Raw genomic sequence first — 140,493 nt, forward strand, 5'->3', positions numbered from 1 at the left:
CCTCAGCCCCGCTCGGCTGCTCTCGGCTCCGTTCGGCTCTACCCGACAGGCTCTCTCCACCTGCTCGGCTCCACTCGGCTCTCCTCAGTCCCGCTCGGCTCCTCTCGGCTCCGCTCGGCTCTACCCGACAGGCTCTGTCCGCCTGCTCGGCTCCGCTCGGCTCTCCTCAGCCCCGCTCGGCCCGCTCGGCTCCGCTCGGCTCTCCTCAGCCCCGCTCGGCCCCACTCGGCTCCACTCGGCTCCGCTCGGCTCTACCCGACAGGCTCTGGCCAGCTGCTCGGCTCCGCTCGGCTCTCCTCAGCCCCGCTCGGCTCCGCTCGGCCTCGCTCGGCTCTACCCGACAGGCTCTGTCCACCTGCTCGGCTCCGCTCGGCTCTCCTCAGCCCCGCTCGGCTCCTCTCGTCTCCGCCCGGCTCTACCCGACAGGCTCTGTCCACCTGCTCGGCTCCGCTCGGCTCTCCTCAGCCCCGCTCGGCCGCACTCGGCTCCGCTCGGCTCCGCTCGGCTCCGCTCGGCTCTACCCGACAGGTTCTGTCCACCTGCTCGGCTCCGCTCGGCTCTCCTCAGCCCCGCTCGGCTCCGCTCGGCCCACCTGCTCTGCCGCTGTCGACCCGTGGAACAATCGCGATTCGCGCGCTTCCCTGGCTGGGCGCTACGGTCCTTGCTGGGTCCAGCTCGGCCCTATTTGGCCTCCCTTCGGCTTGTGTCCCGCACAGCCGTCTCCACCCGCAGCCTCGTCGCCTTCTTCGGTCACCCGAGGAGCCCCCTGCCCCTGTCCACCCGTCAGCGGCCGGGCCGCTCTGAGAGAGCCGGTCGTACACCACCCCGCAGAGGCCACGCGGGCTGAGGGGCAGCCCCTGGGTTTCGGACCGTCGCGGCCTCGGCTCGCGTCCAGGCCCCCACATCGCAACCGGAGGACCTTGGGGCCGACCCGTCCCCGCCGAGTCTCGGTCTCTGCATCTGCGGACTGGAGCTGCTGATAGCCCCGTGGTCCCGGGGCTCGCGGCGGGGCTGAGGAGCCGGGGAGCGCGTGTCGCTCTGTGAGCTAGACGGAGGGTGGACGCAGGGGAGAGCCGGGGACGGGGCCCCCAGAGCCCGGGCCCTGAGTGCGGAGACGTGCACGGAGACCCGGCCCGCTGCCTGTCCGTCCAGAGCTGTGTGTCTTCCAGTAAGTCGCCCGGTTTCCTCATTAAAGGACCAGTTCCTTTACAAGCACGAACTCTGTGGGCGCCCCTGCCCAGGACCTGGAAGAATGAGGCTGCACACGTCTCAGTCCCATTCCGTGTCCTTCAGAAGGTTGGGTGGAGGGAAGGATAGCCCATAGCCTCCACTGAGTTTCATCCACAAACCTTTCCTAGCCTGTAACTCAAAGCTGGGGAGGCAGGGCAACAGGTGGGTACTTGAATTGCAAGCTGCAGAAACTGGATTTAGGAATTTAAATGAAAATAATTGTTTGAAAGGATATACTGAAAGGTTGGGGAATTAAGGGAGGCCTGAAGACAAAAAAACAGTAGAAGTCAGTACCCAAGACCTCTGAACATTAACCCTGGGACGCTGAGCTGTCACTGCTTGGACTGTGTCCAGAGTAGAGGATCTGATTAATGGGACATATGTGTCAGGAAATTCTTCACATTGGAGTCGGCTTTGAAGGATGAATAGACGTTTGCCAAAGGGAGAAGAATGGGGCTTCCACGTGGGAGAGGCAGGGACAGGACATGATATGACAAGGCAGGGATCTGGGGACCACGCTACACCAGGTGCTTTCCTGGTCATCTTATTCAATGCTCACAAACCCTATGAACTAAGTGCTGTTAATTTTGGGGGGAAATGATTTTATCTTCATAAAATTGCTAAATGCCTTTCTAAAGAATTCAAGCTAGATAGCAAAATGCTGCGAAAATTGGGGGTGGGGGTAGGGGTAATCATAGCAAATTCTAGTACCCCAAATGTCCAACATTAATATTAGCAACATCATCACAGATATCTTTGTAGGCCTATATATGGCAGGAGGCAAGAAGGAGAAAAAACTGGGGGGAGATTGGATGGAAGGGAGGGAGGGCAAAAGGAATCAGAAAGAATTCTGTGAAGGGGATCACACTATTTGCTAAAGTTTAAAATATATGAAGCTTATTGAATTTAACAAAGAGAATTTAAATGAAATAAAAGCAGTTGCTAATTTGATTGTTTGCTACCATAACAGATATTTCCTACAAGACTCCCCCCGCCAAGATTATGAAGAACATTGAGAAGTTGGGGGTCACTGATTCTCTTTAAGTTACACGTTTTGCTCTTGGCTCAATTTTTCCCTACTATGAAAGTGAAGTTGCTCAGTCATGTACGACTTTTTGTGATCCCATTGACTGTACTCTACCAGGCTCCTCTGTCCATGGCATTTTCCAGGCAAAAGTACTGGAATGGGTTACCATTTCCTTCTCCAGGGGATCTTTCTGACCCGGGGATCGAACCCAGGTCTCCCGCATTGCAGGCAGATGCTTTACCCTCTGAGCCACCAGGGAAGCCCTTTTCCCTAATACAGAGCATGAAAAAAGTAAGTTCCTCACATTTTCTTCATGCCCACACCCAACATTCTGCTGTTGGGCTATTGTTTTCATAATTCCAAGGCCTTTGATATTACATTTACTCTGCTGCCTCCCTTCCCTTGGATATTTAATTTCAGTTCTGGGTTTATTGGGAGCATTACTCACCTCCAGCCCTATTACCTTGGCTTTTCCCCCTCTGATATACATGCTTAGTTTTATCTCTTGGTGGGCACAGCCTCGACTGATGAATGTGAACCTCGAGCTTTGTTCAAAGACACGTTGCCTATGGCAGATCAGTGGAGGAGTCAAGATTCCGAGTTAGATTTTCCTGACTCCAAAGACTACCCAGGAGACAGGAGCTTTTGGTACGAGGTTGGCATCTGGGGAAGGGGAGAGTCACTCTCTCTCCTTGAACCTTCTGGGGAGGCCAGAGGGGGCTGGACAAGACATATAGCTAATTCTGCCCCAGGGCTCAGTTTCAGAGCTGGGCAGATTCCCTATGGTGCCTCTAACCCAGCCCCAGAGGTCTGAGGAGGGAATGAGTGACACAGGCTGCTAGTCTTGTCCTAGATTTACCTGGAGGCTGAGAGCTGTGGACAGAGAGCAGGACAATGAGGAATTTCAGCGCATCCCCTTTCCTATCGTAGAAACAAAAGTTCCCAACCAGGGGTCTACGCCAAGTTTCTTTCACTTGGGGGAAAATAATAAAGCCCAGAGTTGGGCAGCCTGAGCTGCAATGGCAGCTCGACCACGTCCCCGGATCCTTCTTGTTTTCCAGTCTGCCACCTTTCTCAAGATGGTGGCCAGAGGTCAGCAAAGAAGGGGGAACCCAAGGGACCAGGAGCCTGGAGACTTGCACCTGAGTCTCCCTGGCCAGAACAGAGTTCTGCGGACAATGCTGGGAAATGTAGCTTTTTAAGTCAAAAGACAGAAGCTTCATCTTCAATGGTAACTTGTGTTTCTTCATCACCTTTTAATCTATAGTCACAACAGCCTCATCATTTACTCACAGATGTTTGAAGTGCCAGCTGTGGGTCAGGCACAGACTTGTTGGATGTTTAGTGGTGACTGGATAAGGGTCCATCCTCACAGGGTCACTTGAGTGCTTCCTAAGTGCCAAGCAGCTGGTAGGAATCACTCCCTTTAACTCTCCTACCAGCACTGGGAAAGAAAGTGAAGTCGCTTAGTCCTGTCCGACTCTTTGCGACCGCATGAACTGTAGCCTACAATGCTCCTCCGTCCATGGAATTTTCCAGGCAAGAGCACTGGAGTGGGTTGCCATTTCCTTCTCCAGAGGATCTTCCCAACCCAGGGATCGAACCTGGGTCTCCCGCATTGTAGGCAGATGCTTTACCATCTGAGCCACCAGGGAAGTCCTTGATGACTTCACTGGGAAGTGAGTACTATTTTCCCATCTGATGGACAAGTCAACGGAGTTTCTAAGAGGCTAATGATCTATTCAAGGCACCGTCATTATATAACAGAGCCAGAATTCAAACCCATGTTGGTCTGCTTTAAAGCTTTGGCAATTCACCATTTTTTCCATCCTTCACTGTGTTCAGTGCCTGGGACCTACCCCTCAGAAATGCTGATTTACTGCTTGGAGGTAGAACCTGGGCATCAGTGTACCTGTATTACCTTCTTTAGTCTCACAGCAACTGGAGATGGTATTTTCTATTTAAAATTGGGGAAGCTAAGATCAGAGAGGTAGACTCGCTTGCCTAAAGTCACAGAGCAAGTTCTCCGTGGAGCTGGGAGGTGTGTGCCCATCTCCTGACCTTCTCCAAAGAGCTGTCCTTGGCTCCAGAAAAAGATCGCTTCCACAAACTTGGGGGGAAGCTTCCACACTGGCCAAGCCCTCTGCCCCAGCCAGGCCGGAAGCCGCCCTGGAGATGTGTGTGCCCGAGGGGTAGGGTACCACGTGGCAGCCGGGTGATAAAGGGCCAGGCTGGGCCAGGATGTGCGGCGGAAGCCCAGCCCTCTGAAGGCAGAGGCGCGGCTGGACCAGGGTGGGGGCCAGACATAGGAATGCACTTTTTCCCCAGCACAACACGCTGCGGGTTTCCTCCGCCCCGACTGAGCCCTGCCTAATATGTCAGGCCCAAAATGGGTCCCCAGCCAGGGACTGGAGGACTGGCTGGCGGGCAGGGGCCCACGGCCAGTCCCCGGAGGAAGTCACATGGTGTGTGGGGGGGTCACAGGCCTGACCCAGGAATGGTGGAGGGAGGGAGATATTTCAGGCCCAAGAGGAAGGACCCAGCCCATGAGATGAATCACCAGGGACAGATTATCCTGAGGAAGACCTTGGGGGCGGAATTGTGATAAGCACCTTGCTCCCAAGGTGACCAGAAGCCCACGTGAGCTGCCAGCAGTCCTTGAGGCCCGTGCGGCTGGAGCACTCAGATGTGTGTTTAAGAATAGCTCCAGGTGCTTTCCAAAAGGGGCTTCTCAGGGACCTTACGGCAGAAGGATGAGCGCCTGTGGCAGGAAGAGGAGAAAACAGAGTCTTGGGGATGAGTCGCTCGTTCAAGGTCACACGGGCAGAAATGGGCTCTGAAGGGGGACTTGGCCTCTTCATCTGTTGCCACCAGCTCCTCGTGTTCCTGGTACTCTGGCCTGGACGTGAAGTCTCACAGATAAAACCACTGGCTGCAGACTCCTCATGGCAAACAGGCGTCCGGTCCTATACGTGCCTCTGGAAGATGCACTAGACTTGCCCAAGCTGCTCAGTGTACAGACGGGAAGGATGGAGTCCAGAAGTGACAAACAGGATTCCGGTACCACCAAGCTCCAAGCTCCCCATCCCCTCCCACACACTATAGTTAGTGTACAATGGCCTTGTAATGACTTTAACCCCAAGGTCAGTGGAAAATCCCATGTGAGGCTCCACCTATGGGCTCACAAACCATGACAGTCCTCGGAAACAATCATGGACAGTGCTTCTTGAGCTTGAGGAGGCTGTCTGTGTGTTCCTCCCCTCCACCAAATGTTCACTTGACCAATTTTTGTTACAGGCATGCCTCACTGTAGTGGTTCAAAGATTTTTTTATTTTTATTTTTTACAAATTGAAGGTTTGTGGCAACCCTGTGTTCAGTAAATCTATCAGCGCCCATTTTCCAATGGCATTTGCTCGCTTTGGGTCTCTGTGCTACATTCTGGTAATTCTCGAAATATTTCAACTTTTTCAATGTTATTCTATTTGTTAAGGTGATCTCTGATGGGTGGGCATTACGTTACTGTTGCAAAAAGGCCACAGCTCACTGAAGGGTCATATGATGGTTAGCGTTTTTTAGCAACAGAGTATTTTTAAAGTGTGTACTTTTTTTGGACATAATGCTATTGCACACGTAACGGACTATTGTATAGTAAAGTATAAACATAGCTTTATATGCACTGGGAAACCAAGAAATTCTTGTGACTTGCTTTATTGAGATATTTGCATTACTGTCTGGATCATTGGTGGTCTGGAACCAAACCCATGATAACTCAGAGGTCTGCCTGTATTACATTGTTTAGTATATACTATCATAAAACTAAGTATAGGCTCTTCTAAAGTCAGCAAGTTACAGATTAAATATAGTCAATGGCAGTCAACACAGAGATAAACTCAAGCAGGGCAGTCAGTGGAGGGTGGCCTTCAGTCAGAAAGCTGTCATCCCCAGTCGTCCAAGATCTGTGGATGTTCTATTCGAGTTGCACTGAAATAAGACAATTTTAAAATTCTCACTCTTGGACCCTTGAGCTTGTCTCTGGAAAACTAAGTGTCTGCAGAAGTTCCTTTGGGGGAGATGCACATATAGGGCAGCCAGCCGTGTCTGAGCTGGAGACATCAAGGCCCAGAAACGGTGGAGACCTGCTCTTCCCCTACCTGAATCGAAGTGAGCTCCAAGCTCCCCATCCCCTCCCACACACTATAGTTAGTGTACAATGGCCTTGTAATGTAATTTGTGAGTGTGTAATGTAATTTGTCGGAGAAGGCACTGGCACCCCACTCCAGTCCTCTTGCCTGGAAAATCCCATGGACAGAGGAGCCTGGTGGGCTGCAGTCCATGGGGTCGCTAAGAGTCAGACACAACTGAGCGACTTCACTTTCACTTTTCACTTTCATGCCTTGGAGAAGGAAATGGCAACCCACTCCAGTGTTCTTGCCTGGAGAATCCCAGGGACGGGGGAGCCTGGTGGCTGCCGTCTCTGGGGTCGCACAGAGTCGGACACGACCGATGCGACTCAGCAGCAGCAGCAGTGGTGTAATTTGTCATTCGTGAGCGCTCTGGGCACAGTGGCCGCCACTCAGCCAAGACAGGTCCAAAGGGGGCTGGGCTCTGCGTGAGGCCTGGACTCCAGTGAAGCCAGACTTGGCCGGTACCTTGGGAGCTGGTTATAAGCAGAGAAGCGATGCCCACCTCCACCAGGAAATCCAGGAGAGGACCTGGGCACTTTTTTTTTTTTTTTTGTAACCAAGTCATTCTGTTGCACCTGGAAGTTTGAAAAACACTGATCTAGATGACCTTTAAGATTCCTGAACGTCCTAAAGGGCTGGATCCCAATATACAATATTATCACGGAAATCATCTTCATCAGCATCAAATAGCTATCACATGCTGAGTGCATGGTATCTACCAGACGCTCTGCTAAATGCTCACATACATGATTGCATATAATTCGTGAGGTAGCGTTATCATCCTCACCCCAGTTTACAGAGGAGGAGACATGCAGTGACTTCCTCGGAGCCAGGCAGAGTAGCGACCAAGGAGAATGTCACTCTCCGGGCTCCCACATGAGCTCCCTGCCCCATGCCCCACGGCTCTGTGTTGCTCGTGCTGGAAAGGCGCTGACTTTCACCACAGGCTGCCCCAGGCAGCAGGTCACTGGGAGCCTGGCTCTTGGGAATCTCCATGCCCTCCAAATACTTTAGTGATGAAAGCTTCACCTTGGTTTGCGTTGCTGACATTTTTCTCGTAAGCACAAATGAAGGCAGAGACTGTCTTACACACAATGTCCTTTCCTGATCAGTGGTGTCGCCGAGTGACATCTGTGGCCACCCCCATTGATTTAACATCCCAAATGCGTGCACGGCCCTTTCTGTGCTCCAGGCCGCCTTCTGAGCCCTTTATGTGAGTGTCTCAAACCTCACGATGCTCAGAGGTAGAACCTGTTACCACCCCCAGTTTACAGGAGTGCCAAGGAGAGCTGTGAGGACCCACCCCAAGGTCACAGAGACAAACGTGGAGCCAGGCTTTGACCTGTTCTAAGAGCCCACACTTAAGAGTTGGTCTGGCAACCACTCCACCAGGGGTGTTAGGACCCATTACTGCAACCCTTGGGAATCAAGCAGCCTCTCTCTGACTCCAGCAGGGGGCGCCAAAGCCCCCTGCCCCAGCCCTGCCCCAGGCGCGCTGCAGGTGGCTCAAGAGGGGGTCTCTAAATGCCAAATGCCCTCGCCTCCCTGGCAGGGTCTGACCCTGCAGGCTCCTTGCTCCTTCCTGGCTCTCTCAGTGACTCCCAAGCCGCTCCTGCTGCTCCTACCCCTAGCTGGTTCTCTCCATCATACTCAGCCTTTCTTCCATCATACTCAGCTTCCCCTGTGGCTCAGATGGTAAGGAATCTGCCTGCAACGCAGGAGACCCGAGTTCAATCGCTGGGTTGGGGACCCTGGAGCAGGGCATGGCAACCCACTCCAGTATTCTTGCCTGGAGAATCCCATGGACAGAGGAGCCTGTTCAGGCTACAGTCCACCAGATGGCAAAGGGTTGGACTAACACTTTCACACTTTCAGCCTCTCTGCCTCCCAAGGCAGTATCCCATCCCTGCCTTGGCTTAACCAACTGCTGGCTGCGGAGACCTCAGTCACCCTCGGAAGCCCACACCCTCTCTCCCGGCACACACATTCACCTGTCCAATCAGTGACCTACAGGCACATCAAACTCGGTACCTCCAAAACCAAGTTCATGGGCCTCAGACCAGCTTCTCCTGCCCGGCTCCATGTTGTCCTCATCAACCACCCTGCCTCCTAGGGCAGAAGCCTGTTTTGGGGCCTCTTCACCCCATCTCCCTGCCTTCAGACTGTCTGCATCCACTGGTCTCCTTGAGTCTTCACCAACCTGAGCCCTCTCTCCCAACAACCTCCCACCTCATGTCCTGCCTCCCTCTACTGGTCCCATAATAGCCGCCATGTGCCTTCTGAAGCACAAACCAGAGCCTGTCACACCCCACTTGTCTTTCGGAGAAGGCCCATACTTATTCACTTTCCTTGTTGTGCAGTCGCTGAGCTGTTCTGACTCGTTCAGACCCCACTGAGGCACCCCAGGCTTCCCTGTCCCTCACCATCTCCCAGAGCTTGTACCCTGAATTTATCCCCAGGCCTCCTCTTGGGCCTCACCTCTGCAGCGCTCCCCACCCCATTCCCTCCAGCACTCCGTTCATATTAGCAAGAAGAGTAACACCGATCTCATCGTATCGTGAGAGGACTGAGTTAATCTGCTGATGTTCTTGATGACAGCACCCGGCATGCAGCACGTTCTACCTATGTGACGGTTAAACTGGCCCTCAAACTACTTGCCTCTGGACGGCAGACACTGAATGATTTATTTGATCCACCTGCCCCAACGTCCTGGTCGTGAACCAGTCCCTGGTTCTGAATGTTCCCTAATATTTGTGACCTGAGTGTGTCATTGGTCTAAGACTGATGGTGCGTGTAGAGAAGAAAGAGCACATTTGAGGGGCCTTCTGGAGGCCGGCTGCTCAGGGCTGGGAGAAACAGGCGGAGGATAGCTGCTCGCCTGCCATGGGGCTCCACGGGGTCCGCATGCCATCTCCCCGCTCCGGCCTCGCTGGCCTTCCGTCTCTCTGCAGCACAGCCCTCATCCCCTCCTGGGCTCCTGCCCACCTGTGAGCCTGTCCTGCCTTCCTGCTCTGCTGGGCCTTTCATCCCTGCCCTTCAAGTCTCATGTCTAAAATCAACGCTCCAGCCCCAGTGCTGTCTCTCCCCATCACTCTGTCTTATCATCTGCACCTGCCCCTCTGACGTCTCCAATTATGCACTTGTTTACTTCGGGTCTGCCTCCCCCATCAGCTCGGAGAGAAGGATGTTGTACTTATTCCTTAAAATATCCACGGCGCCCATCCTGGGGCATTGCACAGACATTTGTGCAACGGGAATGGACGCTAGAATAGTGGTTTTCATTGACCTTGTGTGATTTAGCAAAGCCATTCAGAAGTGATAACCCTGGGGAGCTGGGAGCTGTTCCCTAGAGTCACGCACGCCTTGTTTGCAATCTAGCTCGGCCACTCCTCCAGCTGGTGTCTTTGGGAAAACACCTTCGCTGCCCTGAGCCTCGATTTCTTTCGTTGCAATCTGAGTCCCAAAGCCCCTAGCTCACTGGACTGGGCTGTGTATCACGGGAAGGGGTCAGGACCTCTGGCCAGCTCGGACGCTGTCCCCGCGAGCGAGCCAGGCCTACCTGCACCGCCCGCCAGGTGTCGCCGCGAGCGCGCGCTGAGCCGCCGGCTGCACCCGGAGCCCTCAGGCGGCTCGGCCGCCCCGCGTCTGGGCTGCGAGCGGGGAGTCCAGGCCTCCGCCCGACTCCGACTGTCCTCCAGGAGCGGGATTCCAGCGGAGGCTGTCTCACCTGGGCACCCACCTGCCGCCCCGCCTCGAATAGACGGGGGTGAGGAGGAATACGCTGAGCCAAGTTATCCTCCTCCGCCACTAGCCCTGCTAAAGGGGGCGCCCTCCCCCAAAGCTGGGGAGACGGGGGGTGAGCTCTCCACGACCCCTCCCCCCCGCCCCCAGCTCCGAGCACTCAGAGGGACCGGGAGGCAGGCCCGGGCGCGAGCGAGGGTTCTCGGCTTAGCTCCGATTCCCCCCCAACCGGAGGGCTGTCCCTGCGCGTCCGTTCGCCCCGCAGTTGGCGAGTTGGAGCCGGAGTGGCGGCTCGTGAGGACTCCCATTGCCCCCCACCCGGCTGGGCGCCCCGGAGCCGAGAGGGGGCGCCGCGGGAGCGCGTGGGGCAAGCGCGAGCGCGCTCGGAGCAGGAGGCCCTGTCCCGCGGGCGCGGGGGCGCGGGGCGGGCGCTCCGGGGAGGCGGGCGGGGAGGGGGCGGGGGACGGTGGGAGGGGCGGGGGCGGGCGGCTGCAGCGCCCCCGCACGCCCCGCGCCTCGCACACTCGCCCCGGCCGCTTGCGCGCAGCCCGGCGTCGCCCCGCGCCGCGCTCGCTCCTCCCTCCTCCCCGGGGCTCGGTGGCTCCCGCGCTCCCGGCGAGGCTCAGGCGCCGAGCGCGCGGACGGGCGCACGACAGACGGCCTCGGGAAGCCTCGGCCCGCGCCTCCAGGGCGGGCTATGTGGATTGCCCCGCCAAGGCCGGCCCGCGGGATCAGCCCGGCCCGGCCCGCGGCCCCGGCGGCCAGCGGGGACTATGAACCGGAAAGCGCGGCGCTGCCTGGGCCACCTCTTTCTCAGCCTGGGCATGGTCTACCTCCGGATCGGGTAAGGGCCGCTCGCACCCCCTGCACGCGCGTCCCGGCAAAGTTGGCGTGTCTCGGGGAGGGGTTGAGCTGCCCGCGAGCCGCCGCCGGCCGCCAACTTCCTTGGCTCCGCAGATAGGCTGAGGGGGTGAGGTGCGGGAGCTGTGGGCGCACAGAGGGCCCCCGCAGGCGCGAGCCCTAGGGGCGCGCACAGCCCCAGAGACACTGCCGTCCTGGGAATGCCCGAGGGAGGAAGCCCCCCCCACCCCAAGCTAAGGACAACCCAGCTTGGACGCTCCAGTGCGGAGGACTCTGAAGAGGGTCCCCCGCTGCAAAGGGTCAGCGCCTCCCAGGGACACTCGGACCGGGGCATGGGACCACCAGCCAGGACCACAGCAGCTCCCAGGGAGCTCAGCCCCCCAGAGCCCGAGAGAAAGTGTCCACAGAGGGGCGGGCACAGCCGCTCCTAGAGCAGGGCAGTCCCCGGGTGGCAGGCGGGGCGGGTCTGAGAGCAGGGAACAGGTACCCGCAGGGAGGGACGTTCGCTGGGCCAAAGCACAGAAGCCTGGGCACCACGCGTTTCTAGGGACCCTCAGACCCCCGGGCCGAGGGGACAGCGCCAGCCACCCGAGCAGACGCACACAAGGGTAGAGCTGGAGATGGCCCGAGACACCCAGGGACGCAAGCTCGCGAGCCAGCGCTGGCGAGAGGCGGGGCAGCCCGCCCCCTAAAGCTGGGCACCCGAGGCGGCCGGCGCGTCCGCCGAGCGGCCCTCCCCACCTCACCCTGGCGTTTCTAGTAGGTGGGCCGGGGGGGTGGGGGGGCCGCTCGGGCTGGAAGGTGGGAGGGGGCGGCCCGGGACGCGTCTTGGAGCTGCGTTTGCAGGGCCAGTCACCCTTTGTACTTCGGAGATAGTGCGCGTGAAGCGTGGGGGCAGGGGCTCCAGGGATGGATGGGGGGTTCCGACGCGCCGGGGCCACCTTGGCAGGTTTCACACGAGCGGCGCCCCCAGCTCCGCTTGGGGAGGGAGCGGACTGCAGGGTCTGCGGCGAGGTGTGTATGTGTGTGTGTGTGTGTGTGTGTGTGATGGACCCTTTGTGTTTTGTCACTCGCTTCCCCCGCCTCCCCGCCCCGCGGCTCCGGCGATCTCGCAAGTTGACCGGCCGCGGCGGCCAGCAGGTGCGCACGAAGCGGACCAGGCGGCTGCCAGCCGTGACCGCGGGCCGGGAGGCGGCTGCGGGGCTCGCGCGCTGCCTGCCTGCGGCTGTTTTAAGTGTTATTGATTCGCCCGCGTCTGGGTGGCTTTGCTTTTTTTTCTCCCCCCTGCTTTAATCTTCATCTTGGCCCGCGCCCCACCGCCCCGCGCGCATCCAGGAAGCCGGTGGGGCTGATTGGCGCTGGCCGCGTGCGGCTTTATCTCCTTTTTAATTAGAAACGGGGCGGAGGGACCCGGGAGCCGAGAGAGAGAGGGAAAACAACAGAAAATAACCTCCCCTGGCCGCCCCACCCGCCCGACCTCCCGCCGCCGGCGCCGAGACCTCACGGTCCCCGCAGGGATCCAGCCGCCCAGAGGGACGGAGGGAGGGAGCACTAGAGCGCCCCCCTTCCGTCCTGCGGCCGCCCTTTGGGGTGGGGAGAGAGGGCCAGGTCAGGCGGGGAGTGGCAGGGTGGTTTGCGGCCAGGCCCTGCTGCCTTCTGCACCTCGGCTTATCCATCTGTAAAATGGGCATGAAGGGTGAAGTTTCACAGCTCTCTCCCAAGAGGCCTTCTGGTTCCGATGGATGGCAAGGCACCTGTGTATTCTTATCTGGATAGTTCCGGTGACTCAGGCACCAGCCTTTTGGAACAATCAGACCCAATAACAGTAACTACTATAGCAGCTCATTTATTGAGTGCTCCCTGTGTGCCTGACACCTTGGGAGCACTTCCCACGTTTAATTTTTCAGCCGCCCTTTGAGAGGAGGCCTAGTTAATACCCTCATTTTAGCAATGGGGAGACCTAAGCGCAGAGAGGAGATGTAACTTGCCCAAGGTCGCACAGCTTCTAGGTGAAGGAAGCTTTGGTGTCACCCTAGGCCTGAGCGCTTAGCTTTGAGACTGTTTGTGCCTCTGAATTTTATTTTTCCCCCAAATGTATAATTTCACTCTCTGCCGGTGGAGGGGGTTTCCTGGTGGTCAGCTAGGTGTTCAGAGGCATCTCCCGTCTTGTGGCCAGAGCATCTCTGCTTGACTTATTCTTCTTATGCTGTCTCTTCCTCAAATAGTGCACACCCTTCTAGCTCCATGTTTTAGAGGCTGAGACGAATGACCGAGAGCACTTGTCAGTCTCCAGGTCTCACCCTCTGTGAGCCTCGGCTTTCAGCTGTGCAGAGGGGACACGTGAAATGGACATGACGGTCCCTGCCCAGGAGGGCTGTTCAGAGAGGCCTCGTGGCCCAGTGTGTGTGGCGGCACGGCCGTGCTGCCTTTGCGTATAGTAGGCACCCTGCAAAGCTCACGGATGCATCCGAGGTCGGGGGTGCCTCTGTGTGGCAGGCACGCAGCCTGAGTGACGTTTCTGAGGCTCGTGATTGGGATGGAAAGTTAGGAGGGATGGAGTGGGAAGACAGGTTCCCTTAGGCGGGATGGTCAGGGAGGGGACCCTCAAGGTCACATGGCTGATGGCAAGAGGCCAAGCACGTGAAGCTCGGGGGGCGAGAGCTTCCCGGGAGAGGGACCGGCGAGGATCAAGGACCCGAGGCAGGAGGAGGAGGGCTGGTGTGTGGCAGGTGTGGTGGGAAAGAGGGCAAGGGTGGTCTGTTACACACTTAGAGAGCAGCAGGGGCCCCTCCCCTTGGTGAATCCCAATCCCAGATCGACTTCCCACAGCCCAGGATGGGCAGGAAGGATGAGGCACTTGGTCGGTGGGGCCACTGACCTTGGCCGTGTCAACAGGAGCTCATTACTACAACCCGACTGAGGTCTTCTCGTTCAGAGGATGCTCGATGACTTTTCAAGGATTACACACAACGGGAGCTCCAGACACGTGGGCCATCTTTGTGTAAGGAGAGGGCTGGCTCCATGGTCAGCGCTGGCATCGGAGCCTCTCTGGGGTTACCTTGATGCTAGGAAGTGGCCCCACACTCAAGCCAGACACCTGCAACTCACACGGTCGCCTCTCTTTTCCTGTGTCCTTGCCCGAGCCCTCCACAACGCTGGGTCACTTCATCTGCAGCCACCCCGCACCACTTCCACCAAGGCCAAGCCATGGCCACCTCTGGCCTGCCCACGCTCCCTGCCTCGTCCTGTCCCGCAGTGCTCTCCCGCCCGGGGCTGGAGGTGGGGGGACCCTGCCAGTGACCGGCTTCCAGCCCTCCCGTGCCTCGGCACACATGGAGAAAATTCCTGCCGCCAGCCATCACCTCTCTCTGGGCTCTGCCCTTCCCTGAGCCCTGGTTCCCAGCTGGCTTTTGTAGCTTCTTTCTGTTCCTTGGCGATCCCAAGCTTGTCCCCCTCCCAGGACTTTGCATCTTCTGTTCCCGCCACACCCCCTCCCCCGCCCCCCTGGAATACTCTACCTCAGTCCTTCCCACGGCTGGTTCCCAACCCTTCAAGGCTCCACCGCACTGTCACCTCCTCCGGGAGGCCCTCCTTGACCACTCCAGCTGAAGCGGCCCCTCCCCTCCCCTCCCCTCCCCTCCCGTCCCCTCCCCTCCCCTCCCCTCCCCTCCCCTCCCCTCCCCTCCCCTCCCCTCCCCGCTCTTCCCCTCCCCTCCCCTCCCCTCCCCTCCCCTCCCAAGCCCACCCCTACTTGCTATCACAGCATCTTCATTATTTTCTCAGTAGTGGGCATCGCTGAATGGCCTGTTGTGTTTATCTGGTGCATGCATTGTGGCCTTTGGTGACCCCTCGAGGGCAGGGCCTCGCCTGTCTGAGCCTGGTGCCCTGACAGGTGTCTGGTATGGACCCGTGCAGCGAGTGAGTGAGCAAGACAGGAACCTCACTGCCAAGGTCGTGAGCGTGCTCTAGGCCACTCATGTTTGGAGTGGGATCCACATACTCCATGCACCTACAGGAAGGAAAGACTGCAACTTTTATTCACAATTGCTTTTTAATTTTGCTTTATTTTTTCTATTTTTTCACATTAAAAATTTTTTTCTGTTTTTTTCTTGTTTATTTTTCTGTCTTTTTTGTTTTCTCTTTAGAGTTGCTTTTTAAAGATGTGTTTATAATGAAATGCGTACATCCATGATACATCTATAACACGTCTAAGTGTTTTTTCTTTAATATCTGTGCACCTGCTGCCCTATTAGAGGCAACTGCTTTGTGAAACTGAGGGGTTACCTTTGCAGTTTCATCCAAGATGAAACAGAGATGATCCCTAAACAGTTATCAGTTCCATTTTGCATGATTCTAAACTTCGTCTCAATTGAATCCTCCCAAAGATGCAAAGGCAGCTGGCTGAGTTCGTGTGGCAGTATGTTTGTTGCCGGCGTCATCTTTCTTTGTGTCTAAAAAGGGAATTACGCCTAATATTGAATATACACAAGTGCTGGGAATGACAAACGTGTGAACGTGGGCTGGGCGTGCAGTGTCAGAAGCTGAGAGGCCTGTGATGGGAGCGGTCGGGGGAGGCAGAGCTGGACACCCAGGCAGGGTCTGCAGGCTGTGCCCCGCCCGTCCACCTTGCTGGCCTAATGCTCCGTCTCTCTGTGTCCCCTGCTCCAGTGGCTTCTCCTCGGTGGTAGCTCTGGGCGCAAGCATCATCTGTAACAAGATCCCAGGCCTGGCTCCCAGACAGCGGGCGATCTGCCAGAGCCGGCCCGACGCCATCATCGTCATAGGAGAAGGCTCGCAAATGGGCCTGGACGAGTGTCAGTTTCAATTCCGCAACGGCCGCTGGAACTGCTCGGCACTGGGGGAGCGCACTGTCTTCGGCAAGGAGCTCAAAGTGGGTATGTGCTACCTGGGCGCCCCGAGCGGGGTCTGACAGGCCATGGGGAGACCAGGAGGCCTCGGGACTGCTCCAGGATCTCCTTCCCCTGCCCCAGGGTGGAACACCCCAGCTGTGGGATCCCGCAGGTGCAGAATTCAGGTCCGGTGAGGGGGTCAGCTCTCTGGTTTGCATCCACGCCACCATCTGTTCACGGCGGAGCTGCAGACCAGGGGCCCAGAGGCGAACTGGCTGATACAGCGCTGGTGCTAGTCTGCAAGCTGGTGCTCAAATTTTCAAGTTATCCGTTTCACCAAAAACATGAACTTCCGGCTGCTTTTGCAAAACTCGGAAGAGCTACTGATAGCTTATACCTGTGTCCGCTGAGCTAATGATGGGCTGCAGCTGAGAACACCACACCCTGTCAATGGAGCCTGGGCAGCCCAGTCACGCCACAGGGCCCGCCCCTACATGTCCACCCGCTGCCCTGATACGGGCCACCTGGCCTCTGTGGGCATTCGGGTCTCCAGCCCCTGTCTTACGGGAACGGTGCCTTGTGCGGTAAAACACGCACAGCCACACACACGGTGCCAGGCCGCGCATCCGGTCTCCAAGGCGATCACGAGGGAAGCCTGGTGGAAAGGGCATCGGAGGGGTGTTGGTGGCCGGGAGGCCCGCGCTGGGTGGGGAAGGCCGCGTTGTGTGTTTTCTCGCTTGTGTGCGTCTGGACCTGGTGGGGCCGGGAACCCTGCAAGCCCACTGCTGAGCTGAGAAGTGGGGCGCTTCTTTGGAAGTGAGGTCAGCTTGGGGTCCCTGAGCCGCTGTGGTTCACCCCAGCCCTCTTGACTGCTCCAGGGGCATCCCTGGGTTCTCCATCTCCCGCGGCCCTGACAGCAGCAAATTGAGTTCGTGTCGGAAAGATCCAACTGGATCTGCCCACTGCCCCGTGTCCTCACCCCAGCCTTCGGGAGCACCTCGGGGCTCCCCGGGCACCCCGAGCCCCCTACCTGTCCCTGGCCGCCCTGAAGACCTCATGTCCCTTGTAAATGGAAACTGGAATCTGTCGTCTCCCGATTAGCCTCCTTGGGAGGCTCTCCCAGCCTTGGGATGAAATCCCACCTGCTTATCCATCTACCGCACCCCCGGTCCTCATCTGTTCTCACCTTCTCATCCTCCCGCCCACCCAGCCTCACCTTGTTCCCCGAGCACGCGACACCGAGGTACCATGCATCCCTTGCACCTCGTCTCCTCTCCCGCCGTCTTCTGAGCCCTCGCTCGTGGTCTCTCATGCTTTTCTCACCTTTTCCTGCCCACGCCCCTACCCCCTGTTTCTGGGACCCACGCCCGGGCTCTGGCATTTTAGCTGGATCTTTGTTAACAAGTGAGGTGTTACGTATGGGGAAACTGAAGCTCAGGGGGACTTGCCCAAGGTCCGCAACAGCGAGTGGCACGGCCTCCTGGGGCTGGGCTGACCCCAGTCTCACTGGCAGTCTTGGAATAGCTGCCTGTTGGTGGCGTGGTGATAGTGCCAGGCATGGTGGCATCCATGTAATAGTGGGCCTCCAGCATAGGGAGTCCCGGGATGAAGCTCCTCAGCTGCCCAGAGCTGCAAAATTGAGGGGTCTGCTGCAGGCTGAGGCGGGGGGTGGGGCGGATACCACCAGTCTGCACTTCTCATTTATACTACCAGTATATTCCCAGCAGGAGCAGAGGCCTGGGGCAAGGAGCATTCTTGCAGAGGAGGCTCCAGTAGGAGAGGTGGCCTCGGGGGTTTTAAGCAAACAGAGGCTCCAGGAATACCCCTGGGATTGCAGTTTTAGAGTGACAGGCCTGCGAGGGACCTGGGACTCAATCTGATCGAATCTGGGGCCTGACTCGGGAGCGTCCATCCATCCCAAACCATCACAGGGACCGTGGACAACAGGGCTGATGTTGTATGGGCCTGGGAGCCGCACTCCGACCGTTTTCCCGGGAGGGGGGCAGCTCGGGCGGCCATACAAGCCAAGGGCCGCAGGCTGGGCAGCTCCCACGCACAGTCCTGGGGATGGGGTCTGTGATCAGGGCCCAGGCAGGGTCAGCTTCTTCTGAGGCCCGCCCCGTGCTTGGTGTGTAGATGGTCTCCATCTTCCTGTGTGCTCACTTGGTCTGCAGGTGCCCTGATGTCTCTGCCCTAATCTCCTCTTCTAAGAACACCAGTCAGGTTGGAAGATGGCTTAGCCTAGTGGCCTCATTGTAACTTAACCCCCTCTTTACAGGCTGTGCCTCCAAATACAGACACGTTCTGAGGCCCTGGGGGTTAGGGCTGAATGTATGAAGTTTGAGGGACACAGCTGAGCCCTTAACAAGCAACCAGACAGCAGGATGGTCTGCACTTTAGGGAAAAGCATATGAGGAGAGCTGGGTGCTCAGAGGTGAGATGCCCAGGTGGAAAGAGCAGACTGGACAGTGGAGATGGCTTTGCTCTGGGTCCTGAAGGGTGGGAGGAATTTCACTGGCCAGTGAATGGGATCCCAGGCGGAGGGAACCGCAGGGAAAAGACATGGGCGTGTGATTGCTAAGGGGAGGGGCAGCGGGGGTCTGTGGCCTCAGGGATCAGGAGCCTCAGGTGAGACCATAGGCCAGCTATCAAGGGCCTTACACACCAGGCATTCTGTGACCCCTCATCAGGCTTATCAACAGTGTGGCCCCGGGGGACCCAGGAAAGCATTCAGCCCCCACTCCAGGCTTTTCCTCTGCTGAAATAGAACGATGAACTCCCCCTAGAATCCACCAAGATGACAAGGAGAACCCTTGTGAGCATTTCTCAGGCAACTTCTGTCTCCGCCTCCCAAGCCACACTTTGTCTCTCCTGAATCTTGATGTCTGATTTATCCTACTGATAGATCCCCCTGAAGCACATTGTTTTGAGTTGTGTTTAATTTTACAGAGGAAAGGCATCACGTAACATGCGGTCTTTTGGAATTTACTTTTTTTCCCATCGCCGCTAACAGAGCTGGTATGTGTCGTTCCTTGTAGCTCTTTTTTTAAAAACATATTTTTTATTTGGCTGTGTCGGGTCTCAGGTGCAGCATCGGGATCTTTCGTTGCCATACGTGACCTTCTACTTGTGGTGCTCGGGCTGCAGAGTGCTAGGGCTCAGTAGCTGTGGTGCGCAGGCTTAGCTGCTCCGTGGCATGTGGGATCTTAGTTCCCGCCACCAGGGTTCGAACCTGAGTCCCCTGCATTGCAAGGCGGATTCTTAACTGCTGGGCCACCGGGGAAGTCCCCCTTGTGGCCGTGGTTGAATCATATCAGCCATGGTGAGTAGATCCCATCTGTGTGCCCACACACTGGCTGAGGGCCATCTGGGTTGTTACTAACAGGGCCCCTGCAGGCCTCCCTGTGCGCATGTCCCTGGGCCCCCGTCTGTGTCTCTGGCGTCTGTAGTGAGCCGCAGAATTGCTGGTGGCGGCGGGTGAGGACAGAGCTGCTTGCCCCAGTGACTGCACACTTTCCGCTGCCCCAGCCCGCATTGCTGACCTGCACCCGCTCCAGCACTAGGGATCGCCCAGAGGTCTTCCTCGCTGCCTGCGGGGCAATGTGAAATGCTTTCTCACCCTGATTTGCATGTCCTTGAAGTCAAGGGGTTGCAATCTCTTCCCGAATTTGCTGGCCGAGCAGGTTTAGTCTTGGGTGAGTTGCCCATTCATTCTTGTTGCCCATTTTCCATCAGGTTGTACGCGGTCGCGTCGTGCCATGGGTAGAGGGTGAGAGCTGCATCCCAGTCCCTGGGCAGGGCCCCAAGGAGGGTGGGTCACATGGGGCTTCACCCCCATCTTTCATCTTCTTATTGAGCCTTGATTGGGGGTGGGGGGCCCTTCCTCACCCATCACCGCGTTGGTCTCTCGCACCTGCATCTCAGCTCAGCACCAGGTGGAGGCTGACCATGTCACACGGAGGTTTTGTGTTGAGATTGAGATGGGTGCCGAGTTTCCTGTGGCTGCAGAAGTTCTTGTTCATGTGGTCCTAACAGACATACGACTCCCGAGGCCGCCATGTATCCAACAGGCTGGTGGTAGCAGTGGGCCGTGGGCCATCCAAGTGAGCGCCCGTGTCCACCTCCCGTGGCCCACCTTGCCAGGAGGCAGGCAGCAGCACCCCCAGGACGTAAGGCCCTGGCACCCAGAGGATGTGGGCCATCGGGGGCATCCCTTCACCCTTCCAGGAGGCCCCCGTGCCTCTCTGCTATGAAGACAAACTCAAGGAACTGGAGGTGCTCTGGACTTTATTCCTGGTTTTTCCAGGACAAGTAGATGTGGAATAGAAAGGGGAGAGGCTGTCGTTCCCGTTTCTAACCTGAGCTCCTCATTTTGATTCTACGAAGCACATCGCCCAGTCTGTCCACTTCTCCCCAGCTCCATCATCACCTCCTGGTTGGAATCTCCATCTTCAGAGAGCTGTCGCCCAACTCCATCAGTCCCTAATACACTGCCCCCCAACCCCGCCAACCACACGGCCCCCAGCAAAGCCTGTCCTCTTGGTTGCTTGGACCATGGCGTTTCCCTTTGTAAAACCCTCCCTGTTGCTCTGAGAACAAGATGCTAACCGTCCCCCGGTCCTTTGCTGACCTCCGTAACCTGCATCCCAACCCCATCTCCCCCCCCACCCTCACGCGTGACAAGTCCTTCCCACCTCGGAGCCTTTGCCCCGAGGCGGGTCCCCAACCTGGATGCCCTCTGCTTCTTCCACCCTCGGCTCACGTGCCCGCCGCTCACCAGGGCCTGCTGCGCAGCGTAGACTGCCCGTCCCTCGTTGCCCCTCCCCTTCCGTGGTTTTCTTCACGTCACTTGCTGCTCCAGGGCACGTTCTCTATTTGCTTGCTCGTGCAGCCCCGAGGGATGGTGCAGACCCCCCACCCCAGTTCCTTCTGGAACAGGGGTCAGAGCAGAAGGGCCGCAGGGCCAAGCTGCTGAGCGATGGTGGGGACCTTGCATAGCCCAGCGTCGTGCAGGCCTCCCCCTGGATGCCACCTCCTCCAGGAGGCCTTCTTTGACCACCTGGCCGTGACAGCCGCCCCACAGGTCACTCCGTCCTGTTGTCTTTACAGCACTTACCGCTTTCAGAAGTGACTGCGTGCTTTGGGAAGGCTGTGTGTGTCTGACATCAGTCCGCGGCCGTGGGGAAGTCCATGGAGCATGGGCCTGTCAACCGTCGTCTCTGTGTGACCCCAGGGCCCGGCGCACAGTAGGTGCTCAGGAAACACATGGAGACAAGCTTGCTTCCCGGGCAGGCCCGCCCCACTCTGCCCTCCACGCCCAGCCGCTCTGAGCCCTCCAGGGTCTTGGTCGTCTTCCGGCCCAGGTCTGGGCGCACCGCACACGGGGGACGTGCTCCGTCCTCTTTGAGCGAATGCTTTCTGTTTCTGACCCGAAATGCAACCCTGATGGTTCAGTCCTGCCTGCGGTCATTCTGACCTGTCTTAGCCTAGCTTTCTGTTAGCTCTCTTCCCACGTTTGCATTGCTTCAGGTAGAATGAGTGTTGTCTAGGTCACTGCCTCGGGGAAACCGCTCCCCCACCAAGGCGCGACTCAAGAGGACCTGTTACTCTGTCTGTTCTGGGGAACACAGGTCTCTAGCCCTCCCCACCCCCACCTGCCGCTCTGGGGTGAAAAGGAGGGCTCCCCGGATGATCAGTTTGGGACCTCAGCATGCTGTACTCCCTGCATTAGAGGCTCTGAGAAGTCCTGCAGACAAGAGAGCACCTTGAATAGGCTTCCCTGGGGGTCCCGTCTCCCCAGACCTCGGGCTCATTGACAGTCTGCTGGAACTGCTCTTCCAAGGCACCCACCCCAGGAAACGGTGCTCTGGGGACCCTCACAGATGGGCCATGCCCGTCCCACGGCTTTCGGACTGCCCAGGAATCCACTGAAAGTGTGTCACCCGCCCCCAAGTCCAGCGTCCTTCCCCGAGGGCACAGCAGGGCCACGTCCCAGTGTCTGATGTGGACGTGGACTGTGAGGTCCAGCCAGCGTCACTCTCCAAAGCCTTAAATCAGCCACAACATTCGGAATCCCTGCTTCTCTATACACGTACAGGAAACCATTCCTGTGCGCCTGTAACATACGTACAGCAGATAGAGTGAAGATGCGCTGTGTGCAAAGGATTCACGCAGTATTTTTTTCATATTTTTTAAGATTCCACATAAAGTGAGATCATATAGTATTTGTCTTTCTCACAGTCCATCCAGAATGTTGCAGATGGCAGGAGTTCTTTTTTTTTGTGGCTGAGTAATATTCTGTTGTACGTATACACGTGTGTGTGTGTGTGTGTGTATTTATATATGTATATATATGGGCTTCCCTGGTGGCTCAGATAGTAAAGAATCTGCCTGCAGTGCAGGAGACTCGGGTTTGATCCCTGGGTTGGAAGATCCCATAGAGAAGAGAATGGCAACCCACTCCAGTATTCTTTCCTGAATTCCATGGACAGAGGAGCCTGGTGGGCTAGGTCCATAGGCTCGCAAAAGAGTCGGACACGACTAAGTGACAAACACCTTCACTTCTTTTCGTGTACACGCACACGCCTCTATGTACGTATGTATCACTTCCCTATCCATTCGTCTGTCAGTAGATCCTCAGGATACTTGCGTGTCTTGGCTAGTGTAAATAATGCTGTGATGAGCTTGAGGGTGCAAATATTTTTGAGTTACCACTTTCATTTTCTTTGGCTACATACCCAGAAGTAGAATTGCTATATGCTAGTCCTATTTTTAATTTTTTAAAAACACGTTCGTCTGTGTATCTGGTTGTGCCGGGCCTCACTTGCGGCACGATGCAGGGTCTCTAGCTGTGGCGTGTGAACACTTAGTTGCACCCCTTGGATCTGGTTCCCCGACCAGGGATGGAACCCAGGCCCTCTGTCTTGGGAGCACTAGGTCTTAGCTGCTGGACCACCAGGAAGTCCCTGTTTTTAGTTTCCCAAGGACTCTCCACACTCTTACACCAGGTTACAGCCCCATCCGTGCAGTATGTAACCTTCACTTCTGCTTTAGGTGCCTTTGGTTGAATTCATGGGACTTAAGTGCCCGTGGGACTCCCCCGCCCCATGTGTCCACCCCTCATTCATTCATTGGCCCCACAGATATTTACTGGAGTCTTCCGTGTGATAAGCAGCTGATGAATCAGCCACCGGGTCTGCCCTTGGGGTGCCCACCATCTGCTGGGGACAGACAGCGAAGTCGGGGCTGAAGTGTGCCCTGGGAGTCTGCTAGAAGAGGGCTGGGTGCCAGGCGGATGGCACCGGGCTGGAGCGTGGAAGGCTGCCCGCAGGGTCACCTAGAGTGGGCCGCCGCCACCCAGGAGAGGAAGGGCGTGGTAGGGAGGGGCAGTCACAGGCGGCCTGCAGGTGTGGCCCCGGCAGAGTGACCTGGGCACTGGCGGGATGCTGGGGGCCGGTGGGGGCAGAAAGGGGCTGGAGACAGGGGTGGGGAGGGATCCTTCCCACAGGGTCTGCCAGGGGATGGGGGTGGGGAGAGCTCTCTGAAGACCCTCTCTCCTTTGTGTCTGGGGAAGAGGCAGGATATGGGAATGATCAGATTCTTAGCACATATAGAAATCTGCTAGGAGTCCAGCATTATCGTCAACAGAGAAACGGTGATTTCCTGACATGCGCTCCTGGGGACGGCTGCATTCTTTTTCAAATACTCACGACCTCCTGTTTGGTACGCCCCTGCGGAATTTTTCCAGGGAAGGGCACCGGTGACCTAGGACTCAGGCGCTGGGGGCCACCCTCCTCTGCCTACAAGCAAGGCTACATGGATGCGTTTCTGGGCTTCTGCTCCCACCCCATTTCACTGCTTCTCCTCTCAAGTGGTCTAGAGCAGCTCGCCCCTCTCCCCGCGGTGGCCGATTTGGGAATCCGCATGCCTTGCACAATGGCTCCGTCTTTCCCCCATCTCGGGCTGGGCGGGTGGATGGAGCCCATGTCTGGTGAGCGGATGACAGCTTGGAGGGGTGATCTGAAGACCTTCCCAGAGAGATACACAGAAGCAAGGGGCGGGCCAGCTCCACTTTCTCTCTGCCATTTCTTAACAATACGCCATCTTGCCAGAGCAAAAGACCTATTCTTTCCCTATTCTTGTTTAGAACGCAGCTAACAAAGGACTTTTTGTCTTGTGTGCATTTTTTTTTTTTTTGCAAGCCTCAGTTCATCCTGGGTTTTAGCTCTCTTGACACTATTCTTTGAGATGACTCTTTTGTTAAAACGTTCTCTTGCCAGCTTTCCTCTGGTCGACAGACACACTCTCACACTCTCGCACGCCTTCACACGCACGTTCATTCATTCAACTGCCGAGGCGTCGCAGATGAGTAGCCTGGGTCCTCTGTGTTGAACTGGTCTTTGAATTCAACACCGAATAAGGATGGTGAAGGTGCTGAGCCACAAGCCACAGAGAGGATGTCAGGAAGGCCCCTCGGAGGGGACCCTGAGCTGCGCCTTGAGGGAGACGGTGACCACAAACCCTCCTAGGAAGAGCCGCTGCTTACCCACCCCTTCCAGGCCTGCTCTTGATTTGGTGGCTGGTGCCTTGGCTTGTTTCATCTTCCTAACATCCTTAGGAGGCAGGTGCTTTATTATTCCCATTTCACAGAGGAGGAAACTGAGGCCTTGAGAGGTCAGACAACTCACCCCAGGCCCCACCCCCAGGAAGTGGAGCTGGGATGTCAACCCAGCTGGATTGGCACTCCCCTGCCCCAGGCCCTGCTCTGAGACCACTGGGTAACATGGCCTGTCACCAGGTCAGTGGGAGAGGAAGGGTATTTGCAGACTGAAGGCAGAAAGGCTTAGAGGAAGGAAGGAATGCCTTGAGCCTTTCTTCTTTTTTTGTAAATGTATTTGTAATTAAACCACAGGAAGATACAGTACGCATGTGTGTGTTAACTGCTCTGTCATATCCAACTCTGTGCGACCCCATGGACTGTAGCCCGCCAGGCTCTCCTGTCCATGGGATTCTCCAGGCAAGAATACTGGAGTGGGTTACCAATTCCTTCTCCAGGGGATCTTCCCAACCCGGGAATTCCTGCATTGCAGACAGATTCTTTACCATCTGAGTGAGTGTCAGTCAATTGTATGGCTATTTTGAATTAGATTCTGATACACCTATGGGCCAATGTACTGCACTGTACGAGTATTTTAAAAGAACCTCAGGTGTTTGAACAATCTTCTGCAGGTTTGTTGTTGACCCTTGACGAGCGGCAGCAGTGCGCTCCAGCCTTGCTCACTGGGTGGAGATGCTTGGTTGCAGTGGAGGCAGGAGAGAAGGGCGGACGCTGGGGACTGGAGATCAGCTCTGTGGGCCTGTCCCATCAGCCAGGCTCAGCCAAGACGCGAGCCCCTGAAGCCCCCACTCTCCCGTTCATCCAGGGCTACCCCAGTTCCTCGGCTTGGAGACAGCCAGGTGTGGCATCCTGAGCCCAGAGAGGGCTGTGAGTGCCACGCCACGGGGCTGGCACAGGCCACCTTTTTCCATCTGTATGTTTTCCAAATCATCATATATTTCGGCCGGTGTCACTGCAGATTGCTCACTCTCTGACCCATCAGCTTTAAATAGCAAAAGAGAAAAAAAAATACAGTGCACTTTGTGGTTTCCAGTAAGATACCGTAAATACACCCAGATAATATTCCGGTGCAAACCATTTGCAGCGGCTGCGCAGGGCGGTGGAATGGAATCTTTCGGGCAGGCTCGGACACCAGTTCATTTCCTCTGTCCCCGCCGGGATCATTACGGAGCTGGAATGCGGGGAGGGCGTCAGCCGGGCTCCCCGGGTTCATCTCCCTGATAACTCCAGTCTTTACGAAGAACCTCCCAGGGAACTGGGCTTCTCTGAACACAGAGGTTTCGTTTCATCTTCAGAGCAGCTGGGTCATGTCCTCCGGGCGGTTCCCACTTCCTAGGCAGGGAAGCTGAGGCTGGGGAGCCAGAGTCCTTGCTGAGGGTCACCCCCGCTGAGTAGGGAGCAGGTAGGAGGGACGAAGAGGCTCCATCATAGACAAGTTCGGAGCTGAGGCCACCTGGGCTTCTGGCTGGAAAATTACCTGCAGGTGCAAGTGGCCTAGTGGAGGATCCAGAGGCAGCTGTGAGGGCAGGACTCCTGCTGGTAGCCAGGAGACCCTGCTCCTAACCCTCAGGTCTCGCTGACTCACTGGTGACCCTGGGCAAGTCTCCCAGCCTCTGTGAAGCTCTGGGTCCAGGAGGAACCTTGGGCTTTATGTCTGTGGTGCTGGGTACTTTTCTCTGGTTCTGAAGACAGAGGGCCCTCTGCCCAGGCCAGGCGGTGGGGCTGGCAGGATCTCCTCCCATGCCTGCTCCCACTGCTGCCCATGCCAGGGCAGGGCTGCCTGACCCTGGTGGCCGGGAGCCCTCTCTCCCTGTGCAGAAGCCCCACCCCAGAGCTCCCTGCCCCTGTCATCTCCCTGTCCTACACTCTGCAGGGCCCTGGGCTGCCTGAGCGATGCGATCTTGCTGTCTGTCCCCCCAGAAGGCAAGGCTTCGCCCAGATCCCTCCCTCAGGTTCCTCAGCCCCCAGCGTAGTAACCCCCACCCAGGAGGTGCTCAGGAAATAGCTGTGGAGTGAAGGAACAGGGCACTTGGCTTGGTCGGGGGCCAAGGAGAGGCAGGGCGGATGGAGGCTCTTCCTCCGCTCAGGGACCGGAGGGACACGGGGTGGTCAAGGCGAGAGGGGGCCGAGTCTGACCCTGGAGGGGATGGTCAGCGATGGCCAAGCCCACTGGCCCCATGAGGAAGAATCCAGAAAGAGCCTGGCCAGGGACTGGAGTGGGTGTCCTGACATCAAGGCAGGAGAGAGGGTCAGACTCTGGGGCCAGGCTGGCCGGGTTTGGGTCCTTGTCAGAGCACACCACCTCTCTGGGCCTCAGTGTTCACGTCTGTAAAATGGAGATAATGACACCACACACCTCAGGGGATGCCAGAATGAGGCGAGTCGACCTGCACTGAGCGTTTAGGAAAGAGCCTGGTGCACAGGAAGCGTTTCACGACTTTGCTTTTCCTCTGATGAAGTGGGTGCCAGTGGGTCACCACCTCGTCCCGTTCCTGCAGCAGTAAAGCAGGCCCCCGGGGACACGTGTGTACGTGTGTCCAGGGAGACTCACGTACACAGCTTCGGGAAACCGCCCCACCGGAGGGCCTTCCCCAGGCCGGGAGAGGGGGGTCCCGGGAGCACGCATGTGGTCGGGGTCGGGGGAGTCCTTCGAGGCGACCCGTGACCTCCGGGTTGGCATCCTGGCTGTGCTCCCGAGCTCCGCTCCCCGAGCCCCCATTTCCCACAGACCCAGTCAGGAACTGCTGTTCGCCTGGGCGGGTGGCGGGCGTGGGCGGGCGGCGTGTAAGGTGGCCTCTCGCAGAGAGTCTGAGGGTTTAAGATTTTGGGACCCTTGTCTACCTTCTTTCTGCCGTCAGCTCTGTTCTCAGCAGCCCGTCCCATCTGAATGGGTCTTATAAGTGATTTATTGATGTTTTAACCAATAACCATTGAATGGCAGAAATAAAGGCATGTTGATTGGGGTCGATGCCTTATGCCAAAGGAACCTCTCTTAAGTGTGGGCTTTCCCACGCAGTGAGGAGCCAGGAAGGGAGGAGGGAGCCGGGACTGAGGAAGGACCCTGCCGACTGACTGGGGCCCGGAATCCCAGTCCGGGCTGGTTTGCTTCTCAGAGCCTCGGTCTCCTCCTCCTTAGTAACGTTGTGGAGAATGGTGGCCACCCGCAGGGCCATTGGGAAACAGCCTCAAGTGTGGGTCTGGAACAGAGCAGTTGCTTCACCAAGGTCCCTTCTCTTCTAGCCTCTCCCTGCATCCCCAAAAGCCCCCAAACCCCAGGCCTCGGGCTGACTCTGTGCCGATGCCCTGAGTGGGGCGACGGCGAGGTCGTGCCAAACAGGCGCAGCCCATCCCTGCCCTGCACCTGCCAGGTCAGAGCCTCTCTGGACCCTGATCAGCTGGGTTCCTCGCCCACAGCTGAGCAGAGCTCTTCCCCAAAGCGCCGAGCCAGTAATAAGTGCTCAACGAAGCGCCCTCGGCTTTTGGCTCCTGTTGGGAGCCTGCCTTCATTCATTCACTAAACAGATGACGTACTGAGCACCCGCTCTGCAGCAGGCCCTCGGGACACGACACGGCACTGCCTTGCAAGGGGTGAGGCTCAGAGCCAGCGGGAGTGGTCGGTGCGGCATGAGCAACAGCCAGCAGACGAGTCTGACACGGCAGGAGGGCGATGGAGAACGCAGAGGCATGGAAGTTTCTCTCCGTTCTTCCCAGGAGGCCTGGGATTCCATCTGTTACAATTATCATAATTCTCGCCCCCGCTTATTCATGCGCCGGCCACGGGCCAGGTGGGTGAGACTCACAGATACAGAAATGGAGGTTCAGAGAGGCTCAGTGATGTGCCCAGGGTCACCCAGCTTCTGGCAGGGTGGAGTTGCTCATTCATTCAGCCCTCCCTCACGCACTGTCATGGGGGCTGTCAACAGTTGGAGCCAAACAGGCCAGGAACCCCGAGTCTGGCCGGGCAGCCGGATGCTGGGTCATTCCCACACACCGGCCTCTGCATGAGGCAGCCGTGTCCTTCAGCCCTGGTGGACCAGTGGCTAAGACCCTGCCCTCCCAATGCAGGAGGCCCGGGTTCGATCCCTGGTCAGAGAACTAAGAGCCCACCGCAACTAAGAGTTTGCATGCCACAGCTAAAGTTTCCGCATGCTTCAGCTGAAAGCCAGCACAGCCAAATACGTATATTCTCTTAAGAAAGATCTTTAATAACAGTCACAGCAGCGGTATCAACTGTTTACAGGACAGTTACTCCGTGCCGGGCGCAGTGAGTCGGCCTCCTCCCGGCCCATGACTCACAGATGCTCTTACACCCATTTCACAGAGGGAGCAATAGAGGCCTCGACAGGTGAACAGGCTTGACAAGAGTTGCACAGCCAGCCCCCTGCCCAGGGGAGCTTCCCTGGTGGTCAGTGAGGAAGGGGAAGTAGTGGGGCTGGGCAGTCCTAGTCTCACACTAGGTCAAGGTCAATAGCAGGTCTAGGTCAAGGTCAATAGCAGGAGTCAGCAGCGGCCCTTCCGCATCTGGACCTGAGCAGCCGGTCCCTGGGTCCCGGGAGCTCGGAAGCTAAGAGTAATGGTCCCTTTGTTTCCCAGGGGCTGTGGGTGCAGACGTGAGGGCCAGCTTGGGGGCGTGGGGGAGAGGGGAGGCCATGACCCATGATAGACTTCACCCTGGTCAGAGAGTGACCTTGAACTCAGGGGAGCTGTGTGTGTGCAGGGGTAGCTGCCCTTCTCCCACCCATTTGGGATAGGCTGGGGGGATCCCGGTGGGAATAGAAGCCATCAGCATCGCTGTTGGGTCTGGGTAGGTGTCCTCCCCGAACGTCTGGGTGGCCACGTGTTACACAGGGGCCTCAGAGGCCCGGGACCCTGGGTGGGAGAGCCCCGCCCCTGTCCCAGCCCCGCCCACTGAGTGGGAGAGCCCCGCCCCTGTCCCAGCCCCGCCCACTGAGTGGGAGAGCCCCGCCCCTGTCCCCAGCCCTACCCCGCCCCAGGGATGAGCCTGGGGAGCAGGGCAGGTCTCAAGTGGCAGGCCAGGGCCCCACCCCTCCTCAAGTTGCTGCTCTGCTCTGGGGCGAATAAAGGAGACACAGTGTCCGCTCACCTGCCGAGGCCACCAGCCGGGCCTCCGCACTCTGCGGTCATCTGATCACCAGGGACAGTACCTGGTCTGCACAGCTCAGCACTGCCGCCCTACCAGTTGGGTGGCCTGAACGAGCCAGACTTTTCTCTCAGCCCCGGTTTCTTCAACAAATGAAGACTCCTTCTTACCTCACAGCCTTCTCCTAAGGGACTGTTAACTACCATCATCAGTAGGAATAGTAATCAATTTGATACCCGGGGTCAGTTTCTCACGCTGGGCTTCCCTGGTGGCGCAGATGGTAAAGGGTCTTACCTGCAATGCAGGAGAGCTGGGTTTGAACCCTGGGTTGGGAAGACCCTCTGGAGAAGGAAATGGGAACGCACTGCAGTATTCTTGCAGAGGAACCTGGTGGGCTGCAGTCCATGGGTCTCAAAGAGTCAAACGCAACTCACACACACTTTCTTTCTCATGCCAGGCTCTTTGCTAAATTCTCTGTTAACTCTGCCAAGTCCTCTCAACCTCCCTAACAAAGTGGGTGGTCGGTCTCCTACTTTGTAGTGCAGGCACTGGAGTACAGAGCACTTAGGTGACCTGGCTGAGGCCACACAGCCAGAAAGTGGCGGAACGGGGCTCTCCTCCCCATCTCACTCTCTGTGTTCCCTCCACCTGGCGATTCTCTGCTGTCTGTGCGGCTCTGACTTCGCTGTCGTCTGTCTGCTCCCGTGGGTCGTTTCCTTGTGGGTCTGGTGTTCGGTAGTGTGAGCTAGAGCTTGAGCCTCAGGACGAGGAGGAACTTGTCTGCGTTGCAGTCACTGCATGGCCGAGCTGGGGTTTGGACTTGGGTGTTTGCGCTCTGGAGCCCCTGTGTGAGCAGAGCTGTCGTAGAATGCCAGGGTCTGGCCGTAGCACAGTGAAGCAGTGGGTCTGGCAGGTGGACAGGCCTATGTGTCTGCAGGGTTGGTGGAGCAGGGGCCGGCGGGGGAAGGTGGCTGGGGGGCAGGGTGCTCATGTCCTGGCAGCCTGGGTGGGGGGGCTGTGCAGTGAAGGGCGGGGGGTGTGAGAAAAGGCCTGCCTGAGTCAGGTGACAGTGACCCGGGGCTTGAAGCATCTTGGGGGTCGCTGCCTCCTCCGCCTCCCCGGCCCCCGCTTCAGCCACCGTCACCCCCCTCCCAGACCCTGAAATGCTTCTCTGCCCGCAGAGCCTCTTCCTCCAGGGGCTTCCCTGACCCCCACCCATCCTGGCTCTGAGTGCCCACACCACACGCGGGGCCTGGGATCCTGTCCTTCCTGGTCAGACGGTGCTGCTCTCAGACCCAGAGGGGCCGGAAGGCTGTGTCACCAGCCCAAGTGACTCCCCGCTGGGTTCTGTCTCCTGCCCCCCAGCTATGCAGGACCCTTGCACCCCGCTGACCACCCCAGCACCCTCCTGCTGGGCCCATGTACCTCCTTCCACGGGGCCTGCAGCCGCCCTCCCGGCCAGGCCCCGTCTCCACGTAGCTGGGAAAGCGTATGGGGAAGCGACCCCTCAGCGCTGGGTCTCGGCCTTCCCGCTGTAAGGTGGGGACCCCACCACAGCGCCTTTCTCATGGGGACCCCAGGGAGCAAGAGGTCAGAGTTTAGAACAGTGTCTGAAGGTGGAGCCCACATGCTGCGCAATTGATTCAAGCCTGTGAGAGTGAACGGAGAGTGAGGACTCGATGCCACTTTGAGCGGGGTCCCCAGGACCCCGCTTCCCGATGCCGGTCTGCCCTCCCGTCCCTGCGGGCGGTCCCTCTCCCCTCCCCCAGCTCTGATATCTGTGTCAGACGGAGGCTGAGGATGCAGGTCCCAGCCTTGTCTGCACGTGCTCACAGTCTCGTGGGCTGGACCTCTGGACCGCAGGTGACCTGGGTGCAGCAGGAGCAAGACCCCGAGCACAGGAGCTGCTGTTCAGGCAGGCGCCACGGGCCAGGTGGGCGCCCAGAGCTGCGGACAGACTCTCATCTCTCTCTCTTTTTAATCCTTACTTATCTTTTGACTGAAAATTTTGCTTTTATTATATTGGGAAGAGTTATTAAGTAGTTCTATTTAAACATTATTGTTCAAAAAATAACAATAAAATATATATTGAAGCGTAAGGATACATTTGCACACCGCATTTTGCAAAAGGTCCTTTCATTAGTTACCTGAAGGCTCAAAGTGGCAAAGAGCCGTCACTCTCCGTTCACGTTCGTAGGCTTGACCCAGTTTCATAGCAGGTGTTCGCCACCATCAGACACCGGTGAAAAACTCTGATCTCCTATTCCCTGGGGTCCCCACTTTATGGGGGAGGCCGAGACCCAGGGGAGGGTGGCAGCGGCTGAAAGTACCAGAGGAGAGGCTGATGTTCTGTGGTTTCGGCCCAGGCCTGTGGCTCCAGAGCCTTTGCACGCTGCGGGTGTTCGGCGTGCTGCTTGACGGTCGCCAGGGCCTCGTGTGTGTGTGTGTGCACGCCGTGAGCGCAGCCACGTCAGTGTGGAGCGTGGGTGGTAATCGGTATGCTGGAGGGCCCCTCCTCTGACGTCACAGGGGCCAGGCAACCAGGTGCCCCTCTCCTGCGCTGCCCCCGTCCACTCCCCAGGGCATTCAGTGACTGGGGATTGAACTGGGGTGCACGTGATGGGGGGGCTCTGGGGGCCAGGGACGGGCACTGGGCTGGTCTTGGTGGACCCAGCGGAGCTCAGCCTGCCTCCTCACCCCAGATGCCCGGACCTGAGCCCAGTGTTTCCGCTCTTGTCCCCGCAGGGAGCCGGGAGGCCGCCTTCACCTACGCCATCATCGCCGCGGGCGTGGCCCACGCCATCACGGCGGCCTGCACCCAGGGCAACCTGAGCGACTGCGGCTGCGACAAGGAGAAGCAGGGCCAGTACCACCGGGACGAGGGCTGGAAGTGGGGTGGCTGCTCTGCCGACATCCGCTACGGCATCGGCTTCGCCAAGGTCTTTGTGGATGCCCGGGAGATCAAACAGAACGCCCGGACTCTCATGAACTTACACAATAATGAGGCAGGCCGGAAGGTAGGTGGCCGGGGGGTGCCTGGCGCAGGTGCCACGAGACGGCTTCTTCTTTAACGGCTGGGGTTGGGGGTCTGGCGATGGGGCACGGGGCTCTGCCCTTGCCTGGTTCGCCTGGAGTCCGTGGTCCATTCGCTGCTGGTCGGGGGTCCTGTGTGGTATGACGCTGGTCAGTTACCCACAAGGCTGAGTAATTGTGTCCCTGTTAGAACATTGTAACCCAGCAAGATGGGATGAGGTGTGGATATGAACTCTAGTCCTGGGATCCACAAAATCAGCTGTAAAAACTCAGACTGTGGGCTGGGGGGGGCCTCGGGAGTTGAGATGAGTTCAGTAAAAGTCATCCCCCTGGGGTGCATGCCAGGGCTGCTAACACGTCCTTGGTCAGATTAACCAAGATCTGGAGCTGAAAAGGATGGAGGGGACCACCCCCTTTTCACTATCTCCTCACGCCCTCCAAGAGTCTGGGCTCAGCTTGGAAGACGGTCCGGGTTGTCCCAGAGTGGCTGCCGCCTCTGGCTTTAGACCCAGATTTTCATGCACAAGCACTTCATTTTTTCGCTGTTTGTTTTTAAAACTGGTCGTCACCAGTGACTCTTGAAAAATGTGCAAGAGGGAAAAGAGAAAGAAGGTTACTCCAGGGGCTCAAACACGTGTCCTGGCAACGGGGCCTGGCGCTGCCTGTTTGGCTGCCAGGGCTCCTTGCTTTGCTCGAGCGTGTCTGGGGGCCAGCGGTCTTCTCCCTTCGTCCTCACGGCATCCTTGTGAACGGGAGCACTGTTACCCCATTTTGCAGATTGAGAAATTGAGGCACAGAGGGGTTGACTGACGTGCTATTCAGGGTTAAAGCCGGAATGTGAAGCCTGGAGTCTGGCTGGCGGGCTGGCCCTCTGCACAGCGTGGGCTGGAAGCGGGCCGCCTGGGTTCTGATCATGGCTCTTGCCGCTCTCCTCCTCCTGGGAAGTAAGCAGGGCTGGCGGGAGTGTCCTCGGTCCAGGGCAAGGGGAGACGGGGAGGGGGCAGGGGAGCCCTTCCCAGGGCCTGGCGCACGGCTGGCCCTCAGCACAGGCTGGGTGTGACCGCAGACGGTGCGTACGTGTGGCGTGGGAGGGAGCTGTCTGGTACCGATGTTGGGGGTGGCCTGCCCGTCTCAGAGGGGAGCCGGGCTCCCTGCAGGAGGACAAGGAAGAGGCACCAGCGGCCGTCTGTCCCTCCCGCTGTGTCAGAGCCTCCCGGCTGGCCATGGTGAATCACCGGGCAGGTGATGATGGTGGGACGGGGGGTTGGACTAAAGGCCCTGCCGGTCCAGCCCTGTGCCGGGAGTGCCTGCCCAGGGAAGTCTGTCCCACCCGCTTGCTACGGTCGGAGCACTCCTTAGGGCTGAGGTCACGGGCTCCCTCCTAACCTGGAAGCTCCCGTCCCTGGGGGTGGACAGCTCCACTCTGGTTTGAGAGGACACTTGAGGGTGGCCTCCTGGATGGCCATTCAGCCAGACGCTGTATTTTCCAGAGCAAAGAGGCTGAATCTGGGGCTCCCCAGCGCACACTGATCCACCCCCAGCGCAGCTGCTCTGTGGTTTGGGGGTGCAAGCAGAGGCCCGGAGCGGGTCCTGACTAGCCTTCAGCTACCCGGGGCAGTGGCCACACCACTCGGTCGGAGCACAGCAGGAAGGGGGTCTCCCTGCCTGGCTCCTCACCCCCAGAACCGAGGCACCCCAAGTGACCGGACCCAGATCCCAGCGGCCAGGAGCAGGGCCTAGCCCCAGGCAGCCGAGGCTCAGCCTGGGCCCACCCCTTTGGGGGCCTCAGTGTCCTCATCTGTCACACGGGTGATGAGCCTCCGTTTGCTCTGGGGCTTGGCGGGGGCGCAGTTGGGGGATGCCCGGGACCCTGCAGCCTGTAGGCATGGGACCCCGCACCAGAAACTCTGCCCACCCCAGGCTTCCGTGGGCCTCAGGTGCAATGGGGCTGGAGGTCTTGGTGAGCTGGAAGTCCTGCTGGGCGTCTTGGAAGGAGGCGCAGATGTGCAGATGTGTTTATCGCCGGCTCCCTCCCCCTGCTGAGAGGAGACAAGACTCAACCTGACCACGGGGCTCTGGGCTTGCTGGCAGCCGCGAGAGAGAAAGGGGGGCGGGGGGCGGGGTGGTGGCAGACCCCACGAGGGGTGGCCCTGGGGCTGCAGGGGCACCCCCGACCCAGCTGACTGATGACGAATAACACGCAGGGACCACCCTGTCTCCAGTTTGCTCCGGGGGGGCGCCGAGCCAGGCTTTCACCTGCAGATGTGTCCGAGGGGCTGCGCTGGGGGGGCAGTGGGCACCCCTGCAGCCATGACCAGCTGTCCCGAGCAATCGTGTGGTCAGCAGTGTTGAATCAGAGGGGTCAGGCGAGAAGACAGAGCCAGCAGATCCTTTGGAGATGTGATGTTCCAGTCAGAGTCGCTGTTGGAATTTTGTTGTTCAGTCGCCAAGTTGTGCCCAATACTCTGTGACCCCATGGACTGCAGCACGCCAGGCTTCCCTGTCCTTCACCATCTCCTGGAGCTTACTCAAACCCATGTCCATTGAGTTGGTGATGCCATCCAACCATCTCATCTTCTGTCGTCCCTTCTCTTGCCTTCAAGTTTTCCCAGCACCAGGACACATATTTTGGAATTTTAGGGTCACCGTATTTTGGGGTTGACATCGCAGACTGTTGAGGTTGGGGCTGTAGAATGTTAATGTTACACTCTCACACTTTAGGTTTGAAATCAAGGTCTTTGGGAGGGAGCGAGGCGTCCAAAGCGGTGGGTTGGAATCCCTGGACGGTGTTGGGATCTTTGCGGCTTTGCGTCATCTCTTTCCCACCTTTGGGGCTGTGTGAGGGGATGAGCTCACCACTCCTTTTGCCCTCAAGGTGCTCAGTCTAGTGAGAGAGGTGGGTAGAGGAGCAAAAATGATAATTCGGGACTGAGCGTACAGGAGACACGCAGCTGTTCAGGAGGCTCATAGGGGCTCAGAGGTGGGAGCAGTTTCTTCTTGGACAAGTCCAGACACCTCTAGGGCAAAAAGGAGGGACCCTTGAGCAGGGCTTTGAAGGATACCTAGGAGTCCTCCATGTGGAAAAGGCAGGCGGGAGGGAGGGAGTTCGGGGAGAAGTCACGGCCGCTGTAAAAGCATCGTGTTGGTCGCTCAGTCATGTCCAGCTCTTTGTGACCTCATGGACTGTAGCCCCCCAGGCTCTTCTGTCCGTGGAATTCTCCAGGCAAGAATACTGGAGTGGGTTGCCATGCCCTCCTCCAGGGGATCTTCCCAACCCAGGTATTGAACCTGGGTCTCCTGAGTTACAGGCAGATTCTTTACCATCCGAGCCGCCAGGAAAGCTCTACAGGGGCATGAAGTCCTACAAAAGCATGGGCCCTTGGGGCAGACTGCATATACGTGGGAGAGGGGCCCGCGGGTGATGGGGCCGCAAAGGGGGCTGGGGTCAAGTGTAGGCCCAGGAGAAAGCATCCCCCTTGGGCTGGCGGTTCTTGCAGAGGCTTTGCAGGAGGGGTGCCGGGGGCAGGTCTCTGGGACCAGGTGGGAAGCAGAGTGCAGGGGGTGGGATGGCAGCGGGTGCCCCAGCCCGGCAAAGCCCACGGGTGGGCAGGGGGCACTGCCATTTAGGGGCCAGAATGGGCGGGAACCCAGCTCGGGTTGCATCTGGGGTGGATGGGTGGGAGCCCACCTCCCTGCAGTCAGGCCCTGGGGCGGGTGGAGACTGGACATGAGGGGTGATGGTTATAAGGGTGCACTTGGGCTTGGGAGTGGGGGGCCCCACGAGCAGCAGGTGGGGAAGCCCAGGGACCACGCGTGCCTGGAGGGAGGTTCTGGTTGGAGCCACTTCTGGAAGCCACCAATGGGAGGTGAGAGCCGACGCCCTGGGGTATTAGCAGGACAGGCTAGCCTGAAGATTGTACTGGGAAGGCCCAGAGCCGGGCTCAGCCCTGGGGAAACAGGCACTGGGGCAGGAACGTATGGGGCCGCGGAAGACAGGGAGGTGGGCCTTGTGGATGGTCCCTGATCGCTGCGCTTGGAGCCGGCTTTCTGCTGGGGGCCTGGGGGTCAGTCTCTGTGCCTCCATGACGCTCCTGCACCGGGCTGGGCTTGCCTCCGAGCCCTCGCTGGACATTAAGCGCCATGTGTGCAGAGGAGCTCTGGAGGCCCTTCCTGGGCGCACGGTGCCTGAGCCCCGTGGAGGCAGCCCTGGGGATGGGGGCCCAGCTGGGATGGGGCTGGCCCCGCTGGAATGTGCCGCTTGCTCCAAGGAAGGTGAGCTCAGGGAGATGGAATTCCACCCGAATGGGAGTCACCTCCCAGTCCCTGCCCAGCCCCTGCCCGCCGAGGGTGCCGGTCTTGTCCCTTCCTGCCCTGCCCCGTCTGGTCTGGGTGCTCCCAGGAGCGGGCTTCCCACCCTGCCCTAAGGCCCGGGAGCCAGGGGACGGCAGGGCGCTGGCCTTGGGTGGCTGGGGCGGGGCCCAGATAAGGCTGCTTAGCTATGCTCCCCTCTGCTGTCCTGAGGGCCACTTGCATATTTGATCGGATGGAGTGGTCAGGTGGCACGCTGAGGGCCTGAGCCCAGCCAGGTCCCGCCTGCCCCAGAGCTGGCCGGCCGCCCAGGCTGAGCTCTGGGGAGGCCTCCGAGGGCCTCCGTGTCCTTCCCGGCTCCAGGTCTGGTGCCCCTGTGGGTTCTTCCCTTTCCAGATGTGACGGCTTCCAGCTGCAGCTTGAGGGAGGTGGACCAAGGGTTGCTGTAGGCAAACCCCGACCCTCCAGGGCTTCCATGTCCTCCATGGCGGGACCCTGAGTGTCAGAGGGTCTTCTAGTTCTGACGTGAGGGGATGGGAGGAGTGCAAGGTGCTTAGGACTGACTGGACACCGGCCGTGTCCCTGGCCGTATGCTCTGGGAGGCCACTGAGCTTGTGTTCCTGCCTCAGGGCCTTGGCACGTGCTGTTTCCCTGGTCTGGAATGCCCTTCCTTCAAACGTCTGCGTAGCTAATTCCTGCTGGTCTCTGCTCAGAGGTCCCCTTCCCTGGGAGTCCCTCCCTGACTTTCCACCCGTCTGTCCACCTCAGCTCTGTTCACTGTCCTGCTTTATTTCCTTTGTCACATTTACCGCCATGTGAAGTCATCTTATTCACACATCTCTTTATGTCTCTGCTCGGGGCTTCCCTGAATGGCTCAGCGGGTGAAGAATCTGCCTGCAATGCAGGAGACACAGGAGACGTGGGTTTGATCCCCTGGGTCAGGAAGATCCCCTGGAGGAGGAAATGGCAACCCACGCCAGTATTCTTGCCTGAAAAATCCTCTGGACAGAGGAGCCTGGCGGGCTGTGGTCCAGAGGTGTGCAAAGAGTCAGACACGACTGAGTGATGAAGCACACACTTAATGCGTCTGTCCTCCGTCTCCTCCCACTACATCATCAGCACCGCAAGGGCTGGGCGGCCTGAGTTTGCAGCTGTTTCCTCCGTGCCTAGAACGGGGCCTGGCACACAGTAAGTGCTCAGGCAGCGTGTGTGAAGTGACGAGTGACGTGCCAGGCATCGCCTCTCACCTGGGGGGATTTCCCAGGCCTAGGGCTGCCAGATAAAGAACAGGCCTCCCAGTCCAGTTCAAGATACTGAAGGGTTTTTTAGTACGAATGTGTCTCCAGTGTTGTGTGGGGCATATTTAGAGCAAACATGTATTCATTGCGTATCTCACAGTAAAACTTCAATGGATTTCTTGCATTTTTATGTTAAAATGTTTATGTTGAGATGTCAACCCCCGTGCGGTTATAAGAATTCAGAAGGCTCCTGCATGCCCGTTGCTTGGTGTTCCCCGGCAGCTTGTAAAATTAACACGGCATCCCAGCCGGGTGTGGCTCGGCACGGTCAGGACACAGAACGTTCCGTGGTGAGGATTCCTGTGCTTCCCTTTGGCAGCCGGAGCTGCTTCCCTCCTTCCTTGTACCCTCCTCAGCCCTTGTTGTTCAGTCATGCCTCTGTCTTTACCTAAGTGGACTGCAGCACACCAGCCTCCCTGTCCTCCGCTGTCTTCCAGAGTTTGCTCAAGCTCATGTCTGTGGAGTCGATGATGCCATCCAGCCATCTCATCCTCTGTCTCCCTCTTCTCCTCCCACCTTCAATCTTTGTCAGCATCAGGGTCTTTTACAGTGAGTCAGCTCTTCGCATCAGGTGACCAGAGGATTAGAGCTTCAGCATCAGTCCTTCCAATGAACACCCAGGACTGATCTCCTTCAGAATGGACTGGTTGGATCTCCTTGCAGTCCAAGGGACTCTCAAGAGTCTTCTCCAACACCACAGTTCAAAAGCATCAATTCTTCGGCGCTCAGACTTCTTTATGGCCTTCCTAGCCTTTGGCAGCCACTAATCTCTTGTCCATTTCCACATTTTATCATTTCAAGGTTGTTATATAAGTGGAATCACACAGTAGGTAACCAGTTGGCATCGGCTTTTTTCGCTCAGCATAATCGCCTCATGATTCATTCAACTCGTTGCGTCGATGGAGAGTTTGTTCCTTTCTATGACAGAGTGTGGTTTCATGGTATGGAGCCCTTCCCCCGTTCAGGGCTGTCTGGGTAGTTTCCGGGCAGGGGCTGTGGCACACGAGGCGGCTGTGAACGCTGGTGGACAGGTTTCGGTGTGAACACACGGTTCCAGGTCTCTGGGGTCGGTGCCGTGGCTGTGTGTTGAGCCTTGTGAGGAAGGGCTACACTCTCACAGAGCGGCTGCATGGTCTTAGGTGGCCGCCGGCACTGTGCCAGGGAGCGTGTTTGACTGCATCCTCTCCAGCACTGGGAGTTGTCACTGGCTTTCAGTTTTGCCGTTTGAGAGGTGGGTGCAGGTCCTCACTGTGGTCTCAACGACTGTTTCCCTCGTCGCTAGTGACGCGGACCGTCTTTCCACGTGTGTATTTGCCAGATGAGCATGCTCTCCCCGAGAATGTCTCTTCGTGCCTCATGCCCATTTCTGATTTGACTGTGTTTCTTGCTGCTGAGTTTTGAGAATTGCTTGTGTGTTCTGGATGCTAGTCTGTCAGACGCACGGTTTGCGGTGCCCCCTGCTCTGGTTTATGCTTCTCCTTTCCTCCTTTTCGTAGATTCTTTTGCAGAGCAGATGTTTTTAATTTTAATAAGGTCTAATTTATCAGTTTTCCCTTTTACGAATAGTGCTTTTGTGCGGAGAACTCTCTGCTGAGCTCTCGGTCCCGAAAATTTTACCGTTTTTTTCCTCTAAAAGCTTTGTAGTTTTACATTTGCATCTGCCTTTTGTGGGGGGGGGCCTTCCTTGGTGGGCTCAGATGGTGAAGAATCTGCCTTGCAGGAGACCCAGGTTCGATCCCTGGGTTGGGAAGACCACCTGGAGAAGGGAATGACTACCCTCTCCAGGTTTCTTGCCTGGGAAATCCCATGGACAGAGGAGCCTGGCGGGTTACAGTCCATGGGGTCGCAGAGAGTCAGACACGACTGAGCGACTTAACATACACACATAGCTTTAAATATTTTTATAACGTATCTGTTCCGAAGTAAAACTCAAAAACCGAAGCCCCTCCTCTGGTCCCCAGCCTCTACTGTCCTGGTCTCCAGACGGCGCTGAGAACTGTGCCATTTAATAAATGAGAGACCCATCACAGAGACCGTGCCGAGGCCACAGGCAGCGGGCGTGGGGGCAGGACGTGCACCCCGGCCCAGCTCAGCACCCGCTTGCTGTTTCGACCCCTCCCCACCCCGTGACCGGCCGAAGCAGGGGGTGGGCTGGACGGGGTGCTGCCGTGGGGCTGGGAGGCCCCGGGGACAGCCCGCAGGCATGGCCAGGCCGGGACGTGCAGGCCCAGAGGAAGGAGTCAGGCAGGTCCAGAGCGGAAGCCACGAGGAGGGGCTGGAACGGAGCCCGCAGGGGCCCGGGGGGAGGATGCCCGGGAGGCCTGAGGGCTTTTTTCCAGTTCTCCGTGGTGACACAGCAAGGGCAGGGCACAGCCAGGTCCGGTGGGTGATGTTGCCGTGGCGATAGCAGTGGGAGGGGCAGGGAGGTGATGGGGGGCGGGGGCAGCCCCAGCCCTTCCCCGGAGAAGGGAGATGTCTCCGGGACCCCAGCTCCACGGGGCCTGGTCTTCAGCACCCCGCTTAGCCCTGGGTTGCTGAGACCCCCCCTCCCAGCCCAGTCCGGGTAGGCAGAGGCAGGCCCAGAGGTCTTGGGAGGAGCTTAGGACCTCAGCCTGAGGCGGGTGACCTTGGGGAGGCTGTCACTGTCCCCCGGTTAGCGAGGGGCCCGGGGTGGGGGCGTGGGGAGGCAGGCGGCAGGACCAGGCAGAGGAGGCTGGGAGGCTGCCGGTTGCAGCTCTGATGATGGGATGAGCCAGAAGGCAGGTGCCTGGTTGCTGGGAGAAGGTGGGGGCCGGGTTCTGAATTCTCGCCAACTTCATCCCCACGGTCCTGTGAGGCTGCCATTCTCCGTTGTCGTCTCCATCTTACAAATGGGGAAACGGGGGCCCAGAGAGGTCAAGACACAACCCAGGCCACATAGCAGGCAGGCACTGCCTTGGCTCTGGATCCGGCTTTTAACCTCTCACAGCTTCTCCTGCCCCAGGACCTCTTGGACCTAGACACGTTTCTCCCCATTTCTTCCGTCCCGTGGTTCCAAGACGTTATCCTGAGATTCTCCAGCACCCTGTTTGGGGCACCTCAGATGCTCTGGGGCCCCCACCCCCCAGAAGGCCCCAGTATCTGAGGTTTGGGGCTCGTAGGTTATTTGGGCACCTCCTGTCCTCTCCTGTCCTGGCCGCTGCAGTGCTGGGGCAGCCTTGCCTTCGTCCTGGGAGAGGACTGTCCTGGGCCATGTGGAGAGGAAGTTGTGCCCATTGTCCGTCGCCAGCAGGAGAGGGGCCTGGGCCATCCTGGGGGTGCAGGACGAGGAGGTGCCAGGGGTACCCAGGCCCATGCTGGGACTCGGCACACCTCCTGCCATCGTGGGACCTCTGGGATGGCTCAGCCTAGGGAAGCTGGCCAGGGACCCCCATCCTGTCCCCCTGCCAACTCCTCTCGTCTCTCTGGGCAGGCATGAGAACCACCTCAGCACCTCCCAGAGCCCATCCTGGAGGCCAGCACCCAGTGGGTGCACTCTGCAAGGTGGGGCGACCTCAGTGTGATGCCCGCTGTCCAGAAGGGGTCCTGGAGGGCTCGGGGGTTGCAAGGGCCTGTCCCCTGCCTTCCTGCGCACAGCTGTGGAGCTGAGGGGCTGGGCTGAGGCTGGCTTGGCCTGCTGTGGGGACTGGGCTCTGGAGATGGTGCCCAGCTTTCCTGTTTCTCGGCTGTGTGACCTTGGGCGTCTTAATACGCCTCTCTGTGCCACAGCGTCTCCCTCTGCAAAACGGTGACGATCGCTTCGTATTATGAGGGTTGGAAGAGCAAAGGCATTGAAAGTGCTCCTAGCCCTGCTGTCCTGCATGGCCGCCACGGGCTCCGCGTGGCTGCTAAAGTTTGAATTCATTGCCAATGAGTAAGACAAAGCATGGCCCTCAGTCTGCATTTCCAGGGCTAGGCAGCCACGTGGCTTGTGACTCGGGCAGGAAGGCCCAATGGACAGGCTGGCTTGGGGTGGTGGGCACTGGGCTCATACCTCTGTGTCACTTCTCGGGGGACACGGAAAGGTCTGGCAGTGAGGGGCGCAATCGTGCTGCCTCTCTGGGCCCCAGCCAGCCCAGGACAGGGCCTTGCAGAGGGGCTGTGGGTGGCGGTTCCCTTGGAAGGCGTCCCCAGAGTGGCTGCGGGCCCTCCGGGGGCGGGGTGGGGGGGACACGCATTTGAAACTGGCCAAGGTGGGAGGGGGCGGCCTGGCGAGGCCCCGTGAGGCCCCCCAGGCGGGGCGCAGCAGACGGGGCTCAGTTTCAGCGCGGCGAGACCAAGTCAAAAGGCGCCCACCAGGGCCAGTTGCCACCTTTGTGCTCTGCAGGGGGAGTGGGACTCAGGGTGTTATCAAATCTGCCCAGGCCGGGGAGGGGGAGCGGAGTGGGGGTGCGGTGGAGGGCTTGGCACCCGCGCAGCAGTGTCGCTTGCCCTGATTCTGACACTTGTGTGTCCCTTGAGGAGCGATCAAGGTGCTGTCGTGTCCCCCAAAAGGACCCCTGGGCTGACAAAGGGCTTCTTCAAGCACCCCCCTGCAGCGCACCTTCGCGACGCGGGTCCTGTGCTGTCTACACGAGGACGTCCATTTCACCGGCCTGACCACCTTGGGCGGAGGTGGGGCGGTCCTCATGAGCTCCATTTCGCAGACAGGCAGCCGAAGCCCCGGCTCGAGGGCTGCTGCAGGTCGGGGGCTCACCTGACCTCAGGGCCACCCCGGGACATTGCGGGGAGGGGGCGGGCCAGGCAGCGCCCGCTGGGGGTGGACAGGGCCCACCCAGCCTCCCCTGCTCAGCGCGCCCCTCGCAGGGTCTGTCTCACCCTGTGTGTTGGCCTAGTACCACTGGTCTCCATAAATGAGCCCCCGGCCCCCCAGGGGAGGTGCTGTCCTCCCATTTTACAGATGGGGAGAGTTGGAGGCACAGGTGGTTAAGGGGTGGACTGAGGTTGCCCAGGCAGAAGACGTGGAAGCAAGCTTCCCTCTCAGCCACCTGCCTGTGCAGCCCACACTCTGCCCGGCCTCTCTGGGTCTCTTCTTAGTGTGTTTGTGTGTGTGTGTATCTGTGTGAGTCTGTGTGTGTGTGTCTGTGTGTGTATTTTAGACCTGGAAGGATTGGTAGTAGTTTGAAATAATAATGATTCTAACAACGTTTGTAAAACACTTTATAATTTGCAAAGCCGCCTGGTGGCTCAGGCAGTAAAGAATCCCCCTGCAGTGCAGGAGACCCTGGTTGGATCCCTGGGTCGGGTAGATCCCCTGGAGAAGGAAATGGCAACCCACTCCAGTGTTCTTGTCTGGAGAATCCCAGGGACGGAGGAGCCTGGTGGGGCTGCCGTCTATGGGGTCGCAGAGTCGGACACGACTGAAGTGACTTAGCAGCAGCAGCAGCAGCAGCTCTGAAGCTCCGTGTGTCCCATGGACCATTTGTGTGGCCCGCTGAGGACTTGGGGAGGAGGTGTGCGGGAACTCGTGGAGATTGGTCACTTCACTGGACAGAGGAGAGGGGGTCGCTAGGGGCAGAGCCCGCTGTGTGGGCCCTCCCTGCTCTGCGACAGGTGAGGTCCCCCTGGGCCTCTTGGGGGTGTCAGAGCAGCTCCCCCAGGAGAGAGCTCTGCCCCGGCCCTTCCCAGCCCGCCCAGAGGTACCCAGGCTCCGCCACAATCCTGGAGCTGCAGAGCTGTCTGTGGAGTCCACTCTCCTGTCCAGACGTCTGTCCAGACTCGAGCCTCAGCTGCCCCTACCCCGCTCCAGGGGGTCTGCTGGCCCGGAGCCCACCCAGCCCAGCCCTCACTGTGGCTGCTTCTCCCACAGACACGCCCCTGCCTCCACCCGCCCACCCACTTGGGGGGAGTAGCCCCGTCCTCCCCACCATCCGGGCCCCAGACCTGGGCTCGGTCCCGACCCCTGCCACTCCCTACATCCAGCACGTCGGGTTCTGCCTTCGTGCGTGGCGTTCGCTGTCCACACCCCATCCCCTCCTCCCTGGCATAGTACAGCAGCCACCTCCTAACGCGTCTCCCTGCTGCCAGCGTGCCCGGCAGCCTCTTCAAATGGAAGGTGTTTTTTAAAAATATTTATTGATTTATTTGGGGCTGTGCTGGGTCTCCATTGCTGCGTGTGGCCTTCCTCTAGTTGCAGAGAGCGGGGGCCACTCTCCAGTTGGGGTGCGCAGGCTTCTCACTGCCGTGGCGTCTCTTGCTGCAGAGCGTGGGCTCCCGGCGCATGCGGGACCCCGTCCTTGGGGCTCACGGGCTCTGGAGGGAGCGCTGAGCAGCTGTGGTGCACAGGTTTGGTTGCTCCGTGGCACATGCAGTCTTCTTGAACCAGGGATTGAACCAAGGTCCCTGGTGTTGCAAGGTGCACTCTTAAACGACTGGACCACCAGGGGAGCCCTTCAAATGTAAGTTACCTTATCCACTCTCCACTCCCAGCCTTACATCAGCCCCCAACTCGCTCAGAGCAGAAGCTGAAGTCTTCACAAACGCCAGTGAGGCTGTTCACGACCCAGACCCCGGGGACCCTCTGACCTCATCTCCTCCTTCCCTTTGCTCGCTCTGTTCTGCCTGTGTGAGTGCTTGTGTCTCCTAAGTCACTTCAGTCGTGTCCGCCTCTTGGAGACCCTATGGACTGTAGCCCGCCAGGTTCCTCTGTCCATGGGAGTCTCCGGGCAAGAATCCTGGAGCGGATTGCCATGCCCTCCTCCAGGGGATCTTCCCAGCCCAGGGATCAAACCCTCGTCTCCTGTATCTCTGCATTGGCAGGTGGGTTCTTTACCACTAGCGCCACCTGGGAAGCCCACCCTTATCTTACTCCAGGCTCTGCTTTAAGTACTTGATGTATATTAAGTCATAAAAATCTCATGAGAGCCTAGTGAAGCACTATTTTTAAAAACACTGTAGCTGATTTACAATGCTGTGTTAATTTCAGCTGCATAGCAGAGTCATTAGCTTGCATATACACGTAGTCTTTTTCGTATTCTTTTCCACTGTGGTTTGAGACATTGACATAGTTCCCCGGGTTACACAGTAGGGCCTTTTTTGTCTCTCCATCCTGTATGTAACAGCCTGTGTCTGTTAATCCCAAACTCCCAACCCTTCCCTCCTCCGACCCTTAGCAGCCACGGCTGTCCTCCGTCTACGAGTCCGTCTCCGTTTCGTGGACCGGTTCACGCGTGCCCTATTTTAGATCGGACATATAGGTGATGTCATGCGGTGTTTGTCTCTCTCCTTCTGACTGAGGAAGGAAGTACTGTGATCTCCCTTTTACAAATGAGGACACCGAGACACAGAGAGGTTCATTAACTCACCCAAGGTCGTACGCTAAAAAAAAAAATAGAGAGCCAGGATCTGCCTCCAGGCAGTATGGCTCCAGAATCTACTCTTGCCACAGCTCTTCTCTCCTGCGCATTCACTGACTCATTCACTCAGCACGGGTAACACACCTGTTTGCGTCAGATGTGAGATTTTAGCAGCAGATGACTAGAAAATGGCCTTGGCCATCAGGGAGCTCACAGTCGAGTATGAAGTGCAAAACAAATAAATACAGGGAAAAGAAAAATCTGCTTATTCAGCAAACGTTCACTGGCATCTCCTACATGCCAGCCCTCTGTCAGGCGCTGGAGAGCAGAGGGAAGGCACAGCCTGTGCTTCCGAGGTGCTGATGTTCTAACAGCAGAGGGAAAGAGTGATTGCCACGTGGAATCATGGCAGCACGAGCTGAACTCAGTGAAGGAGGGTGGAGACTGTGGGTCCTGGCAGTAGGAGGTCCCAGTGTCTGGGAACTGGTTTGTGTGGGCGGGAGACTGAGCAGTTGGGCAGGTCGATTATGTGGATCAGTTCAGGTCAGTCGCTCAGTTGTGTCTGGCCCTTTGGGAGCAACCCCATGGACTGCAGCACGCCACGCCTCCCTGTCCATCACCAACTCCCAGAGCTCAAACTCAAACTTACCAACTCAAACTCATGTCCATTGAGTCGGTGATGCCATCCAACCATCTCGTCCTCTGTCGTCCCCTTCTCCTCCTGCCCTCAATCTTTCCCAGCATCAGGGTCTTTTCCAGTGAGTCAGTTCTTCACATCAGGTGGCCAAGTATTGGAGTTTCAGCTTCAACATCAATGATTCCAATGAATACTCAGGACTGCTCTCCTTTAGGATGGACTGGTTGGATCTCATTGCAGTCCAAGGGAGTCTCAAGAGTCTTCTCCAACACAGCAGTTCAAAAGCATCAATTCTATATGTGGATAGTTGGATGGATAAATAGATGATAGGTTGTAGTTGGAAGGATGGTCAGATGAATGGTTAGATGGGTGGACGGATGTGTGATTAGATGGACAGATATTAAAAGATGGTTAGGTGGATGGTTGAATGGTTGGTTAGATGGATGAATAATATAGACATGGCATGGATATAGACATGGATGAAAAATAATCATGGCACCCTGGCGTGGTTCACTGGCTCCCCAGTTCTATGTTTATGATTAGATGGGTAGATATTAGGAAATGGTTAGATGAATGGATACGTGGACAGATGGATAGATGTTTGGAAGGGTAGGTGGTGCTTGTGGTTTAGTCACTCAGTCGTGTCTGACTCTGCCACCCCGTGTAGCCCACCAGGCCCCTCTGTCCATGGGACTCTCCAGGCAAGAATGCTGGAGTGGGTTGCCATTTCCTTCTCCAGGGGATCTTCCTGCCCAGGGATTGAACCGGGGTCTCCTGCACTGCAGGCGGGTTCTTTACCACTGAGCCACCAGGGGAGGAAAGATAGATAGGAAGTGTTTGGAAGGGTGTTTGGATGAAGAGTTATATGGATAGACAGTTGGATGGATGGATGGATGGATGGATGGATGGATATTTGGAAGGAGGCTGTGTTGAAAGGGCGCATGAAAAGCTGAGCTCACCGCTGGCAAGTTGGACATTATCTCAGTGAGATCACAAGACCAGCTGAAAGAAAGAGATGGAAATCCATGCATTCACTCTTTCAACAAATGTTTATCAAGCACGTATTTCTGTGTCTGGTACTGTGTTAAGCTCTGGGATTAAATGGTACTTGCCTTTATGGAGCTGACATTCCAGAGGGAAAGCAGGGGATAAACAAATAATCACATATATATAGACTCTACTGTCAATGTAATGAGTGCTGTGATGAGAAGGGAGAGCAGGGTGAGAGGGCAGAGATGACCGGAGGTGGGGGGGCATTTTCTATTAGGGAGTCAGGGGAGGCCTCTGCTGAACGGGAGGTCAGGAAGCGAGCCGCGCGGGGAACAGCATCCCAGACAGAAGGAACGGCAAGTGTAAGAGCTTGAGGCCAAGAGGCCAGTGTTGCTCACTGACTGAGAGAGACAGGAGGTGAGCTCCCAGGCGGTGTGTTTGGGGTCTGGGGTGGGGGCGATGGGCAGATCACCTCCTGGACTCTGGAAGGAGTGTGTGTGGCACAGCTTCTGTCTCGGAAAACCAAGGGCAAGACTCTGAACCTGGGCTGCTTGGCGTGTAGAGAGGCCCTGCCCTGCACGCTCCCCTGACAGGTCCCAGCCCTGCTCCTCCTCCAGCCTGGAGGCCCGTCAGCATTTTGATTCCAGCGCCCAGCTCTCCATGGTTTAGAGCTCCACCGTGAAACAGCCCTGCGCCCCGGCACCTCGAGTGATTCACTTGCTCACCAGTTCTATATTTAGTGCCGTTGAACACCTCAGGGCCAAGTTTTCAGAGAGAAAAAGGAGGAGGAATTTAGGGAGAGTTGGTTACGTGTTTTATTTATTTATTTTTTTAAACACGCAGATCCATTTTTCAGTTGTTTTCTGAGATTATTTCCCAGCCTTTACCAAGTTACATGGCTTCCCTGATAGCTCAGCTGGTAAAGAATCCACCTGCAATGCAGGAGACCCTGGTTTAATTCCTGGGTCGGGAAGATTCCTGGAGAAGGAATAGGCTACCCACTCCAGTATTCTTGGGCTTCTCTTGTGATTCAGCTGGTAAAGAATCCACCTGCAATGCAGGAGACCTGAGTTCGATCCCCAGGTTGGGAAGATCCTCTGGAGAAGGGAAAGGCTACCCACTCCAGTATCCTGACCTGGAGAATTGCATGGACTGTATACTCCATGGGGTCACAAAGAGTCGGACATGATTGAGTGACTTTTTCAGCAAGTTACAGGATGCCAGTGCATGGTGGATTTGGGAGAGCGCATGGCTCGTTTCAAGGAGAGCCCAGTCCCCGCTTAACTACCCCTTTCTCTTGAAAGTTTGTGTTTGTTCTTGGTGAGAGCCAGCTGGCAGAAAGGACACTACAGACCAAGCGTGTGACTCAGGGGCCGAGAGATCAATTATTTAGTATCCCACGGAACACGGCTGGACTTCAGGCTGTTCGTTCTCAGTCCCCCAAAGCCAAGTCCCCCAGACCCTAGGTCAAGGCGCCCGCAGGGCGTCTCAGATTTTCATTCGCACACACGTCACCTGAGGGGTGTGTGAAGGTACAGCTCAGGAATTGGGACCAGTGCTGTCCAAGAGAAACTAATATGAACCACATACGTAATTTCAATTTTCTAGTAGCCCCGTCAAAAAGGTAAGAGAAGATGACATTAAACTTAATAATATTATTAACATAATATTAACATAAACTTAATAATAATATTTTTAATATGCCCCAAATATTGTCATTTATTTAATACGCAACCAATATGAAAGTGGGCTGCCCAGGTGGCGTTAGGAGTAAAGAACTCGCCTGCCAATGAATGCAGGAGACATAAGAGACGACGCAGGATCAATCGCTGGGTCGGGAAGATGTCCTGGAGGAGGAAATGGCAACCCACTCCAGTAAGCTTGCCTGGAGAATGCCATGGACAGAGGAGCCTGGCAGGCTACAGTCCAGAGGGTTGCACAGAGTCAGACACGACTGAAGTGACTGAGCACGTGTGCAATATGAAAACACGGGGAGGGTTGACTCACCTTTTCTTCCTGCCCCCCTCCGACAGTGAGTCTTTGAAATCTGGCCATCACTTTACACTTAGAGCACGCCTCTGTTCAGACTAGCCCCAGTTCAGATGCTTGTGTGGCAGGGGGCTCCTCTCTTGGACGGCACAGTCCGTCTTGAGTCCTCTCAGTCCGACTTGAATACCTCTGGTGACAGGGCGCTCACTCCCTCTTGGACATTCACTCCATCCCACAGACTCTTAGTTGGGAGTTGCCCCCAGGCCAACTGGGAAGAACCCAGCATCACTGCCTGCATTCCCAGGCTGGCTGGCATCCTCTGCAGGGAATAAACAGTCCTGCCCACGTGCAGAGGTCCCCTCCTCCAGCTCCCCGCTGCGAGCAGGCCCCTCGGGGCCCTACCCCAGCTGTGGTCTCTGCTGTTGTTCCTTCTTGTTGAACCAAGCTCAGGGACTTTAAATGTTGTCCCCCGATCACTCGGCCAGGATGCGGCAGAGCTGGAGCTCCAAGTCAGGACACTGATGCCTCTCCTCTCTGCTGTAAAAGCACCAGGGGCTTGGTGTGACACGGTTTCAATGGACCTCCTGGTCCTCCCTAGCTCCTGCAGGCACACAGGGCCGCCCACTTGCGCTGACAGCCCTCCTGGACACCAGCACAAAGGGAGCTTCTGCTCTGGGGCGGGGGCGTTCAGGGGCTTCAGTCGTGCCTGGTCACCCGGCGCTGCAGAGCAGTAAGGAGCTGGCTCTCCCTGCACCACGCCCGGCCCCTGGCAGGGGGAGAGCCCCCCCTCCTGCCACTGCTGCTGGAAACTGCCCTGGGACAGAGATAACCCGGGGTGTTTTTCCCTCTTGTCAGCCTGGAAAAAACCTGCCTCCTGCGGGGACAGGAAAGAGGCGATCTCAGGGGAGGTATCCCCGCGCCGTGGCCCCTGGGCTGGCTGCCGGCAGCAGGGGCTGCAGGCCGGGCCCGCCCGCCTGCCTGGACACCAACACAGAGGGCGCTTCCACTGTGGGACGGGGGCGCTCACAGGGCTTCAGCCGTGCCTGGCCACCCGGGGCAGGACCTCACAGGGTCCAGGCCCTTCATCTGGGGGTGGCCAAGGGCACAGAGGGTGCCAGGCAGCAGGGCCTGGGCCCTGTCCCAGTACTCTGGGGAGTCCGCTCCTCTGTCCTCGGTCCCAAAGCTGCTCCCTGGGGCTTCAGCGTGGTCTTCTGCGGACTAAGTCAGGGGCCTGTCTATTAGACCCCACCATGAAGGAAAAGGCCATCCGGGCTCCTGAGCCAGGCCGCCTTTGTTCATTCACTCACTCATTCATTCACTCATGCATTAATTCTTTCATTCACTCATTCACGTACTCATTCATTCGTTCACTCACTCATTCATTCCTCACTCGTTTCTTCTTTCACTCACTCATTCACTCACTCATTTCTTCACTCATTCATTTCTTCATTCATTCACTCATTTCTTCATTCACTCATGCATTCATTCACTCACTCATTCACTCATTCATTCACTTATTTCTTCACTCATTCATTCACTCACTCATTTCTTCATTCACTCACTCATTCCTTCATTCACTCACTCATTCATTCACTCACTAATTTCTTCATTCACTCATTCATTCACTCACTCATTTCTTCATTCACTCATTCATTCACTCACTCATTTCTTCATTCACTCATTCATTCACTCACTCATTTCTTCATTCACTCATTCATTCACTCACTCATTTCTTCATTCACTCATTCATTCACTCATGCATTCATTCACTCACTCACTCATTCATTCACTCTGCAAATGCTTGCTGAGCACCTTGGCCCCCTCTGGATGCCTCCTGAACAGGACAGACGAGGAACCGAGGAGGGGTGCTGCAGGCAGAGGGGAGCGCAGGTGCCGAAGCCCCGAGGGTTGGAGTGGTTCAGAGCGGCCTGGCACGAAATGCACAGAGGGCTTCCCGGAGCCACACAGCCGTCATCACAGTCCATTCTAGAACTCTTTACTGCCTCGAAAGGAACCCCCACGCCTGTCCGTGGTAGCTCCCCGCTCCCCATCCCCCAGCCCCAGGCAGCCAGCAGTCTGCTTCCTGTCTCTATGGATTCCCCTGCTGCTAAGTTGCTTCAGTCGTGTCCGACTCTGTGCAACCCTATAGACGGTAGCCCACCAGGCTCCCCCGTCCCTGGGACTCTCCAGGCAAGAACACTGGAGTGGGTTGCCATTTCCTTCTCCAATGCATGAAAGTGAAAAGTGAAAGTGAAGTTGCTCAGTTGTGTCTGACTCTTCGCGACCCCATGGACTGCAGCCTACCAGCCTCCTCCGTCCATGGGATTTTCCAGGCGAGAGTGCTGGAGTGGGGTGCCATTGTCTTCTCCTACGGATTCCCCTATCTAGGCCCTTTTGTGCAGATGGAGTCATTACAGTGTATGACCTTAGGGGTCTGGCTTCTGTCACGGAGCATCATGTTGTCAAGGTCCATCCCTGATGTAGCCGGTGTTGGCACTTTGCCCCTTTAGAAAACCGTTCTTAAATTCCTTGGCCGCGCCAGATTTTAGGGGCGGCACGTGGCTCTTCGATCTTCACTGTGGCGTGCGGGGCCTTTTAGTTGCGGCATGTGGAGTCTAGTGCCCTGCCCAGGGATCGAACCCAGGCCCCCTGCACTGGGAGCTCAGAGTCTCAGCCTCGGGACCACGAGGGAGGTCTCCACCCCGTCCCTTTTTAGGGCTGCGTGACACTCCCCCTGTGGTCCAGGCCACGTCTTGTTTATCTGTCCATCCGATGCTGCCGTTTGGGTTGTGTTACCTTCTGGCTGCTGGAGCAGTGCTGTCGTGAACACGTGTGGGTAGGTTTTGCGAGGACACTCGTCTCTGGTCTGAGTGTTGCACCATCCTTGTGTCCAGGTACCACACGTCCTTGAAGTCCATCCTCTTCGGAGCCATCCCTGAAAGAGCCCAGGTCTCTGGGTCAAGACCAGAAGGAGGGTCTGGATGAACGCAGGCAGGACCTGTGCCCTGGGTGCTCTGGCCCTGCCTCTTTGCGGGGCTGGCTGGGGACAGCAGCCCAGCAGGTGCCGTGGACACAGGCTCGGTCTGTGGGGGCTGCCCCTGGAGGGAGGCGAGCGGTTCTCCAGCATCTCTGCTTCCTGGCTTCCCTCTACAGTTGCCCCTGGCTGAGCCATGTCCTCCTCCTCCCCACATCTGATCAGGTCTGTCCTCCACTTGGTGGCCGCAGGGAGCCGCTGCAATGCCAAGTCCCCGTCCCACAGGAGGTGGGCGGCCGTACAGCTAGGCCACCGGCTCCCTCCCCACTTTGGGGCTCCCTGGCTCCCTTCCATGCAGGCCTTCGCCCGTGCTGTTCTCTCCACCTGGCCTACCCTTTCCTCCTCTGCGCCCAGCCTGGCGCTCCTCGTCCCGTGTCAGCTCAGGGGTCATTTCTTCACCCACCCCCACTCCAGCCGGGCCTGCTCTCAGCCATACCCTCAGTTACTGAGCACCGGGCCTGCTCTGGATGCCAGTCTGGGTGCCGGGGCCATGGCAGGAGCGGGCAGACTGAGTCCCTGCCCTTGGGCAGGTGGCGTTCCCGTGGTAAACAAGAGAAGCCGAGGACAGCAATGTGTGCTATGTCAGATACTAATGTCCGCGGGGCTCAAGACGAACCAGGGCAGGGGTCAGGGAGAGTCCTGGCAAAGGTGAGATCTGAGCCTAAGGGCCCAAGAAGCGGGGGTGGGAGCCGTGGAGAGAGCGGGCCGTGCAAAGGCCCTGAGGCAGGAGCATGCCAGGGGTGTGGGAGGAGCCACAAGGAACCTAGGGCGATCAGGGTGAAGAGAGGAGGTGTGGATGAGGCAAAAGAGGCGGCAGCGACCGCGGGGGTGGAAGAGGGGGACGGGGAACCCACGGAGCCAGCGCTTGGCCAGCAGCCGTTGTCATTGTTCCAGGGTCCTCCCCAACCCCCCCAAACCTAGAGCAGCCAGAACAGCCCCTCCATACTGCACGACAGCCCACCTGACTCAGCTGCTCCCGTTGTCTTGCAAGCACTTTCCAGTCGGGCTGTGGGGGGGCCGGGGCCGCTGCTGGGGGTCCGTGAGCACAGCAGGCACTCCTCTTCAGAGCTGACAGCAGGGGAGGGCAGCATCAGCCTCGTGCCCGTGTGACAGTCGGGGGCACGGCCGCCTCCCCACCCAGGACGTCAGCTTCTGGTGAGCGAGGCCTGGCCTCTTTCTGCCGCCCGGTCACCGACCTCAGGCCTGCCTGGGGCAGAAATTCAAGAACACGTGCTAGAAAGTTGAAATTAGCGAGTGAGTGAGCGAATGGATGGGCCTCCCTGGTGGCTCAGCGGTAAAGAATCTGCCTGCAATGCAGGAGACACGGGTTCCATCCCTGGGTCAGGAAGATCCCCTGAAGGAGAGCATGGCAACGCATTCCAGCCTTCTTGCCTGGAAAATCCCACGGACAGAGGAGCCTGGCAGGGTACCATCCATGGGTTCGCAGAGTTGGACAACAACTCAGCGACTGAATGATGGGTGAATGAATGAATGAATGCCAAGGCCAATCCAGTGATGTCAGAAGTCGGGAGGAACATGTTTCTGTGGCTCCGCTCACTCCCATCAGCCTCCTTGCCCCGCACCCTATAGTGGGGGGTACCTGACTGCCTTACTTGGGGCCACAGTCCACGCCCCAGGGCACCGAGCTTGCACAGGAGGTGGTGACACGCGTGCTCTGAATGTGTGAGAGACAAGTCAAGAAAGAGACGAGTCTGCAGTGAGGGCCGTCTGTCCCCGAGAAGCAGCTCCTCCCAGACCCCTCCGTGGGCAGAGGCTGGCAGGCCCCAGGCCCCAGGCTTCAGCTCCAGGACGACAGGGAGCCAGGGGTGGCGTCTGAGCGGCTGTCACCCGGCCAACATCACTTCAGCAGGTCCCAGTCCAGACCCGGGAGTGTCTCCCTCGGGGACAGGACTGACGCTGCTCGTTCTGAGGCCCTGGCCAGAGTCCGCGCCCCTCCCCAGGCCGACCCAGCCGCATTCCAGCAGCTCTGCTTTGTGGAACGCGGCCTCCCCAGCCATCCCCACCGGAGGCAGGCAGGAATCCTTGCTTGGAGTCAGCGCATCCAGAGTGACTCAAAGAATGTGACCAAGGAGAAAATACTCCACGTGTTTACCAAAAAAAAAAAAGCTGTCTTTCCCCCCCTTTCATCTGAGTCGCCCAGAGGAACACAGCTGCAGCTGAGTGAAGTGAAGCTTTTCTGCTCATGATGGATCGACGTGTGGGGAGGAGGGGCAGTGGAGAAAGGAGTGGGAGTTGGGGGGCGGGGGGCAGGGGATGGGGGTGCTGGCAGCCCCCTCCCAGGGCGGCGCTCATACCTGTGGCACCTCCTGTGTCTGGGGGGTGGCGTCCTGCCCACGGGTTCCACGGTACCCTAGATCAGGGTCCTCGGAAAGGGTCCCCGACGTGGACACTCACCCGCCGTGCATTTCCCGGGAAGCGGGAGAGAAGCCAGGCGAGGATGCCATGTCTACAGAGACTCCAGTGGGTCCTGGGAGTGGCTCTGGGCTCCAAACGTCCCTTTAGCATCATCCCCAGAGGGAGGCAAGGGACCCAGCATCAACCAGGCACTGGCCACGGCCGCCCTGATGAGGGCCCGCGAGCTCGGTGCGGGGGCTCCTTCGTGTGCTGAGTCCCATCAGTCGTCTTGGACTCTTCGCAACCGCATGGACCACAGCCCCCAGGCTCATCTGTCCAGGGGATTCTCCAGGCACGAATACTGGAGTGGGTGGCCATGCTCTCCTCCAGGGGGTCTTCCCGGAGGATGATTCCAGGAGGCTGTGGGCCTCACAGGCTGACACCCTGCGCAGCTGGTTGGTGAGTGCTCAGTCCTGGAGGAGGGCCTGGGTGGGTGCCGTGGCATCACTGCACTGTCCAGCCCTGTGACTATGGCCCAGGGGGACAAGGCCGACCCGGCACGCATGTCTTCCTTCCTTCTGTTCAGCTGTATCCTACAGCCCGACAGTCCGGGTTCACACCAGCCCAGCGCTGCCCACCTATGATGGCCCTGGCGCCTCTGCTTCCTCCCCTGGAGAGTGGGGGTGATGAGGATGAATGTGCCTGGTGGGGTCACTGGGCAGCTTCAGCAAGTCGCTGTCTGTTGCGCGCTCAGGACACCAGCCGATGCTGTCAGCGGCTTGGACTGGAGTCGGGCACGGTGGTGCCTGCCCTCCAGGGAGGTGCTCACAGTCCGGCGGGAGGAAGGGGTGTGCAGACGGGAAGTTGTGACCCCGGGCAGCTTGTCATGGAGTGGGCATGGGGCCCGGATGTGGGCAGTCGTCCCTACGCTCACCCTCGGGCGACGCAGGGACTTCGTGCCTAAGCGCCTGGCAACACGGCTGCCCTTCTGAGGGCTCCTTGGACCCGGCACCTCGCTGTGGGTCACTGGTCCTGATGCAGCCACCACGGGCCGTGTCCCCTCGAACACAGAGACAGAACCGAAGCCTGTTCTGTCTTTGGGGTGGGGCCTGGTGGACGGCACAGTTGGGGAAACACAGGGGAATTGAATGAAGGGGCTACTTACAGGCGCGGGCGGCATCAAGGCACCTCAGCACCCGGGCCGGCGACCGGGGCTCCCCCGACTGGGCCTGGCTGGAGGCTGGGCACAGGGCGTCTGTGGGTGCAGCCTACACAGGTTGCCCTTGGGGGATGGAGAAGGGGGCACAGAGGTGCCCGGCACACACAGGCCCTCTGCCTTGACTCCAGCGGGGGCCCCACCTTGTCGGGCTCCCTAGGAAGTAGGCACGGGGTGCCCGGCACAGGGCGTGGCCCTAACACACACAGCGAGGGACACCTTGGATCATGCGCAGAGGCGGAGGGGCCCGTGCTGGCCTCCCTGCAGCAGGCCGTGTGGGTCACACGCTGCCTGGAGACGGGCAGCTGGGGCCCGGGGACCATCCCCGTGCCCACGTCCCCTCCCTTGGTCCAGCCCGGCCCTGGGAGAGGAGGCCTCCGCACCCAGCAGCTCTGCCCCCTGCTCTCTGCTCCCCTCAACTGGTGCGGCCTCTCCCAGGTGGTCGGCTGCCTTGGGGGAGCTTGGAGAAGGTTCCGAAGCCAGGTCTCCTGCTGGAAGGGAGTGGCTGGGGTCTGAGCATGGGAGGAGGCACAGTGTCCACACGGATGATGGGCAAGGATGCGGCAGGGGCCAGGGCAGTGTCCACACGGATGATGGGCAAGGATTCGGCAGGGGCCAGGGCAGCGTCCACACGGATGATGGGCAAGGATGCGGCAGGGGCCAGGGCAGTGTCCACACGGATGATGGGCAAGGATGCGGCAGGGGCCAGGGCAGCGTCCACACGGATGATGGGCAAGGATGAGGCAGAGGCCAGAGCAGACGGCGTGCGGGGAGGAGGCGGCGATCGTGGGGGTGCACCCGGGCAGGCGGCAGCAGCTGGGCGTGGGGTTCCAACAGGAGAGGTGCCTGGGTGTGGGAGGAGGCGGGAGGGAGGGGCCGGGCCGCGGTGGGCACTCACAGTGCCCCCCACCCCGGGGGGGATGGTCACCCCCTCACTTCTGTCTCTGCTCCTGCACCAGCCAGAGCTTGCCTCCTGCCCCAGCGACACCTGGGAGAATGTGCCCGTCTCGTCCCTGTGTCCCTGTCTTCTCTCTTGGGAAGTCCCCTCTGGGGCCTTCGTCCTAGAGGCAGAGGAGACCGGGGCCCAGAATAGGAAAGGGACTTGCCAGCAGCCACACAGCAACGTAGGGGCAGAACCAGGACTTGGGCCTGCCTGCTCCCTCCACCCCACGACCCTGCCCCCCACCCTGTGCCAGCTCACCCCAGCATTCATTGTGCAGAACAAAGAAAACTCGAAAAGGTTTTTTTAAAAAATATTTATTTGGCTGCACTCGGGATCTCTGATCTTCCCTGTGGAGTGAGGGATCTTTAGCTGTGGCGTGTGAACACTTGGTTGCCGCCTGTGGGATCTACTTCCCCCACAAGGGATCGAACCCAGGGCCCCCTGCATTGGGAGCTCAGCATCTTAGCCAACAGGCCACCAGGGAAGCCCTGCCCTTCTCTCCTCAATCTCTACCTTTTCCTCTGAGGAAAGACTTGCTCCTGCTTGACGAGAAGGAGCAGATCTCTGAAGGTGCAAGGTGCCAAGTACCAGCATACCTTATTAGGTGTGGCTTCGATGACAGGAGTTGGCTTTTTCCTGCAAAATGAAAGTCTGGATATAGTTTCTTTCAGAGGCTCTGCAGACTCTGAGAGGCCCAAGCTGTTTCCATCCTTCCGTCTGCCCTTGTCACCTTGTTGGCCTCTGGTTCTGTTGCCTTTGGGTCACAAGGTGGCTGCCTAAGCTCCTGCAATCACGCTTTCACACCACAGCATCCAAAGAAAAAACATGGAAGTTGTGTTCTCGGGTCTCTCTTTATCAGCTGGGGTCCAGTGTTTTCCCCGCTGTGGTCAGGGGGCTGGACAGGCAGGCAGTGTGCCCTGTGTCCTGTGGCCATTTCTGTCACCACCATCGTGTGGTGGCCGGAGGTGGGATTTGAAGCAGGTTCTTGGGCTGCCTTGCTCTGGTGCCTGCTGCCCTGCTTCAGGCTGCTCTTGTCACACCGTACTGCTGTGCTAAGACTGAGTCTGACTGCCTGGGTCACTGCTCACCAGCTGGGGTACAGACAGTCCAGAACTGAGCTCTCCCTGCAGAGCCACCAGGTGGGCCAACAGGGGAGGCGGGGCTCAGATGGACTGAAGCTGGAGATGTTCAAGGCTCTCAGCTCTGCTTCCTGCTGTGACTTCAAACCCACCAACTAGGGACTGGCTGTGGGGTTTACGTGAAGCATCGCTCTGTACAGGCAAAAGGACCTCTCAGCCAGGCTCAGCATTTCAGGCCACAAGGACAGAAACCCAAGTCAAGCCAGCTGAAAAACAAAAGGGAAGTCACTAGTTCATGGAAGCAACTGGTCCCGGGGTAGTGGGTTCAGGACCAGCGTGATCCAGGGCACAAATGATACTCCCAGGAAGCACGTCCACACACTCCTCCTCCTCTCTCCACTTCTCAGCTCTGCCTTCCTGGTTAGACCACGTGGCTGTGAGATGCCCGTCTGTGGCTCTGCCCTCTGTAGCCCCTCCTGCTCCTCTGGTGGGAAATTACGGTTCTTGTTCTGAAAGTCACACGGCCAGGCCGTCTCCTCCTGTATTACGAATGTTACACGACTGTTAATACGGCTTCAGATGGTTGCCTTTCAGCAGCCTCTTAGTTCATAGTGAGCTGGTGGTCGTCTAAAGCGGTCGATATTTCTCGGTCTGTCACCGAACCCCGAGGACTCCCTCTGATTGGTCCCAGCCTGCCTGAGTCACCAGCCCGGACTTGGCGGTGACCAGTGGGAACTGGAGAGTTGACTGGTGGCAAGTGGCAGTGAGGGCTGGCTGGGGCCCCTTTAGTTTCCGTGGCTGGAGAAAGCCTCACCGCGGAATCCACGTTTGCAGAGCTTGGAGGCCACGCGGGTTGGTGGTAAACAGGGGCACAAAGAGAAGGGTGTCAGGCGTGGGAGAGGTCCGTGCTGGAGGAGTCCTCCTGGGCTGGGTGGGGCAGGGGCAGGGCGCTCCGAGGAGGAGGAGGAGGAGGAGGAGGTAGCATTTGCAGAGGCCCCAGGAGGGCTGGGCTGGGCAGGGCCGTGCGGGGATGAATGGAGGTGCATTCCTGGAGGAGGGCCGGTCACCGCAAGGTGGGGAAATCGTCCTGGGCTGCGTATTTCGCTGGGTGAGGGCTGCAATTTGGAGGGAGGGCAGTGGAGCTCAACACTGGCCAAGAGCTTTTGGTCTCAGCACTCAGCTGCCTCTCACAGTGCTATGGGGGGTGACAGAGGCCCTCGGTCACTGCCTGCCCTCCCTCCCCAGAGGACCACTTCCTCCTCCAGGAAGTCCACCCCCAGATCATCCAGGCAGCCCCAAAGTCTGGGGTGGCCCAGGAGGCCAGCCCCGATAGTATCTGTTGGGTGTCATGAATCAGGAATTTTTTCTGGAGCGAGTTTCTCCTGAGGCCCCTCCCAGGCCTGGGAGCCCCGCCCTGGTAATTCCGGGCTCTGGGCAGCACCTGGTACATTGTTGGCACTTCCTGGGGGACCTGTCAGGGAGAGATTGATTTTTCTCCCTCCAGCGGTGCAGAAAATCCTTCCTACTACTCCAGACAGGTTTGGTTGCCGGGCTGGGGGACAGAGGAGCAGGTTAAAAGCGGCCCCGCCCCACCTGGTTCAGGAATGCCCCCTGCAGACCCCAGCTGCCGCCCCCCACACCTCCCAGGACAAGAAGTCCCCACGTCTCGCGGCCCCTCCAGTGCTGGCCAGCGTGCTGGGGTCGCCTGGCTTTGCACGGAGCTGGGATCTGCTGCCCGTGACTCCCCTGCAGCTGGGGTACTGGTTCTGATCCCTGGACACACAGCCCCTCCCATTCAGCCCACCCCAGGACAGGCCAGCAGAGTGTAGTGGGTGGTGCCCAGGACCCCAGAATCTGCCTTCTCTTGGCGGGAGGGCGGGGGGCAGTTCCAGCTCTGTCAGCCTGGGCTCTGCAGCGCCCTCGTGTACGCGTGCTCTCTGGGTCTGTCCATCGGTGGCGGCATAGCCCAGTTCTGAAAGTCACATGGCCAGACTGTCTCCTCCTATGTTATGAACGTTTGACCTCTGTTAATATGGCTTCGGATGGTTGCCTTTCAGCAGCCTCTTACTTCATAGTTAGCTGGTGGTCATCTTTCTCAGTCTCTCGTTTCCTGTGCTTTTGTAATCTTTTTTTTAATACCAAAAAAATGATAGAGGTGGGTGTCCTAGCTGTTTTCATCCACGTTTTGAGTCTTTGGAAGTGACTGCATCCTGACCGGGATCGTCTGCTGTGGTTGCTCAAGCTGAGCGGGGCCAGATTTCAGATTTCTGCTCCCGGAGAGGCCCCCCCTTCCTGACCACTCACTGAGCCTGAAATGTCCCCATCATGCCCTCGACATGTGCCCTTCCCTGAGGCTGGCTCCTGGCCTGGCCCCTGGTCTCTGCACGGCCTCCATGTCCATCAGAGGCCCGTGAGTCACCCCGGGGCCCCACACCCTTCCCCACTGGGTGTCACCTCCCTTTCCCCCCACTGCCACTGCCTCCATCGGGGCCTCCAGCGTCTCCGGCCTGGGTGATGGGGACGGCCTCCCCGCCCTCCACTCTGCCTCTCTGACCTCATTTCCACCCTCTCTGGAGTCGTCTCTCAGGGGGTCAGCCAGACCTCATCCGTCACTGCAAGAAGGCCCCTTCCCAGAACCCCTGGGCCCTCAGGTCATCAGGAGCGCCCCTGCCCTGCGCGTGCAGCCCTGTCTCCTCCCGCTCCTCCTGGGGGGTTATCCGCATGCCGCCCACCTCCGGGCCTTGGCATGTGCTGTTCCCTGGCTTTAACTGCCATTCCTCCATCTCCCCTAAGTTCGACTTTTTTAAACTTTTTATCGAAATATTGTTGCTTCACAGTGTTGGGTTAGTTTCAGGTATATAGCAGAATGACTCACCTAAACATACACATGTTTCTATGTTTCAAATTCTTTTCCCACTTATTACAGAATCGTGAGCAGAGTTCCCTGCTCTGTACAGGGCGGTCCTTGATAGTTTTATTTTTTTAATGTCAGGGCTTCTCGTGTGGCTCCGGTGGTAAAGAAAGAATCCACCTGCAGTGGGGGGCGTCCTGGGTTCCATCCCTGGGTCGGGAAGATCTTCTGGAGGAGAGCATGGCAACCCACTCCAGTATTCTTGCCTGGAGAATCCCGCAGACAGAGGAGCCTGGCGGGCTACCGTCCACGGGGTCGCAGAGACTCGGTATGTCTGAGCAACTAACACACGTATTTAGAGAAGATTTTAGTTTCTTTTCCTTTACATTTTTTTACATTCTCTCAGGTGCCACAGAAACTTTTTAATATTGTTCCAAGCTTGAATTTTCTTTTAAAATTTATTTTGTATTGGAGTACAGCCGGTTAACAATGTTGTTGTTAGTTTCAGGTGTACAGAAGAGCGACCCAGTTATACATACATTCATTCTTTTTTCAGACTCTTTCCCCATTTGGGTTATTACAGAATATCGAGCAGAGTTCCCCGAGCTATACAGTAGGGCCTTGCTGGTTATCTGCTTTAAATACAGCAGCGTATCCGTGTCTGCCCCGGGCGCCCAGCCTGCCCCTCCCCGCCCCTTCCTCGTCGGTATCCGTCCGTCCTTTCTGTTTCTGTTTTGTGAATAAGCTCGTTTGTGTCACTTTGTAGATTCCACATATAAGCAGCGTCGTATGTGCCTGTCTTTCTCGGTCGGTCTTCACTTAGTATGATAATCTCCAGGTGCATCCACGTTGCTGCAAATAGCGTGATTTCATTTTTTATGGCCGAGTAGTATTCCTAAAGGGAATCAGTCCTGGATATTCACTGGAAGGACTGATGTTGAAGGTGAAACTCCAATCCTTTGGCCACCTGATGGAGAAAGCTGACTCATTTGAAAAGACTTTGTTGCTGGGAAAGATTGAGGGTGGGAGGAGAAGGGGACGACAGAGGAGGAGACGGCTGGATGGCATCACCGACTCGATGGACATGAGTCTGAGTGAACTCCGGGAGTTGGTGATGGACAGGGAGGCCTGGCGTGCTGCGATTCATGGGATCGCAAAGAGTCGGACACGACTGAGCGACTGAAGTATTCCATTGTGTATATGTACCCCATGTTTTTTATCCATTCAACTGTTGGTGGACGTCTCGGCTGGTTCCGTGTCCTGGCTGCGTTTAGTGCTGCCATGGACACTGGGGTGCGTGTCTTCTGGAATTACGGTTTTCTCCAGATATACTCCCAGTAGTGGGACGCTGCATCATAGGGTAGTTCTATTTTGAGTAGCTCAAGGAACCCCCATATTTTTTCCATAGTGGATGTACCAATTTACATTCCCACCAGCAGTGTGGGAGGGTTCCCTTCTGTCCACACCCTCTCCAGCATTTATTGTCTGTAGACTTTTTGATGATGGTCATTCTGACTGGTGTGAGGTGATATCACACTGTAGTTTTGATTGGCATTTCTCTTAATAATCATCCGTGCTGCGCATCTTTTCATGTGCCTCTTGGCCATCTGTGTGTTTTCCTTGGAGAAAGGTCTATTTAGGTTCCTCTGCCCAGTTTTGGATGGGACTGGTGGTTGTTTTATTTAATATTGAAGCCCCTGAGCTGTTAGTAAATTCTGGAAATGGATCCCTTGTCAGTTGCATTGTTTGCAAGTATTTTGTCCCATTCTGTGGGTTGTCCTTTTGTTTTGTTTTGTTTTTTAATTTCATTGGCTATGGTTGCTTTCCAGTGTTGTGTTAATTTCTACTGTACACCAAGGGGAATCCGTTCCACGCATACACACATCCTTCCTGCTCTGGACCTCCTTCCCGTTTAGGTCACCACAGGGCACGGAGTAGACGCCCCTGTGCTGCACAGCAGGTCGAGTCAGTCATCTGCGTTACCCACAGTGGTGCGTATTCGTCAGCTCCAATCTCCCAGTTCACCCCTCCCCATCTTATCCGCTTGGTATCCATTCATTTGTTCTACATCTGTGTCTTTATCTCTGCTTTGCAAATAAGTTCATGCGAACCACCTTTCTACCTTCTGCCTATAGATGACAGTATACGAGTTTTTCTTCACTCTGTACGACAGTCCTAGGTCCATCCATGTCTTTGCAAACAGCACGATTTTGTCCCTTTTTATGGCTGAGTAATATTCCATTGTGCATACGTGCCACATCTTCTTTATCCATTCCTTTGTTGATGGATACTTAGGTTGCCTCCATGCCCTGCCCATGGTAAGTAGAGCTGCAGTGAAGATTGGGATGCCTGGTCTCTTGGGTTTATGGTTTTCTCCGGCCATACGCCCAGCAGCGGGACTGCTGGGTCATATGGCAAATTCTATTTTTAGTTTGTCAAGGAGCCTCCACACTGTTCTCCACAGTGGACGCACTCCCGTTCCTACCCACAGTGTGGGAGGGTTCTCTCTTCTCCACACCCTCTCCAGGAATTCCTGTAGATTTCTTGGATGATGGCCATTCTGACCCATGTGAGGTAATAAGACCTCCTTGTAGTTTTAATTTGCATTTCCCTGTGTCTTTTCATTTTGTTCATGATTTCCTTTGCTGTGCAAGAGCTTTTGAGTTTAACTTGGTCTCATTGGTTTTCTTTCTGTTACTCTAGGAGATGGATCCAGAAAGATATGGCTGCAATTTATGTCAAAGAGTGTTCTACTTCTGTTTTCCTCTAAGGCTTTTATAGTATCCAGTCTGTCATTTAGATCTTTAATCCATTTTAGGCTTACTTTTGTGCGTGGTGTTAGAGAGTGTTCTGTGTTCATTTTTTCCATGTTGCTGTCCTCCCGGAACCGTTCACTGAGGGGACTGTCTCTCCTCCTCTTTTTATTTTTTATCTTCTCCTCTGTGTCGTCTTGAGTTGGGCGGGTTCTCGCGTGTCCTGCCTGGTTTCTGGTCCTTGCTGCGCAGGGCAGCTCCTCCCGGGTCAAGTTTCGTTTGCTGTCTGTCTCCCTCCTTCACAGCACTCTCCGACTTCGATCTGGGGGCGGTATTAATTCCAGGGCTGCTCCGTCTGGGTCCTCAGGCTCAGAGAAGGCAGGACGGCCCGTGTCTGTCTCACGGAACCCCCGGGGCCTCCGCGGCAGAGGTGAGCAGGTGCTCGGTGCACGACGAGTGAGGACTGAGGAATGCACACGGGAGCAGACGCACAGTGAATCCTCCTCTTCCTCCGCGGCTGGTCGACACCTACTCCGTGCCAGGTTCTCTGCCCGAGGCTGGGGGTGGAGGGCCGTGTCCTGGCCCCAGCGCCCCCAGGAGTGTCACAGCCTAGTGGGGGGGTCTCCTCATTCTCGTAGCCCCAGGAGCAGAGGCTGAGATGGAGTTCGGTCCAAGCTGTTCATGAGGAATCAGTGAAGGGGGGTCCCAGGTGGCTCAGTAGTAAAGAATCTGCCTGCCAATGCAGGAGACGCGGGTTTGATCCCTGGGTTGGGAAGATCCCTTGGAGGAGGAAATGGCAACCCATTCCAGTATCCTTGCCTGGAGAATCCCACAGACAGAGGGGCCTGGCGGGCTACAGTCCATGGGGTCACGAAAAGTCAGACATAAGTGAGTGCGCACACACAGGGAGGGTGGGGAGGAACAGGGTGGGGCATGAGTGTGCCTGCAGCGCCTCGGTGGGAGTGCCAGAGCAGGTACCGCCCGTCAGAGCGGCCAGACCGTGGGACCCCCAGCTTTCTCTGTCCCCGGCTGTGGGGAAGGCGGCAGGTACGTGGGGCTGGGACGGATGCTGCAGGGTCTCACAGCTGGAGGCTGCCTGGTCCTGTGGAGTGCTGCAGCTGGCTCCTGGCACTCACAAGACCCCGTATTAAATACTGGAGATATGCAAGCTGATTGCTAAACCACTGGGAGCTTCAAATTGGCCATGGTGGGAGCAATTATCCCACACTGGGCTTTTTCTTCTCTTGGGAGCCGGTTTACCAGCACACCGCTACAGGCAGGGGGTCTGGGTGGCATGGCTCCATGTCCACCGCAGGGAGCTGCTGGCCTGACGCCAGAGGCTATTAATAACTGGCACACAGTCAGCAGGGGGACAAAGTGAAAATTACCCAACAGCCCAGGACAGGGGTGGAAACCATGGGGGAGTCCGTGACTGCCCTGGCAATCAGGGAAGGCTCTGTGGAGGAGGTTACGCTTTTCCGAACTGGTAGAATATTCAGATGGCGCCAAGAACAATCCTATGGCAAGGAAGGTACCAGGTATCCTCTCCGGAGGCAGCCCCTCCTCCCAGCGTCTCCTGCTGCTCGGGGCGCGCACTCTGTGCTCTCAAGCACACACACACACAGTCTATCTCGCGCAAACAACGCGTGCTCCGCATGCTTTGCACACCCCTGCTCTCTCCACTGGTGCATCTCACTGGGAAGCACAGGGCAGCCTCGTCCTCTGGCAGTTCAGGACATTCCAGTTTATCGATGCCCCGTGATTCGCAGAACCGGTCCCATTGGTGGATCCCGAGAGCGTTTCGGCCTTTTGATATCTCAGATAACGCCTCTCTGAGGCTGTCATTTTACACATGCATGCGCCTACCCCGGAGGGTACATATTCTGTGGTGGAATTGTTGGGTCGAGCCTCTGTAAAGGCAGTAAAGATTGGCCTTCCAGATAAGGGCCGGCAGGTGCAGAGCCCAGAGGTGGAGGGAGGGGAGAGCGCGTGGGCTGGGAGTTGAGGGGCAGCTCATGCCCGGGCCTGCTGCGAGGAACCAGGGTGTAGCACTGGGTCAGGGCCGGGTGGCCGACACGCTCCGACTCGGAAACCCAGGACGGTTTTAACCAGAGAGCCTGAGGCCAACGGCTGGTGGCTGGGCGGATGGAGTGCCACACGGCCCCACAGGGAGTATTATTCAGCCGTGAAAAGGAATGGGGTGCTGACCGCTGTGGCAATGGGGTGAACTCTGAAAGCTTTGTGCTGAGTGCAGGGAACCGGACACACAAAAGGCCACACACTGTATGAGCCCGTTTATGCAAAATGTCCGGAACAGGCAAAAAAAAATCTATAAAGAGAGAAAGCAGATGAGCAGTTGCCAGGGCCCGAGAGGGGGAGAAATTGGACTGACTGCTGCTGCGCAGCATGGGCTTTCTCTCGGGTGATGAAGCGCTCTGCACTTAGCGGTGACAGCTGCACACGACATGTACTAAAGCTGCTGACGCGCACACGTTCAGGAGGGTGGACTCTGTGGCTTGTGCATTACACTGCAGGCAAGAGAGGCGAACAGAATAGAGGACACAGGCAAGGGAGCCCCGAGGGAGGGTGCAGCTCCCTGGGGCTGGCAGCAGGGGGGCCGTTACTCCTCAGGCCGGATGGGCCAGGGGGTCGGGCTGCTGGAGCCCAGTGGGCGCGCAGAGCACATGGGAGCTGTGACCTGTGACCTTGGTGAGGGGGATGCAGCCACCCCGTGGAGCCGGTGGGGAGGAGCGGGAGGAATGAGAATCAGGACTTGGCTCTGCCCCCGGGGCTCCCTCCGGGGCCTCCACTGGCCAGAGCCTCTGCATTCATCCCGAGGCAGCTGTGCTCGGAGCCAGACCACTCGCCCCTAGGAGTGAGAGCCAGCTCAGGGGTGCAGCCTTCTGGGCCAGTTTCCTGGGGGTGGGGTGGGGGAGGCGGAGGGTGGGGAGTGCTCCGGACAGATGTATGGAGGAGATGCAGCCTGCACTGTGGTCTTGAGTCCCTTTCCTTCTCTGAGCCTGTTTCCTCACCTGTGAAATGGGATGGACGTGCCCATCTCTCAGTGGGTGTCAGACCCCGGAAAACGCTTTGGGTTGAAGAGCAGTATTGGTACGAGGTCGGGATTCTTAGAGTCAGAAGCAGCCTTGGGAATCATTTACTTCAAACCCTTGACTTTGAAATGGGGAAACCCAGGTCCAGGGAGGCCCCGTCAGCAGCAGAATCAACCACGTCTGGACTCCAGCGACTCTCCCTGAGTACAGCCTCTCGCCTGGGGGTTTTTAAAGACCATGTTTCAGACAAGTATTAGGTCCACAGTGCAATTGAGCAGAAGGTGCAGAGTTTTCCCAGATGCCCCTGGAGTCTCACACACACCGTCTCCCGGGACTGGAGTGAGTGGTACCTTTGTTACAGCCAATGAGCGGACTTTAAACAATCATAAATCCTGCTCCTGGCCACCACTGGCTGTCCTGTCCTCACACAATAAGACCCCGTCTCGCAGCCCAGGGAGACAGGCAGACTGAAGGTCATGGGGTGGCCTGGATGGACTCCTGGAACAGGAAGGGGACAGAAGGTCCCAACCCAGGGGATCCAAATGAAGTACGGACTTCACTGAATAAGCGGATATTAGAAGAAGAGAGTGGCTCGGTCGTGTCTGACTCTTTGTGACCCCCAAGACATACAGTCCATGGAATTCTCCAGGCCAGAACACTGGAGTGGGTAGCCGTTCCCTTCTCCAGGGGATCTTCCCAACCCAGGGATCGAACCCAGGTCTCCCGCAGTGCAGGCGGATTCTTCACCAGCTGAGCCGCCAGGGACGCCCTTAGCTCGTTCGTTAATTTACCGTGCTGATAAGTGTACGTTATGCTGAGCGGAGGTGTTAGGCGCAGGCAAAACGGGCGAAGGATGCACTGGGGCCTCTGTGCTTTCTCCACACTTGCCCAGTGAATGTGGAGCTTCTTGGCGCTTCTCCCCCTCCCTCCCATCCACCCTGCATGCCAGCCCTCTGGGTCACCGCAGGGCACCGAGCTGAGCTTCCGTGCTGCACGGCACCTGCTTTGCACACGGCCGTGTGTACACGTCAGTGCTGCTCTCGCAGCTCGTCCCACCCCACCCCTGCCCCACTGTGTGCACGAGTCCGTCCTTTCCAGCTGCATGTCTGTTCCTGCCCTGCCGTAGGGCTTCATCGCCGTTTTTCTAGATTCCACATGTGTGTGTAAACGTGTGTTTTTCTGACTGACTTCACTCTGCGACAGGCTCCAGGTTCACCCACATCACCTGGTATACTTATGGCTGATGGACGATGCTGTACACCAGGAATACACATCATATGCCACTAAAAACAGAAAAACCAAGCCACTGCTCCTGAGCATGGTCAGCAGAGCCTGTGGGAGGCCCCCTCCTGGGCTCCGCGCAGCCCTGGCCCTGTTCAGCGGAAGCCTCGGGCCCTCTGCCCTCCGGCCGCTGGCCCCAGTGTCCGTCCCATAAGGGGCCTGTGCTGCCCCACCCCGGCCTGCCCTGGGCCTCTGCTTCTGCTGGAGCATCCCCTCCTTCAGAGAGGATGTCCCGCCCGGCGGTGTCACGCGGCTGCCTGCCTCCCACCCCCACACTCCGCACCCTTGACCCAGCTCCACCATCTTCGTCTGGCTTATTCTCTTATTTGAGGCAGGTGCCTGCGCCCTGCTTCCCCACGGGCTCTTTGCATGGGCGCAGGTTCTGTGGCTCAACGTTACTCACCAGGTGAGTCCCCGGTCCTCACCTGGAGCCACTTCCATGAAGGCCAGTCCCTGCCCTGCCTGACCGGCGGTGACAGGTGGGGTGAGGGGCAGGAGCAGAACTCAGAGGGCCTTGCAATCTGCTTTCTCGGTGGCCTTTCCTTCCATCTCGAGAGGTCTCTGCATCAAGAATGCCAATGTGGCATCGCCCGGGCAGTCTCATGGGCCCGGTCGTTAAGCCAGGAAGGACCCAGAAGTGCAGCCATGGGCAGAAATACTGACAGTGGTCCACTCAGGCGGCTCCAGGCCCCCACTGCCCCTCCCCGGGGCCCCTGACCTTCCCTCCATCGGCGATGCAGGGCCCCTAGGACCCTGGAAGCTCGGGATGGGTGCTTGAGCCTGGGGTACCAGCTGTGCCAGGGTGTGAAGGCACTTGTTGCTGATTTCTCTCTGGACATCTCCTGAGTGCACCGGCCACGGGCCAGGCCACGGGGAAGGTGCACGGACCCGTGACTGCCTGACCCAGAACTGCAGCCCAGGCCCCAAGTGGGAGGGCCCCGGAAGGCCCCCCGCCCCGGGCAGCTCGGATGCTGGCAGCCAAGCCTGGCTTTGTCCCACATGCATTTCCTCTGCTCGCACCCCCTTGCCTGGGGGAGAGGGCTCGGTGCCCGTCCGAGTGACCAGTCCTGGCCAGCGCGGCTGTGATTCCGCCCAGCTTAATGCGGACTTAATGTGATCACCGAGCTCTCAAAATGCAGAGTCTGCAGGGTTAATTAACGGGCTGGGTGTCATGCGATCAGGGGCCCATGCAAGTGCTGCCAGGGCCGCAGGTCATGGTGGCCCTGGAGGAGGAGGGAGGCGGTGAGCTGGAGGCGGCCGCCCGGGCGTCTGGCCCTGGCGCTGGGGCTCGCCGCCTGGGGGGCCGCCACCAGGGACACACTCGGTGTCACCCAGTGCTTCCTCACAACCGGCCAAGAACTTGTTTCTTTTTAAAGCCAACTTAGTTACAGTCTACTGCACACACCGTGCGTGGCCCTCACCCAAAGGGCGCAGTTCAGCACTGTTTGATATCGTCACACGTGTGCACAGCCACCCACAGTCAGCTTACCTGCAGAAGAGCCCTGCACCCTCCAGCACTCGCCCCCCACTTCTCGGGCCTGCCTCCTGTCTGCACAGCGCTGCCTCTCCCGGATGTCGCCGGTAAATGCGATGAGACCGGAGCTGGTCCTGTGGGTCTGGCTTCGGTCACAGCGCCGCGTAATCAGGGTGCTCTGTGGCAGGGTTGGCACCCCATCCCTTTTCATGGGTGATACTCTGCGTGCGGGCGGCCCACGTTTTCTCTCTCCACCCGTCGGTGCTCGTCTGGGTCGTTTCCACTTTGGGGCTGTTGTAAAGGGTGTTGCTGTAAACGTTGTTTAATCCATTTTTTACATGGATGTGTGTGTGCAGGCTTCCCTTCTGTTAAGTATATTGACTCGCCGGGTTACCTCCTCCTGAAGGCTGAGCATCTGGGGTCAACAGGACCCTGGACACGGGCCCATCCCTGGAGATGGGGATCTGATCTGGTCACCTCTCTGGCCCCAGCACCCACAAAGGCCCAGCCCAGAGATAGAACTAATGGCGACTTTTGGAACATCTGATTCTCTCCCAGCCACACCCCCCTGCAACTTTTGCCACAAAAGATCGAATTGTCTTCACTCCATGTTTACTGAAGGCAGCTGAGGCTCAGAGTGGGAGTGACAATCCCAAGGTCACACAGCAAATAAGCAGCCACCAACCACTTGACTCACACCCCTCGGCAATAAGACCCTGGCCTCCGAACACCGCACAGACCAGCTCTAGGAGGTAGCTGACCCTTAGCTTTTGCCTTGTTAAGTGGAATCATGAAGTAAGACACCACCTATAAAAGCATGGACCCAGGTGTGCACAGGTGATGAACAGATTTCTCGTTATCCTTGCTCTAACATCTTACAGAAAAACTGAAATGACCTCTGTGGCCAACCCAACACCTAGGGAGAATTGCTGGGTGTCTCGGGGTGCCCGAGCAGCTCCAGAAGAGCGCCCCAGACTGGGCGGCACGGGAGCAAAACAACAGCAACGTGCTTCTCCCAGTTCTGGGAGCAGGGGGCCCAAGGTGCGGCTTGTGCCCTGGTGAGGACCCGCTTCCTGGCTCTCAGCCGGGACCTTCTCTCGGTCCTCCTGGGCTGGAAGGGGCTCTCTGGAGCTTCCTTCACGAGGCACCAAGAGCATTCATGAGGGCTTCATTTGTGACTGACGACCCTCCCAAAGGATCCCCACTACCCTCCCTTTGGGGGCTAGGATTTCAGCCTGTGAGATGAGGGGTGGGGAGCACGGTCCCGGGTCATTCGGTAGCCGTGTGTTTAACACGGAGGAGCTGCCAGCCTGTCTCTGGGGGCTCGCCTGCTCACATCCCCCCCAGCAGCACACGAGGCCACACTTCTCCACATCCTGCTGCAACGGCGGCCCTCTCTTTCCTCTCGCGCACCCCGGTGGGTGGTGCGTGCTGTCTCACCGCGGTGCTGATCCGTGTTTTCCCGGAGCTACTGACGTGCATTCTCTCTCCCTGTGCTTGTGGGCTCCTGCGCCCGTTGCATTTTTATAAATTGCAAGTGCAGCTCACGTACAAAAAGAGCTCTCAGATCGTCTACGAGGATTTAAAGGAATAAAGAGAAAGCGCCCATATCAAGGAACAGAACGCTGCCAGGACTCCAGGAGCCCCTGGGTGACCCTAGCCAGCCGTGCCTCGCCTTCCACCCCAGGGATACCCTGTCTCGGTATACCTGTGACTCTCCTTTCTCTCCAGTCCATTCTGCCGCCTTTGGACGTGATACGCACGCAGTCATTCCGCGCAGCGCTCCCATGGCTGCCCCCTTCCCTCCCCACTGTGTTCCGAGGTTGACCTCTGCTGCTCTGGCTGTTCAAGGTCCCTGTCCTCGAGGGCCCCGTTGAGCCCACTCACCTCCGTTTATCCGTCTTACCATGGATGGACATCAGATCGTGCCCACAAAGCCGTCACAAACGCTGCTGGCAGGAACATCCCTGAACCTGTTTCCGGGCATGTGATATGCAGGGCAAGCGCCTCGGAGGGAACCACTTCCAAGCCAGGTGCTCCGCGTCCTCACCCCTGCTCAGTGTCAGAACCTGTTCTGAATGCCCCTCACCCCAGGCATCCGTGTGGGAGGCTCTGATGCTCTAAGATCCACCAGCCAGGGCATCAGGCCCCAGAAACGCCTGCTGAACTCTGCCCCCAACACACACGACACCTGCTTTTTAGGCCAACACGGAAAGGTGACACCTGGGGACTGTCTGCTCACTGATGACCACAAGGGACATCTGCGTGACTTGGGGGGCTGCTCCCCCCACCAGCTGCACCATGTGGGGATCACACAACAGGTGTCCTGGAAGCAGGCGTTCAGCTGAGTCCCAGGACACTCTGGTGCCCTGGCCTCGCTGGCGTGTTTAAGTACAGACACTGTGGGTTTCCTTCCTGTTGAGTATCGTGACCAATCACCTCTTGGACTCGGAGCGTCTGGGGCCAAGCGGACCCTGCACACAGGCCTGTCCTTGGAGACAGGGATCTGACCTGGTCACCTCTGTGTCCCCAGCACCCACACAGGCCCAGCCCAGAGGCAGAACTAATGGCTACTTTTGGAACATCAGGTTCTATCCCGGCCCCCTTAACTTTTGTCAGAGAAGATGCTCCCGTCACTCCATGTTCACTGAAGGCAGCTGAGGCTCAGAGAGGGGGATTGACAACCCCAAGATCACACAGCAAGTATTCAGCCACCAAGCACTTGACTCGCACCCCTCGACAACAAGACTCTGGCCTCCGAACACCTCACAGACCCGCTCTGGGAGTCAGCCGAGCCTTGGTTTTTGCCTCGTTAAATGGAATCCTACTAACCCCAGAGTTAAATAAGACGCCAGTGCACGGGCTGCCCTGGTGGCTTGGTGGTAAGGAGTCCACCTGCCAGTGCAGGAGACGCAGTTTGACCCCTGGGTCGGGAAGATGCCCTGGAGAAGGGAATGGCGACCCACTCCAGTCTTCTTGCCTGGAGAATCGCATGGTCAGAGGAGCCTGTCGGGCTGCGGTCTATGGGGTTGCAAAGCGTCGGATACAACTTAGCAGCGAAATAACAACATAAAGGCATGGACCCAGAGTGTGCCCAGGCCATTCCCTCCCTCCCGCACTCAGCCTGTCGCTGTCACAGGCAAAGGCAGCCGGGCAGTGTGGATGAAGGACCGCTCACACGCTCACACGCAGTGACCCAGAAACGGCGCCCACCAGCACGTGCCCATCCCGTGCCTGGCGCACAGCAGCGAGGGCCTGTTAGGATGACATCAGGCTGAAGATGGCCTGGAAGGAGGAGACACTGTGACCCCAAAGATGCCTCTTCATGCACAGAGTTTAAATCAATTTACAACAGAAAGAAAGGAGGGAGGGAAGGAGACAAAAACTGGAAAAAAAAAAAACTCAACCTAGATAGCAATATAAATATCCTGTCCTGTGGGGGGTTTGGTAAACGTTGTCTTCTTTAATTGTTGGGCTATTCCAAGAGCTGCCTCATTGGAAGAGGCCCTGACGCTGGGAAAGATTGAGGTCAGGAGGGGAAGGAGGTGACGGAGGATGAGACTGTGGGATGGCATCACCGACTCGACGGACGTGAGTTTGAACAAACTCCGGGAGATGGGGAAGGACAGGGAGGCCTGCTGCGCTGCAGTCCATGGGGTCGCAGAGAGTCGCTCAGACGTGTCCACAGCGGGGCCAGCAAAATCCAGGCCATGGGCCATCTCGGCCCATTTCTGAAAATAAAGACGGCACGGAGCCCAGTCGTCAGCTGTGCCTTTCCTGGAACCTTCTGTCACTGCCGTCACGTAGTAGGTCCTCTTTTGTGCCCGGCTTCTTCCGTGCCACGTTGTGTCTTAGATAGCTGAGCTTCCTGTGTGTCTCAGAAGTCCGCCCTCTCTCCTTTCTGACCAGCATCTCACTGGAGGGTTATAATGAAGTACAGCCGTCGCCCTGGTTCTGCACATGGGGAAACAAGCAAGCTGCCTGAGGGCGCTCAGCAGGCTCATGTTAGATCTGGGACTTAAACCAGTCCTTACGGCTCCAGGGAACAGTAAGAACGGGGGCGAGCCGAGGGCTGCCAGCCCGGGAGGGAGGCGGAGGCTGGCACAGCTCCGTGTATCACTGCCCGGGTGGCCGAGCTGGCCGAGGTGAGCCAGACGCCGCTGGACCGCCGTGCTGGCCTCTGTGGCCAGCTCCCACGCCAGCAGGTCAGCGCCCAGCTGCTCTGGTTATGAATAATTTCGAGCATCACTCCGGAGTTGCCGGGTACCTGTTCTGTTGGCCTGGCAGAACACCTCGCAGCCTGCCTTTGAAAGTCTCCTCCTGGCTTTCAAACGTTGGTTCTGAAGTGATTTTAAGCCGGCGCAGCCCTGAGAGAACCCACGTGTGGTTAAGACGGGCCTGCGTGGATCTAAGCAGCAGCATGAGGCCCCCTCGGGGTTGGGAGCAGGGAGAGCAGGTGAGTCCTGGGGAGGCTTTGCATCCAGGTTTGAGCTTCCAGCACCAGAAAGATAGTAAGCGAAAGTGGAAGTGGCTCAGTCGTGTTCGCCTCTTTGCGACTGCATGGACTATACAGTCCATGGGATTTTCCAGGCCAGAATTCTGGAGTGCATACCCTTGCCCTTCTCCAGGGGATCTTCCCAACCCCAGGATCGCACCCAGGTCTCCCACATTGCAGGCAGATTCTTTACCAGCTGAGCCAGCAGGGCAGCCTCCCGGAAAGAAAAGTACAGGCCAAACCCGCCAGGCGGGGCAGCAGGGCGGGTGGGGGGTGGCCCCGGGGCGCCCCGCGGCCCTGCCGTGACAAGCTGTGCTCTCCCCACCGCCCCCACAGATCCTGGAGGAAAACATGAAGCTGGAGTGCAAGTGCCACGGCGTGTCGGGCTCCTGCACCACGAAGACCTGCTGGACCACGCTGCCGCAGTTCCGCGAGCTGGGCTACGTGCTCAAGGACAAGTACAACGAGGCGGTCCACGTGGAGCCCGTGCGCGCCAGCCGCAACAAGCGGCCCGCCTTCCTCAAGATCAAGAAGCCGCTGTCCTACCGCAAGCCCATGGACACTGAGCTGGTGTACATCGAGAAGTCGCCCAGCTACTGCGAGGAGGACCCGGCGACGGGCAGCGTGGGCACGCAGGGCCGCGCCTGCAACAAGACGGCGCCCCAGGCCAGCGGCTGCGACCTCATGTGCTGCGGCCGCGGCTACAACACCCACCAGTACGCCCGCGTGTGGCAGTGCAACTGCAAGTTCCACTGGTGCTGCTACGTCAAGTGTAACACGTGCAGCGAGCGCACCGAGGTCTACACGTGCAAGTGAGCGGCGGGCGGCGGGCCCGGGCCACGCGCAGGGCGGGGCGGCGGAGGGCCTGCGCGCTCCCGCGGCCCGGCCGCAACCTCCACAGCTTCCCGCCCCAATCTCCACAGCGCTGCTGAGCTTGTCTTGTCTGCTGGCACGGGGGGCGGGGCGGGGGGACCCTGACGGTGGGGAGGGGGGCGGGGGACCCCTCCCGGGCCCCAAGACGTCATCCACGCCCCACCCAGACACCGCCTTCTGCCGGAGCGGAGCCTGAAACACCAGACCCCGGGGGCCTCAACAGTAATAGCAATATTTAACAATTTATTCTGATATTAAATAATAATAATTTATTTAATTAAACAAGAACCCTTCCACCTCCTCGGGATCCGTTTTCTGCAATCAACGTGGACCTCTGGCTTTCCCTGTGGGATGTTCTGCTGCTAGGACGAGGAGTGGAGTAGAACTGTGCGTAGTGATTCTTCAGGCAGATCTTTTTCCTAGCTGATTTCGCGAAGACCCCCTTGCCGCACTAGATGTTCAAGCGCAAGGGCAGACATCCTTTCTACGTATATAGATACACACACACACACACATTTTTTTTGCTGTTTGCTGCTAATTCTCCAGAGATTTAAGCTGGTCTGGAATTGGGAGACGTTTTCTAGAATACGGTTCCCAGCCTGTAGTCCTCCCCAGCTCAAATCTCCCCATTAGAAAAGTCCAGTTTGGAACAGAGAGAGAGAGAGAGGGGAAAGGTAATGCTAAACCCCCCAGCAGTTCCCACCTTCTAGAAAGTGAGCCACTGGATAAGAGAGAATATTTTGTAAGAGACTATTTTTATATGAATATTTTATTTATATTGAGTCCGCCTGTATCATTCCACAGCCTGTGCTGCTTCTTAATCCCGGTACTCCCTTTGGGGTAAGGAGGGGCTAGGCCTCACGGACACCCTGACTTACACGGCTGGCTCTCCAGCCCTGTTGGCCAAGTGGGTAGGAGCAGCCCCAGACGCCTGGGCCGTGGTGTCGTCAGCTTCCCCGAGAAGGAGGCAGGGCCCTGACCCCGGCCTTTGGAGCAGGGCCCCCGAGTGGCGACCTTGAGCGGAGCCGTGTGGAGCACAGGCTCGTGTCCCGGGCCCCACGTGACTGTCACAGGGACACGTCATAACCGCTTGGCAGAAGTCACCAAGGGAGCCCGCTCCTCCTCAGGATGCCCTGCCGCTGCTGGGCACTCTCAGTTACGGGGCAGCAGAGCTGGGCGAGGGGCTCCCTCGAGCAGCAGGGCTTCCTGGATGGCACAGTCCCAGGGCACAGAAAGGTGTGGATGAGGCCTCTGCACTGGGTCCACCGGTGTCCAGCGCCTCTCAACCTGGAAGTCTCTCCTCCAGGAGGGTGTGGGTGTTCTAATGCGTGTGTTTGCATTTCCCTGTGTGTGTGTGTATGTGTGTGAGACACACATACACACACACTTTAGGGATGCTTAGCACTGTCGTGTGACGCCCGCTCAAGCACCTTCCGGGTGCCAACGTGTACGTCTTGTGTGCTCCTGCATGTACATGGCTATCTGTGTATCTCTCTCCACGTGCCTGGGAGATTCAGGGTGCTGTGTGCCTGTTGCTCTTCTGGTCCTGGGGGTGTCTGCTTGCGGGTGAGGGCTTGTGGTGTGATGCAGGTTGCTGGGATCTTTGGCGATTGTGTTGAGCCACCAAGAAGAGATGGCACCTCTGAACTCTGTGCCCACAGACACTGATGAAACTGATACCTCTGAGACAACAGCCCCCTGGCCCCACACACTGGGAGCCCCTCGGTGCCTCTAGGCTGTGTCAGACTCCCCGATGCTAGCAGTGGGGCTGGATCACAGCATGGACAAATAAAATGACTGGACAGTTGCTTGACTTCTTCCCTTGGACCTTTTTTGTCTTCTTTACATGGGTGTCTGGATGTGCAGGCATGCAAAGGGATGAGTGGATGGACAGATGAATGAGTGGATGGGTGGATAGAAAGATGGATGGGTGAGTGGGTGGATGAATAAGTAGATGGTAATGGATGGGTGGGTAAGTGGGTAGGAGGTGGATGAGTGAGTGGATAGTTGGATGTATAGATGGGTGAGTAATGGATAGGGGGGTGAGTGGGTCACTAGATGGATAGGTGAATGGATGGGTGGATAGAAAGATGGATGGATAATGGATGAGTGGATAAGTAGATGGGTAGATGGATAGCTAGGTGGATGGATAGGTGGGAGGTCAGTGGGTAGGTGGATGGATCAGTGAATGAAGAGATGGATGGATGAATAGATGGGTGGACAGATGGGTAAGTGGAAGGATAAATGGATAATAGATGGGTGGGTGGGTCAGTGAATGGGTAGATGGATGGGTGAGTGGGTGGATGAATAAGTGGATGGTAATGGATGGGTGGGTAAGTGGGTAGGGGGTGGATGAGTGAGTGGATAGGTGGATGTATAGATGGGTGAATAATGGGTAGGTGGGTGAGTCGGTCACTAGATGGATAGGTGAATAGATGAATGAGTGAGTGGATGGGTAGATAGAAAGATGGATGGATAATGGGTGGATAGGTAAGTGGGTAGGTAGATGGATGGATGGATGAGTGAGTAGATGGGTGGATGGATAGATGGATAAAAGGTGGGTGGGTAGGTGGATGGGTACATGGATGAGTGAGTGGACAGGTAGGTGGATGCATGGATAATGGATAGGTGGGTACATGGGTGGGTCACTCGATGGGAGAGGGATGGGTGGATGGATAGGTGGATGAATGGATAGGTAGATGGACGGATGAGTGAGTGGATGGAAGATGGGTAAGTGGATAGATAATGGATGGATAGGTAAGTGAGTGGGTAGATAGATGGATGTATTATTGGCTAGTAGGATGGATAAGTGGATGAGTGGACAGATAATGGGTGGGTAAGTGAGTGGGTTGGTGGATGGGTAAATGGATGAATGGATGGATGAGTGAGTAGATGGATGAATGGATAGATGGATAAATAATAGATAAGTGGGTAAGTGGGTGGGTGGATAAGTGGATGGATGGATAAAGGATGGTGGGTAGGTGGATGGGTAGATGGATAGCTGGATGGATGGATGAGTGAGTTGATGGATGGATGGATGATGGGTGGGTAGGTGGGTGAGTCAGTGGATGGCTAGATGGATGGATGAGTGGGTAGATGAATAGGTAGATGGATAATGGGTAGGTGGGTAAGTGGGTGGGGGTGCATGGGAAGACAGATGGGTGGATGGATGAGTGAGTAGATGGTAGATGGATAAGTGGATGGATAGTGGATGATTAGGTAAGTGGCTGGATAGATGAATGAATGGATTAGTAGGTGGATGGATAAGTGACTGGGTGGGTGGGTGGGTAGAAAGATGAATGGATGGATGAGTGAGTAGATGGGTATATGGATAGATGGATAGGCCTGTCAGGTTCCTCTGTGCATGGAATTTTCCAGCCAAGAATCCTGGAGTGGGTTGCCATTTCCTTCTTCAGGGAATCTTCTGGACCAAGGGATTGAACCCATGCCTCCTGCTTGGCAGGTGGATTCTTTACCACTAAGCCACCTGGGAAGCCCAATTGGATGGACAGATGGATGTTAATGGATGGGTGGGTAAGTGGGTGGGTAAGTGGATAGATAGATGGTTGGATATGGATGAAGGGGTAAGAGGGTGGGTTGGTAGATGGATGTGTAGATGGACGGATGGATGGGTAGATGGTTGGGTGAATGGGTGTGGGTGGATGAATGAGCTGATGGGTGGGAGGGTAAGTGGACAGATGAGTGAATGGGTGGATAGGTGGGTGGACAGATGGGATTAGGGAGAGGAAACATATGGACGTTTCTTGCACCCCACCCCAGGTCACAGTTTTATCCCCACCTTGGAAAACCTCCAGCATCTACCATGAGTAGAGGCTCCCCAGTCCTGCGGTCCTGCTCCTGTCTCACAGCACCTGACAAAGGGGAGGCTCTGACCACACTCCCCAGACCACTTAATGTTAATCACATAACATGATACCAGAAGTCACCCCACGACTTCCATCTCTCCAGGTAAGGAACGGGCCTGGCATGAGGGCAACCAGGCCTTTAAGAAGAATGCCAGCCTTCATGTGGCACCTTCAGTTCAGTTTAGTTCAGTCGTGTCCCACTTTTTGAGACCCCATGGACTGCAGCACGCCAGGCCTCCATGTCCATCACCAACTCCTGGAGTTTACTCAAACTCATGGCCATTGAGTTGGTGATGCCATCCAACCATCTCATCCTCTGTCTTCCCCTTCTTCTCCTGCCTTCAGTCTTTCCCAGCATCAGGGTCTTTTCAAATGAGTCAGCTCTTCACATCAGGTGGCCAAAGTATTGGAGTTTCAGCTTCAGCATCAGTCCTTCCAGTGAACAGTCAGGACTGATCTCCATTAGGATGGACTGGTTGGATCTCCTTGCAGTCCAAGGGACTCTCAAGAATCTTCTCCAACACCACAGTTCTGGCACCGTAGAATAATGTTAATTCCCAAGCCTGTGGCCTGCCTTCTCTCCAAGATGCCCAGCTCAGCTGTGCTCTGAGCCCCAGCTTCTTCACCTGAAAAGTGGGGAATAATCCCTACTTCACAGGGCTGTTGTGAAGGTCCTCCCTCCCAGTAACAAGTGCATGGCCCTTTCAGCAGCAGAGCAATGGGTCAATGCTAAATATTAGTATTATTAATTATTGCTGTTACTATTATTCTCCCCATAAGGGTGAGATTCTTCAAATACAGTGTAGAGCAATAAATATTTGGCTCTGTGTTGGGCAAAGGTATTTTTTCCCTCTTGAGCTTATTTCTAAAGTGGCTTTTCAATAAAACAGACTCTAAAAAGGCCAAAATCGTAAGAAGCTGAATCAAAACTTAGAAAATCCAGGACTATGGTGTTGAATGCTCAGATGCCGGGGCCCTGGTGTAACAAAACTGAGGGAAATGAGTCACTCAGCACGGGCCCACTGCAGTCGCCCAAGTCTGGGAGGCATAGAGAGTCCCACACAGGACAAACCCAGGGAGAAACTCGCCAAGTCACATATTAATCAAACTAGCAAAAAGTAAATTCAAAGCAAAAAGTATTAAAAGCAGCAAGGGAAAAGCAACAGATAGTATACAAGGGAATCCCCAAAAGTTTATCAGCTGATTTCTTCACCAGAAACTCTGCAGGCCAGAAGGGAGTGGCCAGATACATTTAAATTGATGAAAGGGAGAAACCTACAAACCAAGATTACTCTACCCAGCAAGGATATCATTTAGATCTGATGGAGAAATCAAAAGCTTTACAGACAAGCAAAAGCTAAAAAAAATTCAGCACCACCAAACTAGCTTTACAACAAATTCCAAAGGAACTTCTCCAAGTGGGAAACACAAGTGAAGGAAAAGACCTACGAAAGCAAACCCAAAACAATTAAGAAAATAGTAATAGGAACATACATACCAATAATTACCTTAAATGAAAATGGATTAAATGCTCCAACCAAAATACATGGACTGGCTGAATGGACATAAAAATAAGACCCATACAAGATGCCCACTTTAGACCTAGGGACACGCAGAGACTGAAAGTGAGGGACTGAAAAAAGATATTCCATACAAAAGGAAATTAAAGGAAACCTGGAGGAGCAATACTCAGTTGAGTTCAGTTCAGTCGCTCAGTTGTGTCCGACTCTTTGCAACCCCTTAAACTGCAGCACCCCAGGCCTCCCTGTCCATTACCAACTCCCAGAGCCTACCCAAACTCATCTCCATCGAGTCGGTGATGCCATCCAACCATCTCATCCTCTGTCATCCCCTTCTCCTCTTGCCCTCAATCTTTCCCGGCATCAGGGTCTTTTCAAATGAGTCAGCTCTTCACATCAGGTGGCCAAAGTATTGGAGTTTCAGCTTCAACATCAGTCCTTCCAATGAACACCCAGGACTGATCTCCTTTAGGGTGGACTGGTTGGATCTCCTTGCAGTCCAAGGGACTCTCAAGAGTCTTCTCCAACACCACAGCTCAAAAGCATCAATTCTTCGGTGCTCAGCTTTCTTCACAGTCCAACTCTCACATCCATACATGACCACAGGAAAAACCATAGCCTTGACTAGACAGAGCTTTGTTGGCAAAGTAATGTTTCTGCTTTTTAATATGCTATCTAGGATGGTCATAACTTTCCTTCCAAGGAGTAAGCGTCTTTTAATTTCATGGCTGCAATCACCATCTGCAGTGATTTTGGAGCCCCAAAAATAAAGTCTGACCCTGTTTCCACTGTTTCCCCATCTATTTCCCATGAAGTGATGGGACCGGATGCCATGATCTTCGTTTTCTGAATGTTGAGCTTTAAGCCAACTTTTTCACTCTCCTCTTTCACTTTCATCAAGAGGCTTTTTAGTTCCTCTTCACTTTCTGCCATAAGGGTGGTGTCATCTGCATATCTGAGGTTACTGATATTTCTCCCGGCAATCTTGATTCCAGCTTGTGCTTCATCCAGCCCAGCGTTTCTCATGATGTACTCTGCATATAAGTTAAATAACCAGGGTGACAATATACAGCCTTGACAAACTCCTTTTCCTATTTGGAACCAGTCTGTTGTTCCATGTCCAGTTCTAACTGTTGCTTTCTGACCTGCATACAGATTTCTCAAGAGGCAGGTCAAGTGGTCTGGTATTCCTCTCTCTTTCAGAATTTTCGACAGTTTATTGTGATCCACACAGTCAAAGGCTTTGGCAAAGTCAATAAAGCAGAAATAGATGTTTTTCTGGAACTCTCTTGCTTTTTCCATGATCCATCAGATGTTCACATTTGATCTCTGGTTCCTCTGCCTTTTCTAAAACCAGCTTGAACATCTGGAAGTTCACAGTTCACATATTGCTGAAGCCTGGCTTGGAGAATTTTGAGCATTACTTTACTAGCATGTGAGATGAATGCAATTGTGCAGTAGTTTGAGCATTCTTTGGCATTGCTGTTCTTTGGGATTGGAATGAAAACTGACCTTTTCCAGTCCTGTGGCCATGGCTGAGTTTTCCACATTTGCTGGCATATTGAGTGCAGCGCTTTCACAGCATCATCTTTCAGAATTTGGAATAGCTCAACTGGAATTCGATCACCTCCACTAGCTTTGTTCGTAGTGATGCTTCCTAAGGCCCACTTGATTTCACCTTCCAGGATGTCTGGCTCTAGGTGAGTGATTACACCATCATGATTATCTGAGTCATGAAGATATTTTTTGTACAGCTCTTCTGTGTATTTTCTCTTCTTAATATCTTCTGCTTCTGTTAGGTCCATACCATTTCTGTCCTTTATTGAACCCATCTTTGCATGAAATGTTCCCTTGGTAGCTCTAATTTTCTTGAAGAGATCTCTAGTCTTTCCCATTCTATTGATTTTTCCTCTATTTCTTTGCACTGATCACTGAGGAAAGCTTTCTTATCTCTTTTTGTTAATCTTTGGAACTCTGCATTCAGATGGGTATATCTTTCCTTTTCTTTTTTGCTTTCACTTCTCCTCTTTTCACATCTATTTTTAAGGCCTCCTCAGATAGCCATTTTGCTTTTTTTGCATTTCTTTTTCTTGGGGATGATCTTGATCCCTGTTTCCTGTACCTCAACATAATAAAGGCCAAATACAACAAACTCACAGCAAACATCATTCTCAATGGTGAAAAACTGAAAGCATTTCCTCTAAGATCAGGAACAAGACAAGGATGTCCACTCTCACCGCTATTATTCACTATCACTTTGGAAGTCCAGCCATGGCAATCAGAGAAGAAAAAGAAATAAAGGAAATCCAAATTGGAAAAGAAGACTCACTGTTTGCAGACGACATAATACTTTACATAGAAAACTCTAAAAATGCCACCAGAAAACTACCAATGTAATCAATGAATCTGGTAAAGTCGCAGGATACAGAATTAATGCACAGAAATCTCTCGCTTTCCTATATACTAACAATGAAAGATCAGAAAGAGGAATTAAGGAAACAATTCCATTTACTATTGCAAAAAAAAAAAAATACCTAGGAATAAACCTACCTAAGGAGGCAAAAGACCTATACTCGGAAAACTATAAGATACTGATGAAGATGCAAACAGATGGCAAGAAATACCATGTTGCTGGATTGGAAGAATCAATATTGTGAAAATGACCATACTACCCAAAGCAATCTATAGATTCATTGTAATCCCTATCAAATTACTAATGGCATTTTTCACAGAATTAGATTAAAAAAACTTAAACTTTGTATGGAAACACAAAAGATGCCAAATAGTCAAAGTGATCTTGAGAGAGAAAAACAGAGCTGGAGGAGTCAGGCTCCCTGACTTCAGACAATACTACAAAGCTACAGTCATCAAAAGTGTCTGGTACTGACATAGAAACTCACACACAGGTCAATCCAACAGGACAGAAAGCCCAGAGATAAACCCACATACGTCTAATCACCTCATCTGACAAAGGAGGCTGGAATATACAATGGACAAAAGATAGTCTCTTCAGTAAGTGGTGCTGGGAAAACTGGACAGCTACATGTCAAAGACTGAAATAAGAACCTACTAACACCATACACGAAAATGGATTAAAGACCTAAATGTAAGACTGTTCACTATAAGACTTAGAGGAAAACATAGGCAGAACACTTTTTGACATAAATCACAGGAAAGCCTTCCTGACCCACCTCCTACAGTAATTAAAATAAAAACAAAATAAACAAATGGGACTTAAAAGCTATTTCACAGCAGAGAAAGCTGTAAAGATGGAAGATCATATTCTCCTCTGAACAGGAGAAAATATTGCAAACGAAGCAACAGACAGGAATTAATCTCCAAAATATACAAACAGTTCATGCGGCTCAATATCAAAAACAAAACCAACAACCCAGTCGAAAAATGGGCGGAAGGCCTAAACTTCTTCTCTAAAGAAGACTGCAGATGGCTGTATGAAAAGACGCTCAACACCCCTAATTATCAGAGAAACACAAATCAAAACCACAGTGAGGCATATTACCTCACACTGGTCAGAACGGCCATCATCTGAAAATCTACAAACAGTACAAGCTGGAGAGGATTTACTGGAGAAAAAGAGCACCGTCTTTCACTGCTGGTGGAAATGTAAAGTGATACAAGCAGTGCGGAGAACAGTAGGGAGGTTCCTGAGAAAACTAAAAATAAAACCGCCGCATGAGCCAGCAATCCCACTCCTAGGCACATACCCTGAGGAAGACACGTGTAGCCCAAGGCTCCCTGCAGCGCCAGTTACAGCAGCCAGGACACGGAAGCAGCCTGGATGTCCATCAACAGATGAACGGGCAAAGAAGAGGTGGTGCACACACAGTGGAGCATATACGCAGCCAGAGGAAGGCACAAACTGGGTCATTCGTGGTCATCGTGGAGCGCTGGGATGAACGCCCTGTGCGTGCAACAGCGTCTCACTAGCCGCCTGTCTCACACACGTCAGTGCGTGCGTGCCAGTGCCAGTCTCTCGATTCATGCCACCCTCTCCTTCCCCGCTGGTCCTCAAGTCCATCGTCCACATCTGTGTCTATTCCTGCCCTGCAAATAGGTTCAGCAGCACCGTCTTTCTAGGCCCACACACTAACACGTGTACAATAGATAGCCGGTGGGGAACCAGCTGGTGGGAAAGCACTTGGTGTTCTAGACCACACTGCAGTGTGCCTATGCGTGAATGCACTATGAGGGATTGCCGTTTCCTCCTCCAGGGGATCTTCCTGACCCAGGGATCAAACCCAGGCCTCTTGCATTGCCAGCAGACTAGGAAAGAAGTACGTCAAGGCTGTATACTGTCACCCTGCTTATTAAACTTACACGCAGAGTACATCATGAGAAATGCCAGGGGGGATAAAGTACAAGCTGGAATCAAGATTGCTGAGAGAAATATCAATAACCTCAGATATGCAATGACACCACCCTTACGGCAGAAAGTGAAGAAGAACTAAAGAGCCTCTTGATGAAAGTGAAAGAGGAGAGTGAAAAAGCTGGCTTTTTGAGTTCACACTCTGAACTCAACATTCAGAAAACTAAGATCATGGCATCCAGTCCCATCACTTCATGGCAAACAGAAGGGGGAGAAGTGGAAGCAGTGACAGATTTTATTTCCTTGGGCTCCAAAATCACTGCAGATGGTGATGGCAGCCATGAAATTAAAAGACGCTTGTTCCTTGGAAGAAAAGCTACAACCAACCTAGACAGCATATTAAAAAGCAGAGACATTACTTTGCCAACAAAGGTCCATCTAGTCAAAGCTATGGTTTTTTCAGTAGTCATGTATGAATGTGAGACTTTGCACTATAAACAAAGCTGAGCACTGAAGAATTGATGCTTTTGAACTGTGGTGTTGGAGAAGACTCTTGAGAGTCCCTTGGACTGCAAGGAGATCCAACCAGTCCATCCTAATGGAAATCAGTCCTGGGTGTTCATTGGAAGGACTGACACTAAAGCTGAAACTCCAATACTTTGGCCACCTGATGTGAAGAGCTGACTCATTGGAAAAGACCCTGATGCTGGGAAAAACTGAAGACGGGAGGAGAAGAGGACGACAGAGGATGAGACAGTTGGATGGCATCACTGACTCAATGGACATGAGTTTGAGTAAGCTCCGGGAGAGTTGGTGATGGACAGGGAAGCCTGGCGTGCTGCAGTCCATGGGGTCACAAAGAGTTGGACACGACTGAACTGAGTGGGAAACTGCTGTGTGACACAGGGAGTTCATCTCAGTGCTCTATGATGACCTAGAGGGGTGAGATGAGGGGGTGGGAGGGAGGCTCACAAGGGAGGGGACATATGTATTCATGTAGCTGATTCATGACTTTGTACAGCGGAAATGAACACAACATTGTAAAAGACAATGGGGCTTCCCTGGTGGTCCAGTGGTTTAAGAGTCTGCCTTGCAACACAGGGGACGCCGGTTCGCTCCCTGGTCTGGGAAAATCCCACATGGCACAGAGCAACTACGCCCACGTGCCACGACGACTAAGCCCGCGGCGCTAGAGCCTGCGAGCCGCAGCTAGAAGCCTGTGCGCCCTAGAGCCGTGCTTCACAGAGCCACCCCAACGAGAAGTCCGTGCATCACCACTAGAGCCTAGCTCCTGCTCGCTGCAACTAGAAAAGGCCCATGTGCAGTGATGAAGACCCAGCACAGCCAAAAGTAACTAAATAAAATTATTTTTTAAAAGACAATAGATAGTTAATATATTTTATATTAAAAAAGCAATGAAAAGACAACCATCAGAATGCGAGGAAATATTTTCAAATGAAGCAACTGACAGAGATTAATCTCTGGGAGTTGGTGACAGATAGAGAGACCTGGCGTGCTGCGGTTCATAGGGTTGCGGAGATTCGGACATGGCTGAGCGACTGAACTGAACTGAATCTCCAAAATGTACAAACAGCTCATGCAGCTCAATATCAAAGAAACAAAAAACACAATCAAAAATTGGGCAGAAGACCTAAACAGACATTTCTCTAAAGAAAACACGGAGATGGCCAACAAATACATGAAAAGATGCTCAACAATGCTCATTATTAGAGACGTGCAAATCAAACTACAATGAGGTATCACCTCACGCCATCGTCCAAACATTTATGACCAATAAATGCTGGAGAGGATTTACTGGAGAAAAAGGGAACCCTCTTTCACTGCTGGTGGAAATGTAAACTGATATAGCCACTATAGGCAACAGTGTGGAGGTTCCAGAAAAAAATAAAAATAAAGCTACCATTGATTTAGAAATCCCACTGCTGCTAAGTCGCTTCAGTCGTGTCCGACTCTGTGCGACCCCATAAACGGCAGCCCACCAGGCTCCGCCGTCCCTGGGATTCTCCAGGCAAGAACACTGGAGTGGGTTGCCATTTCCTTCTCCAATGCATGAAAGTGAAAAAGTGAAAGTGAAGTCGCTCAGTTGTGTCTGACTCTTCGCGACCCCAGGGACTGCAGCCCACCAGGCTCCTCCGTCCATGGGATTTTCCAGGCAAGAGTCCTGGAGTGGGGTGCCAGTGCCTTCTCCGATGGTTACACCCTGAGAAAACCGTAATTCAAAAAGACACACGTAGCCCAATGTTCATGCAGCACTCTTTACAATAGCCGGGACATGGAAGAAACCTAAATGTCCATCAGCAGATGAATGGATAACGAAGATGTGGCACCTAACACAATGGGATATTACTCAGCCATAAAAAGGAATGAAACTGGTTAACTTTCAGAGACATACATCGACTTAGAGACTGTCATACACAGTGAAGTAAGTCAGAAAGAAAAAGAAATACCATATATTAACACACACACGTATATATGTATGACATCTCCAAAAGTGGTACAGATGAACATACACGCAAAGCAGAAATAGAGACACGGAGCTAGAGAGCAAACACGGACACCAAGGGAGGAAGGGGCGGTGGGGGGGGGGGAGGGGTGGAGGCCGGGATTGGCGCATGCGCACTGCTACTTATAAAACAGGTCACTAGGAGAAGCACCGTGTGGCACAGAGAACTCTACTCAGCGCCCCGTGGGGGCCGAAATGGGAAGGAAATCCAAAACGGGGTACACATACACTATGGCTGATTCACTTTGCTGAACAGCAGAAACCAACACGACCTTGCCAAGCAGCTATACTCCGGTGAAAATTGAAAAAACCCACTACTTCTACTATTACTGCCATTCTCCTCACAAGCATGAGGTTCCTCAAACACGGCATACGATAATAAGCATTTGGCTCTGTGTTGGGCAAAGGTATTTTTTTCCCTCTTTGGTTTATTTCTAAAGTGGCTTTTCAACAAAACAGACTAAATAGGTGAAAATCCTAAGAGGCCAAGTCAAGAATTAGGAAGTCCAGGACTTTGGTGTTGAAGGTCCGTATATAACAAAACTGCGGGAGGTGAGCAGCTCAGCACGGGCCCACGGCGGCCGCGTGGGGATGTAGGCCGCCCTGTGGCCAGACCGTGTGGTTTTTCAAGAAGGGCTGAGTATTCAGGTTTTCAGGGTAAAGCCTCCTCCTCTTTCTGTATGTTGACAAGCACCGCGAGGAGGGCGCAAAGTCTGACTGCACGCTGAGCGTGGCGTTTGTGCACGCAGCACCCAGCCTAGGGTGTGCACCAAACCTCCTGTTTTCAAGACAGAGAAGCTGAGGTCCAGGGAGGTGCGGGCCTCTATCCCAGACCACACGCACAGCAGAGGGACCGTCAAGGCCACGACTCGTGCCTCCTGGGGGAGCCCTTTCCCGACACAGGGCACCCCAGAGGCGGCAGAGTCATCCGCATGCGGGTGGGGAGGATCAAGTTCGCATGTCGTCCAGATGTACATACGTGAGCACACGTGTGTGTGCACACACTCACGTGTCTTCTGCAATTATGTTTAAAACCAGCTCAAAGTTCCCCGGGCTGGGAACTGGGCCTTCCTGAGGCCTCACAGGGATGTGCTGTGCCCAGCAGAAGGCCCAGGGACCCCAATCCTTGCAGACTCCCTGCCCCCAAACTCAAGGGACTCGCTCAGCGAGACCCGGGTCAGGGAGTCCTTTTCTCCACCTGAGTTGCAGCCGAGCCCTGCAGCTTCAGAAGAGACTGCAACATGTTCCCTGAGCCCCTAGGAGGTCGCCCATCCCCAGGTTCAAGGGAGGACAGTCTCAGGGGAATGAGAAGTGACAGCTTCAAAGCCCCCTACCAGGAGGAGGGACAAGGGCTCTGGCCGAGGCTGTCCCACGGCAGCCACACACGGGGTCCCGAGCCTCCACTGGCTCCACAGAGGCTCAAGGAAGACAGTGGATTCAGGTCGGGACGCCCATGCCAGGCACAGAGTGCCATGAACTTCCTCTAGCCACCTCTGACAGGTCACCATGCTCTGGCCCTGCTTCCCTGGGCCCCCCCCTCTGTCTGCCCGCCCTCTTCACTGACCTGCCATCGTCTCTCCCCCGAGGAAGTCACAGCCTCCTCCCAGGCCTCTCTGCCTCCACCCAGGCTCCGTCAAGCCAGCCTCCCAGCTGCAGCCAGGTGAATCCATTCCCAGCATGCCGTGCTCTGCTCTGCCTCTGGGCCTTTGCACATGCTTGTCCCTCTGGCTTCTGCGGGGCTGGCTCTTTCGGGTTCATAAGACTCAGTTCAAATGCCAACACTTCAAGGACACAGCACCAACCACCCTGGCTTCAGCACCCCTCCTCCGTTTCTGTCTCCTTATGGCGTGTACCGCTATCTGAAACGTTACTTCTCACTTCCTAGAGGCTGTGCAGGATAGTGGTGGTTAAAAGCAGGGACGCTGGAGCAGACACCCTGAGTTCAAGCCTGCCTCTGCCATTTACTGCTGTGCAGTTTAGGGCAAGCGACATAACTTCTCTGTGCCTGCCTGTCTCTATTTATAAAATGGGAGCGGTGACAGAATTATCGCAGTGATTGAATGAACTAATGCATGTAAATTGCAACACACAGGGCCTAGTGCATCATACGGACTGAGGAAGCACGAGGTTTAATTAACATGCTGTTAACTTTCCCGAGGGTAGGGCTTTGTCTGTCTTTATGGCCACTGGGTCTCCAGTGCCCAGCACATAGCTGAGGGTTAATATCTGTTAACCAAGAAAGAACGATGATAAAATGGACAACCTAGGAGAAGTGGACAAATTCCTAAAAGTGTACAATCTCCCAAGACTGAGTCAGGAAGAAATAGAACATATAAACATACAAATTACCAGTAATGAAATTGAATCGGTAATTTTAAAACTCCCAAAAAAACCAAAGTCCAGGACTAGATGGCTGCAGAGGTGAATTCTGCCAAACACTTAGAGAAGAGTGAACACCTATCCTTCTCAAACTATTAAAAAAAAAAAAAAATCACAGAGGTAGGAACACTTCCAAACTTATTTTAGGAAGCCAGCAGTACCCTGACACCCAAACCAGACAAAGATCTCGCAAAAAGAAAATTACAGGCCAACGTCACTGATGAACATAGACGCAAAAACCCTCAACAAAAGAGTGGCAGACTGAATCCAACAACAAAGGGCCAGACACCATGATCAAGCAGGATTTATCCCAGGGACGCAAGGCTTTTTCAGGATCCATAAATCAATCAGTGTGACACATCGCACTGACAAATTGAAGAACTGAAATCACGTGATCATCTGACTAGATGCAGAAAAAGCTTGTGACAAAGTTCAACATCCGTTCATGATTTAAAAAAACCCTTCAGAAAGTGGGTATAGAGGGAACATACCTCAACATGATAAGCACCATATATGACAAATCCACAGCAAACAGCATTCTTGGTGTTGAAAACCCAAAGGCGTCTCCTCTGAGATCAGGACAAGACAAGCATGCCCATCCACTCTCACCATTTTTATTCAGCATAGTTCTAGGGGTCCTAGCCATGGCATTCAGAGAAGAAAAATGAAAGAATTTCAAGCTGGAAAAGGAGTAAAATGTTCACTGTTTGCAGATAACATGATACTATACATAGAAAAATCCTAAAGACACCACCAGAAAGCTACTAGAGCTAATCAATGAATTCAGTAAAGCTGCAGGATACAAAATTAATATACAGGAATCTGTTGTATTTCTATACACTAACAACAAACTGTAGGAAGAATTTAAGGAAACAATCCCATTTACCACTGCATCAAAAAGGTTAAAGCACCTGGTGATCGGCCTACCGACGGAGGCAAAAGGCCGGTGCTCAGAAGACTGTGAGAGTCTGATGAAGAAACTGGAGACACAGACGAAAAGACAGCGCATGTTGGGCTGGAGGAATTAATGTTGTTAAAGCATCACATGATATCACTCATATGTGGAATATAATTTTTAAAAATGAGATACCAATGAACTTGTTTATAAAACAGAGACGGACTAAAAGACATAGAAGACAAACTTACGGTTCGCCAAGGGGAAGCGCGTGGCGAGGGATAAACCCGGTACTTGGCATTTACATGCACACACCCCACACACGAGAGAGAAACCAGCCAGGAACGCGCCTCAGCATTCTGTGATAGCCGAGACGTGAAAAGAGCCGTAAAAATAGTGAAGACATGTATTTGGAGGTGTTGCTCAGTTTCTCAGTTGAGTCCGACTCTGCGACTCCACGGACTGTAGCCCACCAGGCGCTGTGGGGTTCTCCAGGCCAAGACTACTGGAGCGGGTTGCCATTCTCTTCTCCAGGGGATCTTTCCCACCCAGGGATCAAGCCTGCCTCTCCTGCAAGTCTCCTGAATTGCAGGCAGGTTCTTTTTACTGCTCGGCCACCAAGGAAGCCCAGATAGACGTATATGTGTAACAGAATCAATTCGCTGTGCACTTGACATTAACACAACATTGTAAGTTGACTCTCCTCCAATAAAAGTAAAGGATTTAAAATATTCAGAGACTGTTACAGTGACCACACTGCTCAAGGCAATCTACAGATCCAACGCAATCCCTATCAAAACACCAAGGGCACGTTTCACAGAATGAGGACAAATAATTTTAATATTTGTATAGAAACGCAGAAGACCCCAAGTGGCCAAAACAATCTGAGAAAGAAGAACAGAGCAGGAGGAATCACGCTTCTTGACTTCTGACTATACTGCAAAGCTACAGTAATCAACGCTGTCTGGGACTGGCAGAGAAACAGATGCACAGATCAACACGACAGAACACACAGCCCGGAAATAAACCCACACACTTACGGCCAATTATCCCACAACAAAGGGGGCAAGAACACACAACAGAGGAAACACAGTCTCTTCAATAAGCGGTGCTGGGAAAACTGGACAGCTACCTGTAAAAGAAGGAAATGAGCACATTTTTTCATACCATATACAAAAATAAACTCAAAATGGATTAAAAGGCTTAAATATAAGACCAAAACACATAAAACTCCTAGAAGAAAACATAGGCAGAACACTGTTTGATATAAATGGTAGCAACACTTTTTTTTTGGATCTGTCTCCAAAGCAAAAAACAAACAAGGAATCAAATGGGACCTAATTAAATGTAAAAACTTTTGTATGGCAAAGAAAACCATCAGCAACATGAAAATACAATCTACTGAATGGGAGAAAATATTTGCAAATATGACTGATAAGGGGTTAATATCCAAAGTATATAAACAGCTTATACTGGAAATAGACAAAAAAACTGATCTAATTAAAAAACAAAAAACAAAAAACAGGCAGAAGACCTGAATAGACATTTTTCCAAAGAAAATATACAGATGGCCATCAGGCACACGAAAAGATGCTCAACATCATTAATCACCAGAGAAATGCAAATTCAAACCATAATGAGCCATCACCTCATATCTGTCAGAATGGCTATCATCCAAAAGACTGCAAATAGCAAATGTTGGTGAGGATGCAGGAAAACGGAGTCCTTGTATACTCTCGGCGAGAATGTAAATTGGTGCAGACACTGCAAAATAATACGGTGGTTTCTCAAAAAACTAAAAAACAGAACTACCATATGACCTAGCAACTCCACTTCTGGGTGTACATCTAACAAAAATGAAAACAGTAATTGAAAAAAGATACATGCACCCCAATGTTCATAGCAACACTATTTACAGTTGCCAAGATACGGAGCAACCTAAGCGTCCATGAACAGATGAACGGATAAAGAAGATATGGTACATATGTGTGCACACGCACGCGCACACACACACACGCACACACACACACACAGGAATACTGCTCAACCGTGAAAAGGAATGAAAGTTTGTCATTTGGAGCCACATGGACGGACTTGGAGGGCATCACCCTAAGTGAAATGAGTCAGAGACAAATAGTGTGTGATATCAGTTATACCTGGAATCTAAAAAGGACAGCTAGCGAGTATAACAAAAGGAAACAGACTCGCCCGCACAGAGCACAAGCCACCGGCTACTCGCGGGGAGAGGGGAGTGGGGAGGGCAGGACAGGGGCTGCGTATAAAATAAAGGAGCCACAGAGGCACCGTGCACAGCGCAGGGAGTGCCGCCCGTATTCTATAAAAACTGTGCACCGTGAGCCATGATGTTGTACACGTGAAACTTACATAATACTGTCTACCAACTCTGTCTCAAGAAAAAAAACATTTTTAATAAAAATAAAAACAACAATAACAAAGAGTGAGTGAAGATGCACATCCACTCCCAGACGTGCCAGGCCCCTACCCGGGCCGAGGCTGGGGGGCAGCGGGCTCAGGTGGGCTTCTGGGGCCCAGGCCTGGGGGACAGAGGTGGCCTCCCCTGGGGGCTGCTCAGGGGGGTGGCAGGGACAGCTGGAGCCCCTGGACGTGGTCACAGGCCCATCTGCTCCATTGACAAGGTGGCCGCTGGTCGCCACGACGACGCTCCTGGCCCCAGAAGAACGTGCTGGAGACAAGGGGAGAGCCTGCAGTCACCCCCGGCTCCGCCCCCAGGATGGCCGCCTCTGACGCAAAGGAAGTGTCACACACGTGCTCGTGGGCAGGCACGCACAGACCCGCGGCCACACGCGGGAGGAGCCAGACACCCAGGGGGACTGCACACACCGGAGGGGCTCACCCCAAGGGGCAGACCAGACACCCACACGGCGAGGGCACATGCGCACCCGCCCAGGCCAGACCCAGACAGACCCCACGGGAGGCCCCCCACCCAGAGGCCAGACACGGACCAGGCAGCCAGCATCCCCTGGGAGGCCACATCAGACCTCACCGTTCACCCGCGGTCCCGGAACCCGCCCTGTGCAGGCCCCCAGCGAGTGTGTGCACGGTGTGTGCGTGTGTCTCTATGTGTGTAAAGAGACCACCTCCGAGGCCCGAGCCCTGTTCCCACAGGGCAGTGACCCCGCCTCCCCCCCACCAAGCCCCGGCTCTCAGCCCAGGACGCAGGCCTCCAACCACAGCTCGCCCCTCTTACCTGGAGAGATGGGGGGATGGATGCAGATACCAGCGGGACACCCCGTTGCCTTCAGCGCCGACAGCAGCTGGGAAGGCCCGCCGCGGAGTGGGCAGCGCCCGGACCACCACCTCGACGCCCAGGCCTGGGGCAGCCCCACCGCCATCGCGGCCAGGTGAGGCTCAGGGGTCGGCGGGGCAGGGGGCATCTTCCCAAAAGGAGTCCTAGACAGGGATTCTCAAAGCGAGGTCCCAGAACCTCTCAGGGGATCCAGAGAACAAACGATCAAAACTACTTTCTTGATGATAGTAAGAGATTTGCATTTTTCACTCTCACTTTCTCGCAGGCAGGCGTTCCACGGAGTTTTCCAGAGGCTACGTGAGGCGTGATCTCGCGAGAGCTTCAAAGCCCTGGCAGGTGTGAGAACCCAGCTGGCCTTGTGTTAACCTCGCTCAAGAGAGCTGCAAAGTGAAACACAAGGCCACTCTGGGCTGCTTTGCTGGTTTTAAGACAGAGCTATTTTTCATTAAAAAAAAGTGCATTATTCCTGTGAGTACAGTGAGTTCGTTGTCATGAAGCAACGAATGCATAAAGACCTCTGTTTTTTCTCAGCTTTAATTTCCATCGCTGCAAATGTCGATACACACATACACAACAGCTCTGGGCCTGCAATGATTTTTTAAACGCTAAGGGGCCCTGAGACCCCCAGTGTCTGAGACCTGCTGCCTGAGACACGTGGCTAATGATTGATTACAGCTCCTCTGTGCACCCAGACTCAGTGGAGGACACACACAGGGAGCGCGTATTGAGTCCTTTCTGCGCCCAGCCCCCAGCTGAAGGCTTTACAAGGTCATCTCAGGGAATCCTCACACCAGCCTTATGCGGGCGGTAATGTCAAGGCCGAGGAGGAAACCCAGGCTGAGCTGTGAGTAACCCAACAGGGTTGTGGGACCAGTGAGTGGTAGTCAGGACTGAAACACAGAGTTTCTGGCCTGAGAGACCCCAAGTCGAAACCCCACCATCTCCCACCTCTCCCTGTCCCAAATAAGATACGAAGTGCCCAGGTAACTCTCAATTTCAGATAAGCAAAACATTTAGTACAAGCGTGTACCCAGCATTACACGGGACATACTTATACTAATTCATCGTTTGTCTGAAATTCAGATTTAACTGGTGTCCTACATGCTTATTTGCTAAATCTGGTGACTCTAGCTGTGCCAGGCCTGCTCTGGGTGCTCAGGGTCCCCGCCGGACAGCGTGGCCTGGCCGCTTTCTGGCTGTGCACCCTGAGGCCAACCCCTTCCCCTCTCTGATGTGCTTTATGGTCCCCCTCCCCAGGGCTAAGATGGAGGGGTGTTGGGAGCAGAGTTGTAGTGATCGCGGGTGCTTTTCATTCTAGTAAACTTTCCCCTAAAATTCAGTCCATAGCATCCACTTACCCACCCCACACACCAGCCCTGGCTCCGCCCCCGCCCCCCGCAAAGCTGGTCAGGGCTACTTGGCAGGATCGTCCCAGAGCTGTTGCAAAATGCACCCCCTACCCCCACCCTGGGTGCCCCGGGAAGGACTGTGTGTTCTGCAGCCTCGCCCTGATCCTCTCTGACCTCCCATGGGGCGTGGCTGGGGAGGGGCCAGCCGGCAACAGGTTCTTGAAAGGCCACAGGTCCTGGAGCTTCCTCTTCAGAGAGATACCCATTTTACAGACAAGGAAACTGAGGCTTAGCTCTCAGGGCCTGTGATTTAGTACTTGATTAGGTGCCAGGCCGCTGCATCCTGAAACGCCAGGCCCTCTCCCCAGGGGAAGGTCTTCTGCCTGGAGCGACCTTCAGTCCACCTGCCTCTGGCCCCTACCCGCCAGCACACCTGGATGGCGGCAGAGAGGCGACTGCTGGTGGGCATGCTGACACATTGCCTGCCAGTGGAAGGCAGCCAGGGCTGCACATCCCTCAGGGACTCGGCGATGCTGAATCACTAAACACACCGGTGGACTTTTCCACTTAATACATAATTACTTCCTTGAGTAAGAGCCTACCTCCGCCAGCCTGGCCCCCTTCTCTGCTGTTCTGTTTTTTTCCCTTGACCTCTGAAAGGATGATCAATTGGCGTGGTTGAGCCCCAGCTACGGGCAAAGAAGGCCCAGGCTGGCAGGAACCCAGCAAAGCGCCCTCGGAAGGGGACTTCACACTGGAGCTCAGCAGGGTCACCAGGAGATCAGGCACCCCGGAGCTGTGTGACCCAGGGCAAGTTGCTTAGCCTCCCCGGGCCTCAGCTGCCTCATCAATGATGGAGTGAGGCCCTTTTCTAAGCACTGTGCACACCTCTAATGTACTTCTCTCCATATGAGACAGGACTCTTATCAGCCTCGGTATGAGTACCATAGGCTCGGTGGCTTAAATAACAGAGATTTATCACCTCTCAGTTCTGGAGGCTGGAAATCCCAAATCAGGGCATCAGCAGGCAGGTTCCTTCTGTGGCCGTGGCAGACTGTCTGCTCAGGCCTCTCTCCTCAGCTTGTATATGACCCTCTCCACACTGTCTGCCCTCAACGCATGTCTGTGTCCATATTTCCTCTTTTTATAAAGACTCCAGTCCTACAGCCAACAGTCCCTTGCCAACAAAGGTCCATCTAGTCAAAGCCATGGTTTTTCCAGTAGTCATGTACAGATGTGAGAGTTGGACTATAAAGAAGGCTGAGCACTGAAGAATGGATGCTTTTGAACTGTGGTGTTGGAGAAGACTCTCGAGAGTCCCTTGGACTGCAAGGAGATCCAATCAGTCCATCCTAAAGGAAATCAGTCCTGAATATTCATTGGAAGGACTGATGATGAAGCTGAAGCTCCAATACTTTGGCCACCTGATGCAAAGAACTGACTCACTGGAAAAGACCCTGGTGCTGGGAAAGATTGAGGGCAGGAGGAGAAGGGGACGACAGAGGATGAGATGGTTGGATGGCATCACTGATTCAATGGACATGAGTTTGAACAAACTCCAGGAGATAGTGGAGGACAGAGGAGCCTGGTGTGCTGCAGTCCATGGGATTGCAAAGAGTTGGACACAACTGAGCCACTGAACAATAATAAAGGAGGTCGGGTGGGCAGGCAGGTGGTCACTGGCACTGCTCACACATAAGCTGTTTCTCCACCCCTCAGGTGCGTCCAGGGCCATGCTCCTGCCTTGCGGCTGGCCGTGTGACCCGCACTGGCCAGTTTGCAGGGGAAGTCATGCGTCTCGTGTCCAGGCAGACACCCTGGGAGCTGGCAGCAGCCCCTGCTTCCTTCTCTCTGCCACAGCGACTGGCAGCATTCCCGATGCTGGCTGCCCCGTCAGCCTGACTCGACGGCACACAGCAAAGCCACAGCTAGCCCATTTGGGGCATGTTGAATGGGTGAAAAGGAAACTTTTGTTGCACTAAAGCCACTGGGGATTTGGGGCTTTTGTTACTGCAGCAAAACTTGGGCTCTCCTGACTTGACGGTCCTGACGAATGGGATTCCATGGCCCTCATGCTCCCCGGAGGATCTGCAGGAATAACAATGCCAGGGGCTTATCCGCGTTGTGTGTCTAATGCCCCGACTGGCTCACTGCACGGTCGCAGCAATCCGGTGACCAGGCACCGCTGCTGCCCTGCTGGCGGCACAGATGGGTGGGACACTTGCCCGGGGAGCCCCGGGTGGTAGGCAGGCTGTGAGCTGGGCCCCACTGGTTCCTGGTCCCTGCCTCTGAGAGTTGGAAGGTTCCAGCCACCCCAGCCCAGCGGCCAGCTTGACCCTGAGGAAGGCTGGCGGCTCAGCGCCTGGCCTCTCTGCTCGGTTTGGGCCCAGGCTGAGCTAGGGTGCCAAGTTCAAGGGTCTTTGCCCAGGCAGTCAGGTGGGTGCGGCTCTGGTGCTCAGAAAAGGGCTGGGCTCCTGGTTGCTATGAACCCCTCGACATGCCCCCAGGCCCGGGTGCAGGCTTGTCCACACCCCCCTGGGGCGTCTGCCTTTCCCCTACCTTGGCTCTTCCATCCAGAGCACCCAGGGCCCCTGGCCCCCGATAGGCAGCACTGCTCAGGTAGAGCCCAGCAGCCCTGCTGGGCTATCTGCCTAACGGAGGGATGGCGGCTGGGGTGAAGGCCTGGATTCAGCTTCTGCAAACCAGTTTCCATGAGTCCCGCCCCTCTGAGAAGCCTTCCTTACTGAATTTTCAGTGGTGATGGGAGAGTTCTCCCATGTGCCTGGGGAGTGGGGAGGAAGAGAAGAAAGAGTTGTGTCAGGGGTTGGCCCAGGAAACCTCACTAAGGCCTCTGAGGTGGGTGCCCTGTGCCCATCTCATAGATGGGAAGCTGGAGGATGCTGAGCAAAGGGGCGGCCGGTCTGAAGTCGTACAGCTGCTGAGTGGCAGAGCCCGGACTCATGCCAGGATCCTGTTCCCTCGTTCAGTCATGGCCGACTCTTTGTGACCCCATGGACTGCAACACGCCAGGCTTCCCTGTCCACCACCAACTCCCGGAGCTTGCTCAAACTCACGTCCATTGTGTCAGTGATGCCACCCAACCATCTCATCCTCTGCCGCCCCCTTCTCCTGATGACGGACAGAGTGCAGCCTGAACGCCCACCTCCTGCCGGTTTCTCAGCCACCATCCAAGCAGAAGCCGCCCCTGTGATGGGAACTGGGTCAGGAACTGAAGACACACAACAGCTGCCTCAGGGTCAGACCTTAGCTCCGGACACTCAGTGCCTTGGGCACCAGGGATCCGACCTGCTGAGCCTCAGTCTTCTCGGCAGTACAATGGGCATAACAAGAGAGATTCTTTCTGCAGTGCAATCATGAGGTCAAGTGCACGCATCTGTGAGCTCACTGCCCCAGAGAGCACTGTAGGACGGGGGCTTCACAGGGACCTGTGAGCAAGTCTGGGGACCAGTTCCAGGAGCAGAATTGCTGAGCCCTGGAGGCGGCCCCACCAGCTACTGTTCCCACGCAGGGCACCAGGGGGCCCTCACGCCCACATCCTCACCTGGCACTGCCCAGCCCCACCGGCCCCAGTCTACTAGATGCAGGCGAGACCTGGGCTTCCCTGGTCACCAGTGAGTTTGCCCATCTGGGCCTTTTCCGTCTCTGCTGTGAATGGTTTGCTTACACCCATGGCTCTATTTCTACTGTGGCTACCACCTGAGAAAACCCGCCCGAGACCCCGGTCTGACCAACCTCCCTGCTCCAAGGCATCGTCTCCTTAGGAAGCAGGCAGGGGCCCCACGTTCGCGGGGTGCCTGGACTCGGGTGGTTGGCTGCACTTGGCTCTCCCTGCTGGGACGGGCCGCACTGCATTCTCACCCCTGCCTGCTCCTCTGGCTCCTTCCTTCAGCCACTGTGATGGTTTATTATCAAACTGGAATAAATTCAAACTCCTTACCGTGGCCAGAGGGGCCCCAGGACCGGGTTTCTGCTGCAGCCCACCTCTCCTGACCGGCCTGCAGCCTGCCCAAGCTGGGGCTTCCAGGCTGGTTTCACCTGCCACGCTCACCCCCACCCTGAGGACTCGGCCTGTCGCTCCCTCTGGGCCAGTTCCTGCCCACAGAGGCTGCCCCTGCCTGCCCCACCACGAGGCTTCTGCAGACTCAGGAAAAGCAAGGAGTTGGCCTCGGTTGCAAGAAGCAGGGGGCAGCCTCTGTGAAAAGAAGTGATCTCCTTACAGTCCAAGGGACTCTCTAGAGTCTTCTCCAGCACCAGAGTTCCAAAGCATACGTTCTTTGGTGCTCAGCCTTCTTTATGGTCCAACTCTCACATTCCGGCACGTGACTACTGGAAAAAACACAGCTTTGACCAGATGGACTTTTGCCGGCAAAGTGATATCTCTGCATTTCTAACACACTGTCTAGGTTGGTCATAGCTTTCCTGCCCCCTAAAAGTGGGGGTTCTGGGTCAAACAGTAGTGGGTTTTACATTCTGATGGGACCACTGAAGCGGGGTGGTCTTCCCCCAGGATGACTCTGGCTCAGCCCTGGAGAGCCCCTGAGGAAGTGAGCTTCCCTTTGTTGGAGGAAGTCAAGGGACTTTTAAGCCACTCCCCTCCCAAGATGAGACCTGCGTGAGGTCCCTTCACAGCCATGGTGGGAAGGTGGGGAGGGGGCTGTCTGCTGGGGAACTAGAGCTGCCGCCGCCTGGGGTTGATGCTCCTCCGCCCCCCTCCTGGGGTTGATGCTCCTCCGCCCCCCGCCCTGGGATGGCCGTGAAATCAACAGGAAAACCGCAGGCCTTGCAGAATCACGGCACTGGTTGTCACCAGATGCTCTGAGGCGGGGGTGCTAATTTATGCAGACAAGTGGGAAGGGGGCTTCGCGGAGGATGTGCGGGCTAGGGGAGCGAGAGAGCCCCATGCTGGGCCCGGGCAAGGAGGTGCACCCGTGTCTGTTGCTGTTCAGTGGCTCAGTCGTGTCTGACTCTGGGACCCCATGGACTGCAGCACGCCGGGCTTCCCTGTCCACCACCAACTCCCGGAGCTTGCTCAAACTCACGTCCATTGCATTAGTGATGCCACCCAACTGTCTCAGGCTCTGCCACCCCCTTCTCTGTTTGCCTTCAGTCTTTCCCAGCCTCCTAGGAAGGACTGAACAGGTGGGGGACCCCGGGACATTCAGGGGCTCTTGGCAGTGAGACATAAGGAGCCTGACAGTAAAGGATCTCTGATTTCCCTCTAAGATCTCATAGTGCCATTGAGAATTTCTGTCTTCGGTTTCCTATATCCAACTCTGCTTTAAAATGCTCCATCACGTGATTCTGAGCCCCTGATTCTACGTGACAGCTTCAGAGGGGACCACACAGAGCAGCCGAGGTTCCTGGAGATCAGACCTAACCCCCAGGAGTGGTGAGAACTTGGGGCTCTACCTGGCGGCTCCGTGCCTTGGTTTCCTGACTGGTCGATGGGGAAAGAAGGTACCAGCTCAAAGTGTCCCCGGGAAGGTTTGAGGAACCAACCTCCGTGGGCCGTGGCGAAGGGGGCCAGGCTCACAGGGGTGCTCAGCAATGCTGGCTTGGGCCGCTCCTCAATGACTCTTGACAGCCAGGGGGACAAGAGGTGAGTCTGGGAGCTAAGGTCGAGGACTGAGCTCCGGGGCCCTGATCCACCGGGTGGCTAGCCCTGCACAGCCGACAGCTGCCGGGAAGCTCAGCAAACACGCAGAGGGAAGGGGGCTCCGGGGGCTGTGAGAGAGCAAATAAGGGCACGCTGTGGGCGCCAGCCTTTTTCAGGGCTGCTGTTTGGGGGTCCTCTTGGGGCACCCGGCCTGTGTTTGGACAGCTTGAGGGGCGTGGGTGCAGAGCAATCGGAGATGCAGAGAGCTAGGCCCAGCCAGCCAGCGCGGCCCTGACCTGCCTGCTCCCCAGGCTGGGCACCGCGGGCAGTCTTCCTGGCTACATGCTCAGCCAGGCCTTTGGGGCTCCCAGGATGGGGCACTGGGGCCGGGTATCCAATGACATCAATAATAATTATTATTATTTCCTTTTCCAGGGGATCTTCCTGACCCAGGAATCGAACCTGAGTCTCCTGCATTGCAGGCAGATTCTTTACCAACTGAGCTATAAGGGAAACCCATAGTAATAATTAGCATTGGTTAAATGCTTACCACTGAACACCTGCCGACCTGGGCTGGGGTGGGGGTGGGGGCTTCATCTTCCAGTGTCATATCTGTTTGCCTTTTCCTACGGTTCATGGGCTTCTCCAGTCAAGGATACTGGAGTGGGTGGTCACTCTCCTGCAGTAGACCACGTTGTGTCAGAACTCCTCACTATGACCCGTCCATCTTGGGTGGCCCTGCATGGCATGGCTCCTAGCTTCATTGAGTTACATGGCCCCTTCACCACGACAAGGCTGTGATCCATGAAGGGGATCGTTTCACCGACTCAATGGACATCAGTTTGAGAGAACTCCGGGAGACGGTGGAAGACAGAGGAGTCTGGCGTGCTGCAGCCCGTGGGGTTGCAAAGAGCCGGACATGGCTTGGAGACTGAACGACAAAATGCTTACCAGAGGCCGGGCACCATGCTAGTGAGATATGCAGAGGATTTCGTTTAATCTTCACAGTATCCCGTCACTACTGCAATTCTATGGATAAACTCATTGAGGCAAGACAAAGTACTTCTACAGCCCAGAGGGTCCTGTTCTGGATACCACACCGTCACAAACCACACACTGCCTTTCAAGAGATTCTGACGATGATGCCAACAGGGAGCATTTTCTGAATAACCTGCTTGCACTGAACCCTATTAGGTGGGCATCATTATGAGACCCATTTTCCAGCTAAGGTAAACTGAGGCACAGAGAAATGGAGCCGTTTGCCCGAGATTGCGCACTTAGAAATGGTAGCAGCTGGGACTCACAGCTGTTTCCGTCAGGCGCTGAAACCCGTGATGCTGACCAAGCGCTGAAACCCGTGACACTGACCAAGTGCTGAAACCCGTGATGCTGACCACTATGCAGTGTATTCGACTCCTCTTGCTGCTGTAACAAATGACCACAAACTGAGTGCAGACTTACCCACTTCCAGGTCTGGAGGTTAGAAGTCTGCAGTCACTTTCCCTGGGCTGGAGGCAGGTGCCGCCTGGGTTGGTCACTTCTGGGGCCTCTGAGAGGAAGACCCACGCCTTCACCTTTCTCAGCTTCTGGCGGCCACCTGCACTCCTCGGCTCCTGGCCCCTTCCTCCGTCTTCAGAGTCCCTCACCCCCTGCCTTCCTCATGAAGCCACGATGATCACATCAGGGCCATCTGTGCAACTGAGGCTCATCCCCCATCTCAAGACCCTAGATTTATCCACATATTCAAAGCCCTTCTGCCACTCGAGGTTAACACACTCAGGCTCCAGGTACCAGGACACAGGTGATTTGGGGGGCCATTATCCCGCCTGCCACAGCCATGAACAGGCTGGGCTGCGTCTTGCTAAAGAGGAGGTAGTGGCCGCCCCGTCCCTGGATGCACGGAGCACATCTTGGGTCCACAGAACACTGGTGGTGGGAGTCGTGGGTGCTCACCTCAGACCGGAAACCCTGGCACTCACTCTCAGCCCAGCCTGCACATTTCGGGGTGGAGAAACAGAAGCATCCCTTGCCCCAGTTCAGGGCTGGGGGCTCCTCCACACCAGCTCCCAGCACCCGGCCTGCACCTCCCTTGGGGACCATCACCCTCAGGGCTGTGTTACCCCACGTGCCTCTGCCGTGTGCTGTGAGCTTGGCCGGGACCCTGCTCTCTCTGGCGCCAGCAGTGTGCATGCCGCACACACGCACGTGGGGAGAGTGAGCAGCGAGGCTCAGAGGGCGCCTCCGACCCGCCGGTTTGCAGACAGTCAGGGTGGGGCCTGGCACACGGCAGGTGCCCAGCAAGTGTGTGTTAGTCCACTGTGCTCGGGCTCGACGGCCGCGCCGCCCAGAGACAATTCCACGTGGAGCAGTGTGGCAGCCACGGCCACGCCTGGCCAGGAGCGCGTGAGACGCGGCCAGTGCGATGGAGGAGACACTATTTCATCTTTCTCAAATGTGAGTCGCCACACAGGGCAAGCGGCTACTTCATGGACGGTCCGGCTCGCCCAGCACCTGGCCCACCCAGACCTACAGCCTGTTTTTTTGGGGGGGACAGGCCACTGCGTGGGCTGAATTCCCTCAAGAGCCCCAAGTCCCAGACTTCCCTAGTGGCTCAGTGGCCAAGATTCCATGCTCCCCACGTGGTGGGGGGGCCTGGTTCAATCCCCACTCAGGGAACTAGATTCCGCATGCCGGCACTAAGAGTTCACGTGCCGCAACGTAGAAGATAACGCAGCCAAGGCCCAAGACCCCACGTGCCGCAATGAAGACCTGTGCAGACAAACAAATACTGAAAAAAAAAGAACCCCGAGTCTCAGCCTGCAACCGGGCGTCTTCAGGGTTAGCCCCTGAAAGGTGTGGCTGGGAAGGTCTCAGGGGAGCCTGGCCTCTGCATGTCCCCGTGGGGACCCCTCACACCTGGCTACAGTTCTGCCCGGCCTGAGGTCACCACCGCCAGCTTGTGCTGCGGAGAACCACAGCCTGCAGCAACCGGGCCAGCGGCCGCCATCAGCTTGGACCCACAGGTGAAGAGTCGAGAGGGCTCCACAGGGGTCAGAAAGGCTCCTGGGTTCCCCAGGAAGGCCTGGGCCTGTCCTCCTGGACCATGAGTCCTGGCCTCCCGTGCGCCGCTGCAGAGAAACTTCTAGAGCAAAGGAGTCCGGCGTCCAGTGGGGCAGGAAAGAGACAAAATTAAGGCCACCTGAGGCGACAGCAGCCTCGCCCCCCTCGCCCAGCAGTACCCCCACCCCCGACCCTGCCTGCCTCCTGGACATGCTGCCTCAGCCCGCCGGGGTCTGAGGGCCCTCGGGGGGCAGCGGGCTCTGTGGGTGGAGGCGGGGCAGCCCCTCGCCCGGCAGGGCCCAGTTTCGTCCAGGCCCGGGAACAAAGCGCTTTCATGGGGTGAAACCCAGGCCCAGGTGTAGGGGGGCAGGTTCACACGGAGGGGAAGAGGCAGCCGCGCGGCCTGGCTGGCACGGGGGGCCGGTTCCGGCCGCTCCCCGGGCGCTGGCAGCTGCTGAAGGCCCTGTTTGTGCACCCTGTCGGCAGGGGAGGGCAGCCTCTCTGAGGGGCGAGATCGTGTGGCCCGATAGCTCACCGGGGCCTCTCCCTAGGCGGGGAGCCGGGCCCCCCGTGGGGACTGTCGGCCATTGTTAGCTGTCCTCGTGTGAAGGGAAACGGGACCCAGGCGGTGAGCTGATACCTGTGTGATCCGGCCCGGGCCAGGCTCCCCGCGCTGCGGCTCTGGTTACACGACCGGGGTTGGGTGGGGTGGGGGGTGCCTGCCCTGAGAGGGGCCGTGATGCTGCTGGCCTGGTGGAAGGCCCTGTGTGTCCCCAAGGGCAGATGGAGTGACCCCCCACACACCCCAGAAGGAAGGGCGCATACCCTGAGGCCACAGAGCCCCAGGACCTGACACCCCTCCGTCCGAGAAGAGAGGACCCACATGCAGCCTCCAGGAGCGCTTGGCCACGTCCACCCGCCAGCCACATGGCAGAGGAAGTTGAGGTGGGTGACCGGAGAGGCAGACGAGGCCCTGTGTGCTGGGGTCTCAGCTTCCACTCTGCAAATGCTGGGGGTGGGGGGTTCCTGCTGCTCCCTGCAGACCACGGGCGCTCAGCTTCTCCCCCGCACACGGGGGCATCCGTGGCCACTCGGGAAGGGCAGGGACAGCCCAGCTGGTGAGCGTGCAGAGTCCTCATGTGTGAGGTGCTCTAGTAACTACCACTCCCGATTTACAGGCGAGGCTCAGAGAGGCTGAGCCACTGGCCCAAGGTCACACAGCTGCCACACGGCCAAGATGTGATCGCAGTCCAGACCGTCCAGCTCCAGAGTCAAAGCTGTTGGCCGTGGCGGAGCCCTCTCCGCCTGCCCCCTGCAGCCCAGTTAAACAAGAGCCGTCTGCCAGGAGCGGGCGATGGGCTGGCTATGCCACTGGGATTCTCTGCCCTAACCTGTTCAGCAGGGTGTGGTGCCTGTGAGCACGCCCATTTCACAGAAACCGAGACTTAGCTATGCAGGAGGACTTGCCTGGTGTGTCGGACGGGGTCCTGGCGGGGAACGGGCAGCCTGTGGGTGGGTGATTCACACCGTTTCAGAGGCGCCGGCCAGAGAAGCCAGGAAGATATGGGGGTGCAGGCGGGGAGACGTTCCCTCTGAGGCCTGAGGCTCGGAAAAGCTGGAACCAGTGCCCGGGGGAGCAGCGGGTGGCCAGGCAGGAGCCACAGGCCCTGGTGGACTCAGTGCCCCCCTGCCCTGCTGCCAGCCTGCGGGAGGGGCAGGGAGCCCCACTCACCCTCTGCCCAGCGGCTGGGAGGCTGTGGGAGCCGCCCCAGGGTCAGCCCCCCGGGCCTGGAGCAGGGCCGCCAGGCGGTCTGCAGGGGCCAGTGTAGAAGGGCCAGCCCAGCTGTCTGCACAGAGCGAGCGATGGCCAAGCCGGGGGTCCAAGGGGCGCACGACCTGCCCGCACACACGTGCCTGCCCACGAGCACGCTGCCAGGAGCCAGGCCCGGTGCTCAGGCCAGGCGCTGGCCACAGAGATGATGCAGAGTCCTGGGTGCAGGGCCCCTGTCTCGCAAGCACGTTCATCCATTTACGGAACGTGTCGTCCTGCCCCGGGGGCTGCGGGCACCGTGCTAGACGCCTGCTGGGCACACAGTGATCCACGTATGCCCTGGAGGCTACAGAAAGTGCTCCCCGCTTCCCGGTTGGAAGCCGCCTCACCCTGGCATCCAACTGGCATTTTCTAACAGTTTTTACAAACTGAAGATGCCTGACCACACCAGTTCACATACATAGATGCGTACGTGTGTATACGTCTCTATGTGCCACTGTGTGAAGCACACAGATGTGTGTACACGTGCAGGTGCTGTGTGCTCACATGTACACGCGTGTGTATGTGTGCACACACTGGATACAGTACGTGCGTGTGTACTATGGCTTCCCAGGTGGCTCAGGGGTAAAGAATCTGCCTGCCAATGCAGAAGCTACAGGATACGCGGGTTCGATCCCTGGGTCAGGAAGAGTCACTGCAGGAGGAAATGGCAACCCACTCCCATGTTCTGGCCTGGACAATTCCACTGAGCTACCTGGGAAGCCACACACACACAGACACACACACACATCCATGGACAGAGGCGCCTGCCGGGCTCCCGTCCACAGGTGCACGTGTGCTAGACACACACGCCTGAATATACCAAGCTCACAGATGAGGGAGTCACAGAAGCCGCTACGAGGCCGCACACGTGCGGGCTCAGGACACGGCAGCAGGTGGGACCCAGCTGTTAGGCCCACTCGGACAAGGTGATGATGCCAGAGGTTGGGGCGATGAGGCGGGCGAGGGGCTCCAGGCTCCGGGAGGACCGTCTCAGCACTTCCCACGCCCGGACGCCCCGGACGCGGTCACTGACCTTGCTACCGACCTGAACACCCTGCAGCACCCGCTCAGCCCCATCGGCTCTGAAGCCACCCGCTCTCTGCCTTAAAGCCCCGCATCTGTGAGCTTTGTTTTAAGGACACACACCCCGCCCCACGCTCACCAAGACGGGGTCCTAGCACAGCCTCCCAGCAGGGGGCCGTCGGCTAGCAACTTCCTCCTCCGCGCCTCCTTCTCCCTGGTGATCAGACCGACAGTATGGACACGGCGTCACGGGGTTCCGTCCGCATGAAACGAGCCCCACCTCCGTCCACAGCAGCTGCCACCATTGCCATTGCTCCGTGGTTACCCGTGTTAACGCCATTTGCAGCAGAAACACAATGCAAACCACTCAGCTGGCTTAAAATTTTCTAAAAGTGAAAAGAAGGCAATGCGAGCACTCTAATAATATATGTTGTTTAACCCAATATATCCCCAACATTGTCTTAAAACACAGTCCGGCCACATGTGAAGGACTCAGTAGCCACACGTGGGCCCGTGGGTACTGCACAAAACGGCACAGGTTAAAGAACCCACGTGTGAACATGAATGAGTCAAGGAGGGTTTTGCTGCAGCCTGGAGCCCTCCAGAGAGTTCCTGCAGGAGGGGGCACTGGCCCGGGAATTGCAGGGTGAGTGGATGTGACCCTGTGAAGATGGGGTGGGCATGACCCAGGCACGCACCCTTCCCATTCTACAGATGCAGAAACTGAGGCCCAGAGGATCTGGGAGCAAGAAGCCCTGAACCGCAGGGAGGAGGCTCAGCGTGTAAAGGTGAGAGGGGAGCAGGGTCGAGGCTCAGCGTGTGAAGGTGAGAGCGGAGCAGGTACGACCCCTCGTGTGAGCGCAGCGTTGGTGGGAGGGAAAGAGAGGGGGAAGGAAAGAGGAAGGAAGGGACGGAACAGTGTTAAGGAGAACTGGAGCTGCAAGGGGAAGGGAGGGTGGGGGGTGGAGCAAGGATGTGTGGAGCCTGAAGGGGAACCATCTACGGCTTTAAAAGATCCGGCTGCATCCCACTGCTGCTTAAGATGCTCAGCCTGCTGTCGCCCTGGTAACGGGAGAAAAATCACAGAGCAATTTGTAATCAGCGGTGGTTCCCACTGCTCCCTGGGAACATTGTTCCCCGCTGGAGGCCTGCGTCTCTGAGCAGGAGGGGCCCTGTGGACCCCGGAGTCCCGCCCCCCACTCAACACCAGAGCCCACTTTTGCATCTATCAGCCTCCACGTGAGGCTCCTTGAATGTGGCGCTTCCCCCTCTACGCGTCAGCCCGCCCCATTCTGCCGAGCCTGCCTGGGAGGACATGCTCCCCCAAGCCAAGCGGGAGCCCGACTCTGTGCTCTGGCCACCGGGGCCCCGCCTGGCCCTCTGGGCGCACAGCCCCACCTCCTCCCCTACCGGGGGCAGCCGGCAGAGACTCAGACGGAGCTGGGCATCTCCCCAGCCTCACTCACTGAGTGGTGTGTGCAGTCACCTCCCAAACCTGGTTGGCTCCTCTCACCCAGCTCCAGGCACAGGAGCCAGGAGGGGCTGGGCAGCCTAAGCACAACTTCACCTCCCTTCTTCTAGGTATAGACCTTGATTAATGGGACCCGAGTTCAAGTCGGTCCAGCTTTGAGCCCATCCTCCCTGCTCTCTCCACGTCTGTGTCCAGGTGATCTCACCCATGCCTGCGTGTCCTGTCCTTGAAGGTCTCCCTGGACGAGGCTAGTGTGGAACCCCTCACTGTTCCCCAGTTCTTCCCGCTCAGGCCAGGACCTAGGATGCCCAGGGTCGAGGGTCAGACAAGTGTGTCCTGAGGGCTGAGGCTATAATGGTCTTTCTCACGTGGCCCCCAACTGCTCCGTGCTGGTTTAGCTGCTAAGTCGTGTCCAACTCTTGCAACTCCATGGACTGTAGCCCGCCAGGCTCCTCTGTCCGTTGGATTTCCCAGGCAAGAACACTGGAGTGGGGGTTGCCATTTCCTTCTCCAGAAACCAGCTGTGAAATTCACTCTCCACGTTACAGATGAGGAAACAGACTCAGCGGGAAGCGACTGGGTTAGCATCACGGAGAACGTAAAGGTGAAGCAATGTGCCCCGCAGCCTCCGGCAGGCAGAGCAGATCCAAGGCCAGGAAGAGGGCAGATTTGAGAGCTTTGAGGCTGACCCTCCCAAGTGCTGGAGCACGTGGGCGACAGCGTGTGACTCAGGCTGCTAGGAGGGTCCCCAGGTACCTCTGGACCAGGAGAAAGGGTCCCAGACTCTAGAGGTCACTTATTCTGTGACCCTGGACAAGCCCCTTCCCTCCTCCGGGCCTCAGTCTCCAGTTCCGCCTAATGGAGCTGCTTGGCCCATCTAAGTGGTGGCGGATGGGGGCTGGGGGGAGGCTCGGGGGCTGGGGGAGGCTCAGATGCTGGGGCGTCGGGGAGAAGAGGGGCAGGGAGGCAGAGGGTGGGGGCATCCCACACCTGCGTGTCCCAGCCCCCATCACCTCCTCCAGGCTCGCCCCCTCCGCCCTGTGTCTGGTGGCTGCATAACTCAGTCTGCGGTTGGTACCAGCTGTGCCCGCTCCGGCCCTGGAAGGTGTCCAGTCGCAAATGCACTGGCTGAGCAGGCGAGCCTGTGGTTCTGAGGATGGGAGCCTCCTGTGATCAATGGGGTCTGGTGAGGGGGAAGGAGAGGGGCGCTGTGTCCACACCCACCCCCTCTGCCCTCCCACCCTTGGCCTGGGAACCGCCCTTCAAAGCTTGCAAGTGTCCGCCTTCCTGCTGTGGGTGCAGAGACCCTGGACGTGCCCGCCAGACGCTGTATGAGGAGGGCAGTGACTTCCCTACAGCTGCTCAGCACACATGTACCAGAGGCCGCCCCACCCAGCTGCCCCTCATCCCAGCTTCCCCCACTCCGGGGGCAGTAACAGCATTTTCACTTTGTAAGTGAAGGAGCTTCGCAGATCTTTGAACAGACTGGAGTGGGGAGGACTCTCCTAGCTCAATGTCGACGAGGGGCAGGTCAGAGAGTGGCTCAGCTGCGCCCTCCCTCCGCGTCTCTGTGTGAATGGGCCTCTGTTTCCACATCTGTGAAATGGGTGCAGTGAAGGCAGATCCAGCAAAGGGACTGCTGCCGGGCTTGGGAGATACCCCATCTAGCCCACCCCGACCTGCACTACCCCGGCGCCCCCACCCAGCCCCCCAGAGGGGCGGGACAGGAGCTGCGGCTGCCCGGGGTCACCCTGCGGAGCTGAGCCACCCAGCACAACAGCCACATGTGGACTCTCGGCAGATACAAGAGGACTGAGACGTGCGGTGCAGGGGTCTGACACTCACCAGATTTCAAAGGCCCAGTGTGTTTCATAAACACAATGTCTCGTTAATAGTATTTCCAATAGAGGTTATGTGCTGAGGTGAGATTTCGGGCAAGTCCCATGAACTGTACTCCTGAAATTCATTTCACCTGTTTCCCTTTCCTTTCTTTTACTGTGACTGCGTGGAAGTCACACACATCATGAGACGCCTGGCCTGCACCTCGTTTTTGCCGGACAGCGCTGCCCTCCTTGCCCCCTGCAGTCCCCCACCACGCCTCCTGGGCCCCCCGAGGCCTGGTGACTTGGTCTGCAGTGTGACCGTCACAAGCTGGAGGGAGTGCCGGGTCCGGCCCAGGTCACCAGACCTGGAGTCACCGTGGGGCTCAGGGCAGGGCCTGCCTGGCAGGTGCTCCCAGCGAGCACTCGGAAACGCTCCTCTTGGGGGCGAGTGCTGCTGCCGAGCCCCAGAGAGGGGTGCCTGCCCTGGCTCCCAGCAGCCGCAGTGGCCGCTCCAAGGGCAGCAGTCTGGGAGCCCCTCTACCCACACCCGCACGTCCAGGCCTCGTGTCAGGAGGAGGGCGGAAGGGGGGCAGCAGCTGGGGGGCCGTCTGAATTGTTCAGGTCCAAGCTCCGGACACAATGGAAGCACTGACCGGGCCAGGCCGGGTGGCCCCTGTCTGCTTAGCATACCCGGCGGAGGCCCCCGGCCCGCCCCCGGAGGCTCTGGGAGCAGCCGTAACGTCCCAGCTGTCGGACAATGCCATGATGGAGGGCCCTGTCACACTTCTGCCCCGGTTACTGGGGTCCCCATTCACGGCCACTGTCACCGGGCTCAGAACAAGCCAGGCCTGGCAGCCTCCTTTGCATTAAAATGGGACGAGAACTAAGCCTTCTCCGCTGTTCAGCTGGGCAGAAAACGGGATTAGGCTGAGGGACAGGGCTCCAGGCCCCCGATGGGGGGCCCCCCACCCTGGGGAAAGGGAGTGTCAACTGCTGCCCCCAAACATCCCGCCCCCCACACCCTGCTCCAGGCAGGGCCTTGCCCTCCAAGCCCCTCTGCCTGGACCTCAGGGTCCCTGGATCTAGAACATGGAGAGAGAAGGGCCTTTAGACATGGTTCCGCAGCTGAGAAACTCCACATCTGCAGGAAAAGAAACCCATCTAAAACTAGACAGGGCGGTGTTGCCCCAGCTGGCTGGCGCTGATCGGGGTGGAAGTTTCAGGGACAAGCCCATCTGTCCCTCTTCTCACCCTCGACGGCGTTTCCCATCAGAGCCCTGAAGCGGGGCAGGAGCCATGGGATAGGTAAGGCTTCTAGACCCTCTAAAGCAGAGCAGCACAACCGAGCAAAGAGCCACGGAAAGAACGAAGGACTGAAAGCAAGGGAAAGGCCCAGCAGTGCGGGGCAGGCCCGGCCGGTCGAGGGACCTCACCGCTGCAGCAGACACACAGGCTGGGGGTCGTACAGACTTGCTCTTGCAGCCTGGCCCAGGGGCGGGAAAACCAGAAACTGCCCATTGTCTGCACACGGCGGGGGGTGGGGGGAGGGTGGGGGAAGGCTTAATAGAGCACAAGGTACCCGGACCTCGGAACACCACGTTCCACGAAAACCAGTGGGGTGGTCTGTGAACTCCGCAGCGGCAGGATTTTCACTAGCAGATTAAAAGAGGAGATGCAGAAAAGTGTGTCTCGAGGGTCCATGTGTAGAGAGAAATACATATTGTGTGCAGAAGCACAGAAAACGTGTGCAGTGGAGAACCAGAGACTCAACAGTGGCTGCCTCTAGAGGAATCAAGAGGTTGACAAGGAAAATGTTACTTTTACTCGATGTAATTATTTACTGCTTTATATATATATACACACATATATATATTTCCCCTTATGAATGTTTCGTTTTTTAAACAAAACATCCAAAAACATCTACCTTGGCATAGGGTCCCCTGAGTCCCCCCCTCTCCTTGCTCGCTAATTCAATCAGATCAGTTCAACCAACATTTAGGAAGTTCTTCTGAGCGGCCGTGCCCACTGCGGTTACGATGCCAGCCACCAATGTGCCCCCAAACACTCCCACTCGGAGACAGAAACAAGCCAATGGCCTCGCAAACGTGATGCCACCGGAACAGGCGGCACCCGATGGATGATGCCTCTGAGAAGGAGGAGAGCAGCCAGCACTGGACTGAAGAGGGGGAAACCAGCTGGGTTTCGAAGGATGAATAAGAGTTCGCCAGGCAGATCAGCAAGGGAAAGTTATCCAGGAGAGAGATTTGTGCACCTGTGCAGGAACACGGGCTAGCCTGTCCCCTGCTTTACCCACAGCTCACTCCCAGCACGCAGCGCAGACTCACAGCTGACATTTCTTTTTATCGAAGCCCTTCCTATTCATGAATTCATTCCACAGACTCTCTGAGCTAGGCAGCAGTCCTTACAACCATCCCCACTTTTACAGACAGAGAAACAAGGGTTGTCCAAGGGGAGGCAAGTTTACGAAGCTCACGGGTGCCAGGGCTGGGATGGGAAGCCAGGTGGCTGGCTGCAGAGCCCACACTCTTACCGCAACGCTAGGCCATCCTTGCAGCTGGAGAACATGTTGCCTGAGCCTGCAAGCTGAGCGTTTTACGCACGCACATAACCGCTTGCCCGAGGCCGCTCAGCCGGCAAGGGGCAGCGGGCAGAGTTCAGTCCTTGGGTGTCCGGCCCCGAAGCCCACCTCCCTCTCAGCAGGGGCACTGCCTCTGGACACGTGCAGGCAAGTCAGTACCGCCGAGATCGACGGTAATGGTGCACGTGAGCGTGAGAGGCAGGGCACTGCAGGGCGACCACAGGAGCCGAGGGGGGATGCGCTTACGAGAGCGTGGGTGCCCGGTCCAGGACGCGCAGCTCTGCCCCTTCAGAGCGCTGTGCATGCAAAGTCACCTCAGTCATCTGACTCTTTGCGACCCCGTGGACTGTACCCCGCCAGGCTCCTCTGTCCATGGGATTCTCCAGGCAAGAATACTGGAGAGGGTTACCATGCCCTCCTCCAGGGGATCTTCCCCACCCAGGTATTGAACCCGCGTCTCTTACATCTGCCTGCATTGGCAGGCGGGTTCTTTACCACTAATGCCACCTGGGAAGCAGCCCAAATAAAAACACACCCGCAGGCACCCCATCCTCTAACTGGTCTATCCTGCAGGTATGAAGGCGGCCGGCACAGCCAAGCCCTTGTCTCGGGGCTCCCACCTGCCGAGACCAGCCAGCAGGTCGACCTTCCTGCTCACCTTCCAATCTCTTCCGGCTCAGTCTGGGTTTGACCTCAGCCTCTCCTGTTGCAGTTTAAATTGGAGCCTGTGTGCAAGTCCCCCTTCATGGCCGGGGGCTGGGGGTGCAGGGTAGTTGGCCTTCACAGCCCAGCTCCACGCTATTTGCCCCCCTGGCGGGGACATCACAAGCCAGACGGAGGACGTTCCCAGCACCGTGCCCTGGTCCGTGCCCCGCAGACCCTGGCCGGGGCACTCCCCATTAGATTAAACGGCATTTACGGCAGCTGTAAGCACGTTTTGAGTTGATTACCCTATAATTTGTATGCAGTTGCAGGTCATTACCAAAATTACAATTAAACGCAGCACCCTGTAATTAGATGTTTTCATGAATTAGGTCCTGCGGTATTAATGTCAGATTTCCACGCTGTGCTCCTCCCCCGACTCCACTGCCCTGGCCCCTGCCAGCCAGCAGACCAAGTGACCTCTGGGCTCTTCTGAACCCTGGGCTGGCTTCGGTCAGAGGCTCTGCCATGTCCCAGATGGCTGTCACCGATGCCTGTGTCTCCTGTCTCCCCAGGGACAGACATGGCTTCCCACAGGCTTACTCGAAGCGGACGGCACGAGTTCATTCCGTCCGTCTTTGCTGAGCACCTTCTAGGCGCATGAGCGGTGGAAGTGATGGCAGTGAATGTATTAGATAAACAAACAGATACCCCAAACCCTGTCTGGCTGGAGCGGATAGTTGAACAGCAACCGCAGAACTGATAATGTGTCTGGGGTGCCTGGTATGTTGGAGCCACAGTGAAGCTGGAGAGGAAGATGAACGCGAGCTTCAGACGTGGTACCCAGAGGCGGGCTCCCTGATGTCTGACCTGCAGCCTCTGCATGTGGGCATCTTGCAGGAGCATCACTCACCTGGGATGTCAGGGCACACAGGCCTGAAGCTGTCTCCTGGGAACTGGCTTCCCTTCACCTCCGAGGCACTCCCCCGAGTCCCCATCGCCCCACCAGGCAGGGAAAGGGCGCCTCAGTCTCCCCCACCACCTCCACAGCTGTGCCCATTCTCCACGGCACACCCTTCCACATCCCCGAGAGATGGAGCGTCTCTGGCAGCCCCGCCAGGCTACCGTCCCCTCACTCCAGGCCCAGAACTGGCCTGGCTTCCTGGACGGCAGCTGGCAGGGGCTCAGGGGCAGGGGGATGAAAGAGACCCGAGTGAGTCCTCGGAGACCCCAGCCTGCCTCCCCAGGCCCTGAGGCAGCTGCGCTCAAACCTGGCACAGCTGGGGTCTATGGGGCTGCTGTCTGATACACCCTCCTGCCCCGGGAAACGCCCGTCTTCTCCCACCGGACCCTTCATGGTCTGAATGGTCCCTGTCACTGGACTGCATGGGAAAGCAGCCTGGAATCCCTAAAACAGAGGTTTCCGGGGTGCAGACAGCAGAACCACAGGGAGGCACCTGATGCAGGGCCGTCTTTGGGCACATCCGTGCGCTGCGGCTGACAGGGAAGCACAGCAGCCCAGTGGGGGCTTCCCCGGTGGCTCAGCGGTAAAGAAGCCAACACAGGAGACCCAGCTTCGATCCCCGGGTCGGGAAGATTCCCCTGGAGGAGGAAAGGGCAACCCCCTCCAGTGTTCCTGCCTGGGAGACCCCACGGACAGGGGAGATGGGCGGGCTACAGTCCATGGGGTCACAGAGAGTCGGACACAACTGAGCAACATCAGAGCAGAGGTGGATGGTGACCCGGCCCCCGGAACACGCCGGATAAAACGCCCTGAGAAGCACCGTCTGGGACATCCTGGCCCATAACGCCGCACCTTCTTCAAGAGATTCGTGCTGGAGGTCAGTCAGCAAAGAAATTGACGGGCATGCTCTTAAAACATAAACCCAATGACAAAAGCCCCAAGACGAGCCCCAGGTTGGTAGAGACAAAGGCTGCTCTAAGACATCTGAACACACCAGGGCTGGAACGGTTCTTCAAAAACCAAGACACTCGGAAGTTGCAACTCAGCTCAGCGTTCTCCCCTCCTGCTAAGATCCCCCTAAAATACCTGAGGAGAAGAGAGGAGAGGAGACGGTTTTCCCAGCTTCGGGCCACCCTGGAGGGGTATGAGTCAGCTGTGACAGGACAAAGCTTTTGTCCGGTACCGAGATGAACCGCTGGCTGGCTGACTTCCGGGCTCCCTCTCAGCGGGGATGCCATGCCCTCTGGTCGGGCTCCAAGCAGAGCCGGTGCAGCAGCCTCCACAGCCACAGAGCCCTGGAACAGGCTGGATGTCCTCGAGGGCCCCCGGGCCCCTGACAACCAGGCTCCCTCCACGCCTTCGCTCAGCTGCCTTCAGGCCCCAGTCAGCCTCCTGGCCAGGAGGAAACATCACTTCCCCCAGGAACCCTCTGCTTGAGCCAGGCCGAGGCCGTGCTCACCTCTGGAACCCCACGGCTCCTCTCTGCCCACCCTTGGCCCCTGCCTCACTTCACTGGAATTCTCGAGACTCCTCTCAAGGGTGGGGACAAGGCCACGTCCACCCGTGTGTCCCCCTGGCCCCTGCCTCCAGCCCAAGTCACTGGCTTTTCCGGAGAAAGACGGAGTGAGCCAAGCGGGCAATAGAGCAGGAGCCTCCCAGGCAGGAGAAGGGGACGACAGAAGATGAGGCAGTTGGATGGCATCACCGACTCGATGGACGTGAGTGTGAGCAAGCTCTGGGAGTTGGTAATGGACAGGGAGGCCTGGCGTGCTGCAGTCCATGGGGTCACAAAGAATCAGACACGACTGAGTGACTGAATATCAATCCCAGGCAGCGGGGTCAGCAAGTGCAAAGGCCCTGAGGCAGCACGTGTTTGCAGCTACAGAGAGTGAGCGGGAGGCTGGAGTGACCCCTCTGAGGGCCTTTGTGGTGCCTCTGAGCCACGCAGGGAGCTGAACAGACAGCAGGCCTGCCCACAGGGGTTCCCGCAGAGCACTCCCCATCAGCGTGTGAGCATGGGTGTGAGTCCTGGCCCTGCTGGGCCCCAGCGGTGTGACTGTGGGGTCACGGCAGCACCCGGCAGGCAGTGGGCATCCCCTACAAGCCAGCGTCCCCCACTACTCTGCGGGTCAGAGTCTTCTCCAGATGCTGAGGCTCTGGGTCCTCAGCTTCCCCGGGGAAAGGCGGGACACCCCCACCCCGTACCCCCTCCCCCAGCCCCCTCCCTTCTCCTCTGGCTGCGCATTCTTGGAATTGCTGCTGGTGAGGAATGGCTCTGAAGCCAGGCTGCCCGGCAGTCCTTCTGACTTGGTAGCTTTCATTTCCTCCACGGTGCTGGCTGGGGGGCCACCAGGGAGCCATTTCTCTGGGCCCTAGGCTCTCCTGGCTCCGACCTGGAGGGACAGCCCAGCCTCCGAGGCTCCAGCCTGGACGGTGGGCGAGGCCCCACCCTCCCTGGTCTGCTCCATCCTCCTGCCTCTGCACACGGCGCTTCTTCCCTCTCTCTTTCGCCAGCAGGAACGCCCGCTCTGAGCAGCGGTGCTGCAGCCCATGGGGTGCGGGCAGAGGCGCTGGCCTCCGAGGAGCCAGGCCTCTGGGCTGCCGGGGTTACTTAGTGACCCACAAACCTCACTTTTTGCACAACTGATGTGCCAGTACAGAATCGCCTGCCAATGCAGGAGATGCAAGAGACGCGGGTTTAATCCCTGGGTTGGGAAGATCCCTGGAGAAGGAAATGGCAACCAACTCCAGTGTTCTTGCCTGGAGAATCCCATGGACAGAAGAACCTGACGGGCTACAGTCCAAGGGGTTGCAAAGAGTCAGACGTGACTGAGCGCTATCCACACACACACACACACACCCCTCACTTTATGGGGTGACCACAGCCCCTGACCCTTCTGACCAGAATCCAGTGAAGACCCTCTTTCTCGCCCACCTCTGCAACCCAAGACGGCAGCTTCTTGGGGGTCCACTGCTTTGGAGGACAGGACCTATCGTGAACCCCATGACAGTGGCTTAGGCTTAATGGGGGACTTACTGACCCTCTGGGGTAGATCTGAAATAAATGAAAAGGTGGGGCTACCCACTTTCTGTGGAAGTTGAAGGAAATGCTCTGAAACCACGCAGAGCCTGTGTATAATAACAGCACCTACCTCCCGGGGAGGGAGCCGGCTAAGACCTTTCGCTGCCTCTGCTTTCCCATTCTCTAGGCTTTCTACGACCCTTCAGCATCTACTGGACGGTCACACTGTTAAACCCAGCAGGTGTCAGCCTCCCGCAGCACTGTGTCTCACTGGCAGGACCGGAAACTCCCCAGCTGAGCGGGGGTGGTGGTATTGGTGACTCGGGAGTCAAGGTGGCCTTGAGCTGGGCATGGGGAAAAGGGGAGAGGGGCTGGGCACAGTGCCAGGGAGCAAGGGGGTCGGGAGGGTCAGGCTGGACCAGGCGGGGTGGGCAGGTGAATGGAGCGGAGGGTGAGGCACACATAGAGTCCCGCAGGCCCCGGGCAACCATGGATGGCGTGTGAGCAGAAGGCTGAGTCTGGGAAGGGCAGCGGGCATCTCCCAGGTTCCTTTCTCCCGCTTTGCAATGTTGATCCCACGCTTCTGTGCGGTGTGACGATCCCAAGCGTGCCTGCTCTGGACGGCAGCGTGACCCTGGGCTTAGAAGTGGTGGCTGCGGAGCTTGGCCGGCTCAGACCCTCGGGCTGTGCTCTGTGGCTGCGTGCGATGTCCACAGGCCGTGACCCCACCTCCCTGGGCTTCAGGTCCTCACCCCTGGGTTGAGAACGGCCATAAAACACCAGCCTCCTGGACGGGGCGGGCAGGCCTTCGATGAGTCAGGACACGTAAAGCATTTGAGACGGGGGGCCGGCACACAGCGAGCCCTCGAGATACCTGGTCCCTGCCATCACCCCATTGCCAGTGTCCTCCCGGACTTCAGTCTCCCTCGACGCTCGCTTTCAAGGGTTCCTCGGGGGGCAAGCATGGGCTCAGGGTCTGTCGGCCGGCAGACACCAGCAAGGCCTGTCCTGCCACCCACCTTCAGGACACAGTGTCCCCAGGCTCCCTCTCTCCATCCTCAGCATCTGCGCGAGCTGGGCCAGTGCCAGGAAGCCCCGGGTTCAGCCTTGCCTCACCTCGTTTATTCTCCTCTGAGACCCTCTCGGGGTGCTGGGGTGGGGGGCCGTTCGTTCTCGCCCCCATTTTATAGACGGGGACACTGAGGTTCAGAGAGGCGAGGGAGCACACCCACCAACAGCTCCCTCCTATCGGGGCCCTGCAGTGCCTGCATGCCCAGCTGGGACGCCCTTTCCAAGGCTGGCAGGACGCAGCAGGCGGGACAGAGACTGAAAGGGAAGCACTTCGGTTTCCCAGAAGGCTCTGGGTTCCCGGGCTCCAGGTGGGGAGCTGGGGAGACAGGGGGCACCTCTGGCCTTTCATCTGGAGCCGGAGGTCCCTCCCTGCAGGCCTCAGTGGGGGGTCCCCACATCACCCACCTGGAGCCATCAATGAGCTGCTTCTGAGGCCCACCTGTTGCCCGGCAGGTACGCCAGGACCCAAGACAGGGAGGGGTCCTCCCCCCACCCCGAGAAGGAAGCGTTGCCCACCTTGAGCTGCACCATGCCAAACTTCTGAAGCCCCATAAAAGCTCAGAGAGCTTCCCTCTGCCAAGCCTCACCTGCCTGCCCGGCGGCCAGCCCCTCCCCTCGCCCAGCTGGGGGTCCGTTAACCAGGGGCTGGACCCCTCCGAGCCTCTGCTCCCAGCTCAGGACAGGGGAACGTGCCAGGCATCTCAGGGGGTCAACTCCGGCCGCCCAAGGGTCCACCGCGCTGCCTGCCTGTGGCCCTGCACGGCCTTTCCAACCGAAGCCGGCATCCTGGCAGCCGCCAGCTGGCTCTGCGGCTCTGAGCTGGAGCCCCATAGCGGGCCAGCGGGCTGGGTGGTCCCTGGGGAAGCAAGCCCAGATCCCTACCCAGCCTCTCCCTGGGGGTGGTGGGGACCCCATGTGCCCAGTCCTGACAGTCAGCAGAGGCGGGCGCTCTGAGCTCTTAGGACCTGTCATGCCCCAGTTCTGAGGGACCCAGAAGCGCCTCCCATGCTGTGCTGAGAGGCAGAGGCCCGGCCGGGTCACTGGCCTGGAAGCCCTACCTCCTCTCTGAAGCCCAGCATCCCTGGGGCAACTGGGAACCGGTTCTCAGTGGCCGGGGCCCCGCCCAGAGGGAACCCGAACTCACCTCCCTCGCTCTGCACACCTAAGCGCCTGGCTTTCAGAGGTTGGATTTTCTAGAAAAACAGGTATGCAGTGGAATGGGGACACAGCCTGCCCCAGCACAGGGGAGAGGCAAGCCTCCAGGTAATAACTGTTTCGATAAGCGACTACCGCGGGCATTATTTTTTTTTTTTCCCTTCAAAGTGGTTCGCGGAATCCAGCCTAATTAATTTTCCCCAAAGTGGGGAGGACCATCACTGGTCCCCCGCTCTGATGTCCAAGCACACGCGAAGGACGGGGTGTGGGGTGGGTGTTCCCAGAATCCCAGAGACGGCAGAGAGGCCTAAGGGAGGGCGAGGGAGGAACCGGCCCCTGGGAGGCTGCCCAGTGAGACGCAGAGAAGAGCAGAGATTAGAGGGAGGCGGGCGGGCTGGGAGCGGGCAGGCCTCTACCTGCCCCGAGAGCCGCAGGCCGTCCCGGCCGCCTTCGCGCAGAGTCACCTCGGAACAGCCCAGGTGCTGCTACCCTCTGCCCTCGCTCTGCCAGCTGAGAACACTCTCTCGCCAACAAAAACCATTAGCTTCTCGGTGGAGGCCTCCAGTCCTTGAATTAGGAACCGGGGCCATATGTATAAAAGAAACGGAGTCCGTGGACTTAGGCCCAGTCCACGGCAGGAGAGACCACCCAGCAAGGGGAGGGACTGACGGGGCGGAGGGAGCACAGAAGGGACACTGAAGCGCAGCTTGGAGACGTTTCACACCACAGGCGACGTTTCATCTCAAACTGGGTTTCGAAGGGTGAGTAGGAGTCTGCCAGAAAGGGCATTCAGGCAGAGAGAACAGCAAGTACAAAAGCATGGAGCTAGACAGGGCCTGGGTGTCTGGGGAACTGTGAGTAATTCCAAACGACTGGAACAGAGGGTGATTCCTGAGATGGGCTTGGTTGTCAACAGTTGGACTGGACTCATCGGACCTCAAGAAAGGCTTCCCAGCCTTTGCCCCATCCCTCCGGGGTGTGCAGAGGTGTGTTCAGCTGCTGGGGAACAGACAGCGCTGCTGAAGTCAGAAGCTGCCAGCCTAGGGCTCCAGCCACTCAGCCTGTTCCACCTGCCTGAGGCCCTAGGGAAGTCGTAACTCAAGACTCTACAACCAGTAACACAGAGATAAAAAAGTGTTGCCTGAGACATCACTTTGACCACACAAGAAATCCCAAAGTAAGGATCCTGCTCTTGTCCAGGGGCTCAGTGATGCCACTGAAGTAACCAGGTTTTCTATGTTGCCACTCTGTGATTCTTTGCATGCTGTGCCACCTCCCCTCATGGCCACAAGACGGCTGCCACAGCCCTCGTGTCACATCCCCTCATGATAGCAGCTCACTCAAAAATGACAGGACGCTATGGCTAAAAGGCTTGCTCTGTGCACATCTCTCTCTAGGAAAATTGTTCCCAGAAGTCCCTGACAGAATTTCCTGTAAAAACTATCAGCCAAAATAAACTCGTGCCCATCCCCAAACGAACCCCTGGCCAAAGGAAGTGGGGCAGTGAAGATCAACCAAGTCCGATCAGAATTCATCCTCAGCTGCTGCTGCTAAGTCACTTCAGCCGTGTCCGACTCACAGCGATCCCAGGGACTGTAGCCCACCAGGCTCCTCCTTCCATGGGATTTTCCAGGCAAGAATCCTGGAGTGGGTTGCCGTGGATCTTCTACTCCAGGGGATCTTCCCAACCCAGAGATCGAGCCTGCGTCTCCTGCCTCTCCCGCATTGGCAGGCGGATTCTTTACCACTGAGCCACCTGGCAAGCCCAACCTGCTGTTAACTCTGTCATCTTAACATTTTTGTCTTTTCTTTATTGTCTGTTTCCTCATCAAATTGTCAACCCCATGAGGCCAGGAACCTCTCTGGTTTTACTAATTGCCTGGCCTCTAGGGCAGAACTGGGCTTCCCTGGTGGCTCAGATGGTAAAGAATGTGCCTGAAATGCAGGAGACGCAAGAGACATGGGTTTCATCCCTGAGTTGGGATGGTCCCCTGGAGTAGGAAATGGTAACCCACTCCAGTATCCTTGCCTGGGAAATCCCACGGACATAGCAGCCTAGTGGGCTACAGTCCACGGGATCACAAAGAATCAGACACGACTGAGCGCTCTCAGAGCAGGATCTGGTACACAGCACACGCTCAGTATGTACTGAGTGAAGAAATTAATAAGCCAGACGGTGTGAGCAAGCATAGAGGTCAGTCCAACTCGTCAAGACCTGAATGTCCTGTGGGAGCTGGAAGCCACGGAGGGTCTGAGCAGGGCTGGACAAGGTTAACAGTAAATCTGGAGAAGATTTCTCTCAGCAAAAGGATCGGAGGAGCATGCTGGAGGCCGGGAGACCTAAGAGCGGAGATGCTGTGTGCAAGGCAGTGCACAGAGGACCTGAACTCGGCCCGACAAACAGAGTGACTATCTGACCACCTCCCACATCCCAGCCCCTAGACGCTGACCCCAACCCACTCTACTCACCATGCTCTTGTCCTCAGAGCTCCATGTCCAAAGTCTCCCCACCTGCTGAGCTTTGCCCAGATACCCCCTCCTCCAGGAAGCCCTCTCTGCTGCACCTTAGATCCGCGACCCAGTCTGTGCTCCTTTCACACCCTCCCCGGGTGTTCCCAGGCCCACAGCAAGCCTAGCAACAAGTGTGTGAAGGAATCAGAGGCCTAGAGAGGGTCAGGCTTCTGGAGGGCAGAGGCTTTAGGAACGTGAGTGATCACAGATGCAACGCAAGGCCAGCCCACGGAAGCTTCTGGAAGCACACAGGGCTAGGAGGGCTGGCAGCCCAGCTTCTTCGAATGGGAGGAAGAGTAAGGGCTTTGAGGTCTGGCTGAAGACAGCAGGGGAGGAAGGGAGAGCAGCCTGCCACGCATGAATGCACCACCTTGCCTCACAGCAAAAAGCCCCATTTAATAGAGGAGAAAACTGAGGTTCAGGGAACCGTTTATCCAAGGCTGCAGAGACAAGCCTGGCCCCTGCAGCTGCCAGACTCCTTTCTAAACTTGGATTTCTCAAAGGGAGTTTTATCCCCCAGGGGCATGTGGACTTTTACGGGTGTTTATGTTCGTTCCGGTAGCTGGGAGGGCGGGGCTACTCCCACCCAGCAGACAGGATCCCAGAAGCTGGACATCTCAACACGCAGGGCCGTCCCGCCAGGCAGGCCTGTCGGCACCCCGTTTGTGATCTCTAGAGTCTAGAATCCCACTCTATTTTGCATTTAAACACACGGCGGGTTTATTATATTTTGCAAGGTTATTTTATACTTTTTTAAATACACATGAACTTGCCAGGGGTGGAAACACTGTGTAAACCAAGGAAGGCAATGCTTTCTGTCTGCCCGGACTTTGCCAAGAGTTGTTCACCGTTTCATAACACCACCTGCAGCCCCGGTCACCGTAAACCGCACCTGGCTGAGTCTGTACCCGCAGCTGCTGTATACACAGTACACTCTGCCCGTGTGCAGAAATGTATGTTTTAGCCCTGACGTTTTTCAGTTATAAAGAGTCTTATTTCTCTCAGACCCAAACGCATTCATTGTAACATCAAGGACTTCCATGGCGTCCCAGTGGTTAAGTGCTTCCACTGCAGGGGACACAGGTTCAATCCCCGGTCCGGGAACTAAGATCCCACATGCCATAAATTTAAAAAAAAAATTTTTTTTTAAACAAGGGGACTTCCCTAGTGGCCCGGTGGTGAAGAATCTGCTTGCCAGTGCAGGGGGCACATGTTCGATCCCTGGCCTGGGCACTAAGATGCCACATGCCGCGAGGCAACTAAGCCCGTGCACCACCGGTACTGAGCCTGCCCCCTACGGCCTGTGCTCCGCAACAAGGGAAGCCACAGCGATGAGAAGCCTGCACGCTGCGAGCAAGAGGAGCCCTGGCTGGGCACAACCAGAGAACACCTGCGTGCAGCAACGAAGCCCTGACGCATCCAAATAATAATAATAATAAGTAGGCACAATCCCTTGAGAGCTTGACCCTCTCTCCTGGTATATACAGTCCTGCCTGAGCATTCAGGTCATGGCACACGCGTCATTCTGTGACAAGTAATTCTCCTTTCATATTACAACTGGGGCATTGTATTGAGTTGCTTAGATTATGGGTTGCACGTAGGTAATGCTACCTATGAATCTGATTTCAGAAGAGAAGAGGAGCCACTGCAGCCATTCGTGAGTGGGGTGGGGAAGGCCGTGGGTCTCAGCTCTAAGCCACGGGGCCTTGGCCCAGAGGGAGGCTCAGTACAGACCTCAGGCAGAGCCTTGCAGGGTGTTCCCTCGACAGACCCTGCTGGGGTCTCCTCTGTGTCAGACCTTCTGAGAGCGAGGGCAGGAGGACACAGGCGCTTCCTGTCTAGGGAACAGGTGTGGGAGGGGCTTGGGGCTTGCTGGGGGGCGGGGGGTGGTGAGCTCCTAAAACAAACCACAGCACTGCCAGTACCACTAGCATTTTCAAGGCCCCTTGATCCTTCAGGAGGGGAGCAGACCGTGTCTGCGGTGAGAAGTACATAACGGGATAGAGAAACGGAAGGAAAGGTCACAGGTTTCCAGAGCGTGATTTCCAGAAGTGACTGGACAAGGAGAAGCACAGGAAGGGGCTGCTTGAATTGAGCCAAGTTGACTGGAGAAGGCAGTGGCACCCACTCCAGGACTCCCGCCTGGAAAATCCCATGGATGGAGGAGCCTGGTAGGCTGCAGTCCATGGGGTCGCGAAGAGTCGGACACGACTGAGCGCCTTCACTTTCACTTTTCACTTTCCTGCATTGGAGAAGGAAATGGCAACCCACTCCAGTGTTCTTGCCCAGGGACGGGGAAGCCTGGTGAGCTGCCGTCTATGGGGTCGCACAGAGTCGGACACGACTGAAGCGACTTAGCAGCAGTAGCAGCAGATCTTTAATAAAAGCAGATACAAGGGGGAGGGGTGGCGGAACTCCTCGCAGCAAAAGGGTGAAGGAAGACACCGGCTGTGACACTGCTCGGCCACAGGGTGGCAGTGTTGGCATGAGACAGCTTGGTTGCGGCTCAGGATGTGTGGAGGGTGTTTAAGCAGCAGGCAGCCCAGAGGTTTTCAGAAGCGAGGTGTGGAGAAAGGCGTTCACAAGCCCATCGGAGGCCAAGTTATCTTGTGATTTCAGCACTGGCTGCACCGTATTTCATATCTGCAGAGTCTATTCTTTTTAAACGCAGAAGTAGAAATACGTGTGAATTTGCGTGTCACACAGGCTTGGCGTGACGATGGTTTAGGATCCTTTCAGGCACCGATCCCAGGCTGTCTTAAGCACAAATAGGGCTTTTTTCCTCACTAACTGAAAAGGCAAAGAGTAGATCGGCTTCCAGGTGAAGCTTACTACAGGGGTCAAGTGCCCGTTTCTCTCACCTCCTCCGTGGGGTCACCCATGCACAGGCTGTTTGCCCAGGCAGGTCGCCTGTTGGGGTGAAGAGAGGGGTGCAGAGGCGTCAACACCCCTCTTCCAGCTTTAGGTCCTTGAGGGCAAGAGAAGGCAAAGACGAGTCTGGTCATTTCTGATTGGCCAGGACTCAGTCATGTGATAACCCAGGATCCAATCGCTGTGGCTGGGGCAGTGACGTACAGACTGACACCTGCCATGGTTGGGGCCAGGGTGGACGGCACCAGGGCGGGGCAGACCGCCAGAGAGGCACGAACTCACAGGGGAAGACGGACTCGGCAGAGAAGGGGTAAGCGGTGCTGCGGAGAGGTTTGTTCAACATCCAGACACAAGTGCACTGAACCCACTCCAAAGAAGAGGTACAGAGGGTCACCCCACGTGAGAGGGTGTCCAGCATCCTTAGTCACGAGGCAAAGTCAACCAAAGCCACAAGAAGATTCCACTTCACACGCACTGGGCCAGTTCTCATAAAGAAACGACAGACACTCAGGAGTGCTGGCGAGGATGAGAAACTGAAGGCCTGAGGCACTGCTAGTGGGAAGGTACAGGGTGTCGCTGCTGTGGTGGGCAGTTTGGAGGGGCCTCACAAAATTAAACAGAAGTCATCATATGTCCCAGCAACTTCACTCCTGCGTATATATGGAAAACATATGAAGCACACAAAAGCTTGCACGTGGATGTATATAACAGCACTCTTCACGGCAGTCAGATGGTGGGGACAGCCCAAACACCCATACTGATTAATGGATACACAAGACGCTGTCTACCCATACAACGGAACATTATTCAGCCATAAACAGGGAACAAAGTCTTGGCACCTGGTATCACAGGAATGAACCTGGAAAACTTCAGGCTCAGTGAAAGAGGTCAGACATGAAGGCCACATACCATGCGATTCCTTTTGGATCAACGATCCCGGACAGGCAAATCCATAGGGTCAGAAAGTGGATTTGTGGCTTCCTGGGGGGAGGGGCAATGAGAAGCGACCGCTAAAGGGCTCAGGGTTTACCTGGAGGTTGAGTACATTCTGGAAGTAGATAGAGGTGATGAGAGAATAACCCTGTGAATAGACTAAAAACAAACAAAAAAGCCCCTGAATTGATCACTTTAGGATGATGAGTTTATTGTATGTGAACTATTTATCGATTTAAATAAGGAACAAACAGCACACACACCCATTACGTGGAACCCAAGAAGGGCCAGGACACGCCTGAAGAAGAGGGTTGAGGACCTGCCTTATCAGATACCCAGATGTGTTAAGAACCGCAGCGATCAAGAGTGGGATGCCTGGGGTTTCACTGAAATCTGGTGCCGGCGATACCACATTAGTGATGAGCCTCCATGAAAACACCGCCGGTGACATTCCACAGACGTCTGTGCGCCTCTCATTCCAGTGACCCACAAGGTGATGAATCATGCTGTCAGTGGCACGCCCAGCAGCAAAGGGAAACCAGACCGGAGCTGTGAAGAGCTGCTTCTCGAAGTGGGGTCTGTGGCCTCCCGCGCCCAGCGTCTCCGGGGGTGTGAAGTGTCAGGACCATGCTGTGCAGGTGATGACGATGGATGCTCCCCCAGTCAAGTTCATCCTTCTCAGTCCAGGCTTCCAGCTCCTCCGAAGATCATCCAGGAAGAGAAGAACCTTCCTATACTTCCTCAAGATGCAAAGAATTAGGACGCATATTTTCTCCAGTGTGTTGAAGGACTAAAGGTTTTAGAACCCTTTTTAAAAAACTGAAATGACATAATGATCCACGGATGTTGACAGCCGACAGACGTTTTGCTAAAGGGATGGACAAGGCTTGGTGAAGTTGTGGCCGCCGAAAGAACGCTAGTGTTGCCCTTCTAAGACACGAGCTTCCCTGGTGGCTCAGATGGTAAAGAATTCGACTGCAATGAAGGAGACCCAAGTTCAATCCCTGGGTTGGGAAGATCCCATGGAGAAGGGAATGGCAACCCACGCCAGTATTCTTGCCTGGAGAATCCCATGGACAGAGGAGCCTGGCGGGCTACAGTCCATGGGATCGCAAAGATGTGGAAATCAGCTTTTAAAATCTGTGTTTCCCACATCCCAAATTCCCTTGGTCAAATTTTGATAAGCTTGATGATGTCACAGGAATTTGGTGGGGTTTTTTTATAAGTCTTTAAGGCCAGAATTTATTTCTATTTTTAAATGTTCAAGACACTTTAAAAGGGCCCAAAGATGTTCGGGTTTAATAAAAGGTCATAACTGAGGTGGTATCTGTTGGTTCCTCCATTGCTAAAGGCTCAATTTAATCCTGGTTAATCACACACCCTGATAATTCTTCCAGTCGGTGGTGGAGATCTGTTCTGACTCCCAGTATCTTTCATAAATGGCCACCAGTCCACAAGCAACAAAAAATGCAGTAGCAGAAATAATCATGAAATGATTCTCCCTGGACATCCTTCCCGTGTTGTTCTTTGAAATTAGGCCCTCTGATGATCAGCTGGGGTAGCTGAGATCACACTGAATCTTATCTGGTATTAAATGTAGCTCTTTCTCTATAGAAACCAGCAAACACCCTTCAAGATAAAGTGCCCACAGAAATGTCTTGCATCATCTAATTCCATGCATTCACCAGGGGAAAAGCTCAGACGCCAAATCCCTGGTCTCAGGTTAGGTTTTCAAGGCATTTTTTTCACTGAGTGCTTGATTTTGTAAATGCAGTCATCAGAACAAGATTTCAAGGGCCAAGTATTCGATTTACAAGTGTATTCCAATTGTATTAGGTTTTGAAAGCACAAGAAAATTTTCAAATGAACTCTCGGGATAATTACAAAGGTAATGACTGCTTTGCATGAAACATTTAAAAATTCACATGGAGAAACTTCACAACCACCCTGGAGTCTGCTTAGCATGTTCTAATGACACTGACGTAGATGCGCCAGTTTTTAAGTGTGCTCCTATTTGAACATGAACAATTGCCATCACGGTACCCACAGTAAGATGCCCTTTTATCTAACGAAACATTATTTATAACACGCCAGGGAGGACTATAAAAAGCTTCACAAGACCAGATTCCTCAGCTGAGAGACTCTAGCCAATCAAAACCTAAACATCTAAGACTTCCTCCTATCCGTGTCAACTGATGACTCTGCGGATGTCAAAAGATGCCTCAGTGCTTTGGGCATTTGAAGTATGACTGAAGCTGAGTATCTCGAATACATCTTCTAATACACACAAGATGTAGTAAAAAGAGAAAGGCCGGATAAAAAGCAGTTTTAAACGTCCACACTCTCGTTTGATATTTTCTCTACCTAGCCTCCAAATATTATTGTTAATGCAAAAGGCGTCATTGCTACCCTTCCTTCAGTCAATCTGTTTTCATTAAATGCTCAGCAGAGGGCTTTTAAACTGCTTTTTAACAACACCGTGTGAGCCACAGAGCGTTGCTGGACGTGCAGCATATCAGATCTCAGCTCCCCAGCCGAGGATGCAGCCCTCACCCGGCACGGGAATCATGGCGCTTTCATCCTGGGACCACAGGGAAGCCCTAGCACCGCTGTCTTTTAAACTAACTAAAGAAAAAGATTTTAATGTGAATATGTTTAAATGCTGTTTGCGTTGAAAAAGTGTCTGTGTTTTAAGAATCTGCTGTAAAAGAGACACAGATGTAAAGAATAGACTTTTTGGACTCTGTGGGAGAAGGCGAGGGTGGGATGATTTGAAACATGTATATTACATACGTGAAATAGATGCCCAGCGCAAATTGATGCATGAAGCAGGGCACTCAAAGCTGGTGCTCTGGGACAACCCAGGGGGATGGGATGGGGAGGGTGGTGGGAGGGGGGTTCAGGAGTGGGGGACACATGTGCGCCCATGGCTGATTCATGTCAATGTGTGGCAAAACCCACCACAATATTGTAAAGAAATTAGCCTCCAATTAAAATAAATTAATTAAAAAACAACAAGAAAAAGAATCTGCTCTATTATTTTTTCAGCTTCAGCTGTTAGGGACACAGCCATATCCTTAATGAAAAAGAAGATGAAATGGTTAGTGGGGAACGGCACCCACACACAGCATGTTACACTCTTAGAGGGGACTGAAGACAGAGGAGGGGGCAATTCTGCTGCCTTAAGAACAGCAATTAATGTATCATAGCAGTTATACATAACTATTTTGGTGGCACTAGCGGTCAAGAACCCACTTGCCAATTCAGGAGACTCAAGGACACGTCTGTCCACACATGGGCTGAAGCCAGGAACCGAGGCTGCCGGTTTGGACAGAGGGTAAATGAGTTATGACCCTGACAGCAACATCCTTGGCCAAAGACCACTCCCCGAGCCCAGTGCATCTCCCTCCAGCCCAGTACATTCTCCCCACTGAGTGCCTCAGCCGTGGCACCCTGCTATCCACCCCACTGTGCCAATGGGAGCCGGATCCAGCCACACACGAGTTACAAATGGGGTTGGGTCTCCCCTAGTCTGCACCCTCTCCCCTCCCACGCTGGCTGCAAAGAGGGCTTTCAACTCCAGCTCATGTCAGTGTAGACCGAGAGCAGAGGTGACGTGATGACAAGCTTTCTCTCCAGGGCCCTCAGTCTTTGACTTCCTCGCCCTGACCGCCTTTTCAATCTTATTTACAGGAAGAGTTATTTTCCCAAAAGTAACAGTGAGCCAGGCCCTGTTCTAAGCACTTTATACAGACAGGTCTCACTTAGTCCTCACCATAGCCCCGCAAAGCCAAGACTACTTCTGTCTCCATTTTATAGATTAGACAACTACGGCTCAGACAGGTTAAGCAACTTGCCCAAGGACACACAGCTAGTAAGTGGAGAAGGCAACCAATCTGACCCCAGAGCCTCGACTCTTGAAGGCTGTGGTTCGTGGGCATTCACTCATTCCCTTGTACGTGGCATCACACATTCATGGCATATTCTGTTCCAAAGTGGGATGTACAGACCCCAGAGGCTGTGTGAGATCCACTGTGGAAAGGAGCTTCACGTGAGGCAGAGGACACGCAAGCCCAGTCAGCTGTGAGCCACTTACTGGGCAGCTGCCGTCTCACAGGCATTGTTTCAGCCGCTTGGACCACAGCAGTGAGCCAGCCAGACAAAACCCCTGGCTGCCCGGAGCTGAGAGGCTCGTGGGGGAAACGGAGAGTGAGGAGAGATGGAGACGGTGAAAGAATACCAATCAGGAGCTGCTGGAGGCCCGGGAGCAGATGCTCCTGAGACAGGAGCATCCAAGCCAGGACCCGCAGGAGGCCAGGGAGGGAGCCTCTGGAGGCAAGCATTGTGGGCAGAGGGAATGGCAGGTGCAAAGACCCTGAGGCAAGATCACGTGTGCACGAGCCCAGGGGGCAGCCCAGCCGGCCTGGGCAGAGACAGCTGGGGACGGGGAGGGCTGGGCCGGATGAAGCCAGCCTGCAGACCACCCAGGGCTCTGCAGCTGCCTCCAGTGAGGACGGGAGCCAGGGACAACGAGAGCACAGCAGGGCTGTGACGCCCAGTGGCAGCGGCCTGCTGGCTGCTGGTGGAGGCTGGGTTGGGGGAGGGTGGGCACGGGGAGGCCGGGGCTAGGACGCAGGTGGCGGCCTCCGGCTCCTCACTTCAGCTCTCGGGCTCCTCGCTTCAGCTCTCGGGCTGGCTCCTCTGGACTTGCCCCCTCCCCGCCACCTTCCTGCACCCCAGCCCAGGCAAGTGCTCACTCAGAAAGCCCTGCCAGCGCCCCCCCGGGAAAGGCCCGGCCTAGCGGAAAGAGACATTCAGAAACCGCCAACCCTACAATTACCGATAAGATGGATTCTTCTCCCGGACAGGGTGCAGGAGATACGGAACCTGTTATTACCAGGCCTAATTACAGCGTCTCGGGCTGCTGCACTCGCTGCGAGAGAAATACCAGCGGCCTGCAAAGCTCAGCGCTCCCTCCTCCCTGCTGTCAGAAGTATTCAATCTGCCCGAAATAATTACATATCTTCTCCCCCAAGAGGCTGGAGACAGGCCTGCTCCTTCTCCAGGGGCTGGAAACTCAGAACCTGCCTCTGCAATCGCTGGCAGGCACCTAGGATGCTCACATCGAGGCCGCGAGTGGCTCAGGTCTCCCCAGGCCTGGGCCTCTCCAGGTCCGAGGGCTGCTCTGTGCTGGGCGGGAGTCTCCGCTTCCTTGTCTGTTAAATGGTTTTGTGATAACTGTTGTGTGCAGAGTGGGTGATGGATGCCCCAAGGTGAGGGCTGGTTCAGTTCAGTCGCTCAGTCGTGTCCGACTCTTTGAGACCCCATGGACTGCAGCACGCCAGGCCTCCCTGTTCATCGTCACCTCCCGGAGTTTACCCAAACTCATGTCCATCAAGTCAGTGATGCCATCCAACCATCTCATCCTCTGTCGTCCCCTTCTCCTCCTGCCCTCAATCTTTCCCAGAGTCAGGGTCTTTTCAAATGAGTCAGATCTTCGCATCAGGTGGCCAAAGAATTGGAGTTTCAGCTTCAGCATCAGTCCTTCCAATGAATATTCAGGACTGATCTCCTTTAGGATGGACTGACTGGATCTCCTATTGTGTCACGGGGTCACTTTTGAAGAGGTGAAGGGGTTCTGTGTATGGAATGCCTACTGGGTGCTGGGCGTACGATGCTGACTTCTATTCTGCTGAATGAGTGGCTTCCTCTTAATGACATCGCACACCCAACCTGAAAAAGGGAGGGCTCCTGTTCCTACCGGACAGAAGAGGAAATCGAGGCCCTGCAAGAGCGGGCCGTCTTCCAGAAGTCATGGTCACACAGCAGTCCCAGCCGCCTGGCGGGTCGCAGGGAAGCAGAGGGACCTTCCTGGACACGGGGCTGGCTGCAGCCTTGGGTGGGCTCCTCGCTGACCTTGGAGCTTCCCAAGCGGACGGTGACAGTGGGCGGGACCCGGCTCTTAGGAGTCCCCCGAGGGCTCCTTGGGGAGCCGCACCCTCCACGGCCACAAGCCGAGAGAGGAGGCTTCAGGCCGGGCGTCCTGAGAACGACCTGCTTGCTCACAGACCACCGACGCGTAGGACTCACTCAGCTTATGTCTACCATGACTTTTCACTTTTAGTACAGGAGTCCAGGGTGGTTTGTGTGGGTTTTTAAGATAGTCTAATCAAGTTTCCACTTGTTTAAGTGTGTTTAAAAAAAAAAAAAAGTGAGTGTGCTCAAAGAAAGGTCAGTGCAAGGACAAGTGCTCCAGAATATGGCAAAAATGGGGAGGGGCCGGGCAGTTCAGGACCACTCAGGAGAGTCTGGGAAAACTGGGCGCTGGAAACCGTCCCACCTGGACACCGGGTCACACAGAGAGTCGTCAGTCCTGGTGCCTGGAGCTGAACCCTGGCCCCACGAGCCTCGCAGTGTCTTCTGCTGGGTTCTCAGCCTCAGCTTCCCCCTGGGGAGAGGACTGGCCCTCGGAGCCCTACCTTCCCAGCCTCTCTGAAACCCGGGCCTGGGTCCCAGGCTGGACTCCGGTTCCCCGCCCCCACCCAGGTCCACAGCTAAGTGAGATGTCAGCACGCCGCGGCTCCGCTCTGGCTGATGGGCTAATGAGCAGGCACCTGACGGCCCCGGAGACCTGACATGTCTATTTTCAGGAAACGGAACATCTGGTTCCAGGCCCGGTCCCTCTCCCCGCACCACCTGCCCGGCCGCCGCGCTCCCGGCCGTCTGTGCCTGACGGATCGCCCTCCTGATATCTTTATTATCGCTTTGAAAAGACGCCGTGGGGGCTCCTGAGCCGCCCTCCTTTCCTGGAGAAATGCTCCCTCCAGGGCGTTCCGATGTCAGCGGGTTAAGGGTGTGACACCACGGGCAGTCCCTGGCCAGAAGCTCCCCCTGTCACTCAGATGGCTCCATAAATAACGCCCAGCCCCTGGGAGCACCTCCACCCCTCCCAGGGAGCTGCAGAGGCTCCGGGAGGTGCTGCCGTTTCCACCTTTCCTGCCAGAGGTCGGCCGGCCGCTGCTTAGACAAGTTTCAGGAAACAAGGATTTCCGGAGAAAACAATCAATAAGTAAATTCAAGGCCCACGGGGGTGTAGACAGCCTCCAAAGACTCAGTTTGAATTCAGTTCTTTCCCACTGCTTTTGCAAAAGCGCCTTGGAGGATGTGAGCGATCGTTCACTAACTCACTCATTTGTTCATTCCAAAACAGTACTGGTCTGCCGGGCAGACGACCTGGTTTGTTTCAGAAACAAAAGGCACAGAAATAAAAAGGGGGGATACGTTACAAATTCAAAGACCCGACTTATAAGTCAGATGGAATATGCGAGTCTGGCACAGATCCTGGTTTGATTAAATGAGGTGTGGGGAGAGGAAGGCACCTATCCTGAGCAGGAATAAGTGAATGCACTCTGAGTTGGAAAATATTAAGGAATTACTGTCATTCTTCAGACACAATAATGGTTTTGTGGTTACTTTTTAAAATTCGTATCTGTAAAGTCTGGGATTTTCTTTCCTGGAAATTATTCCAGGTAACCCCCCGACTCCTAACCCCCCACAACACACACACACAGATTCGACTTGAGGATGAAATAAGATCAGCAAGTTTGATGATGTTTGACTCCGGTGAGGTGTGAGAGGGGACATGAGTGCGTCACGATTATGCCATCTCTCCAATTCTGACCACTCTTTAAACACAATGCCCGATACTGTTACATGAGGAAGTCACATATGTGCAATCACCATATAACTTGCCATATGATACAATTTTACATTATGACTACACATACGGTATCCTATGCTAGAGGCAACGCTGTACCATGTAGAAACATGACATAAAGCATGTTACAACATTAGACAGAACAGACACGGAACACAGTGCGCTGTATATTTATTACGGTATTGGAACCAAATAACCTCAGGGAGGTGTTAACTGATGCCTTTCTTTTTTTTTTTTTTTTGCCTCACCATGTAGCTTGTGGGATCTTAGTTCCCCAACCAGGTACTGAACCCGGGCCCTTGGCAGTGAGAGCAGAGTATCAACCACTGGAGCGCCAGGGAGTTCCTGACTTAGGGCTTTTGGTTGGGATCCAGCGGGCATAAACCCTGTGTAAGTCTGAGATGTACCAGTGTTGATCCGGGTGCGTCCCCATTCTGCAGCAGGAGTGGTCTTTGCCAACACCTCTATCACAACTCACTGGAGGAGGGCATGGCCATCCCCCACAGTGCTCCTGCCTGGAGAATCCCATGGACAGAGGAGCCTGGCGGGCTAGGGTCCGTGGGCTCACAGGAGACGGACACGACTGAAGAGGCTTAGCACACACAGTGCTGACTAAAACCATCAGTCTGCTGTGCCTCGGGCTTCACTGGTGGCTCAGACCGTGTAGAATCTGCCTGCATTCGATCCCGGGGTCGGGAGATCCCCTGTGTATCAGCTCTCAGGTCTTATTCATCCACTGGTTGGTTGCAAGTACTTTAAACAACATCTACCTGTTTCCCCCACCTCCAGCCCCTGGCAGCCACCCTTCTACTCTCTGTTTTTATGAGTTAGGCTATTTGAGATTCCACATACAAATGACATCACAGTGTCTGTCCTTCTCTGTCTGGCTTGTCTCACTTAGCATAAAGCCCTCCAGGCCCATCCGCACTGTCACAATGGCAGGGTTCCCTGTTTCTCGTGGCTCAAGAGTATTTCACTATACATACATTGCCTTAAATTTCAGCTGGTCCCCCCAACACTTTTTCCACTCCCTGTTTTATTTCTAACTGTTGTTATCAAGGAGATCAAACCAGTCCATCCTAAAGGAGATCAGTCCTGAATACTCATTGGAAGGACTGATGCTGAAGCTGAAGCTCCAATCCTTTGGCCAGCTGACGCAAAGAGCCGACTCACTGGAAAAGACCCTGATGCCGAGAAGGATTGAGGGCAGGAGGAGAAGTGGGCAGCAGAGAATGAGAGGATTAGATAGCATCACTGATTGAACGCACATGAATTTGAGCAAACTCCAGGAGACGGTGGAGGACAGAGGAGCCTGGTGTGCTATAGTCCATGGGGTTGCCAAGACTTGGACTAAACAGCAACACTAGTTATCATTCAGTTCAGTTCGGTATCAGATATTAAAATATATTACATAACAGAGCTATTTGTCCTGCGTGTACAGAGTGGCAGCAGAAGTCATCGGTGTCGTTCACTCCTGGCGTATCACAGGCCTCCAGTGAGCAGAGCTCCACTGCGTAATTAACACAGCCCGGGTTTACACAGACACGGAGCTGCCTCCCCGTTCTCAGCGGGCTTCAGCCCCACCACCGTCCTCCTCTCACATCAGCTGATTCCTCACAGAGGAGTTTCACAGGGCAGTGCCCGGGGATAACGGCCTTCAGCAGCTCACTCCCCACTGAGCCTGCACCCCGCCCACTCCACATCCACGGGCGTGACTTGTCTCCTTGCCAGCCCAGCGCCAGCAACTTGGGTGTGAGGTCTGTGGGCTGAGGGACATTCCTTCCATGAAGAGAGAAGCAAACCAGAAACAAACACATAAATAATTTCAGTAACTGCAGGTGGGGATGACGGACTTAGAAAGAAGAGAAACCAGATTTGGGACAGAGGACAGTGGGGCACACTTTATGCCAGGCGGTCAGGACGGTGTCTTGAGCACAGGACCTTGGAAGGGAGGTTGGCAGAGGACCAGAAGGAGTACCTAGGCTGATAAAGGCAGGTGCAGAGGCCCTGGCACTGGACAAGCCCAGCACGTGTGGGGTCAGACAGAGAACTGACCCTGAGGAGTGGAGGAGCAGCGTCACCCACGCTGAAGGGGGATGCCAGGTGCCAGGGAGGAGGGGCCCTGCTCTTCTCATGGACCAGAGACGCCAAGGGTCACAGGTGCCATGGAGCATCCTAGCTCTGGGTCCTGCTCAGAACCCCCTTCTCCAGCCTGGGCCTCGGTTTCCCGGCTGTGGTCTCAGCCCCGCGGGCACACCACTGGCATCCATGGTCCTAAGGGGCAGCCAGGGGCTCTCTAGCCAAGTCACCTGGAAGCCTCCTCTCCAGGAAGGCCAGATCGTATGGGTCTGTAAGGGCACCTACTTCCCTGCCTCTCCTACCCACATTCACTGCCCCAAAGGCAGGAAGCTCTTCTGTTTGAAACGCTGTGAGGTTCAGGTAAGGACAGTAGAAGGCTGAGTGGCCTTTGTGTTTGGGCCGTTTCCTGTGTCCTCAAATCAGGTGGCCGGGAGTGCGTGACTAGCTTGGACCTTGTCCATTCTGTGCTTTACACGTGTGGTCCCAGACAGGGATATGTCGACCCCAACAACAACCGCAACTCAGGACGACAGAGTCGTTGGCCCTCCTGCTGTTTCAGTTCTGAGAACATCACTTCTACCGCCCATGTCCACTGGCATGGGCATCGCCCACAGCTCCAGGCTGACGGAGCCCCCCTCACCCTGGCTCACCTGCAGGACACTCTGTGCCAAGTGACTTTGTATTTAGCAGGAAAATCCTTGAAAGAAACTACTACAAACAGGTTCAAATAACTAAAGAAACCAAATTTAAAGAACCAAAGGAAAGCATGATGACAATAAATCAGCACAAAGCTTACTGACTGGGAGATATAGGTTATAGGAAAAAAAACCAAATCAAACTGTGGAGACGGAGAGAACGATATTTCAAATGAAAAAGAACATCCCCGGGAAGACTTCAATAGCAGGATCGAGATGGCAGAAAAATCCCATGAACTTGAGGATACCTCCATAGACATTATCCAGTCTGACGTACTGAGAGCAAACAAGACTGAAGGAAAACAAAGTCCGTCTCAGAGACCCAGAGGCAGCATGAAGCACACCAATGCACATGGAATGGGAGAACCCAAGAGGAGCGAAGAAGGACGCAGGGACGTGTTTTGGAAACAACAATGGCCAAAACGTCCCGAATTTAATGGAAAACGTTGAACCACACACCCAGGAAGCGTAACAAACTCCGAGGTGGAAACACACAAAAATATTCACAAGTGGACACGTCACAGTGAAGCTGCCGAAAGAAGAGGAGGAAGCAAAATCTCGAAAAACAGTAAGAGAAGAATGACTCTTTACGTACAGAGGTGTAGCAATATGAATGGGTGACTTCCCACCAGAAACGACGGAAAGCGTGAGGCAGTGAGGGGAGCACTATGTCCCGAGTGATGAGGCAAAAACGCCGCCAGCCAGAGTCTGCCGTCACCAGCAAAACCGTCCTCCAACAACTAAGGCAAAGTTAAGACGTTCCCAGATACGCAAACACTGACAGAGCTCATTGCTGACTGGCTTATCCTAAAATAAATCCTGAAGGAAGTCTTCCAGGCTGAAACTAAATGACTCCATAGAGTGATTCAAATTCACAGGAAGAAAGGAAATAGCAAATATATCATTTAATAAAGGACTCTATCAACCTATAAAGCTTATGTCATATTTTACTGCCTTTGAAATACATACTAATGTTGTATTCTTGGGTTTACAACATATCTAGACGTAATATCTATGGGGGAAGAGAACAGAGTTATACTGGAGCAAATCTTCTGTATTTTACTAGTATTAAGTCTGTATGCAGATAGTGACTGCAGCCATGAAATTAAAAGACGCTTACTCCTTGGAAGGAAAGTTATGACCAACCTAGATAGTATATTGAAAAGCAGAGACATTACTTTGCCAACAAAGGTCCGTCTAGTCAAGGCTATGGTTTTTCCAGTCGTCATGTATGGATGCGAGAGTTGGACTGTGAAGAAGGCTGAGCGCCAAAGAATTGATGCTTTTGAACTGTGGTGTTGGAGAAGACTCTTGAGAGTCCCTTGGACTGCAAGGAGATCCAACCAGTCCATTCTGAAGGAGATCAGCCCTGGGATTTCTTTGGAAGGAATGATGCTGAAGCTGAAACTCCAGTACTTTGGCCACCTCATGTGAAGAGTTGACTCATTGGAAAAGACTCTGATGCTGGGAGGGATTGGCGGCAGGAGGAGAAGGGGACGACAGAGGATGAGATGGCTGGATGGCATCACCGACTCGATGGACATGAGTCTGAGTGAACTCCGGGAGTTGGTGATGGACAGGGAGGCCTGGCATGCTATGATTCATGGGGTCACAAAGAGTCGGACACGACTGAGCGACTGAACTGAACTGAACTGAAGTCTGCATTAATTTGAAAGAGATTGCTTTAAGTTAAGATGCATATTAAAATCCCTAGAGCAAGCATTAAAAAAACTCAAAAATGTAGAGGAAAAATATACAGAAAAATTAAAAATGTACACTAGGAAATACTTACTTAACACAAACAACAGCAGTCAAGGAAAACAGAGAAATGATAAAGATAAGTGACATGGAAAACAAACAGAAAAATGGCAAATGGAAATCTAACTATACTGATAATCATATTAAATGCGAATGGTTTAAACATCCCAACCTAAGGACGGAGATTGTCAGACTGGATAAAAAGGTGAGATCCAATTGTTAACTGTTGACAAGAGACAAATGTAAGATGCAAAGAGAGAAAAAAGTTGAAAGAAAAAGAATGGACATATATATACCATACAGACAGCAGACCAGAAAGCTAGAGTGGCTATATGAAAATGAGACTAAATAGACTTAAAGTCAAGAAAGCAAATTCATAGCTGTAAATATCTAGATTTAGAAAGAGGAAAGGTCTCAAATCAATAATCTAACTGAACTTAAGATGCTGATAAAAGAACAAACTCTTCTAGAGTAGGCAGAAGGAGGGAAATAATAAAGGTTAAAAAAGAGACTAATGAAGTAGAGGACAGAAACACAGTGGAGACAAGCCATGACACCAAGAGCTGGTTCTCTGGAAAGAAAAAAAAATCGACAAAATTGACAACCTGCTCGACTGATGGACCAGAAAAAACAGAGAAGGATCCAGCCACTAGAATCAGAAATGACAGCGGGGCGCTTCCCTGCTGACTGAGTGAAGAATCTGCCCGCTGATGCAGCAGACACAGGATGGGTCCCCGGTCCGGGAGGACCCCACGCGCCACGGAGCAGCTAAGCCCGCGGGCCCCCCCACTGGACCTGTGCTCTGGAGCAGAGCTTGGGGGCCACGACGACTAAAGCCCGTGCGCCCCAGAGCCCACGTTCTGCAGCGAGAGGCGCCATGGCAACAGAAGCCTGCACATCCCTAGAGTGTAGCTCCACTCGTCACACCTAGAGACAGACTTCGTGCGGCAGAGAAAACCCAGCACGTCCAGGAGTAAATAAATAAATAGTTTAGAAGTTAAGAACTCCTGTGTTTTTTTAGAAGAAGAAAGAAATGAAAGAGGGGACATTCCTACCAACTGCACAGAAATAAAATGGAATAGTATGAATCCCTGTATACCAGCAAATGAGATGACTTCAACAGCAGAGGTTGGCTAGATGATGCTGTGAGGTGGGCGGGGGGTGGGGGCTGGGGGGGCAGGGAACGGGCACAGGTTTCCCAAGAAAACCCCATTCACCCCATCCCAGGGAGTGTGGGTGGGGCCCTGGAGACCTCGGGTCTCTCTCAGGCTTTGCCACAAACGAGTTCAGTCATGTTAAGTCCTCCCCACCTGCTGAGCCTCAGTTTACCCCTGTTTCAGATGACCATTGCTGGACCAGATGAAATTTTCCCAAAGTGTGAGCTTATACCACAGATGGGATAACAACGCTGCATTAGAGACCCCCAACTTCCAAGGTGGAAATCCAAATCTTCTTAGTTCTTTTGATGATCTCACACACATAAAAAAAAGTGTCAGCCTGCTGCTAGATGTCTCAGCTTCCCTCTAACATCTGCTGGTCTGTCTGGAACAGAAGGCACGTAGGTCTCGAGGGCAGCGTCCCCACCAACAGGACTGCGCCAGGATTTAGGAGCCTTGCTCTATTCCACGTAGCATGGCTACCTTCCGCTGATACAAAGTGGTGGGATGTATTTTTCATTTAACTTCACTTACGTAGAAAAGTTGATTTTAAAAATAATCTGAGAGAAAAAAAAATCACACTGTACGATGGTGTACATCACATGCTTTGGGATTGTCTTTAAAATAGGGCAAGTACATCAAATACATACTTTGTATTGTATTTCCTGACGTAGAGTAATAGCCTTGGCCCATGGGGCAGGGCTGGGTGGTGGGAGACGGGGGCCGGAGGCATACTCGCCCCAAAGTGTTCATGAAACTTTTTGATTTTTGAACCATGTGAGTGTAACTCAGGTCCCCCTCCAAAAATTAAATGAAAAAATAAATTTAAAATTAAGACAAGCGTGAAATAAATTATAGTGATGCTCACTCATAGGGCAAAAATCTCCAAGGTGGCGCCCACACGGCTGAGGCTGGCTGGGGGTGGCGGTTCCCTCCAGCTCTGGCCACGGCGGTGGGGTCAGAATACCGGGCACACGGCCCGCGCCCCCGCCTCCACCGGCACTGGGTCCCGCAGGGAGGGCTGGGCGAGGCTCCTCAGCCAGCGGGGCTCCCATCGCCGCACAATGGAGCTGGGTCAGCTTGCACCTGTCCTGGCCAGGCACTCCCTGCCGTCCGTACGCCCAGACCCCCAGGCCCCCAAACCCTGGGCAGCGATTCGTCACCATTCGACATGAGATCCCATCCACGGCAGCCTGCCGCCTCCCTCAGAGTCTCTGTTCTCAAGCTCACCCAAGAAGGTAGTAACAACAAACTCAGCCCTGCCCCTCCCCTGTGCCAGGCACCGCAGCACAGTCAGCGCGACGCCATCAGCCTCATCACCAGCATCACCACCGTCATCAGCCCGTTTTCCAGGTGAGCACACAGATGGAGGTTACATAACCAACACATCTGGAAAGGCAGAGCCTGCACTGAACCACCGAACCCTGAACCCAGAGACCCTAACCACTACAGAGCCAGCTGCAGAGTCCGAGGCTCTCACAGGGCCTTAACTCTCAGTCCCCAGAGTACAGGTGGGACAAGGAGGCCCAGAGAGGGAGAGGCCCAGCCCAAAGTCACACAGAGAGTCAGCGAGGGCTGGGACACACAGGAGGTCAGGACACAGCCCTGGGCAATGGGATCCTGCAGAGAAGATGGGCCCGTTCACGCGGGTACTCTCTGCGCGCCTGCGTCCTTTCAAGGGGCGGGGGGAGTGTGCGTGCGTATGTGCGCACACGCAGCCCCAAGCCTGAGCCCAGATTTCCAGCTCAGCGGTTCTGCTGCCGAGTGTCCACTCCC

General features: G+C 55.9%; 2 protein-coding genes and 2 long non-coding RNA genes across 7 annotated transcripts in view; 3 read left to right on the forward strand and 1 right to left on the reverse strand.

Moving 5' to 3' along the window:
• Positions 1-10,683: 10,683 nt before the first annotated feature.
• WNT7A (Wnt family member 7A) lies at positions 10,684-76,400 on the forward strand. 3 transcript variants are annotated; one of them, XM_086368944.1, is made up of 5 exons: positions 10,684-11,027; positions 15,713-15,939; positions 32,358-32,629; positions 60,800-60,986; positions 74,051-74,420. In XM_086368944.1, the coding sequence occupies exons 1-5, from the start codon at positions 10,957-10,959 to the stop codon at positions 74,278-74,280; spliced, it is 987 nt and encodes a 328-aa protein (XP_086225070.1). In that variant the 5' UTR covers positions 10,684-10,956; the 3' UTR covers positions 74,281-74,420. The 3 variants fall into 3 exon arrangements, with proteins under 3 accessions (XP_086225070.1, XP_086225071.1, XP_086225069.1); XM_086368945.1 differs by lacking the exons at positions 60,800-60,986; positions 74,051-74,420 and adding an exon at positions 67,668-73,423 and having other exon boundaries at positions 10,686-11,027; XM_086368943.1 differs by lacking the exon at positions 60,800-60,986 and having other exon boundaries at positions 10,690-11,027; positions 74,051-76,400.
• A 14,520-nt stretch (positions 76,401-90,920) lies between these two features.
• On the reverse strand, positions 90,921-113,011 carry LOC147348738 (uncharacterized). Of its 2 annotated transcripts, XR_015151960.1 has the most exons (5): positions 112,801-113,011; positions 93,328-93,767; positions 92,602-92,802; positions 91,747-91,862; positions 90,921-91,230 (listed from the first exon to the last, which is right to left on the reverse strand). It is a non-coding gene; the product is annotated as an uncharacterized LOC147348738 (long non-coding RNA). The 2 variants fall into 2 exon arrangements; XR_015151961.1 differs by lacking the exons at positions 92,602-92,802; positions 112,801-113,011 and having other exon boundaries at positions 93,328-93,467.
• LOC147348739 (uncharacterized) lies at positions 92,772-93,850 on the forward strand. The gene is made up of 2 exons (XM_086368946.1): positions 92,772-93,481; positions 93,653-93,850. Exons 1-2 carry the CDS (start codon positions 93,012-93,014, stop codon positions 93,693-93,695), a joined length of 513 nt encoding a protein of 170 aa, XP_086225072.1. The 5' UTR covers positions 92,772-93,011; the 3' UTR covers positions 93,696-93,850.
• A 26,872-nt stretch (positions 113,012-139,883) lies between the features above and the next one.
• LOC147348740 (uncharacterized) overlaps positions 139,884-140,493 on the forward strand; it is a 2,191-nt gene continuing 1,581 nt past the window's right edge. Inside the window, exon 1 of the long non-coding RNA XR_015151936.1 lies at positions 139,884-140,070. This is a non-coding gene — a long non-coding RNA (uncharacterized LOC147348740). The remainder of the gene's footprint in view (positions 140,071-140,493) is intronic.

Source organism: Bos grunniens, chromosome 22 (assembly GCF_055505025.1).
Source record: "Bos grunniens cultivar Pamir isolate PY7600 chromosome 22, Bosgru_T2T1.0, whole genome shotgun sequence".
In the NCBI taxonomy this organism is placed as follows: Eukaryota; Metazoa; Chordata; class Mammalia; order Artiodactyla; family Bovidae; genus Bos; species Bos grunniens.

Bases quoted from the DNA above. Each gene is read 5' to 3' on its own strand.
- WNT7A (XM_086368943.1), top strand. From the start codon at position 10,957: ATGAACCGGAAAGCGCGGCGCTGCCTGGGCCACCTCTTTCTCAGCCTG. The intron at 11,028-15,712 runs GTAAGGGCCGCT...CCCCTGCTCCAG, and splicing joins ATGGTCTACCTCCGGATCGG to TGGCTTCTCCTCGGTGGTAG. The intron at 32,630-74,050 runs GTAGGTGGCCGG...CCGCCCCCACAG, and splicing joins ATAATGAGGCAGGCCGGAAG to ATCCTGGAGGAAAACATGAA.
- LOC147348739 (XM_086368946.1), top strand. From the start codon at position 93,012: ATGCGCACCCGCCCAGGCCAGACCCAGACAGACCCCACGGGAGGCCCC. The intron at 93,482-93,652 runs GTGAGGCTCAGG...ACTTTCTCGCAG, and splicing joins CCCACCGCCATCGCGGCCAG to GCAGGCGTTCCACGGAGTTT.